At 44.0% G+C, this 144,179-nt stretch overlaps 6 protein-coding genes, 2 long non-coding RNA genes and 1 pseudogene across 15 annotated transcripts; 4 read left to right on the top strand and 5 right to left on the bottom strand.

The window, feature by feature from the left end:
* Window positions 1–18,103: 18,103 nt before the first annotated feature.
* LOC127293808 (putative B3 domain-containing protein Os03g0621600) lies at window positions 18,104–22,938 on the bottom strand. Its single transcript, XM_051323473.1, has 7 exons — window positions 22,811–22,938; window positions 21,906–22,032; window positions 21,231–21,547; window positions 21,029–21,155; window positions 19,132–19,612; window positions 18,782–19,038; window positions 18,104–18,519 (listed from the first exon to the last, which is right to left on the bottom strand). Exons 2-7 carry the CDS (start codon window positions 22,017–22,019, stop codon window positions 18,265–18,267), a joined length of 1,551 nt encoding a protein of 516 aa, XP_051179433.1. The 5' UTR covers window positions 22,020–22,032; window positions 22,811–22,938; the 3' UTR covers window positions 18,104–18,264.
* Window positions 22,939–43,380: 20,442 nt separating this feature from the next.
* LOC139839093 (protein MAIN-LIKE 1-like) lies at window positions 43,381–44,722 on the top strand. Its single transcript, XM_071829144.1, has 4 exons — window positions 43,381–44,141; window positions 44,220–44,489; window positions 44,572–44,654; window positions 44,710–44,722. Exons 1-4 carry the CDS (start codon window positions 43,476–43,478, stop codon window positions 44,720–44,722), a joined length of 1,032 nt encoding a protein of 343 aa, XP_071685245.1. The 5' UTR covers window positions 43,381–43,475.
* A 13,397-nt stretch (window positions 44,723–58,119) lies between these two features.
* On the bottom strand, window positions 58,120–59,663 carry LOC139830905 (protein MAIN-LIKE 1-like). 2 transcript variants are annotated; one of them, XM_071819665.1, is made up of 4 exons: window positions 59,174–59,663; window positions 58,837–59,094; window positions 58,537–58,580; window positions 58,120–58,323 (listed from the first exon to the last, which is right to left on the bottom strand). In XM_071819665.1, the coding sequence occupies exons 1-4, from the start codon at window positions 59,642–59,644 to the stop codon at window positions 58,128–58,130; spliced, it is 969 nt and encodes a 322-aa protein (XP_071675766.1). In that variant the 5' UTR covers window positions 59,645–59,663; the 3' UTR covers window positions 58,120–58,127. The 2 variants fall into 2 exon arrangements, 1 of the variants encoding a protein (XP_071675766.1); XR_011744422.1 differs by lacking the exons at window positions 58,837–59,094; window positions 59,174–59,663 and having other exon boundaries at window positions 58,202–58,464; window positions 58,537–58,617.
* Window positions 59,664–66,095: 6,432 nt separating this feature from the next.
* Window positions 66,096–93,054, bottom strand: LOC127293805 (putative B3 domain-containing protein Os03g0621600). Of its 7 annotated transcripts, none has more exons than XM_071818771.1 (7): window positions 92,906–93,054; window positions 90,731–90,858; window positions 68,250–68,566; window positions 68,053–68,173; window positions 67,105–67,645; window positions 66,760–67,013; window positions 66,096–66,541 (listed from the first exon to the last, which is right to left on the bottom strand). In XM_071818771.1, exons 1-7 carry the CDS (start codon window positions 92,910–92,912, stop codon window positions 66,296–66,298), a joined length of 1,614 nt encoding a protein of 537 aa, XP_071674872.1. In that variant the 5' UTR covers window positions 92,913–93,054; the 3' UTR covers window positions 66,096–66,295. The 7 variants fall into 7 exon arrangements, with proteins under 7 accessions (XP_071674872.1, XP_071674873.1, XP_071674870.1 ...); XM_071818772.1 differs by lacking the exon at window positions 90,731–90,858 and adding an exon at window positions 68,986–69,113; XM_071818769.1 differs by lacking the exon at window positions 92,906–93,054 and adding an exon at window positions 91,161–91,757.
* Window positions 87,701–90,717, bottom strand: LOC127293806 (B3 domain-containing protein Os03g0619800-like). Its single transcript, XM_071818774.1, has 5 exons — window positions 90,041–90,717; window positions 89,838–89,964; window positions 88,848–89,392; window positions 88,503–88,756; window positions 87,701–88,272 (listed from the first exon to the last, which is right to left on the bottom strand). The coding sequence occupies exons 3-5, from the start codon at window positions 89,038–89,040 to the stop codon at window positions 88,024–88,026; spliced, it is 696 nt and encodes a 231-aa protein (XP_071674875.1). The 5' UTR covers window positions 89,041–89,392; window positions 89,838–89,964; window positions 90,041–90,717; the 3' UTR covers window positions 87,701–88,023.
* A 19,663-nt stretch (window positions 93,055–112,717) lies between the features above and the next one.
* Window positions 112,718–116,273, top strand: LOC139830518 (uncharacterized). The gene is made up of 3 exons (XR_011742775.1): window positions 112,718–113,502; window positions 114,619–114,704; window positions 116,037–116,273. It is a non-coding gene; the product is annotated as an uncharacterized lncRNA (long non-coding RNA).
* Window positions 116,274–116,914: 641 nt separating this feature from the next.
* Window positions 116,915–135,264, bottom strand: LOC127347153 (putative B3 domain-containing protein Os08g0325100; annotated as a pseudogene).
* On the top strand, window positions 124,256–127,631 carry LOC127293807 (uncharacterized). The gene is made up of 3 exons (XM_051323472.2): window positions 124,256–124,627; window positions 126,514–127,386; window positions 127,494–127,631. The coding sequence occupies exons 1-3, from the start codon at window positions 124,606–124,608 to the stop codon at window positions 127,538–127,540; spliced, it is 942 nt and encodes a 313-aa protein (XP_051179432.2). The 5' UTR covers window positions 124,256–124,605; the 3' UTR covers window positions 127,541–127,631.
* Window positions 135,265–138,192: 2,928 nt separating the features above from the next.
* On the top strand, window positions 138,193–139,981 carry LOC127348604 (uncharacterized). Its single transcript, XR_007879848.1, has 3 exons — window positions 138,193–138,323; window positions 138,673–138,726; window positions 139,626–139,981. It is a non-coding gene; the product is annotated as an uncharacterized lncRNA (long non-coding RNA).
* Window positions 139,982–144,179: the final 4,198 nt, after the last annotated feature.

The following is a 144,179-nucleotide window of genomic DNA, read 5'->3' as shown; positions in this document are numbered from 1 at the left end:
TCACCGATTTTGTCGTAGCCATTACTTTTCACGCAAAAAATGATACACCATCACCCATTTCTTGTAGCCATTACTTTTCACGCAAAAAACGATAAACCATCACCGATTTTGTTGTAGCCATTACTTTTCACGCAAAAAATGATACACCATCACCCATTTCTTGTAGCCATTACTTTTCACGCAAAAAATGATAAACCATCAATGATTTGTTGTAGCCATTACGGTAAATGATAAACTATCACGAATTACCATTTCTTTTAGGCATTACTTTTCACGGTAAAATGATAAACTATATCACGAAGTTCCATTTCCATCAAGATAGTCCGCATTACTTTTTTGTTGAGATATATACCCCCACAACGGTCATCTCCTCCTTAAATTATTGTGTAAACCCCCACAACGGTCACCTCCTCCTTAATTTATTGTGTAAACCCCTACAACGGTCATCTCTCCCTTATAAACACCCACAACGGCCATCCCTTGTGTCAATAGGTTCTGCCTCTCTCTTCTTCGTTCACATACACTTGATCATCCATTGCCATGGCTTCCACGTCTCGGACACGGAACGGAAGGGGAAGGGGAAGGGGCGGCCGGGGTGGTGGATCATCCTCATTGCCACCACCACCGTCGTCAACACTGCCATTGATCATAGAGGAGTTCTTCATCGTCATCTATGAAGACCCTTTGGTCAAGAAGGTACGTATGCGTTCCCACATATATGATGCATGTGATTAATTATGGGCATGTTCTAAAAAACCTTTAATTTCAAACGATCGGCGCTCGATCTCTTTGCAGGCACTCCCAAAAAAGTTTGCGGACTATCTTGACGGCCAGGAGCCAGCTAAGGTGTATCTGCGAGCTGATCATGCGGTCTCTCGTCTCTGGACCGTGGAGGTCCTATTTGACGGACAAGGCCGGATGTATCTCGACAAGGGCTGGGAGAATTTCGCCATCGCGCACGGTGTGGATTTCGGCTGCTACGTACACTTCAAATATGAAGGCGATGATGTGCTCACAGTGAAGGTGTTCGACGGAACAATGTGCAGGAAGTACTACTACTCAGACTACGAAGATACTGACGATGAAAGTGACGACGACGTGAAGCCATGCATCCATCCCCTTTAGAGATCTAGCTATTTTCTATATATTTAGAGATCTAGCTATTTTCTATATATTATGCACAATGTTTAGCATAAGAGTCACTTTAAATTAAGCTACGAAAATAGTCACCTGCCATGGGCTGAGGCGGCCCCACAGAGCGGCTCTATATTATATTCTCTAAATAAATAGACAACCCCAGCGGTCATTGGCTGCGGAGGCCCCACAGAGCGGCAATATATGATTTTCTATAAATAAATAGACGACTCCACTGGTCATTGGCCGCAGCAGCCCCACAGAGCGGCAAATATATGTCTTTTTCTGAAAAATAGAAGACCCCACTGGTCATTGGCTGCGGCAGCCCCTCAGAGCGGCAATATATGACTTTTCCTGAAAAATAGATGATCCCACTGGTCATTGGCTGCGGCAGCCCAATAGAGCGGCCCCATTTGTCAGCACGAGACGGGTCAGAGAGGAACTGCCCTCTGTGCAGCCCCACCCGTCAGATTAACGGTAACGGTAAGGCCTCTGACCTGACGGCAACCCTCCCGTCCGAGCGTCTGCGAGGGGTTTCAAACTAGAAGGAGGGGAAAACTGAGGAAAAACTAACGAGCTGGGGAAAACTGAGCACAACTAAGGACCTGAGGGCACGAAAATAGAAATCCCTTTAATGAATTATAGTTTATTGTACAATTTGCTTCAAGCAGATTTGTCTCCAAATATATATACAATTTAAAAAAATTCTATGCAATTGACTCAACATCGGACCGAATGGGTCAAGCACGAGGCACACTAAACACATCATTTATGTGGCTGTTTGGGTCGCGTGCGAAAGATGTCCTTACCGTTTGCATGACATTTACTCTGATTTACTCTGATGTACCACCGTCGTACAAAACCAGGATGAGGATGTGTCGCTGACATGTGGCCCTCATATGGATGACATATCTATCTTACAGGATCCGTGTAGAATATACACATATTGTACGTATACAAGTGGGTTTTGAAATTTAAGGTGGTTTTGTTGCGGAAAGTGCCATTGACACTCATTTTCAGATTTTTTTAAAATTTTAAAATCTCACGTTTCTAAGTTTCACAAAATTATGACGGTTAAATACATAGATAGATATATACGGGTAGGATGTACGCAAAAAATGTCCCGCTAAAAATACTTTGTATTTTAAACAAGATAAAAAAGATAAATTTCTGACAGTAAATTATAATAAAATAATATTACAATAGTGTATCCCTTTGTCAGAATTTTTTTTTTGTATTTCCTAATATTTAAAGTTTTTTATCGGGACATGTTTTGCATACACTTCTGATAAACATATATATCTACATGTTTAACAACATAATTTTTTAAAACATAAAAATGTGAGGTTTTAAACTTTTCAAAAAGCTAAAAGTGAAGGAGTCCATATGTACCAAATGGCAATATGTCCGTGCCCCCCGGTGGCAATGCCCCCCGCGAGGATACCGTCGGATCGTGTAGAGAGATTCGTGCGAGGCATAATGTAGATACAAGACGAATTGATCTAATCACGGGACTCACTGCAAAGCACCTGACGCTGATGTAGCATGCTGCGGCGTTAAGTCGCTCGATTAAAGGAAAAGCGGCAGACAGCAGCAGTCTGGACAGGACATGCCCCGTTCAGCCGTGCATGTTCTGATCAGCACGGTCAAAGTATAGCAGAACAGGTTCTAGTGCAGCTCAGCGGAAACAGTGAAATACGTACTGCATATATACGGGGCACAGGCAGCACAACATGTTGCAAGCGATCTTACGCATTTATTAAGCAGATGCATTGTTTTTTATGACTAGCGTACCCGCTGCATGCTGTGAATTTAAACATGCAAAGTATCAAGCGCAGCCTTCATACCGAGATTCGTCGCCGCCGGGATGGCTCTCCAACCCGTCGTCGCCCCGGAGTCCATTGTCTTTCGTCCCGGAGTCCCCACGGTGCCATTCCTGCCCCGGCGCCGCCCCAAGCAACCGGCCTACGCCTCCGCCATGCTTCAGGCACCCCTACAACTCCCCTGGCGAGCTCGAACACCGCCAACCCTCTTGCTCCGCGCGCTGCCCGCTGTCCTCCGACACGATATCGAACTCCGCCGCCCTGCTACGCACGCGGTAGCGACCGGAAGCTTGACGCGGAGAGATGGGACGACGAAGCCCTCTGCCTTCGCCTTGCTCGCCCTCTGTCGGTGACGCTGTGTGTGTGCCACCTGTGCGCGATAAGTATCAAGCGCTTGGAGCAGAGGAGCCGCGCTCATGGACGGAGGGCAGGTCGCCAGCTCACCCGTCGGGCCAGCTCACTGCAGAAAGTGGAGCTCGCGCGGCGGCCTAGGCCAAGCGGTGGAGCACAGGGAACGACTGTTGGTTAATGGGATGAACGTTGGTCTCGTGCTTGCACACCTCCAACGGGGACAACAGTGGCGGCGAGCCGTACTCCACGTCGCGCGCTCGTCCGTGAGCTTGCATCTGCCTTGGCGTAGTGAAGGATGCGCTTTTTCTAGATGAGGTGTAGGGTGCGAGCGAAACGAGAAGCTGGGAGGAATTTCCGGAGGTGCAAGATTGCAAAAAATTTAACCACGAAACTTGTCTTAATAATCGAGTCAAGAAATTTACGCGTGCTAGGAAACACAACATTTGGGATAGCGCCGCACAATCCAAGCGGAAAATGCACCATGCCCAAATCAACATGCTATATAGATGTAAGCATGCATGAAGGTGGCAGTGACAAATCATAAAAGGTGCATGCATGCAGGCCATCATCACGGGCACACTATGCATGCATCTCTATTCTGCCAACTTTTCAGTGTGAGAGAGCAGGATGTACGCTGAGCAAGCCTGTTCTCGCGCTGCACGAGTCTGCAATTCACTGACTACTCATGCTAAAAATTAGCCTTTAACTCAGTTTACAATGGGACCAAGCTACTGCTAATTGCATTTATCCGATCATGTGTCAGGGCAGCACGAATCTCCACCAATTGATCCGACGACAATCTAGGGGGAGGCATTGCCACCCGGTGGTAACAAATCCACTCTCATGTACCAAATCCCTGTCCGTTTTGCTGCGGCTACTAGCAGAATTCTACTATATATACTGCATAGGCTACAATGCGGAAAGCAGAAGTTAAGAGCATCTCCACCGGCGTCCCCCATATCGGCCCCAATAGCGCTTTGGGGGCCGGCGTGGTTTTTGGGCACGCACCGGTGCGTCTCAAACGGCGCCGGCTAGTTTTCGAGCCCAATAGAATCGCCGGCAACCCCGTGTCGACCCCTTGGCGAAGGGCGCGAATCCTCGCGGCACAACGGTTTTCACGGGCGGGGGCGCCTTGTCAGCGAGAGGATGCGGTGGTTCGCATCAAAAACGATGCAGGGAGGTTGGTCGTTGGCGTTAATGGCCTCCCGCGTGGAAACCCAAGCGGCGACGAGGGCGGCGACTGGCCACGCGGCGTCCACCTACCTTACCCACGCGCCTTCAATGCGCGTCCACCACCTCCCTTAAAACCACACCGGCGTGCGCTTCTCGCTGTTCCCCGCCATCCAACCCTAGCCGCCGCCGTCCAACCGCCGTGCAAACCTCCCACGCACTCAAGCGGCGACGATGGCACACAACGACGAGGCCGGCGGCGGCGGGCTGCACTCGCTGCAGCTCAGCCTCGAGGAGGCCGATCTACTGTAGTAGCACCGCATCCCCGTGCCAGTGCAGTACAAACTACCACACGGCTGGCACGTCTCCAACTCCGGCTACGCCGTGCCACCGCCGCCGGCGGCAGGACTGCAGACGCAAGCCCTCACGAAGGAACTACGGAACAGGATGACGCTGGCGGAAAGAAGCTTGTCGGGCAACGCCGTCGATAGCCCGACCTGGCAGCGGCGTTTTGAAGATGAGCGCGTCGTCGAGGTCGCGCGGGCGGACGACTACTCGCGCGGGTGCTTCAACAATGTCGGCCGCCATGCCTGGTGGTACGGCCGCTACATCGACACGACGCTGCGCCAGTACGGCTACCGCCAGCTGATACGTCCAAAATGTATCTACTTTCCCGAACACTTTTGCTATTGTTTTGCCTCTAATTTGTGTATTTTGGATACAACTAACACGGACTAACGCTGTTTTCAGCAGAATTGCCCTGGTGTCTTATTTTTGTGCAGAAACTCAACTTTCAGGAAAATCCCCGGATATAATTGCGAAGGGCCTATTTTCCCAGAAGACTCACGGAGCCAGAAGGGAAGGCCTGGGGGAGGCCCACGGCCCCCACACCATAGGCTGGCGCGGCCAGGAGGGGGGGCGCGCCGCCTTATGGTGAGGTCGCCTCGACCAGCCCCCGACGCTCCCCTCTGGACTACTTAAGGCTTTCGACCTAAAAACGCACGCGGGTTCGACCATATTTCCAGAAGACATCCAGAACTCCACCGCCATCGCGAAACTCCGTCTCGGGACCAGAAACTCCGTTCTGGCACCCTGCCGGGATGGGGAATTGGAGGAGATCATCGCCATCATCACCACCGACGCCTCTCCATCGACCATCCATGCTTCCCCCATCCATGTGTGAGTAATTCCCCCCGCTGTAGGCTGAAGGGGATGGTAGGGATTGGATGAGATTGATCATGTAATAGTCATAACATTGTTAGGGCATAGTGCCTAGTGTCCGTTGTTGGTACTTTTATGATATTGTTGCAACTTGTTATGCTTAATGCTTGTCACTAGGGCCCGAGTGCCATGATTTCAGATCTGAACATGTTATTGATTCATGATGATATTCATTGTTTTATGATCTTACCTGCAAGTTGTATACACATATTGATGTCCGGAACCCGAGGCCCCAAAGTGACAGAAATTGGGACAACCGGAGGGGAAGGCTATGATATGAGGATCACATGTGTTCACGGAGTGTTAATGCTTTGCTCCGGTACTCTATTAAAAGGAGTACCTTAATTACCAGTAGTTTCCCTAGAGGCTCGGCTGCCACCGGCTGGTAGGACAAAAGATGTTGTGCAAGTTTCTCATTGCGAGCACGTACGACTATATACGGAACACATGCCTATGGTTGTTTAGTACTTGGATACTGTTTTATTATTATCTGCAAATGCCCTGCCTTGATTGTTACATGAGTTCTCTTATCCATGCAGCGTCCGTTCATCCATCGTTGTGCCTACAGTATTTTAATCCTGTTGTTTACTATAATCACTACTGCTGTCTTTATTACTCTGCTGCTTATATTTCACTACTGCTACTGCTATAAAACTGTTGCTACTGATAAACTCTTGCGAGCAAGTCTGTTTCCAGGTGCAGCTGAATTGACAACTCCGCTGTTAAGGCTTACAAATATTCTTTGGCTCCCCTTGTGTCGAATCAATAAATTGGGTTTTACTTCCCTCGAAGACTGTTGCGATCCCCTATACTTGTGGGTCATCAAGACTATTTTCTGACGCCGTTGCCGGGGAGCATAGCTTTATTTGCAAGTTCACCTGGATTGATATTGTTCGCTGCAAATTCTCCATCATGGGTAAACCTCGCGATACTAAAGTCGCCATATTACCATCCACTACAAGAAAAGGTACAACTCTGAGTACCTCTGTTGCTCTTGATTCACCATATGTGATAAGTCAACTTGTTTCACCACCACAAGCTTCACGTGTTGGTACTTCTGCTGAAACTGAAAATTCCTCTGATAATTTTGATGATGCTTCTACTGTGCTTGATGATAATGGTTCATTAGGTCCTTTTCTAGATGCTACAATTTCTAGGTCTAGACAAATTAAAAATACTGAAATTCCTAATGAAAATACTGTTAGACCTGTTAATTCACCTGAGTCTGTTGAACACTCTAGTGATGATCTTGATGAAGATTATGTGGAACTTTATGATGATTTTATTGATCAATGTAATGCTACTATTGATGCAAGTAACATTAAAAAACTTCTTGCACAACGTGCTGTTAGATATAAAATGTCTCCTGATCCTAAATTTGCCACATCTCCTATAAACATTAAGGATAAGGATTATGATTTTTCTCTTGATTTATCTCATATATCTATTGTTGAGAAAACACCTTTTTGTGGTACTGAAAAAGAGAGTGCTGTAGAGCACATGAATGAGCTTTCTACTTTGAGTAGCTTGTTTTCTGATGATATTAAGAAGCGTACTTATTTTGTTGCTAAAATTTTTCCTTTCTCATTAAAGGATGATGCTAAAATTTGGTATAATAGTTTGCCTCCTGATTCTATTAATAGTCCAAAAGGTTTGCTTGATGTTTTCTTTCGGAAATACTTTCCTGCTAGTGCTCAACATATTGCCTTGCAGAAAATTTATAGTTTTGACCAGGAAGATGGAGAGAAATTGCCTGAAGCTTGGGCAAGATTTTGCTCTCTTATCAGAGCTCGGCCTGGACATGATTTGGAAAAGCATGACCTACTTGATATATTTTATAGTGGACTAACCATTGAGTCTAGGAAATACCTGGATAGTTGTGCTGGTTGTGTTTTCAGGAAAAGAACTCCAGACGAAGCGGAAGAATTATTGGCTAGAATAGGCCGAAATCATGATGATTGGACTACACCTGAACCAACACCAACACCAATATTGAAGAAGATGGGTATGATTAAATTAAATGATGAAGATATGAGGGAAGCCAAGAAATCTCTTAAAGAGAAAGGTATTAAATCTGAAGATGTGAAGAATTTACCCCCCATAGAAGATTTATGTAAGATAACTCCCCCTTCATCCACGATTGAGGTACATTCTCTTCAACACTTTGATAAAGGAGATATTCCTTATTCAAAACTTCCTGATCAATGTTTAGATGAATTTGATAATTATGTTGTTAAGCAAGATAATTTTAATATGGGAGTAGAGAATCATTTAATGGAAAATTCTCAAGCTATTAGTAAATTGCATGATATTGTGGAGAGAACCTCCAATGATGTTAAGATGCTTGTTAAACATTTTCATATGGTTCAAACTTAAATTGATCAACTTACTAAAGTGCAAAATGACTTGTTAAAAAATACTCATAAAGAAAAACATGCTTATGAAGTAACAACTAGAGGTGGTGTTTCTACTCAGGATCCTCTATATCCTGAGGGGCATCCCAAAAGAGTTGAACAAGATTCTCAACGAACTAAAGAAACTAGTGCTCCTTCTAAGAAAAAGAAAAAGAAACATAAAACTGTTGTAGAATCCTCTGAGCCTATTAATGATCCTAATAGTATTTCTATTTTTGATGTTGAAACTGAAAGCGGTAATGAACATGATAAAGATAATGATAAGTATGATGCTTCTGATAAAGAAGAAGTTGAAGATGAACCTGAAAAGCATGCTAAAAATAAAAAAGTATACTAAAGAAGATTTTATTGCTAAGAAACATGGTAATGAAAGAGAACCTTGGGTTCAAAAGCAAATGCCTTTTCCTGCTAAGAAACTAAAATCAAAGGAAGAAGAACACTATAATAAATTTTGTGATTGGATGAAACCTTTGTTTTTGCAAACCCCTTTGACTGATGCTATTAAATTGCCTCCTTATTCAAAGTATATGAAAGATATTGTCTCTAACAAAAGGAAAATTCCTAATGAGGAGATTTCCACTATGCTTGCTAATTACTCTTTCAATGGCAAGGTTCCAAAGAAGCTGGGAGACCCAGGTATACCGACTATCTCTTGTTCCATCAAGAATAATTATGTTAGAACTACTCTATGTGATTTGGGAGCAGGAGTTAGTGTTATGCCTTTTTCCCTTTACAAGAGGCTTGATCTAGATAATTTGATACCAATCGATATATCTTTGCAAATGGCTGATAAATCTACTATTGTTCCTGTTGGTATATGTGAGGATGTTCCTGTTCAAGTTACTCAAAATTGCTTAATATTAACTGATTTTGTTGTATTGGAAATGCTTGAAGATGATAATATGTCTATTATTCTTGGAAGACCTTTTCTTAACACTGCAGGGGCTGTTATTGATTGCAATAAAGGAAAAGTCACTTTCAATGTTGATGACAAGGAACATACTGTTTATTTTCCCAAGAGGATTGATAAAGTATATGGAGTTAATATAATTTCTAATTTGAGATTTATCAAAGTGGGAGATATTGATTGTCCAATATATGAGCCTAAAGAAGGATATCAAACTATTGTGATTGGATCCATATCAATACAATATAAGGTAACATGATTGATTTGAGGTTTATTTCTTCTTATGACATGTAAAATTTATTTGGTGGCAAGACTTGATCAACCTTGTCAACAAGTATATTTTAAATGCGTGGAAGAGCTAAACAACATTTCTTTCTTTCTCCACTTGTTTTACTTGCTGTAGTACTACTTTTTTTGCAAGATTCTTGGGTTGTTTAGAAGTTTGAAAATCCTTTTCTGCCCTGAAATAGTAATTTTAACACCCAGAAATGTGCGTTTTTCGAAATTCTCAAAAATTTACAAAAATTATACCGTTGGTCCAATTTTTCGAAATGCAACCTGGGAGTGCCTGTGGCTGACCAGTGGGGCACCCCAGGGCTGGCCCCCATGTGCCGTCGCGGCCAAGGAGGGGGGCGCGCCACCCTGTGGTGAGGGCCCCACCTGGCCCCACTCAATCATCCCTTCCACTCATTCCACTCTCTCTCCCGAAAAAACTCGTACCATTTCATTCTCACTCGCGTTTTCGCCCAAGAGCTCAGGATTTTTCGATCTCCTTGCTCAGCCCAGATTTCAGTCTGAAATTTGGCACATTTGCTCTCCGGTATGTGACTCCTCCGATTATCCAAATAGAATTTTGTTTGGTTGAGTATATCTTGAATATTTTGCTGTTGTAGGTGACATGTTAAGTGAGTTTGCATGCTTGATTCAAGTTGTAGAAATTAGTTTTGATGCATGTTTAGTACTCTATCAAGTTCCTATAGTAGTTTCCCTCATTTATATGTCTCAAAATCAACTTTTATAATGATTGTTAAAATTTCAGAAAAGGAAAATGAATAACCACACCTTTGGAGAAGTGTTTGAGAGGGACATGCCACACCTTTGGAGAAGTGTTTGAGAGTGACAAGGCCTTCGAGGGAAGCCACTCGTGTTAGGCGATCCTATGATAAGGATGTCATTGCGCCTAGCTTTGAAGATGAGGAGGACAACGGGATTCCTAATGCTTCATCCTTTCCATGCTTTGACTTTTTGTGTAATGCATGGCTACTTGATGACTTCTTGTTTCTCATTAATAATGTGGGCTTGTCTACCTATATGGAAGATGGGAGCGATCAATTTTATAGGCTAACTAAAATCTTTGTTGAAAGCTTCAAATTTAGCAACACACTTTTCACACCATCAGTTAAATTTAAGATTTATGATAGGCCTGTCACTATGAAATTGTGTGATTTTTGTGCTGCACTGGACATTACTCCTATAGGTACATCGAAGAAGATCGAGAACCGCCCCAAAGCTTTGACGGAACTCTATCGAGAAGTTACCAACGATGACAACCGCACCATTCAGCGTGGCAAGATAAGGAACATTCAGCTCCCCGCCATTAGATATTTCGCTTACTATCTTGCTACTAGCATTCTTGGTAGGGAGAATACTAGCAAAATTTCTAATTATCATCTTGCTTTTCTAGTTGCTGCACTTACTGGAGGTACTCCTTATCATCTTGGTGCTCTCATTGCTCGTCGCTTATCTAATAAGGGACCTATTTATGGAGGGATTATTGCTTCGCGTATTGTTGCATATCTAGGTCTTTCTGTTGAACCTAGTGATGAGAAATTAGCTCCTATTAAGTTTGATATTGCTGCTATGAAGAGTCGCCAATTTATCACAACTGACTCCAACTTAGAAAATATTGTTTATAGAATGTTGTTTATTGACGGGGATGAGAGGGAAATCCCCTTGCCGCAGACCGATTTGTTCAGTGTTCGCAGGAGACCGTGGTCGCGCTCCAAGGAGGAGGTGGATGAGCAGCTGAGGATACGTGGATTTCACCAGCAGCACGACTCCGAGGAAGCCGGGCCCTCTGATGGGTACAATGTCACATATCCTAGTGCGTCCTCCAGTTCGTACCAAGGACAGGATCCTCCTTCATCATATTACGGAGGCGCCACTTCATGGGCACCGTGGGGTTAACCTCCACTTAGGCCAAAAGCCTAAACTTGGGGGGAGGTATGCCGGCATCACTAATTCATTGCATATTACAATTGCTGGATATGTGTACATGCTTGTTTCGCTTCTTATGGTCGCCTCTAATATGAGGAAGATGATATTTGGGGAAGTGCTGTCTAAAAACAGATTCTGGACTGATACTAAAGAAATTCCTGTGCGTAGCCAGAACGTTATTTTGATCTTCAAATTTTTGTGCATGTTCCCCAGGTTATTATCTAACTTTCATTAGTTGAGCACTTTTCGAGTTGAACAGCAGAAGATTTTCAAAAAAATTGATTACTGTACTGCTATCAAGTCTTGGCAGATTTCTGCCACTTTGCTTTTCTGTGATTCTTTTAATTTTCATTCTCTCGTTTTTGCTTTGTTTCTTTCCTAAAACACAAAAAGACCAAAAATATTTCTGTTGTTTCTCTTCATTATTTATTTGTTTGGTTTCTTGTTCCTATTTTGCTTTATCTACTATCGTTGGTTTGCTATGAGAAAACCCAAAAAGATTTTTCTTTGTTTGCTTGTTTCCTTTCGTTCTTGTTTCCAATTCGAAAACACCAAAAATATTTATTGTTCTTCTTCGGTTTTGTAAAGTTCATTAGGGAGTTCAGCGGTCTCCGGTGGTTGGAGCTTGGTTTTCATTCCATATTATTCGAGCTACACAAGTGAAAGGCAATAATGACGATCTACGACAATTTGACTGTGGTGAGAGGCTGGTATGAACTCTATTTGTTTTTATTTTTGTACATATACTCATCCATGTGAGCATGCTTAGTTGGTTCATGTGAGGTATATGTCATTTAATGAAAGTCTAGTAGTTCATGATCTCTCATGTTTAGCTCCAATTTATTAATATGAGTAGCATGTCATAAATATTTGCTTGCATTGTTTTATTCATAGATAGGTATGACATTGTGGTATCCTCCTCTGAATAACTCGTTTGAATTGACTTGGCACATGCTCACGCATACATATGATTAAACAAAAAGTCAATTAAGCCTCGATGATTTACTTTGCTTCAGAGTTCTTGTATCACTCTTATGCCTCCGTTAATTTTATTTTGTCGCAAGCATGATTATGACAGTTATTGCTCTATTGATTGTCGCTTCCCAGTCTATTGCTAGCCTGCACTTGTACTGAGCGGGAATGCTGCTCGTGCTTCCAACCCCCTGAAAACCAAGTTATTCCAAAGTGTCCACCATAAATACCTATGTATGACATTTCAAACCATTCCAAGTAAATTCTCATGTGCTACCTTTAAAACCTTCAAAGTACTTCTCAATTTTTGTCAATGTTTTATAGCTCATGAGGAAGTATGTGGTGTTTTATCTTTCAATCTTGTCATTTACTCCTGACGGACTTTCACCAATGGACTAGTGGCACATTCGCTTATCCAATAATTTTGCAAAAGAGCTGGCAACGGGGTGCCCAGCCCCAATTAATCAACCTTCGTAAATAATTCTCTTCACATGTTTTGCCCTGATTTATCAGCAAGCAACTTAATTTGCAAATAGACACTCCTCCATGGTATGAGAATGTTGGAAGGCACCCGAGGATTCGGTTAGCCATGGCTTGTGTAAGCAAAGGTTGGGGGGAGTGTCATCCATAATGAAACTAAAATACATGTGTAAACAAAATAGAAGAGGGATGATCTACCTTGCTGGTAGAGATAACGTCCTTCATGGGAGCCGCTCTTGAAAGTCTGGTTGATGAGGTAGTTAGAGTACCCACTATCATTCGTTGACAACAACAAACACCTCTCAAAACAATTTTACTTCTGTCTTTAGAAAAATGAAAAGCTCTAGCACGTGTTAATCCTTGCTCCCCTCTGCGAAGGGTCAATCTTTTACTTTTATGTTGACTCACCATCCTTTCTTCGAGCACCTTCTTGAGAGCATAATTGTCATTCTTAGTGTAATATGCTTGTCCCAAAATATGATTAGTTGTGGTATAACTTTGACGCTTTTATCTTTGATACTCTTTATACTTCTAGTCTTTCCATGAAATTCAGAGGTGCCTGGGCATTTATGTTTTGCTGTACAAATACAGGCAAGCGAGATACCACTTTATCATATCTCTTTATGAACATTGCAATCATGCTAATAGATATGATTCATGATGCTTACTATTAGTTTGTTGGTATCTTTCTCATGATTGACATAACTATTAGATGACTTTATTTGCATGTATCTTATTATGAATTGCCTAAGTACTCGTCCATATCATGAGAATATTTACATCATATGAGCAAAGGTGTTCGTGAAAGTTCTTTTATTGCACTCAGTTGTTAACTGAATTGCTTGAGGACAAGCAATAAGCTAACCTTGGGGGGAGTTGATACGTCCAAAACGTATCTACTTTCCCGAACACTTTTGCTATTGTTTTGCCTCTAATTTGTGTATTTTGGATACAACTAACACGGAATAACGCTGTTTTCAGCAGAATTGCCCTGGTGTCTTATTTTTGTGCAGAAACTCAACTTTCAGGAAAATCCCCGGATATAATTGCGAAGGGCCTATTTTCCCAGAAGACTCACGGAGCCGGAAGGGAAGGCCTGGGGGAGGCCCACGGCCCCCACACCATAGGCCGGCGCGGCCAGGAGGGGGGGCGCGCCGCCTTATGGTGAGGTCGCCTCGACCAGCCCCCGACGCTCCCCTCTGCACTACTTAAGGCTTTCGACCTAAAAACGCACGCGGGTTCGACCATATTTCCAGAAGACATCCAGAACTCCGCCGCCATCGCGAAACTCCGTCTCGGGACCAGAAACTCCGTTCTGGCACCCTGCCGGGACGGGGAATTGGAGGAGATCATCGCCATCATCACCACCGACGCCTCTCCATCGACCATCCATGCTTCCCCCATCCATGTGTGAGTAATTCCCCCGCTGTAGGCTGAAGGGGACGGTAGGTATTGGATGAGATTGATCATATAATAGTCATAAGATTTATAGGGCATAGTGCCTAGTATCCGTTGTTGGTACTTTTATGATACTGTTGCAACTTGTTATGCTTAATGCTCGTCACTAGGGCCCGAGTGCCATGATTTCAGATCTGAACATGTTATTGATTCATGATGATATTCATTGTTTTATGATCTTACCTGCAAGTTGTATACACATATTGCTGTCCGGAACCCGAGGCCCCAAAGTGACAGAAATTGGGACAACCGGAGGGGAAGGCTGTGATATGAGGATCACATGTGTTCACGGAGTGTTAATGCTTTGCTCCGGTACTCTATTAAAAGGAGTACCTTAATTACCAGTAGTTTCCCTAGAGGCCCGGCTGCCACCGGCTGGTAGGATAAAAGATGTTGTGCAAGTTTCTCGTTGCGAGCACGTACGACTATATACGGAACACATGCCTATGGTTGTTTAGTACTTGGATACTGTTTTATTATTATCTGCAAATGCCCTGCCTTGATTGTTACATGAGTTCTCTTATCCATGCAGCGCCCGTTCATCCATCCCTGTGCCTACAGTATTTTAATCCTGATGTTTACTATAATCACTACTGCTATCTTTATTACTCTGCTGCTTATATTTCACTACTGCTACTGCTATAAAACTGTTGCTACTGATAAACTCTTGCGAGCAAGTCTGTTTCCAGGTGCAGCTGAATTGACAACTCCGTTGTTAAGGCTTACAAATATTCTTTGGCTCCCCTTGTGTCGAATCAATAAATTGGGTTTTACTTCCCTCGAAGACTGTTGCGATCCCCTATACTTGTGGGTCAGCACCAGCGCGTCCGCGACGACCCACTGCGCGACCCACTGCACTTCCCGCAGGCGGCGTGCAAGGCGCCGGCTCTGCAGAGGCCACCGGAGAGGACCGCGGCGTTCGGAGGCTCGCGCACCGGATCTTCATCGGCCGTCGCCAGCACGCGCTCGTCCGCGCCCGCGCCTCCTTCCGGAGGCATCGTCATCCGCGATGGGGGCGAGGCGCGAGTCCTCTGCTCCGGCCCGTCGGACGATGGGGTCGGGCCACCGCCGCCGCCTCAAGGGAGGAGGACGCCGCGGCCTCGCCACCGTTTCCGCCGGCGAAGAAGAAATGGTGGGAGAACGAGGCTGAGGCGCAGGCGGCCCCGTGGAGACGACAACGAGGGGGAGTTCCCCGGCACGAACTTCATTGACGGCCGCTCCGTCGATGAAGACTACCGGCATATCGCGATCGACCCGCGGCAGGCGGCGGTATGGTCTGCCTGGGACCACTGCGCCAACTTCGTTGACCTGGCCTTCCGAGCTGCCGACGCCAAAGGAGGAGAAGGCCAACGAGGACAGCAGTTGGTCCCTCGGGGCATCCAGCGACGAAGGCGACGACCTGGACTTCAGCGCCTTCGACTCCTAGCGCCGCTATTTTTAGTTTTTAAGCTTAAATTCGCGTTAAATTTGTTGAAACTTCGTATGAATATTGTTTTCAAAATTTGATTTTAACTTTCTGAATCTATAAGGACCGCCGGTTTGGGGGCGCCGGTGTGAGAGCAGCTTCCCCAAACAGAGAAGCATTGTTGGCGTCACCATACGATACCGATGACCCTAACTGGCGCCTATTTGAGGGGCACCTGGATGCTCTAAGAAGAATGGTCTGGCTCTCGCAAATAGTATAGGCTGCAATGTAATAGAGTTGCTGGATCAAACCCACGGAGATCATTGATACATGCAGTAGTGCTGAAGTTTGGCTCACCGAACTAGCGGCTATTTATGTTGATTGTGTCGATTTATCATTGACCATTGGTTTAGCTTTTTTTCAATATATTCGAGGGAAGCAAATAAAGTGTCTCGGTAGCTAGGTCGTGTGCTTTAAACAAATATTCTTATAACAGGGACGATGAGCACCTAGTTTTCTTTTAAGGTTATTAACGGAGGATGACGTATATCAACAAATTCTGCGAAAAAAGTATGTAGGCTCAAAGACGATCTCTTAGGTTATTTGGAAACCGGGAATTCTCATTTCTGGGCTGGCATTATGGTAACAAAGAAGCACCTTTTCCCATTTAGTTCCTTCTCCATTAGAAATGGGCTGGAGATACGAGTTTTGGGAGTTTCGATGGTCAGGATATCCAGCCTTGTACAACATTGTTCGTCACAAGGGGGACACCTTACAAAAGGTGATGGATTCTTAGAGTATCTCCGGCCGCGTACCCCAAAGCGTCCCTCCAAAGGGATTTGGGGGATGCCAAAAAAATCGTCCCAGTCGCGCGCTCCAAAGGCCGCTTCTGTCTGGACGTGCCCCAAATATTGTCTGGCGTCCCTAGCCCATCCCTCTATCAGGGACGACAGACACAATTTTTACACTTGCTTTTTGTTTGGAGGTCACGTTTGGGGGACGCGGCTAGAAACGGGAGCCCGCCAAACGTGGATTCGGTCCGGACATCCCCTAAACGACCAATCTGGCGCTTTTGTCGGACGTCGTTTGGGTGATGCGATTGGAGATGCTCTTATCCCCCTCGGTAACGTTCATATGCGGCCTTATTGGCCCCCAACTAAACTCTTGGAACGAGCTGCTTCAGCGGCTAGATTCAATACAGTTGGCTTCGGGGCCCGATGAATTCCGGTGGAGTCTTAACAAGAATGGAATATATTCTCGATAGGCTCTATGTACACAACCATTTGCATTCCTACTCAACCGATTGTAAATAACAAATCCATCTGGAAGATGAAGATACATCTGAAAACAAAGGTCTTTGCATGCTATCTCCGTGGAGGTGTGATTCCTACTAAAGATAACCTTGCGAAACGCAACTGGTAGGATTTTAAGAAATGTGTGTTCTGTCACGAAAAAGAGACAACAGAATACTTTTCTTCAATTGTCGGGTTGCTAGATCTATATGGTCAATCATTGAGATATGATCTACCATGTATCCACCTCGTAGTATTGCTAACGTTTTTGGAAATTGGCTAAATGGGGTGGATTCCAGGTATAAAACGATTATCCGAATGGGAGCGATTGCAGTTGTATGGTCGCTTTGGTTGTGTAGAAATGACAAGGTTTTTAATGACAAAAATTGTTCTATTATGCAGGTTATTTACAGGTGTACCGCTATGCTCCGTTCATGGTCGCCGCTTCAACGCTTAGAGGACCGAGAGCTATTTATGGAGATGTCTACACGGTTGGAGAATACGGTTAAGGAGTTTATTTACCAACATAGGTAGCTGCATAGCCGTAGGATAGAGACACATGAAGATATGGACCAGTTGGCTTTTTTTTTCCTTTTTGATCTTTGTGTACTCTTTTTAGTTAAATTCTGGATTCTTAAACGGCTGTGTGCATCTTAGCTATGCTGAGATTGAGTGTAATGCTTAATACTTCGAGTAATAAAATGCCTTTTATCGAAAAAATAAAGCTCGCAGCACAATCCTATGGTTTCCCTCAAAAAAGCAGGTTTTTGTTTACTTCCAAAAATGAGCTCGTTTGTATTTTTAATAATTGAAGCTTCACTTTTACCTCTCGAAAAATTTCATAAAATATAGAGTACATATACATGCCTGGCTATACATGACAAAATTTACATCAAACTATTTTTCACATCTCATCCGCACAAAAATAAAAAAGACATGTCAAAAGCCAAATCGAGTACTCCCTAATTTCAATGGATTTAACTCTATCTAGATACACATGCATCTAGTCTAAAATTTTAAATAGATACATACCAATCTAGATAAAGTGGAGTCCATTAATATGGACGGGAGGAACTAATTTTTTTTTGTCTTTTCTAACCATTGATTTTGTGATTTGTGTGTTTGCCTAAAGTAGTGGATGGGCTCTTGGCCCAGTGGTAAGAGCGCATTGGATTTTATCCCAGGGGGGGCATGATGAAGAGCTCAATCAGCGAAAGTAAACCAGAAAAAGTTACCAATATCCGAAGAGAAGAGTACACTGATATTAAAAGCATGTTTCAGTATATTATATGATTAGTACGGAGTATTAGCCAATACAAAAGCACTACCAGCGTCAACAGGAATTACACTAGCCAACGAAATGCATTACCAATCCACCGCTCTCCGGAAATTCTGCAACAACATCACTATGCCATATCGATCAATTGCCATCGTTTACGCGGATGATATAGACTTCCATGGTGCACCTGCTCGAATTGTTCAACAGTTCGAAAAGGCAGATGTCACCCATCTTCAGGTTGTTGTCCTTCACAAACTGTTGCCATCCGCTTCCGAGTTTTTTCTCGTTACGTGCACTATTATCAATAACGGATACTTCCCATTCCTTGTCAAGCAGCTGAAGATACAACTGTGTCTCCTCTGGAAGATATTTCTCAGCATAGGTGCTGGGGAAAGTCTGTTTACAGATTTTAACGCAAGAGTAAGTAGATATAATGGCATGAAAAGATTAGAGGTAAACTAACATGCCACTGCTTCCTAAATTAGTAACACACCACGAAAGCAAACCATATGTAAATTCAGAGATGACTGGCTATGAATCTACAACATCGAGAATAGTGCTTTCATTAATATTCCAAGAACACAACAGTTTAGGAAGACGCCCACATGATCAAAGCAAAAAAAAAAAAAAAAAAACGTCAAGAAAAGATGGAACTTACCAGGAAGCATTTTGAATCAAGGTTGGACTTGCCCATCACAGCAACAAAGATGGGGATCTCTGAGTGTATAGAGTGGATCTTCCGCTTCACCTCTTCCATCTGATCTGAAGTTAGTTTGGTCTTACGGGTGATAATGTAACCATCCTTCAGATGCTCCTTTTGAATTGAAGATAGCCTCATCTTCTTCTTCCTGACAGTGTAATTGGAACCAGGAAGATCCTCTAGTCCATGGCCATCTTCAGAGGAGAAAGAATCTTCTGTGAAAAGAAAATAGAAGTATTAAATACAGCTATATAATAATGAGAACGATTTGCAAGGAAAGGTATATTTGTATAATGGCAAACTGAGACCTGATGCCTGAGAAGAGTATGAATACATTGTGGTCCAGTTGTTTTGACATGACTTGTGCTTTCGGAGCCTCAGTCTTTCTGTTCGTGGTGACTCCATTGGCAGCCTATTCACTGTGGTAAGTGGCTGCATTTCCGTGAGCTGGGGATGAAAATCCGAACTCTTTACAGTTTCAGTAGCACTTGTATGCTTTTCTTGCACAGGGGGCAGAAAAGGATCCACAACAGCTGATAATGCCTTCTCATAGCCAAGTTCATCAAAGATTATGACACTGAACTCAGAGTTCCCATTGTATCTGAATATTATAGTGTCACCTATCTTTAGACCGAAGGTTTCAGCAAATTTTCCCCATCCCGCTGTAAGGACAAGTTTTTCTTGGTTCCTCACAACTTCAATTATATAGCTGCAACGATTTTGTGTTTCAAGTTTGATTTCTCCTGGGATCTTGCCTTTGAAACGCTGAACAAATTCTTCTGGCATGATCTGGAGAAATAGCTAATTAATTTCTTGTTTGAATGGACAATTTACAAACCAGATATAAAAGATAATCACTAGTATAATCCAAGTATTTACCCATAACTCTATTACACTGTTCAGAGAAAACATGGTTTACTGGCCCATGTTATGGCCGGGTAGCCGCTGAATATTAGCTAGTTCAGAGATTAATGCACATACATTTATCACATGAGGAGGATAAGTTCTGGTGGACGGTACATGCAGTACATCAGGGTCCTTTTGGGTCAAACCAATGTACACCGACATGGTGAACTATAGCCATCCTTTTTGCAGGAAATTTATTCAAAAGGGCGTAACCAGTGTTGAAAGCTCCCACACATTGTGGGGTTTGGGGAAGGGTATTTCTAGGCAGCCTTTCCCTTGCATTTTATTATGCAAGGAGGCTGATTCGAACCCAGGACCTCCAGGACACAAGTGGATTGCAGGAAATTTATTTGGGAACTGAAAATCCCACTTAAGTCAAATTCTTTATTTGGTATTTGTGGAGAGAAGTAGTTTAAACCAAGGATTACCTAGAGAAACGCAGATGAAATGACAGCAAGTGTTGCTACTGTGATCAGGAAAACGCAATTTAGCATTTGTTTCTTTCATGTCCCTCGGCACTTTTTTGGGTTGTGCGCATCCGTAATGCCGCTAGGGAAATGCGTTGTTGCAGAGGCTAGCTGTAATTGGTATCTTCGCGATATTATTAATATATACTCTTTGTCGAAAAAATGTCCCTCAGCACGTCGGTTGTGGAGGATGGTCTTTGTGGCCATTGATATCCTACCACAAACTAGTAACTCAAATATGTTTGGAATTAGCTAGTGTGTGCTTTATGTTTGGATATTTGGAATTGGCGTAGACTCGTACTAATGTGGTTTCTAACAACAAAAAAGAAGATTCCAGATTCTTATAGATCATACATAGGGCTGCACATGCCGTGGTCTTCACTTCAGGGTGTGTAGGCACGGGATTCGATATGGAGTATATGGTAGATTGGTAGCATGGGTTTCATTCAACAGTTGAGGTGGCAGTCTAGTAATAGGATTTCTGCTGCACGGGTGTATCATGGATTGTAATCTATATTGCGTCTTTCAGCCTGTGACGAGCACACTGTTATTATTTTTGTGAAACCTACACAGCCCATCAGATTCATGATGGGAATAGCATGGCTCACTGGTTGGTTCAGAACCGTGGTATGAACATGGAAGGGTAGAGTACCGGGATTAGCCAGCGAAGGGGGTCTATTTTGTACCAAATACATATTTAGTATTCTTTTCAGTCAGGTCAGAAATAGACATCACAAAACAATTTATACTAGAAATAAGAAAATCAATGATTTTTAGAAAACAACATAGTAAATGACATAAGGGGATGGTGCTGCATTTCAATGTGAATTACCATCTCATGTTGAAAATCACCAATCATAAGCATCAAAAAATTCTTTTTTTCATCATCCAAGCTCATGTAGTGATATTCAAGCCAGCTTTTGCATCTTTCACAAGGCGCATCCATGTTCTTATAAGACCTGCAGTCAAAACGGCAAGTGAACTGAAATTTGGTCCAGCAAATAAAGCAATGAACTAAAAAACTGATACTTTACCCAGTTTCATGTGTGTCGCTGCGCCTATCTTGGACCTGAGGCATAAAAGGATCCACAACAGCCGATAATGCCTTCTCTCGACCAAGTTTATCAAATAGTATGACATTAAACTGAGAGTCTCCATTGTAATTAAATATTAAGGAATCACCCATCTGTAGATCATAGCTTTCGACAAATTGACTCCAACCCACTGTAAGGACAAGCTTTTCTTGGTTCTTGGCAACAGCAATAATGTGATTCTGATCATTTTGGGTATGTAGCTTGATCTTTGTTGGAATTTTGCCTTTCAAACGCCGCACAAGTTCTTCTGGTATTATCTGCGGAAGATATTAAATAAATAGACATAAAATTTATGAACAAGCTCTAAAAGACAGTAGTAGTTATAATCAAGGTTTTACTTTGTCACTCTCATACCCGATTAAGATGTTAGGACAAAAACAAGGAAAATGTCTGTCGATCTTCCCAGTAATTGCAATAAAGAAAAGCAAAATTTTGTGTGAACTAACTACCTCAACGCTAGTAGCCTCAAATACATAGACACCAAATTAACAAGATAAATAATCAGAAGCTTGAAAGTACTCTACTCTTGAAGTAAAGAACTAGCAAGCAGAACTGAAATTACTAGATCGTTGGCATTTAGAAATAGTAGGAAGTGGTCTTTAAAAATAGGTTTACCATCCCATCTTGGAAATCACCCATCATAAGAACCAAGAAATACTTCTTTTCATCATCCAAATTCTTGTACAGGTGCTCATCCCACAGTTTACACCTTTGGCAAGGCGTGCACATCCTTTTATCAAGCCTGCATTGCAAAATTATTAGCAATGAAATATGGTAAGAGGATATGAAGTCATTAACAGTAAGAAGCTTGTGCTTGACCCGAATTCATGTGGAGTATTAGTTTTTTTTGGAGATCATGTAACTTCGATTCAAACCATCACTATTCGATCTTACCCTAAGAAAAACTATTCGAACAGGAGAGGATTCCTGTTGGATTGGACAAGAAAGAAAGAAAAAAAAAGTTTTCTCCATGAACCCGACTTTCTCTCATCTGGCCGCGCCGCGCTGTACCCAGTTCGCCAACATCGCGCCGCCCCCATGGGCTGCACCGACACCGGCTCACCGATCTCGGCCTCCCCTTTGCCAAGATTCCTCACTCAAGTCTCGGCCTCCCCTTTGTTTTTTTAGAGGTAAGGCCTCATGGCCTCCCCTTTGTCGATTTCCCCGCCGGCAATCGATTCTCCGTCGTGACGCTCCGTCGGCCTCAATGCCTCATCGTCATCAAGAGCGCTTGCAGAACACCCTGGCGTTGGCCGTCGCCGTCGTCAAGCGCTGGCCTCCGGAATCACAACAAGATGCATGTCTTCCTTCCCCATCTGTACATGCATAAATGTACTTGTATGTTGTATCGACCTTACAAATGAGGGATATATGATGCTGGATCCAGACTTACGCGAATACAAAATGAAAGGACTGCGAATATCATCCGGGTTCTTTTAGTAGACTGTGCTGCGAAAGGAAGACTACTGGGAATATGATGCTTAGATTTTTCTCACCTAGGACTACCACATGATTCTTACCTTGCTTAATCCCTCACTTTTGTTCTCCTCCGCGTTGCCTTCGGCTATCCGCCGTCAGCTCTGCTAGATGGGACGAGGCCGAGACGCCGAGTGGAGAGTGCTTGTCCAGCATAGCACTAGGGCATCTCCAGCGGCGTGTCGGCCGCCGTGATCGAAAATGCGTCTGGGCAGCCAACCAGCTGCCGTGGCAGATGCAGGTGAAAGTCGGCGTCGCGCAAGTAGCCCTCCATCCGAGCTTAGAGGAGGGGTACATGCTCGTCAAGCGAGAGGGGATCACCGGCGTCGCTCCTCCGGTCTCGTCGGTGAGCTCGGTAAGTTCCCAGCTGCGTCCTGGAACTCCCGCTCCCTTGCAGGGCCACCCGACGTCGTAGTTCGCCTCCGGCGTGGCGCCGGTGCAGTTCAACGGCGCGCCGCTGCAGTTGAACGGGCGCCGGTTGCCGACCTCAATCGGACGCCTAGAAGCGGTGACTCATGCCCGGGCGCGACACACAAGATGCGCCAGCTGCCGGAGGAGAGGAGGCCGGAGCCCCGCAACATGTTCGACGAAATGACAACGCCTGCCCCGACGATGAACGACCCGGTACGTGAGCTCTCTCAATGTGTGTGATTGTCGTGTATCATGCGTCTGACGTGTGATCATTCGTAGGCCTATTGGAAGGACCACCGTGAGACAGACATCCAGAGCATAATCTACGGCGGAGGCTTCATTGGCGACGATCGGGCCGGGACAGGCCCGCACCATGAGTGGGCACCGACGCAGGATGCGGAGGACATCGCAAACGCACGGCTGTTCTCCACCCAGACCACTGAAACGCAGCCAACACCCGTGTGCGTCGACGACTTTGACGACGCGCCAACAGAGCATGTCATCACCACGGACAACGCTACCAAGAAGAAGGGGGAGAGCCACAGGACAAGAGGATTCATCGACGACGAGGATCGACAAGTGTTTGTGCGAGGCGTGGCTAGCAACAAGCCATGACTGTATAAATGGCGCCCAACAAAAGGGCAAGGTGTATTGGGCCAAGGTCGTGCATCAGTACAACGAGACCAAGATGAACCTGCCCTACCACATCCCAAGCCCTCGCACGGAAGAGTCCCTCAGAAAAAGATGGAACTACATCAAACAAGAGACAAGCAAGTTCTGCTCGGCCGTCGAAGATACTATGAATCACCCCGTAAGCGGCGCTGACGTCATTTCAGTAGTAAACAAGATACAACCATCATCATTCTATTCTAAATTCATCATTCTATGTGCATCATTGCCGGCTTTGGCGTAATTGCAGGTATCCCGAGCCTTGGAGAGGTTTAGGGCAGTGCATAAGAAGGGGTACCATATGGTCCATTGCTGGGAATTGCTCAAGGACGCGGAGAAGTGGAGGACAAGCTTTGCGGCCTACGATGAAGCTGTGAAGAATGGGACAGCGGTCAACCTCGACGGCGAAGACGACGATCATGGCCTTCAAGCCCTTCCACCTCGTCCCCGCGGTCATAAGGCTACCAAGGCCGATCTAGTCCGGGAGGCACATGCCATTGCGTTCACGCAGAGCCTCGAGAAGATTATGGCCGACAATCAGACCGTCTTGGTTGCTAGGGACGAGAAGAGGCATCTGGAAAAAGAGGCTGCAACTGCCATCTTCCTCAACCTCACGAAAGAGGTCATTGAGGTCCAAAAGGCAGACGCCGAGGCCAAATTGCGTGACGCCGAGGCTAGGAGGATGGACGCCGAGGCCAAGATCCGTGCAGAGGACACAAGGATCATGCTAGCCGACTTGAGCAGTGTCGACAACGACACCAGGGCCTGGTTCATGAAGAGGCGCGCCGAAATCCGCGCGCGAGACGCCTGATCGCCGGCGCCCTGCGCCCAACACCCTAGCCTCCTTTTGGACTTTTTACATTGCTGTTCAGGCCTTGTTGTGCCCATTTTGGACTCCACTTTGCGCCTCTATATGTGCAAAGTGTGATGTACTCATTTCAGACCTCAATTTGAGGCTGTAATTTCGTGCAAACTTGAGGCTAGAACCTCTTTTTTGAATTCTGGCCCGTGTCGAAAATGCGTCGCCCCGCTGGAGTGTCCCCCAGACGCAAACGGACGCACGACCATTTCCGCGTCTGCCACGCGACTCAAACGGACGCCCACGGATAATTTGGGTGTCCAAATTGCGGCCGCTGGAAATGCCCTTAGTCCAACTCTTTGTAGATTACTTCTTAAACGCGTATAAGATGTTTTTATAAATCAAACCATGTAAGTTTTGACTAAGTTTATAAAAGAAATCATCAACACATAGAATATCAAATCAATATATCAGATTCAACGTGAATTATATTTCAATATGATATTTTTCGGCAAACAAAATATATTAATATTTTCAACATATCAATTACACCCAAACTCTACACCAACAAGATGTAGAATAACAACACGAATGCACATAGCCAACAAAAAAATGAAAACAAAAGGAGAAATAGAAATAGAAAACAATGGCCCATCGTGGTGGTGAAACACTCTCAACCAGCAACGCTATAACCATCACCGAAGACAACACCTACACGGCCAAAGTGATTATCCAAAAGCGAAATATCTAAGAAGGAAAACAATCCACAAGCGTTCTTGTCATCTGATCAAAGATCTTAAGTTTTCACCCTAAAGAAAGCATGTATTCACAAAACAATGCCATTAGCAATGTCATTGCTAGCTACAACCAATGAAGGCACGACATTGGGCTTTCACCCTAGAACTGCGACATAGTACTCGAGGAGCAACTTCGAAATATGTGTCGTTGCCTATTTGACGGTACCCCGGAGGAGGGATCCTCACGAGGGGGAGAAGAAGTAGGGGCCATAGGGAGGAGAGTCCTCGGGACGGTAGTACGCGATTTACTCAGCTTCGGAACACCTGCTCGAAGATAGGGCTTACTGTTGCTTGTCTGGAATTATACGGGCGCTTTCGCGTTGTTACAATGAGTTGTCGTTGTGCCTCTAAGGCTCCCAGGATCCGGCTTATAAAGGCGCACAAATCTAGGGTTTACATGGAGAGTCCTAGCCGGAATACAAGTTGGCTAACTACGGTACAATGTCTTGCCGTGTACATCAAGGATCCGCCTTCCATCTATGTCGTACCAGATCCGGATACCTTACGGGCCTCCACGGATCCGGCCTTCTTTCGTAGGTCGGTTGGGATCCGGCTCCCTGCTCCTGGGCTGGACTTCATCCTTCACGATCTACAGCAACTGGGCCGCCCGATGGGCCACATGCCACATCACCATATGTGGGCCACCCGGGCTTGCCGGATCTAGGCACTGTCGATGGTACACCCATGAAGTATACCCACAACAGTAGCCCCCAGAGTTCTTCGAGATTCACCTCTTGTTTCAGCCTTGCTAAAGCTTTGTGGCTTCCAACAATCCTCTCGGTAACATGGGGAAACTTGAAGAACTCCAACTTCACTTTTTCTTCTTTCCTAACTTTTAAGTCGGAAAATACCTTTATCCCGCGGGACTTCATCCATCGACATCATTTATACAATGCGTCTCCGGGTTACTCCCCTGCTGATATAACGGTTGACAGTTTTCAAACTGCTACCCGGAACCTCGAAAAGTTCAAACGGTTCCGCCAATCTTGTCGCCATTTTCGGGCGATTTGAGCAGTAACTTATCCTTAGCCATTTTCACCGCTTAGGGTTTTCGACACGTGTCAGCCATCCAACGGCGCGACGCTTGCGTTCCGACCACAGGATGCAGAGCACGAATCTCTTCCCTCAGCCTATAAATATCTCACCGTTCACCCCATTCTCCCATTCACCCCCTTTTTCACCTCTCGTCACAGCGCCGCCTCCGAGCTCCTCCTCCGTTGTGCCAGAACCCGCCGGAAGATCACCGGAGTTCAAGCGCCAACGTGAGCTGTTCATCCAGTTCATACTGTTCTTGAGTCCGGCGAGCCACCGCAGCGAAAACTTCACCGCCGGCGACTCCGACCACCGCGGAAACCATTCCGGTAAGTCCTTCGAGCTTCATCTTCTCGCCGTACTTGGTAGGGATGACTAGGGCATTAATAACGGATCTAGCTAAGTTTAGTCAACTCGCATTTTCTCGTAGATGTCTTCTTCAACTCCGCCTCCATCAGCGTCTGAGCCAATCATGGCGACGCCAATCTCCTCCGCCCCTCCTCCCTTTGTCCCAGTCCAGCTGGAGCCTTCAAAGGACTCCGGCAAAGACATCGAGGGGGCATCGGCGAATCCGGAAGAAACTGCCGGAGCCGATCAAACGGAAAAGAAGGCGAAAGAAGCTGCCGCCAAGAAATCTAAAGCTCGCGCACGAGAGAGCGAAGCCAAGGGAAAGTGGTGGCCCTGCACCACCACGGAAACTGAACTCCGCAACCTCAAGGCGGAGGGATTCTTAAGGCCCGGATCCTGGCGTACGATTCCGGGTTCCCTGACTCCTTCTCCTGAAGCCGGAGAATGGGTGGTGACCAATGCGCTCGTCGAGCGAGGCTTCTCCTTTCCGCCCAGCGACTTCTTCATGGAAATCCTAAAGGCGTACGGCTACAACCTCATAACATTTCGCCGAACAGCATCCTGGCCATTAGCAACCATGTAACGCTGTGTGAAGGCCACCTCCGTGTAACCCCAGAACTCTCTCTCTTCCAATACTACTTCTCCGTCAAGAAGGAGAAAGTTCCACAAACTTCTTCTTTGGCCACCTGCGGAACTATCACGTTCAAGCTCCGTCATGGCCACGTCTATCCGCCCACTGACCACCATGAATATGCGTGGTACTGGTCAGGAGGCTTCTTCTATCTGAAGGACGTTTCCGACCCGGCTAGCACAATTCCCTCATCTGTCTGAGTCTACTCAACTGACTCGAGCAGTAAGGCGAATCTGCAAGCTGACGGAAGATGGCTTATCAGGGAAGGACCTTACAATGTCCTGGTTCACGAAGCGGATCCAACCTCTGCAGCACCGGGACCGCCTAATGTTCCAGTACACGGGGCGCGACGACCTTATGCGCGCCTCCAAAGATAACCTCTCCTCCGACGCCTTGGACAAGCGGATCCGGGTGCTGATCAAGATTTCGTGTGATCTTCCGATCCACGTGTGCAACATTGACATCCACACCAACGGCTTCGGGATCGCGGTATGTTTCTTGTCTTAATCACCAGTTCCTTTTTGCTCTTGCAATACTTGTCTAAGTATTTATGTGCTCAGCTGGAGGACCTCGAGGAGAAGGATCTCGGAACCTTAGTTCGAGTTCCTCACACCGGAACCACCGACCCCGAGGCTGCTTCCGACGTGGAAATCCCTGAGATCTCAGGTCCCGCCAAGCGCAAGAGAGTTGCACCCTCCGGCCCAGCCTCAAAGCGTGCCCGCGAAACGCCAAGCGTTGTGGCTACCCGGAGGGTGGAGAAAGAAAAGCAACGCCTCAATCAAATTGACACCAACAAGCAATCCCAACCCAATATTGATCAGTTTTTCCTGACGTCTTCGTAAGTGCTTGATTTCCGTCTAAAATTCTTTCGCTACCATTAGCCGGCATATGCTAAATGCTATGCCCTTCCTTGTACGCAGCAAAAGTTCCGGTAGAAAGCTCCCCAAGAACCCCAAGAAGAAGGCCAAGCCGTCTCTGACTTCAATGCCCATTACACCGGAAGTGGAGGTTCCACCAAAGGCCTCTTCGTCCGCTCCGCCGAATCCAAAGGACGTCATCGACCTTGATGACCTTCCTGAGGAGCCAAACGCTGAATCCGGTAAGGGTGAATCCGGCAAGGGCGCGTCCTCATCTCATCCTCCGCCTGAACAACCAGATGTCACCTCGGCTGAAGCTCCGGCTCATGATGTTGAAAAGAAATTGCTTCTGAGTCGTGCAACTGGTACGCCGCAGACGCACCCACAGTTTTTTCCGATTCTGCAAAAGGTCCCCCTAGCACAACGTCACGCGGAAATTTCCAATCTGATGAATGAAGTGTGGGGGCCCTCGGAAACAGAGCAACAAGAGCTGAACGATCTCGAGAGCGACCTCAAAGTCTTTTTTGCAAAGCACAAGAATGTGCGCCAGGTAACACCAGCCCTCAAGCATTGGTTTATACATTTTCCGAGTAATATGTGTGAGCCGATGCTTTTAACTGTGTACCTTAGCGGAAACTTAAAATTTTCCCAGACTAAGGATTTTAACTTCGCGTCCAGCCCCCAGAATTTGCAATTTCCGGCTAGCTCGTACCTGCTTCTCAGAACACTCGGAAGTTGCACGAAGATCTGCGTGTCCTTGTGCTGGAGCAAAAGACAGAGATTGAAGGGCTGCACAAAAGCTATTTTAATGCGGAGAGCCAGAAGGCTATTTCAATCCTGGAGACCCGCGTTAAGAAACATGAAGGTAAGGATTCCGGATTGGCCCCAAGCTTCTCAACGCATTCCTGATTGTGGACGAGTATAATGTATAACTGCGTTTGTTTTTGTACTTTCCGCCTTTTAGAAGAAATTGCTAACCTCCCCTCCATCAAAGAAATTTCCGCCGAGCTCGAAGTCCTGAAGGCCGAGCGTGAATCCCTCCAAAAGTTCCTCAAGGAATCCTCCGAGAAGGAAACCAAAATGAAAAGAGAACTCGAGGAGAAACACGCAGAACGTATCAGATCTGGCTGAGAAGCTCAAGAAGAGTCACTAGAGGATCAAGACTTTGGCGGCAAAGAATAAGACTTACGAGACGGAGGTGGAAAACATCGACAAAATGATCTTCCATAAATACTTCTCGCTGTACCCCGGCTTTTTCATATTTATTCTGCCTCTATCGCGGAAGAAACTGATCGTATTAGTTCACAGCGTCTGTCGGATTCGAGTGGACCAAAGAGTCTCCCCTCAGCAGGACGGAGGCATATGAAGATGCGCAGAATTCCATCGACGATATTTTTGGAGCCTGTCGTGAAATCGCCAAGTCCTTGAACCTGAAGAGAGCCGGAACCACACTCATCGATAGAATGACCAAGATCATGCGGATGGTGCCGGAACTCATCAAGGATTGGCAAGCATCTTCCTCTCGCGGGGTCGCCTACCTCACCTTGGCAATGTGCAAAGTGCATTTCCCTGCCATGGACTTCGCGAGCGTCGCGCGCGGAGTTCCGAAGGGTACCAACATCAAGATCGCCCTCGCGGAAACCCAAGGGTACGACAGGTTGTTAGCCGAACGAGTTAATCACTCGTTCTGGTATAACAAGTATGATCTTCCCGAGGGGTTTTCTGACGCGGAGGAAGACAAAGAAGATGAGGATGTTGAGGAAGGCTCCGGATCCAGCGCCAACCACTCGAGCGAAGACTTCGGAGATGATTCTGGTGACGGCTCCGCGTACGTAGTTTCGGAGGACGATGACCATGTCTCCGAGTGAAACCTGTCATAAAACAATGAAATTGCATCATTTTGACCCCGGAGTGGGTTTGTAATAAGACTTAAGTATTTTTAAGTAGCTAGGGATGAAACGACTGCATGTGGGCGGAAAACTTATCCTGCGATCCTTTATGTGTTATGAATGCATGTTTCGTTCGTTGAAAAAGCAAGTGCTAGTTTCTAAGTTTTCCGGCTTGCTCACTTGACCTTCCACAAGCCGGAAGACCTTTAGCCGGAAACGCTCGCCTGCGGTGACGAATCCCAATGACAATCCGTCAATAACCGTGGAAACAAGCCCCCAGCCAAGGTGCCGGAAGTCGCTACCAGGAATCCACGAGTTCGCAACGGAAAATTTATCCACCAGAAAACTTAAGCTTACGTCCTAAAGGACGATTTTGAAAAATCACAACTTTCATACACGCCTAGGCGGAAATATCCAGCTCTGCGGTTTTAGTCGGAAAACATACATGATCTAAAAATGAACAAGTAAAGGAGGTAAAAGACTCAAAGAGTGAACCATATGCTTTATTTCATTGGTCATGTATAACTATTACACAGTATGTAATTCAGAAAAATTTCTAAGTGTGGAAAGGACGTAGCTGTGCTATATTCCAGGGACGATCTGTCTCATCGTAAATGTCATCCGGATCCTCTCGTTTTCGTTTCCGGTACCAATTTGCAGGTCTATCTTTTTTCTCACGGAAATCAACGAGGTAGTATGATCTATTGTGTAGCACTTTGCTGATGACAAAGGATCCTTCCCATAGAGATTGCAACTTATGCTCTTTCACCTGTCGAAGGCGGAGGACCAGGTCGCCCACCCTAAACGAGTGATTCCGAACTCGACGGTTATGGCAGCGTCTGAGTTTTTGCTGGTAAATGGTGGAACGCTGGTCAGCCAAATTCTGAGCTTCTTCGATCAGGTCCACAGATAGCTGTCTGGCCTCGTCAGCTGTTTCTTTGTTGTAGGCGGAAACTCGCGATGAGTCGTGGATGATGTTAGAGGGAAGCACTGCTTCAGATCCGTATACTAGGAAGAAAGGGGTGAACCATGTTGATATGTTAGGGGTAGTTCGTAAATGATACGTCTCCGACGTATCGATAATTTCTTATGTTCCATGCCACATTATTGATGATATCTACATGTTTTATGCACACTTTATGTCATATTCGTGCATTTTCTGGAACTAACCTATTAACGAGATGCCGAAGAGCCAGTTGCTGTTTTCTGCTGTTTTTGGTTTCAGAAATCCTAGTAAAGAAATATTCTCGGAATTGCACGAAATCAACGCACAGGGTCCTATTTTGCCACGAAGCTTCCAGAAGACCGAAGGAGAGTCGAAGTGGGGCCACGAGGTGGCCAGACACCAGGGCGGCGCGGCCCAGGCCCTGGCCGCACCGACCTATGGTGTGGGCGCCTCGTGCCGCCTCTTTACCTGCCCTTCCGCCTACAAATAGCCTTCGTCGCGAAACCCCCAGTACCAAGAGCCACGATACGGAAAACCTTACTGAGACGCCGCCGCCGCCAATCCCATCTCGGGGGATTCTGGAGATCTCCTCCGGCACCCTGCCGGAGAGGGGATTCATCTCCCGGAGGACTCTTCACCGCCATGGTCGCCTCCGGAGTGATGAGTGAGTAGTTCACCCCTGGACTATGGGTCCATAGCAGTAGCTAGATGGCTGTCTTCTCCTCATTGTGCTTCATTGTTGGATCTTGTGAGCTGCCTAACATGATCAAGATCATCTATCTGTAATTCTATATGTTATGTTTGTCGGGATCCGATGGATAGAGAATACTATGTTATGTTAATTATCAAGTTATTACCTATGTGTTGTTTATGATCTTGCATGCTCTCCGTTATTAGTAGAGGCTCTGGCCAAGTTTTTGCTCTTAACTCCAAGAGGGAGTATTTATGCTCGATAGTGGGTTCATGCCTCCATTAAATCTGGGACAGTGACAGAAAGTTCTAAGGTTATGGATGTGCTGTTGCCACTAGGGATAAAACATTGATGCTATGTCTAAGGATGTAGTTATTGATTACATTACGCACCATACTTAATGCAATTGTCTGTTGTTTTGCAACTTAATACTGGAAGGGGTTCGGATGATAACCTGAAGGTGGACTTTTTAGGCATAGATGCATGCTGGATAGCGGTCTATGTACTTTGTCGTAATGCCCAATTAAATCTCACTATATTTATCATGTCATGTATGTGCATTGTTATGCCCTCTCTATTTGTCAATTGCCCGACTGTAATTTGTTCACCCAACATGCTTTTATCTTATGGGAGAGACACCTCTAGTGAACTGTGGACCCCGGTCCTATTCTTTACATCGCATACAATCTACTGCAATACTTGTTCTTTACTGTTTTCTGCAAACAATCATCTTCCACACAATACGGTTAATCCTTTGTTACAGCAAGCCGGTGAGATTGATAACCTCACTGTTTCGTTGGGGCAAAGTACTTTGGTTGTGTTGTGCAGGTTCCACGTTGGCGCCGGAATCCCTGGTGTTGCGCCGCATTACATTCCGCCACCATCAACCTTCAACGTGCTTCTTGACTCCTACTGGTTCGATTAAACCTTGGTTTCTTACTGAGGGAAAACTTATTGCTGTGCGCATCGCACCTTTCTCTTGGGGTTCCCAACGAACGTGTCAATTATACGCGCATCAAGACTGTTTTCTGGCGCCGTTGCCGGGGAGATCAAGACACGCTGCAAGGGGAGTCTCCACTTCCCAATCTCTTTACTTTGTTTTTGTCTTGCTTTATTTTATTTACTACTTTGTTTGCTGCATTATATCAAAACACAAAAAAATTTAGTTGCTAGCTTTACTTTATTTACTGTCTTGCACTCTATATAAAAAACACAAAAAAATTAGTTACTTGCATTTAGTTTACTTTTGTTATCATGTCTAGCTCTGTACCTGTTACTTCTTCACCTGAGGAATTAGTTTTTACTTTTAAACAAGGGGATGAGGAAAGTTTTAAAGATGCCTGGTCCAGGATTTTTACTTCTTATCGTAAAGCTGAACCTCAAATGACTCTAAGTTTACTCCTTAGTAATTTTTATTTTGGTCTTATGATTCGCTATAGATATGCCTTGGATGCTCTAGTGGGAGGAGATTTCCTTCATTGCAATGGGGATCAAGTTTTTAATGTCATAAAGAAGTTGGTTGCATCACATGATTCAGCTAATAACTTTGATTCAGCCCTTATTAGCATTTATAATAGATTAAACACTCTTGAGACAAGTGCATCTCGCTTAAATGAAAATTATGGATATATTCGTAACCGTCTTGATCAAGTTTTAGTGAACTCTGAACCTTCATTATGGGATCCTACTATTAAAATTGTCATAGGTGACCAAACTCTTCATGCTAATTGTGATATTATGACTGAATTTTGCCTAATGCCTAAGAGTATTCATAAATCTTTGAAACTTTGGGAATTCGCTGAAGGGGGAGAAGGAATAACTCTTATTGATAACTCTGTTATAATTCCTAAAGGGATAGCTGCGGGTGTGCATACAACCATTCTTGGGAGAACAATATCCATTGATTATCTTGTCATTGAATGCGCAGGAACAAGACAAATCACACTCGGAAGATCCCTGCTGAAACTGTTGGGAGCAGTCATAGACATGAGAGAAGGCATCCTAAAATTCACCTCTACACCCGGGGGTAGCCATATATTCCCTAAGCCAAAGAGTAAGAACAAGAAAGGTAAGGGTAAAGCCCAAGATAATGTTGATGCTTCATCTCTTGATAATACTTGATATACACTTTCTGCGCCTAGCTGAAAGGCGTTAAAGAAAAGCGCTTATGGGAGACAACCCATGTTTTTACTATAGTATTTTTGTTTTATATTTGAGTCTTGGAAGTTGTTTACTACTGTAGCAACCTCTCCTTATCTTAGTTTTGTGTTTTGTTGTGCCAAGTAAAGTCTTTGATAGTAAAGTTCATACTAGATTTGGATTACTGCACAGTTTCAGATTTCTTTGCTGTCACGAATTTCGACCTGCCTCCCCGTAGGTAGCTCAGAAAATTAAGCCAATTTACGTGCGTGATCCTCAGATATGTACGAAACTTTCATTCAATTTGGGCATTTTCATTTGAGCAAGTCTGGTGCCTCAATAAAATCCATCTTTACGGACTGTTCTGTTTTGACAGATTCTGCCTTTTATTTCGCATTGCCTCTTTTACTATGTTGGATGAATTTCTTTGATCCATTGATGTCCAGTAGCTTTATGCAATGTCCAGAAGTGTTAAGAATGATTGTGTCACCTCTGAACATGTTAATTTTTATTGTCCACTAACCCTCTAATGAGTTGTTTCGAGTTTGGTGTGGAAGAAGTTTTCAAGGATCAAGAGAGGAGTATGATGCAATATGATCAAGGAGAGTGAAAGCTCTAAGCTTGGGGATGCCCCGGTGGTTCACCCCTGCATATTCTAAGAAGACTCAAGCGTCTAAGCTTGGGGATGCCCAAGGCATCCCCTTCTTCATCGACAATATTATCAGGTTCCTCCCCTGAAACTATATTTTTATTCCGTCACATCTTATGTGCTTTGCTTGGAGCGTCGGTTTGTTTTTGTTTTTGTTTTTGTTTGAATAAATGGATCCTAGCATTCATTGTGTGGGAGAGAGACACGCTCCACTGTTGCATATGGACAAATATGTCCTTAGGCTTTACTCATAGTATTCATGGCGAAGGTTGAATCTTCTTCGTTAAATTGTTATATGGTTGGAATTGGGAATGCTACATGTAGTAATTCTAAAATGTCTTGAATAATTTGATACTTGGCAATTGTTGTGCTCATGTTTAAGCTCTTGCATCATATACTTTGCACCCATTAATGAAGAAACACTTAGAGCTTGCTAATTTGGTTTGCATATTTGGTCTCTCTAAAGTCTAGATAATATCTAGTATTGAGTTTTGAACAACAAGGAAGACGGTGTAGAGTCTTATAATGTTTACAATATGTCTTTTATGTGAGTTTTGCTGCACCGGTTCATCCTTGTGTTTGTTTCAAATAACCTTGCTAGCCTAAACCTTGTATCGAGAGGGAATACTTCTCATGCATCCAAAATCCTTGAGCCAACCACTATGCCATTTGTGTCCACCATACCTACCTACTACATGGTATTTCTCCGCCATTCCAAAGTAAATTGCTTTAGTGCTACCTTTAAAATTTCCATCATTCACCTTTGCAATATATAGCTCATGGGACAAATAGCTTAAAAACTATTGTGGTATTGAATATGTACTTATGCACTTTATCTCTTATTAAGTTGCTTGTTGTGCGATAACCATGTTTCTGGGGACGCCATCAACTACTCTTTGTTGAATATCATGTGAGTTGCTATGCATGTCCGTCTTGTCTGAAGTAAGAGAGATCTACCACCTTAATGGTTGGAGCATACATATTGTTAGAGAAGAACATTGGGCCGCTAACTAAAGCCATGATTCATGGTGGAAGTTTCAGTTTTGGACATATATCCTCAATCTCATATGAAAATAATAATTGTTGCCACATGCTTATGCATTAAAGAGGAGTCCATTATCTGTTGTCCATGTTGTCCCGGTATGGATGTCTAAGTTGAGAATAATCAAAAGCGAGAAATCCAAAATGCGAGCTTTCTCCTTAGACCTTTGTACAGGCGGCATGGAGGTACCCCATTGTGACACTTGGTTAAAACATGTGTATTGCGATGATCCGGTAGTCCAAGCTAATTAGGACAAGGTGCGGGCACTATTAGTATACTATGCATGAGGCTTGCAACTTGTAAGATATAATTTACATAACTCATATGCTTTATTACTACCGTTGACAAAATTGTTTCATGTTTTCAAAATAAAAGCTCTAGCACAAATATAGCAATCGATGCTTTCCTCGTTGAAGGACCTTTCTTTTACTTTTTATGTTGAGTCAGTTCACCTATCTCTCTCCACCTCAAGAAGCAAACACTTGTGTGAACTGTGCATTGATTCCTACATACTTGCATATTGCACTTGTTATATTACTCTATGTTGACAATTATCCATGAGATATACATGTTATAAGTTGAAAGCAACCGCTGAAACTTAATCTTCCTTTGTGTTGCTTCAATACCTTTACTTTGATTTATTGCTTTATGAGTTAACTCTTATGCAAGACTTATTGATGCTTGTCTTGAAGTACTATTCATGAAAAGTCTTTGCTTTATGATTCAGTTGTTTACTCATGTCATTACCATTGTTTTGATCGCTGCATTCATTACATATGTTTACAATAGTATGATCAAGGTTATGATGGCATGTCACTCCAGAAATTATCTTTGTTATCGTTTACCTGCTCGGGACGAGCAGAACTAAGCTTAGGGATGCTGATACGTCTCCGACGTATCGATAATTTCTTATGTTCCATGCTACATTATTGATGATATCTACATGTTTTATACACATTATATGTCGTATTTATGCATTTTCCGGCACTAACCTATTAACAAGATGCCGAAGAGCCAGTTACTGTTTTCTGCTGTTTTTGGTTTCAGAAATCCTAGTAAAGAAATATTCTCGGAATTGGACGAAATCAACGCCCAGGGTTCTATTTTGCCACGAAGCTTCCAGAAGACCGAAGGAGAGTCGAAGTGGGGCCACGAGGTGGCCAGACACCAGGGTGGCGCGGCCCAGGCCCTGGCCGCGCCGACCTATGGTGTGGGCCCCTCGTGCCGCCTCTTTACCCGCCCTTCCGCCTACAAATAGCCTTCGTCGCGAAACCCCCAGTACCGAGAGCCACGATACGGAAAACCTTACTGAGACGCCGCCGCCGCCAATCCCATCTCGGGGGATTCTGGAGATCTCCTCCGGCACCCTGCTGGAGAGGGGATTCATCTCCCGGAGGACTCTTCACCGCCATGGTCTCCTCCGGAGTGATGAGTGAGTAGTTCACCCCTGGACTATGGGTCCATAGCAGTAGCTAGATGGTTGTCTTCTCCTCATTGTGCTTCATTGTTGGATCTTGTGAGCTTCCTAACATGATCAAGATCATCTATCTGTAATTCTATATGTTGTGTTTGTCGGGATCCGATGGATAGAGAATACTATGTTATGTTAATTATCAAGTTATTACCTATGTGTTGTTTATGATCTTGCATGCTCTCCGTTATTAGTAGAGGCTCTGGCCAAGTTTTTGCTCTTAACTCCAAGAGGGAGTATTTATGCTCGATAGTGGGTTCATGCCTCCATTAAATCGTGGGACAGTTGATGAAAGTTCTAAGGTTGTGGATGTGCTATTGCCACTAGGGATAAAACATTGATGCTATGTCTAAGGATGTAGTTATTGATTACATTACGCACCATACTTAATGCAATTGTCTGTTGTTTTGCAACTTAATACTGGAAGGGGTTCGGATGATAACCTGAAGGTGGACTTTTTAGGCATAGATGCATGCTGGATAGCGGTCTATGTACTTTGTCGTAATGCCCAATTAAATCTCACTATATTTATCATGTCATGTATGTGCATTGTTATGCCCTCTCTATTTGTCAATTGCCCGACTGTAATTTGTTCACCCAACATGCTTTCATCTTATGGGAGAGACACCTCTAGTGAACTGTGGACCCCGGTCCTATTCTTTTACATCGCATACAATCTACTGCAATAATTGTTCTTTACTGTTTTCTGCAAACAATCATCTTCCACACAATACGGTTAATCCTTTGTTACAGCAAGCCGGTGAGATTGACAACCTCACTGTTTCGTTGGGGCAAAGTACTTTGGTTGTGTTGTGCAGGTTCCACGTTGGCGCCGGAATCCCTGGTGTTGCGCCTCATTACATTCCGCCACCATCAACCTTCAACGTGCTTCTTGACTCCTACTGGTTCGATTAAACCTTGGTTTCTTACTGAGGGAAAACTTACTGCTGTGCGCATCGCACCTTCCTCTTGGGGTTCCCAACGAACGTGTCAATTATACGCGCATCAGGGGGCGCGCCCCCTCCTGGGCCGCGCCGCCCACACGTGTGGGCCCCCTGTGGCTCTCCTCTGGTCCCTCTCGGGTGTTCTGGAAGCTTCGTGGAATTATAAGATGCTGGGCGTTGATTTCGTCCAATTCCGAGAATATTTCCTTACTAGGATTTCTGAAACCAAAAACAGCAGAAAACAGGAACTGGCACTTCGGCATCTCGTCAATAGGTTAGTTCCGGAAAACGCATCAAAACGATATAAAGTGTGAACAAAACATGTAGGTATTGTCATAAAACTAGCATGGAACATAAGAAATTATAGATACGTTTGAGACGTATCACCTTGCAGCTCCTCTCCAGATATCACAGACTCGGCGAAGGTGGCTTCGCCTAGCTTGCACTCGTGAGCCTTCTTGTAGTCTCCGGATATGGTAATCATGCCATTGGGACCCGGAATCTTGAGCTTGTTGTAGATGTAGCACGCTCTTGCGTGAAACTTGTGGTAGGTGGGCCTGCCGAAGATGACGTGGTAGGAGCTCTTGAAGGGCACGACCTCAAATGTGATCATCTCTTCGCGGAAATTGTTAACATCGCCGAAGGCCACGAGGAGTCTGATGCTGCCAAGGGAGTTCGCCTTTTTACCCGGAACCACACCATGAAATTCAGTGGTGGTGTGCTTGAGTTGTTCCTTGGTAAGGTTTATCCTCTCCAGAGTCTCCAGGTACATGATATTCAAGCTGGCTCCGCCATCCATAAGGCACTTGGAGAAATCATACCCATCGATGCGGGGACTTACAACCAAGGCATAGCACTCCTTCGGAATGATGGTAGGGTGATCCTGCCTATCAAACGTACACGGAGTTTCCGACCACCTGACATACGGCGGCACAGCTGGAACTGTGGCGTTAAGGATTCAGAGAGCTGACTTGCTAGCGCGGACTGTCGGAGTTCCGAGGAAGGTGTGGTATGCACCGGCACTCTTTTTGACGAAGGGGTTGGACTTGTTAGCTGCGGAACCTTCTTTGGGATCCGGCGAAGCGTCGTCCTCGTCCATAGCCTCAGGACTGTCTTCCTCCTTGTCCTTGTTTTTTCCCTTGCCTCCTTTGCCGTGTGGGCGGTGCTTGCGGGCTCGCTTGTATCCTGCTTCCGGATCAGTTTTGAGATCATTGACCCACTTGCAGTTGCGATTGGTGTGAGAGGACTTGCCGGTAGCCGGATCTATATGGGCTAAGCAGGGCATGTCTCTGTATTCTTCGTAAGTTTGGGGAGCGCAGGTTCCGACAGCGGTGACCTTGTCACCACGTTGCTGGCCCCTGCCGGCTCCGCCTCTCGGTCGCGGCCTCTTCCGCCTTCTTGACGTCCTCGCTGGAAAGCCATGGCGATCAAGTCGGATCCACCGCTTCTTTGATCAAGCCGGAATACAAGTTGTCTAACTACAGTACAATGTCTTACCGTGTACGTCAAGGATCCGTCTTCCATCTATATCGTACCGGATCCGGATACCTTATGGCCCTCCACGGATCCGGCCTTCTTTCGTAGGTCGGTTGGGATCCGGCTCCCTGCTCCTGGGCTGGACTTCATCCTTCACGATCTACAGCAACTGGGCCGCCCGATGGGCCACATGCCACATCACCATCTGTGGGCCACCCGGGCTTGCCGGATCTAGGCATTGTCGATGGTACACCCATGAAGTATACCCACAACAATATGTAGTCGCGTTGCTGCAAATCTTCAACACCCGACACATATGAGTAATTTGTAACGCAAGTCTTTTATGGCGCCAATCACACCTCTTGTCCATTGCAAATCTCTGATCACAGTCACCATCACTTTCTTCACCTCAGTCAACACCATGGAAATCCATATTTAGACATGTTAAATGGTACCGACAAGAAAGGGAAGCTTCGAGCCACGCCCTCATGATGCATCACTAGCTGAAGATAAGGGAGCGCATGACATATTGATTCCAATCTAGATATCCAATGGCGACATGCGCCAATCAGTAGAGATCTCCAAGAGATCGAGGAGGCAGGGATGAAGTAGATTGTCGACTTGGCTCTCAAAGAACTGTGGGGCCATCCACCTTTATTCAGGTCGAGCCAGTAGTCCCCCACGCAACCAGTCGGTTGCAGAGGAGAAGACGATGACCTAGATGGTCCTTTCGACGCCGACCCGGGCGGTCAGACTACCAGGTCATCATCAAGCTTCTCTAGACAAATGGTTGAACCACTACCTGTTTGATCTAGATCGGCCTCAAAAGGGCTTGAGTCGTCACGTCCCGAGCGTGGACACGTCGCATCCCGACGCATCGACAAAAACCCATGGCTGATTTGCATAGCGTGTGTGGCACGCACGGACACAGATCGGTCCTAGGATGGGCCCTCTAGCGCCACCTCATGCCATGCATCAAGACATCGAATGGCACCGCCGAGGGTCATCTCTCGTCCAATCTGCTACATCATCTTCGCCTCCATGAACCACCACGCACACGCAGTCGCCGCCGTGCATCTCTACATCAACATCTGTGAGCCTCCTCCGTCTTCCGCCTTCGGTGTAACGGGCACCGCCACCACTGTTGATGATGGCAGCAGCAAGGGGCCGGGTTGAGGATGAAGTTGACTAGTGTTCGGGGGGACTCCGGAGTCGCTTGTGGCTTGTGCGGGAGCGACCCAAGAGCCAGGCTCCGCTCATTTTTATAAACTGATAATTTTCTTGATAAGCTTGATCAAATTTACTAGAGATCTAATTTCGCGGAAACCAAATTTCACTATATTACTGCAAGAAGGGTAATAAATTAGTAAAGCTTGATTAGTTTGCATGTTCAGAAGGTTTGTTTAGCACCAACTTAACGATTACAAATGACATTATTCACATATCAAATTATCCTTTTGTTTCTCTCTATATATATTTGGAATTTAGTTCTGAAAACTTTAGAGGTTATAGACACATCTTGTGAAAACTTCTAGAATGTTTTTGAATTTTTTAGCCACTCATAAATTTAAATTTCAAGTAGTGGTACCATGGTAGCATTTGAAGTGTAGGATCACTAGATATTTCCCCACATTTCCCCATCATGATACCACTCTTCAAATTTGGGCTGGAAAAGGGTCGGTTCACGCGCCTCAGACCGTTTGCATCGGGTCATTGGGTTAGGGTTTTCATGTGCTCCTATCCACGCGATTGAATAGACAGTATTGGAATTTAGTTCTGAAAACTTTAGAGGTTATAGACACATCTTGTGAAAACTTCTAGAATGTTTTTGAATTTTTTAGGCACTCATAAATTTAAATTTCAAATAGTGGTACCATGGTAGCATTTGAAGTGTGGGATCACTAGATATTTCCCCACATTTCCCCATCATGATACCACTCTTCAAATTTGGGCTGGAAATGGGTCGGTTCACGCGCCTCAGACCGTTTAGGTCGGTTCGTTGGATATGCCCATACATGGTGCCGATATGGTTATTATTGGTTGTTAGTTCCTGCTGCTAAAACTTGTAGATAACCTTTACGGCCCTTTTCGGGTTTTCTTAATTCTTGTCCTTTTGGTGTATATCCGTGATGTCTTGAGGAGTTGTTGCCACATTGTTGTAGATGTTGAGTGTGATTGATATCATCTTGATATCGATATATTTCTTTTGTCAACTATTTTATAGGGATATCATTTGAATCAAAATTTCGTTCCTATGTTGTTAAGTACTAAAATTTCTTTTATCAAAAATCTATGTAAATTTCGGAGGATTTGAATCGTTAGAATTTTTTCACTTCGCCCACATGTGAAAAGGTGTGGCAGCATTCCTTCTCTTCCGTCCTCTCGGCCAAGTGTCTCCGGCGCCGGCGATATATTACTACTCCATCAAAATCATATACAGGCTTCAGTAGCGCAGCAAGTAGAGGAGTCTAGCTAGGTGTGAAACCGTGAACAGCCCAGAAGATACTTCAAATCTCCAGCAAAAGGGCACGGACATACGCAATGCATTACTTATAGTAGTACTTCGGTGTAATAAATAAAAGACCTACAGCTACAAGGGAGCGGTGGCCTAGTTGGACTCAACCCCACGCGCTCTGAAAACCCCCAGAGACTGCATCAGTCATCAGACCGCACGCTGCTGACCGGAACACTGTTACGCCGCACCATTCGAGGCTGTAGGTACGTCAGGCACAGCGGGGAGATCGCGATCCTCCTACGGGAATATTTCTTTTACTCAGTACTGGTTTCTGTCAGGCGATTTACACAAAAATAACACAAAAGTGAAAGAAAAGCACAGAATGACCCTCCGGCGAAACTATTTCACCAATCTAACCCTTTTGTGTGGCGCCCCTCCCACGGGCGCCACACATGCCCATGTGGCTCCCCTCCTGCTGGCGCCACTGACCCAGCCGACGTGGCCCCCTCGCCGCTGAGCTGGTGCGCCCATCCGACGTGGCAGCATGTGTGGCGCCCCTCCCAACGGCGCCACACATGCACTTGTAATCCCCCAGGACATACTGTGAGACAATTCCTCTGGGACTTAGCCATTTTGCGAGGCTCGATGTGTGGCGCCGATGCCACGGGCGCCACACTAGCATGTGTGGCGCCGATGCCACGGGCGCCACACATCCACTTAAGTGTGGCGCCCGCGCCCGCGCCCAGCCCGACCCTTCTTTCTTCTTTCTCTTCCTCTCTCCTTCTCCTCCCCAACCGCCGCCGCACGCCTCCCCTTCGCCCCCCCCCCCCACCAAATCAACCAAGGAATCATCAGATCTATCCGGCCAACTCCTTCCTCCTCCATTCCTCAAGGTATTCCCCTTCGATTCCCTCCGATTCATCCAATAGTGTTGGTGGATTTGGTAGATTTGGGTATGAACCCTAGATTTGGTAGATTTCTTGGATTTGGATATGTAGAAATTTATGTTGGTGGAATCTACATTGTAGTATATGTGTTTGAACCAAAGATTTGTTGGAACCCTAGATATGAAATTTTACATGTATGTGTTGAAATCCTATGTATGAGGTGTGTTGAAATGTTGGTTGTGTTTGAACCAAAGATGTTTGAAATGGCTATGTATGTGTTGAAATGGGTATGTATGTGTTGAATGTGTATGTGTAGGAACCCTAGATATGTTAGTGGATTTGGATATGAACCCTATATTTGTTCAAATTCTATGTATGTATGTGTTGAAATGTCTAATATTTGCCTAGCAAATGCATTCAAATGTGTTACATATGCCTAGTATTCTTGATGGAATAACTCATATTTGTTAGGAATGTATGTGTGATGGCTTATTTGGATATATTCTCATGTATGTGTTGCTCATATTTGGTATGAATGGCTCATAATATGTTGTATGTGTTGCTCATACATGTAGGATGGTGTGGCTTCTGGATGAAGAGTACGACAGGGTGCACCGGGCTGTTCATATGACGGAGAAGGGAACGGATCTTCAACCTTTGAAGATTCGTTACCATGGCACATCGGATATACCGTATGACGAGAGGTACACGGAGTTCATCCGGCCTACCGGTCTTCTCCCGTTCATATCCCTTGTAAGCCGTGGGGGGCCACTCATGAACCCCTCGGCACTCACCGCCCTTGTCGACCGGTGGAGGCCGGAGACTCACACCTTCCACTTGAGGGCCGGCGAGATGGCCCCTACTCTCCAGGATGTTTCCATGATCCTTGGACTACCTATTCAGGGCGAGCCACTGTGTATGAACACAGCTTCTGATGGGTGGCGCCAGCAGATGGAGGTGCTTATTGGCAGGGCTCCTCCGCCGCCAGCAGATCCAAAGAAGAGAGCTCCCGCCGGCGCGTCTTTCGAATGGATCAGGACTAACTTTGGAGAATGCCCGGAAGAGGCCGACGAGGACACTCGGAGGACGTACGCCCGCGTGTACTTATGGTACATGATTTCGAGGACTCTCTTTCCTGACAGTGGGGGGAAGCTGGCCCATTGGTGTTGGCTGAAGGCGCTAACGGTGTTGGATAACCGTTGGAGTTGGGGAACAGCGGCACTTGCCTACCTCTACCGGCAGGTGATGATTTGGTCTATGTACTATTTTCCTATAGTAGTGTGCTAGACAAAGTACTAACCAAATGTCTTACGTGCGCAGTTGGACGAAGCTTGTCGCAGAACTGGGAGCAGGACTGGGAGCGGCGGTATTGGTGGATGCATGCTCCTACTTTCCGTATGGAGCTGGGACCGCCTATCAGTTGGGCGGCCTAGGGTACTCAACGAGAGGCCATGGCCTCATTACCCTCACTTTCCTGATCGGGAGCCCACTTGGGCATACCTTTGGGACAATGTCTCGGAGATGTCGGGCGATCCAAAGATCATGTACATGCAGTACACTGCGGAGTTGGACACTCTTACCGCTGAGCAGGTAACCGATCACTCTTTTGCAATCCTAGTTTTCATTGATTCTACTCGCATGTTCTAAATTCTGAGATATTTGTATGCTGCAGGTGGAATGGGAGCCATATGGTAGCTACTACCGTATTGGCGCGTCGATGACTGACCTCAACTACAAGTGCACGGAGGAGGCGCGGTTCTGGCGTATGCGCTGCCCACTCATATGCATGTGGCTTGTTGAACACCACCAGCCGCAAAGAGTGATGAGACAGTTTGGGCTGTATCAGGAGTGCCCACCAGTGTGGCAAGACACGGACAAGGCGCTTCATAGGTAAACTTCTGGAATCATGCGATGGAAGATTCTTGATAGAAGAGTTACAAACTAACTTGTTGATTCTTGCAGGCTTGATAGGCAGCGGCAGAGGAAGATTACAAATTGGCCAGTCCATCATAGCGGCCACATCGCAGCGTTCCAACAGTGTTTGGAAGCGGCACGGAATGCTGGCCCTGAGCAGATTGTGCCTCACAACTTGGCCGCTTTCAACAACTACCTCGAGTGGTTCCATGAGAACACGCGTATCGAGTTAGTTAAGCACGCGTATCCTGAGGAGATCTTGGACGACCCCATCCAGTTCGATGAGGTTGGGCAAAGCCAAAGACGACACCTTTGCTCGCAGAGGGAGATCGACTTCTATTGCTTCCGAGCTGAACTTCGTGGTATTCTATTCTCTCACTAACTAGTACATCATCTACATTGCCATGTGGTCGCTTCAATTGTGTATGCTATGTTTGTCACAGCGGAAGGAGATCGAAAAAACAGCTGAGGAGTGCGAGGTTATGTGGGAGCAGAGCGGGACAGATGACAAGCCTGTCGGACCGTTGCGGTATTTCATTAAGGTATGATCACCAACTTTGAATGTACGATACTATGATGTGGTGGATTTTTAACCATGAACGGAATGACGCAGAACACTGCACAAAAGATGCGGCGGTTAGCCAGCTTGCTAGGTTGCCGGGAAGCCGAAATCGCTACATCTTCCTCTTCAGAAGAGCGGGAGGTATGGACTATTTTGTTGCTGTCAAACATGTTCTTCCTAATTTCAACTTTGTAATCTCATGTGTTCGTGTTTGTGAAGATTCCTGAGGACGAGCTAATTCTGAGTCAAGCCATACTTCCAAAGCGTACCTCGAAGCAAGCCCCACGGCCAGCTTACCAGTTGAAGCCAAGGGGCAAGGGTCCAAACCGGTACACTCCGGAAGATTATGTCAACCGAGGAAAAAAGGTTGTCACTGAGGAGGATGAGGGGCCGCGGCGGAGATCAGCTTTGTCGAGGATGAGGAACGACGAGCCGTTCTCTTCAGAGGAGGAGGAGGAGGAGGAGGAGGAGGAGCAGGAGCAGCAGCAGGAGCAGCAGCAGGAGCAGCCACGACAGCGGACGAAGAGGATGGCCGTCCGGAAGCAGCCCGCGAGGACGGCACGTCGAGGACGCTACTAGGATGTGCTACGTGTTGTTGTGAACTCTATATTCATAAGTATCGATTTGTGAACCCTATGTCATTTCGAACCATGGTCTGTAATGCTACTTGTTGTTTGAATCTACGTCCTACAATGTGACCTATGAAGTGTTATATGTGTATGTCATGAATTTGCTACTTGTTGTGTCCAATGTTGTACTCGTAACTGTTGGATTTTGGTAGGATTTTTCATGTTTTTAACACAAGTCAATGTGTGGCGCCCTTCCAACTGGCGCCACAAGTGCTTGTGTGGCGCCCGTGGCATCGGCGCCACACATGCCAACTTATATCAAGTATTGGGTCGAAAACATCCAGGGGCTCCGGACGATAAGTCCTTAGCCGTTTTCGCGAGCCTCTATGTGTGGCGCCCGTGGCATCGGCGCCACACATGCTAGTGTGGCGCCCGTGGCATCGGCGCCACACATCGAGCCTCGCAAAATGGCTAAGTCCCAGAGGAATTGTCTCACAGTTGTAGGATAACGTTGCATAGAAAACAAAAATTTTCCTACCGCGAACACGCAATCCAAGCCAAGATGCAATCTAGAAGACGGTAGCAACGAGGGGATATCGAGTCTCACCCTTGAAGAGATTCCAAAGCCTACAAGATGAGGCTCTTGTTGCTGCGGTAGACGATCACTTGCCGCTTGCAAAAGCGCGTAGAAGATCTTGATCACGATCGGTTCCGGCGCCACGAACGGGCAGCACCTCCGTACTCGGTCACACGTTCGGTTGTTGATGAAGACGACGTCCACCTCCCCGTTCCAGCGGGCAGCGGAAGTAGTAGCTCCTCTTGAATCCGACAGCACGACGGCGTGGTGTCGGTGGCGGTGTAGAAGTCCCATGAGCTTCGCTAAGCAAACCGGACAATATGAAGTGGAGGAGCAAAGCTAGGGTTTGGGAGGGGGTGGCCGGCCACTCAAGGGGGGCGGCCAAGCTATGGTCTTGGGGTGGCCGGCCAAGCTATGGTCTTGGGGTGGCCGGCCCCCTCCCTTGGCCCCTCATTATATAGGTGGATCCCAAGTGTTGGTGTCCAAGTCTTCGAATAAGACCCGAAACCAAAACCTTCCATAGGAGGGGGAAACCTAGCCCAACTAGGACTCCCACCCAAAGGTGGGATTCCCACCTCCCATGTGGGGGGGTGGCCGGCCCCCTATGGTGGAGTCCACTTGGGACTCCACCCCATCTAGGGCTGGCCGGCCATGGAGGTGGAGTCCCTTGTGGACTCCACCTTCCTTGGTGGTTTCTTCCGGACTTTTCTAGAACCTTCTAGAACCTTCCATAGAACCTTCCGCGACATTTTATTTCACATAAAATGACATCCTATATATGAATCTTATTCTCCGGACCATTCCGGAACTCCTCGTGATGTCCGGGATCTCATCCGGGACTCCGAACAAATATTCGAACTTCATTCCATAATTCAAGAACTACCATTTCAACATCCAACTTTAAGTGTGTCACCCTACGGTTCGAGAACTATGCGGACATGGTTGAGTACTCACTCCGACCAATAACCAATAGCGGGATCTGGAGATCCATAATGGCTCCCACATATTCAACGATGACTTTAGTGATCGAATGAACCATACACATATATTACCAATTCCCTTTGTCTCGCGATATTTTACTTGTCCGAGGTTTGATCTTCGGTATCACTCTATACCTTGTTCAACCTCGTCTCCCCGACAAGTACTCTTTACTCGTACCGTCGTATGTGGTCACAAATGAACTGATTCATATGCTTGCAAGACATTAGACGACATTCCACCGAGAGGGCCCAGAGTATATCTATCCGTCATCGGGATGGACAAATCCCACTGTTGATCCATATGCCTCAACTCATACTTTCCGGATACTTAATCCCACCTTTATAGCCACCCATTTACGCAGTGGTGTTTGGTGTAATCAAAGTACCTTTCCGGTATAAGTGATTTACATGATCTCATGGTCATAAGGACTAGGTAACTATGTATCGAAAGCTTATAGCAAATAACTTAATGACGAGATCTTATGCTACGCTTAATTGGGTGTGTCCATTACATCATTCACACAATGACATAACCTTGTTATTAATAACATCCAATGTTCATGATTATGAAACTAATCATCCATTAATCAACAAGCTAGTTTAAGAGGCATACTAGGGACTTCTTGTTTGTCTACATATCACACATGTACTAATGTTTCGGTTAATACAATTCTAGCATGATATATAAACATTTATCATAAACATAAAGATATAAATAATAACCACTTTATTATTGCCTCTAGGGCATATCTCCTTCAGTCTCCCACTTGCACTAGAGTCAATAATCTAGATTACATTGTAATATACCTAACACCCATGGCATTCTCGTGTTGGTCATGCTTTGCCCTAGGGAGAGCTTTAGTCAACGGATCTGCATACATTCAGATCGGTGTGTACTTTGCAAATCTTTACTTCTCCATCTTCGATGTACTCGCGAATCGAGTGGTAACGCAGCTTGATATGCTTCAGCCTCTTGTGTGACCTTGGCTCTTGTGCATTGGCGATGGCACCCATGTTATCACAAGAATGATTAATGGGTCCAATGCACTCGGAACCACACCGAGCTCTACAATGAACCTCTTCATCCATACCGCTTCCGATGAAGCCTCCGAAGCCGCTATGTACTCGATTCTCGTTGAAGACTTCGCCACCGTGCACCGCTTCGAGCTTGCCCAGCCTTATCGCAGCACCATTCAATATAAACACGTACCCAGATTGTGACTTAGAGTCATCGGGATCGGTGTTCCAACTTGCATCGGTGTAACCGTTTACAACGAGCTCTTGGTCACCTCCATAACAAAGAAACATATCCTTAGTTCTTTTCAAGTATTTCAGGATATTCTTGACCGCTGTCCGATGTTCCATTCCTGGATCACTTTGATATCTCTGCTAGTCAAACTAACGGCATGTGCTATATCCGGTCTAGTACATAGCATGGCATACATGATAGATCCTACTGCCGAGGCATAGGGGATGTTACACATCCTTTCTCTTTCTTCTGCTCGTAACCGGTCCTTGAGTTTTACTCAATACCTTGCCTGGTAACATAGGTAAGAACCCTTTCTTACTTTCGTCCATTCTAAACTTCTTTAGAATCTTGTCCGTGATATGTACTGTGATAGCCCTATTAGACGTCTTGATCTATCTCTATAAATCTTGATGCCTAATATATACGATGCTTCACCAAGGTCTTTCATTGAAAAACTATTATTCAAATAACCCTTAACACTGCTTAATAGTTCTATATCATTCCCGATCAATAATATGTCATCTACATATAATATCAGGAATGCTACAGAGCTCCCACTCACTTTCTTGTAAATACAGGCCTCTCCATGACACTGTATAAACCCAAAGTCTTTGATCACCTTATCAAAGCGTCGGTTCCAACTTCTCGATGCTTGCTTCAGTCCATAGATTGAACGCTGAAGTTTGCATACTTTGTCAGCATTTTTAGGATCGACAAAACCTTTGGGTTGTACCATATACAACTCTTCCTCAATGTCTCCATTAAGGAACGCCGTTTTGACATCCATCTGCCAAATCTCATAATCGAAAAATGCAGCTATTGCTAACAAAATCCTCACAGATTTCAGCTTCGCTACAGTGAGAAAGTCTCATCGTAGTCAACTCCTTGAATTTGTCGGAAACCCTTTGCGACAAGTCGAGCTTTATAGACAGTAATATTACCATCGGCATCTGTTTTTCTCTTGAAGATCCATTTATTTTCTACAGCCTATCGGCTATCATTTAAGTCTACCAAAGTCCATACTTTGTTATCATACATGGATCCCATTTCGGATTTCATGGCTTCTTGCCATTTGTTGGAATCTGGGCTCATCATCGCTTCTTCATACGTCGCAGGGTCCTCATCATTGTTATCCACAATCATGACATTTAGACAAGGATCATACCAATCAGGAGTGGCACGTTCCCTTGTCGATCTGCGAGGTTCGCAGTTTCCTCGTTCGAAGTTTCATGATCATTATCATTAGCTTCCTCTCGTTGCCGGTGTAGGCGGTGCAGTACAACTTCCGATCGCGCTTACTCGATCAACGAGTATAGATTCATCAATCTCATCGAGTTCTACTTTTCTTCCAGTCACTTCTTTAGTGAGAAATTCTTTCTCAAGAAAGGTTCCGTTCTTAGCAACAAAGATTTTGCCTTCGGATCTGTGATAGAAAGTGTATCCTATAGTTTCCTTAGGATAACCTATGAAGACGCATTTCTCCGCTTTGGGTTCTAGCTTGTCCGGTTGTAACTTCTTTACATAGGCTTCGCAACCCCAAACTTTCAGGAACGACAGCTTAGGTTTCTTATTAAACCATAATTCATACGGTGTCGTTTCTACGGATTTTGATGGTGCTCTATTTAAAGTGAATGCGGCTGTCTCTAATGCATAACTCCAAAATGATAACGGCAAATCAGTAAGAGACATCATACTACGAACCATATCTAAGAGAGTTCGATTACGACGTTCGGACACACCGTTTCGTTGAGGTGTTCCCGGCGGTGTCAATTGTGAAAGTATTCCGCATTTCTTTAAATGCATGCCAAACTCATAACTCAGATATTCACCTCCACGATCAGATCGTAGAAATTTGATCTTCTTGTTGCGTTGATTTTCTACTTCACTTTGAAATTCCTTAAACTTCTCGAAAGTTTCGGATTTATGTTTCATGAAATAGATATACCCATATCTACTCAGATCATCTGTGAAGGTTAGAACATAACGATAACCACCGCGCGATGCTACGCTCATTGGTCCACATACATCGGTATGTATGATTTCCAATAAGTCAGTAGCTCACTCCATCATACCAGAGAATGGAGTCTTTGTCATTTTTCCCATTAGACATGCTTCGCATCTATCAAGTGACTCAAAGTCAAGTGATTCAAGTAATCCATCAGTATGGAGTTTCTTCATGCGTTTCACTCCAATATGACCAAGACGACAATTGCCACATATAAGTAGAATTATCATTTAGTTTAATTCGCTTAGCATCAATGTTATGTATATGTGTATCACTACTATCGAGATCTAACAGAAATAAGCCATTCTTTTGTGGTGCTCGACCATAAAAGATATTATTCATAAAAATAGAACAACCATTATTCTCAGACTTGAATGAATAACCGTCTTGCATTAAACAAGATCCAGATATAATGTTCATGCTCAACGCAGTACATAATAACAATTATTTAGGCTTAAAACTAATCCCGAAGGTAGATGTAGAGGAAGTGTCCCGATCATGCGATCACATTGACCTTGGATCCGTTTCCAACGCGCATCGTCACTTCATCTTTCAGCAGCTTGTCGTTTATTCTTTAGTTCCTGTTTCGAGTTACAAATATGAGCAACCGAACCAAAGTATCAAATACCCAGGTACTAGAACGAGAACTAGTGAGATAAACATCTATAACATGTATATCAGATATACCTTCTTTCTTCTTCTTGACAAGGCCGCTCTTTAGATCAGCCGGATACTTGGAGCAATTACGCTTCCAGTTGTCCCTTCTCCTTGCGATAATAGCACTCAGCATCGTGCTTAGGGCCGTTCTTAGGTTTCATAGGAGGCGTGGCAGCTTTCTTGCCACCCTTCTTGAATTTTCCCTTAGACTTGCCCTGTTTCTTGAAACTGGTGGTCTTGTTGACCATCAACACTTGGTGCTCTTTCTTGATCTCAATCTCAGCAGCTTTTAGCATGCCAAAGAGTTCAGGTAACTCCTTGTTCATGTTCTGCATATTGTAGTTCATCACAAAGTTCTTGTAACTTGGTGGCGGTGATTGAAGGACACGATTAATCCCCTCAGCCTCGTTAGGAATCACTATTCCCAAGTCACCGAGTTTCTTCGCATGCCCGGTCATGGCGAGCATGTGCTCACGAACGGAGCTGCCATCTTACATCATACAGCTGAAGAAAAGTTTCGATGCTTCATAGCATTCCATCGCCGCATGAGTCTCGAATATAGCTTTCAGCTCATTCATCAACTCATGAGGATCATGGTGCTCAAAACGTTTTTGAAGATCGGATTCCGCATCGCACAGATGGCACACCGAACTTGAGAGTACCGAGTTTTCCGAGTTGCGTAAACAGCTTTTACTTCATCGGATTCATCTTCTGCAGGAGGGTCACCTAGCGGTGCATCAAGCACAAATTGCAGATTTCCGCCGTAGAGGAAGATCCTCACATGACGGAACCAATCGGTGAAGTTGCTACCGTTGCTCTTAAGTTTCTCTTTCTCTAGGAACTGATTAAAATTGATTGAGGACGCCATCTCTACAACATATATTTGCAATAGTTTAGACTAAGTTTATGACAAATTGAGTTCAAATTTTAATTCAATATAATTAAAACCCTAGGTGAACTCCCACTCAAAACAATATCCCTCGCATTGTCTTAGTGATCACACGAACCAAATCCACCGCACCTAAACCCGATCATCACGAGAAAAGGTGTGATTTCAATGGCGAACACTCATAGTGTTCATCATATCAACCATATGATTCATGCTCTACCTTTCGGTATCACGTGTTCCGAGACCATGTCTGTACATGCTAGGCTCGTCAAGGCCACCTTAGTATCCGCATGTGCAAAACTGTCTTGCACCCGTTGTATGTACTTATCGAATCTATCACACCCGATCATCACGAGATGCTTCAAACGATAAGACTTAATAACGGTGCTACTAAGGATGAACACTTTATTATCTTGAGATTTTAGTGAGGGATCATCTTATAATGCTACCGTCGTGATCTAAGCAAAATAAGATGCATAAAAAGGATTAACATCACATGCAGTTCATATGTGATATGATATGGCCCTTTTGTTCTTGTGCCTTTGATCTTCATCTCCAAAGCACGGATATGATCTCCATCATCTTCGGGCATGATCTCCATCATCGTCGGCGTAGCACCAAGGTCAATGGCACCGTCTTCATGTTTGTCCTCCATGTAGCAACTATTACAACTACTTTGAAATACTACTCAACATGAAATTTAAAGACAACCATAAGGCTCCGCCGGTTGCCACAATACAATAATGATCATCTCATACATATTCATCATCATATCATGGCCATATCACATCACCAAACCCTGCAAAAACAAGTTAGACGTCTCTAATTTGGTTTGCATATTTTACGTGGTTTAGGGTTTTCGAGAGAGATCTAATCTACCTACGAACATGAACCACAACGTTGATACTAATGTTTTCAATAGAAGAGTAAATTGAATCTTTACTATAGTAGGAGAGACAGACACCCGCAAAGCCTCTTATGCAATACAAGTTGCATGTCGAACGAGGAACAAGTCTCATGAACGCGGTCATGTAAAGTTAGTCCGAGCCGCTTCATCCCACTATGCCATAAAGATGCAAAGTACTCAAACTAAAGATAACAAGAGCATCAACGCCCACAAACCATTGTGTTCTACTCGTGCAACCATCTATGCATAGACACGGCTCTGATACCACTGTAGGATAACGTTGCATAGAAAACAAAAATTTTCCTACCGCGAACACGCAATCCAAGCCAAGATGCAATCTAGAAGACGGTAGCAACGAGGGGATATCGAGTCTCACCCTTGAAGAGATTCCAAAGCCTACAAGATGAGGCTCTTGTTGCTGCGGTAGACGATCACTTGCCGCTTGCAAAAGCGCGTAGAAGATCTTGATCACGATCGGTTCCAGCGCCACGAACGGGCAGCACCTCCGTACTCGGTCACACGTTCGGTTGTTGATGAAGACGACGTCCACCTCCCCGTTCCAGCGGGCAGCGGAAGTAGTAGCTCCTCTTGAATCCGACAGCACGACGGCGTGGTGTCGGTGGCGGTGTAGAAGTCCGGCGGAGCTTCGCTAAGCAAACCGGACAATATGAAGTGGAGGAGCAAAGCTAGGGTTTGGGAGGGGGTGGCCGGCCACTCAAGGGGGGCGGCCAAGCTATGGTCTTGGGGTGGCCGGCCAAGCTATGGTCTTGGGGTGGCCGGCCCCCTCCCTTGGCCCCTCATTATATAGGTGGATCCCAAGTGTTGGTGTCCAAGTCTTCGAATAAGACCCGAAACCAAAACCTTCCATAGGAGGGGGAAACCTAGCCCAACTAGGACTCCCACCCAAAGGTGGGATTCCCACCTCCCATGTGGGGGGGTGGCCGGCCCCCTATGGTGGAGTCCACTTGGGACTCCACCCCATCTAGGGCTGGCCGGCCATGGAGGTGGAGTCCCTTGTGGACTCCACCTTCCTTGGTGGTTTCTTCCGGACTTTTCTAGAACCTTCTAGAACCTTCCATAGAACCTTCCGCGACATTTTATTTCACATAAAATGACATCCTATATATGAATCTTATTCTCCGGACCATTCCGGAACTCCTCGTGATGTCCGGGATCTCATCCGGGACTCCGAACAAATATTCGAACTTCATTCCATAATTCAAGAACTACCATTTCAACATCCAACTTTAAGTGTGTCACCCTACGGTTCGAGAACTATGCGGACATGGTTGAGTACTCACTCCGACCAATAACCAATAGCGGGATCTGGAGATCCATAATGGCTCCCACATATTCAACGATGACTTTAGTGATCGAATGAACCATACACATATATTACCAATTCCCTTTGTCTCGCGATATTTTACTTGTCCGAGGTTTGATCTTCGGTATCACTCTATACCTTGTTCAACCTCGTCTCCTGACAAGTACTCTTTACTCGTACCGTGGTATGTGGTCTCTTATGAACTCATTCATATGCTTGCAAGACATTAGACGACATTCCACCGAGAGGGCCCAGAGTATATCTATCCGTCATCGGGATGGACAAATCCCACTGTTGATCCATATGCCTCAACTCATACTTTCCGGATACTTAATCCCACCTTTATAGCCACCCATTTACGCAGTGGTGTTTGGTGTAATCAAAGTACCTTTCCGGTATAAGTGATTTACATGATCTCATGGTCATAAGGACTAGGTAACTATGTATCGAAAGCTTATAGCAAATAACTTAATGACGAGATCTTATGCTACGCTTAATTGGGTGTGTCCATTACATCATTCACACAATGACATAACCTTGTTATTAATAACATCCAATGTTCATGATTATGAAACTAATCATCCATTAATCAACAAGCTAGTTTAAGAGGCATACTAGGGACTTCTTGTTTGTCTACATATCACACATGTACTAATGTTTCGGTTAATACAATTCTAGCATGATATATAAACATTTATCATAAACATAAAGATATAAATAATAACCACTTTATTATTGCCTCTAGGGCATATCTCCTTCAACAGTATGTCCTGGGGGATTACAAGTGCATGTGTGGCGCCGTTGGGAGGGGCGCCACACATGCTGCCACGTCGGATGGGCGCACCAGCTCAGCGGCGAGGGGGCCACGTCGGCTGGGTCAGTGGCGCCGGCAGGAGGGGAGCCACATGGGCATGTGTGGCGCCCGTGGGAGGGGCGCCACACAAAAGGGTTAGATTGGTGAAATAGTTTCGCCGGAGGGTTAGTCTGTGCTTTTCTTTCACTTTTGGGTTATTTTTGTGTAAATCGCCTTTCTGTCACTGCATATATTTAAGTGGAGATTTTTGGCTCCCTGAGTTTCCATGATCTTGTTAATTTTTAAAAATGTATAGTAATATTTACGAGTTTCATAAAAATGAAAAAAAGTAGCCAGTGATCCCACAAACCTGGAAAATATCAATTTCAATACTTTGTATTTTGAGGTACATAAAAATGATAAAAAGTGTGGATTTAAGTACGCATATTTTAAATCTTTCATATTTTATTAGATTTTATTATTTTTTGTAGCCGATGGTAAAAAGAATTTTAAATTGCGGTTTTGCATGATTGTATGTACAACATCATTAACTATGTAAAAAATATCAGATTTTTTTTTGAAACATATGAATAAGAATTTTTTTAATTGAAGGGATCATTGAGCTCTGGAGCTAAAACTCTTTTCGCACATATATTTGTCCAGGATGCTACAAACTTGGCGAATATTTTGCTACAAACACAACACAAGAACAATATATTGCTAGACTCTAGGTGTCTATAACTAATGTTGCCTTTGTACTGCAAGCATATTCCACAGTGTTGCCAACGTTGGCCTCCATGTTGCATATAAGTACAACGTTGGCCTCACAGTGTAGCTGATTTCCTAGCTTACTACGACTAAAAGGGCTGCTACGTGTTCTGCTTGACATATAGAGAAGAATAATGCTACAATGATGTTGCATGAGTGCAAAAAAAAAAACATGTTTTAGGAGTATGCTGTAATAATGGTCAGGCAAAACGGGGTGGTGGCCAGTCTTGATGTCGTTGCCCTTCTTTTTCTTTTGTCGTGAGCCCGTGTGTGTACCATTTTCACATTTTCGCAGCTCCATCCTTTTGAAGGCACTTCACCCTCATTGTTGGCTATGCAACGGCACAAGCTCTGTTTTTAGAGGAAAATAGAATTAACCAGTTCATGCGGAAACTAGCTAAATACATATACATCTTCAACGCATATACCAGCCAAGAGGCTGCGTACCGCACAAGCCCACCCCTCCGTCTCTCAAGCAACCAAAAACCTAACATAACACCCTAACACACCATGAAATGATTTTACTCTAGCGAGAAGTGACTCATGGGCGATTTGCACAAAAATAACCCAAAATTTAAAGAAAAACACAGACTGACCCTCCGGCGAAACTATTTCACCCATCTAACCCTTTTATGTGGCGCCCCTCCCATCGGCGCCACACATGCCAGTGTGACGCTCCTCCTGCCGGCGCCACTCTCGCAGCCGACGTGGCGCCCTCGACGCTGAGCTGGTGCGCCGATCCGACGTGGCAGCATGTGTAGCGCCCCTCCCAACGGCGCCACACATGCCCTTACAATTGCCCAACATACTGTGAGACAATTCGTCTGGGACTTAGTCGTTTTGGCGAGGCTCTATGTGTGGCGCCGACACCACGGGCGCCGTACTAGCATGTGTGGCGCCGATGCCGCGGGCGCTACACAAAGAGCATCGCCAAAACGGCTAAGGACTTATCGTCCGGAGCCCCTGGATGTTTTCGACCCAATAGTTGATATAGGTTGGCATGTGTGGCGCCGATACCGCGGGCGCCACACAGTGCAGTGTGGCGCCACTGTGGAGGGCGCCACACATTGACTTGTGTTAAAAACCTGAAAAATCCTACCAAACTCCAACAGTTTTAAATACAACATTAGACACAACAAGTAGCAATTTCAGAACATACACATATAACACTTCATAGCTCACATCGTAGCAAGTAGATTCAAACAACAAGTAGCATTACAGACATGGTTCGAAATGACATAGGGTTCACAACTCGATACTTATGAAGATATAGTTCACAACAACACGGAGCACATCCTAGTGTCGTCCTCGACGTGTCGTCCTCACGGGCTGCTTCCGGACGGCCATCCTCTTCGTCCGCTACCGTGGCTTTTGTTGCTGCTGCTCCTCCTGCTCCTCCTGCTCCTCCTCCTCTGAAGATAAGGGCTCGTCGGTCCTCATCCTCCTCAAAGATGATCTCCGCGGCGGCGCCTCATCCTCCTCAATGATAACCTTCTTTCCTCGGTTGACATAATCTTCTGGAGTGTACCGGTTTGGAGCATTGCCCCTTGGCTTGAACTGGTAAGCACACCGTGGGGCTTGCTTGGAGGTATGCTTTGGAGGTATGCTTTGACTCAGAATTTCCTCGTCGTCAGGAATCTTCACAAACATGAACACATGAGATTACAAAAGTTGAAATTAGTAAGAACATGTTTGACAGCAACAAAATAGTCCATACCTCCCGCTCTTCAGAAGAGGAGGATGTGGGAATTTCGCCTTCGCGGCAACCTAGCAAGTTGGCTAACCGCCGCATCTTTCGTGCAGTGTTCTGCGTCATGGAACTCATGGTTACAAAGGCACCAGAACATAATAGCGTACATTCAAAGCTGGTGATCATACCATAATGAAATTCTGCAACGGTCCGACATGCTTTTCATCTCTCTCGCTCTGGTCCCACATAATCTCGCACTCGTCAGCTGTTTTTTGGATCTCAGACCGCTGTGACAAACATAGCATACACAATTTAAGCGAGCACATGGCAATCTAGATGATGTACTAGTTAGTGAGAGAATCCATTACCACGAAGTTCAGCTCGGAAGCAATAGAAGTCGATCTCCCTCTGCGAGCAAAGGTGTCGTGCTGGCTTTGCGCAACCTCATCGAACTCGATGGGGTCGTCCAAGATGTCCTCAGCATACGCGTGCTTCACTAACTCGATACGCGTGTTTTCATGGAACCACTGGAGGTAGTTGTTGAAAGCGGCCAATTCATGAGGCACAATCTCCACAGGGCCAGCAGTCCGTGTCGCTTCCAAACAGTGTTGGAACGCTGCGACGTGGCCGCTATGATGGACTGGCCAATTTGTGATCTTCCTCTGCCGCTGCCTATCAAGCCTGCAAGAATCAAGAAGTTAGATTCTACCTCTTCTATCAAGAATCTTCCATCGCATGATTCCAGAAGTTTACCTATGAAGCGCCTTGTCCGTGTCTTGCCACTGAGGTGGGCACTCCTGATACAGCCCAAACTGTCTCATCACTCTGTGCGGCTGGTGGTACTCAACAGCCCACATGCATATGAGTGGGCAGCGCATACGCCAGAACCGTGCCTCCTCCTTGCACTTGTGGTTGAGGTCAGGCATCCCCGCGCCAATACGGTAGTAGGTACCATATGGCTCCCAATCCACCTGCAGCATACAAATATTTCAGAATTTACAACATGCCAGTAGAATCAATGAAAACTAGGATTGCAAAAGAGTGATCGGTTACCTGCTCAGCGGTAAGAGTGTCCAACTCCGCAGTGTACTGCCTGTACATGATCTTTGGATCGCTCGTCATCTCCGAGACACTGTCCCAAAGGTATGCCCAAGTCGGCTCCCGATCAAGGTTCTCATGGTGATGAGGCCATGGCCTCTCGTTGAGTACCCTGGGACGCCCAACTGATAGGCGGTCCCAGCTCCATACGGAAAGTAGGAGCAAGCATCCACCAATACCGCCGCTCCCAGTCCTGCGACAAGCGTCGTCCAACTGCGTACATAAGACATTTGGTTAGAGGTAGAGGTAGGCACAGTACTATAGAAGAACAGTACATACAACAAATCATTACCTGTCGGTAGAGGTAGGCAAGCGCCGCTGTTCCCCAACTCCACCGGCGCTCCAACACCGTAAGCGCCTTGAGCCAACACCAATGGGCCAACTTCCCACCACTGTCAGCAAAGAGAGTCCTCGAGATCATGTACCACAAGTACACTCGGGTGTATGTCCTGATACTGTCCTCGTTGGTGTCTTCCAGTAGGAGTTGTCCAAAGTTAGTCCTTATCCAAGCGAAAGGTGCGCCGGCGGGAGCTCTCTCCTTTGGATTTTCTGGCGCCGGAGGAGCCATGCCAATAAGGTCCTGCATCTGTCCGCGCCACCCATCAGAAGATGTGTTCATACACAGTGGCTCGCCCTGAATAGGAAGTCCAAGTATCATTGAGACATCCTGAAGAGTAGGGGTCATCTCGCCGGCCCTCAAGTGGAAGGTGTGCGTCTCCGGCCTCCACCGGTCGACAAGGGCGGTGAGTGCCGCGGCGTTCATGTTCGCCCCCTCCCCCCCCCCCGGCTTACAAGCGAGATGAACGGGAGAAGACCGGTGGGCTGGATGAACTCCGTGTACCTCTCGTCATACGGCATATCTACCGTGCCATGGTACCGAATCTTCAAAGGGTGAAGATCCGTTGTCCTCTCCGTCATATGAAAAGCCCGGTGATCCCTGTCATACTCTTGATCCAGGAGACACACCATCCTACATGTTTACACAAATACAACATATTATGAGCAACACATACATGAGAATATATCCAAATAAGCCATCACAAATACATACATATACATTCATATCTAGGGATAGAACACCATATGAGTTATTCCTTCACATACACATTCATGAAATTTGATGCCTAGGGTTCCTCCACAAATCTAGGATACATACATATCTAGGGTTCCTACACATACACATTCAACACTTATGGTTCAAACACTTATGCCATTTCAAACATCTTTGGATACAATGCATACAATCTAGCAAAATTTAACATCTATGGTTCAAACACATGCATACAATCTATGGTTCCAACAAAACTATGGTTCAAATCTATGGTTCAAACACATGCATACAAATCTATGGTTCAAACACAACCAACATTTCCAATCTAGGCAAAACGGCTAAATCGAATTAAACCGGAGCAAATCTTGGATGAATCGAAGGGGAACGAAGGGGAATACCTTAAGGATTGTATGGGGATGGATTTGGCCGGCCAGATCTGTCCAATCCGTGGAGGATTTGGTGGGGGGCGGCGGAGAGGCGGCCGGCGGCGGCGGTTGGATGAGAGAAAGAGAGGAGAGAAAGAAGAGAAAGAGAGGGTCGGGCTGGGGGCGGGCGCGGGCGCCACACTTAAGTGGATGTGTGGCGCCCGTGGCATCGGCGCCACACAAGCTAGTGTGGCGCCCGCGGCATCGGCGCCACAAGTAGAGGCTCGCCAAAACGGCTAAGTCCCAGACGTCCGGAGCCCCTGGATGTTTTCGACCGAAAACTTGATATAAGTTGGCATGTGTGGCGCCGTTGGGAGGGGCGCCACACATGCTGCCACGTCGGATCGGCGCACCAGCTCAGCGTCGAGGGCACCACGTCGGCTGCGAGAGTGGCGCCGGCAGGAGGGGCGCCACACTGGCATGTGTGGCGCCGATGGGAGGGGCGCCACACAAAAGGGTTAGATGGGTGAAATAGTTTCGCCGGAGGGTCAGTCTGTGCTTTTCTTTAAGTTTTGGGTTATTTTTGTGCAAATCGCCGTGACTCATGATGTATGCTCCATCGAGTGGAAGGGCAAAACCCTAGCTAGGTGCCACCGAGCCCTCCCACCCTCCTCCCTCTACCCCGTTGTCGTTTGCAAGCGTCGCCAGGCAGAGCCCTAGGGCGCTGGCGGCTGCGAGGCCTCTCCTTCCCCCTCGAGCGACGGTGGCAATGCGGGTCGATGCAGTCGCTGAGGGCACCATGTGATGGTGCTCAATACAAGCAGTTGGGAAACCCCAAGAGAAAAGTATGATGAGCACAGCAACAAGTTTTCTCTCGGTAAAAAGTTAAGGTTTAATCGATCAATAGGAGAAAGGCATGACTTCTGAAGGTGTTGCTAGCTGACTTATTGGCAGGGCGCACTACCGGTGTCAGCAACAACGTGGAACATGCACACAACACAATCACAATACTTCATCCCGACTCACAGTGAGGTTGTCAGTCTCACTGGTTTTGCTGATAACAAAGAGTTAACCGTATGGTGTGGAAAGAGATGTCTGCAGTGGAATGAAAAGAGAACAATGCTTGCAGTAAGTAAACAAAACATGATGATTGTATCAATGTAAAAGAAAGGACTGAGGTCCACAGTTCACTAGAGGTGTCTCTTCATAAAGATAAATATCATGTTGGGTGAACAAAATATAGCTGGACAATTGACAGAATAAAGTTCATACATGACAAGATGATTACTATGAGATTCGTTTGAGCATTACAACATAATACATAGATCGTAATACAACTGCGTCTATGACTAATAATCTACCTTCCGGTTAGCATCCACACCCCTTTCAGTATTAAGTTGTAAGCAACAGATTATCGCATTAAGCAATGTGTGTAAAGTAAATAATAGAACTATCCTTGGATAAAACATTGTTGTTTTCTCCCTATTAGCAACAACACATCTACAATCTTAGAAGTTATTGTCACTCTTTTAGAAAACTAGAAGCATGAACCCACTATCGAGCATAAATACTCCCTCTTGGAGTCACAAGCATTTACTTGGCCAAAGCATCTACTAGCAACAGAAAGCATGCAAGATCACAAATAACATATGGCATGAATATAATCGATCTCAGTCATAGTATTCAATATTCATCGAATCCCAGCAAACACAACATGTAGCATTACATAAGGATGATCTTGATCATGATAGGCAGCTCATAAAATCTAAACATGAGGCACAAATTGGATAAGACAACCATCTAGCTACTGCTATGGACCCATAGTCCAGGGATGAACTACTCACGCATCACATCGAAGGCAGGCATGGCGATGTAGAGGCCCCCGGTGATGATCTCTCCCTCCAGTAGGGTGTCGGGAAGAGCTTCAGAACCCTCCCGAGATGGGTTCTGCAATGGCGGCCGCGACGGAACTTTTCGTGTATGGAGTCTCGGGTATTCAGGGTTTTCCCGAGATCGTGAATAAATAGGCGGAAGGGCGAGGTCGGTGGAGGCCAGGGTGGCCCACACCTGACCTAGGCGCGACCAGGGCTGGGCCGTCTAGGGGTGGCTTGGCCGCCCTGTGGCTCCTCTTCGACTCCCCTTCGGACTTCGTCTTCGTTACGGTAAAATATTTACTTCGGCTTTTGTTTCGTCCAATTCCGAGAATATTCCATGTACAAATTTTCTGAAACCAAAAACAGCAGAAAATAGGGAACTGACACTGTGGCATCTTGTCAATAGGTTAGCTCCGGAAAACGTATAAAAGTGCAACGAAGTGTAAGCAAAACGTAGTGGAATTGGTGTAAAACAAGCATGAAACATAAAAAATTATAGATACGTTTGAAACGCATCACCATGCTGGTCGGGGGTCGCAGTTGCGCGGCTGCTCGATAGCGGTGTGGAGATTCTGTGTGGAGGGCGTTCGACGGTGGCGGCGCTTCCGCGCGGTCAGCGGCAGATGATGTGCGCAGGTGCCCAAATCGAATTGATGTGGGTCGGTCCCGATCTGGAGCAGGGGCGTGCGCTACCATGAGGCGGTGCGGCACCGTCTTAGAGCATCTCCACTCGTCTCCCCGACGAGGCCCCCGAACGACGTTTTTTCCATCCGGACGGCGTAATTTGGCCCAGTCGCGCCCCCGGTTCCTCGTTTTCGTCCGGATTTGGGCCTAAATTCATCCGGCGATCCCACGCCATCCCCGGCCCCCCGGGGAGCGCTCGGGGAGTCCGGACGAAACGAAAGCGCGGGAAACACCGAGGAAACTTCCCGCGCGTCTGGTGGCCCCAACTTGTCGGCGAGAGAAACCAATCGTCGTCCTCATCGCATCGTCTTCCGCGCGCTGTAAAAGCCTGCCGCCGGTCTGCATTCGCCGGCCACGCGGCGAGTTAATGTCGTCGTCTTCCGCGCACGCATCGTCTTCCGCGCGCACTAAAGGCTGCCGCCGGTCAGCTCGCCGCGGACGCGTCGCATTCCACGCGGCATTAATCACCAGCGCCAGCCGCGCCTATATACGCCGGTCCGCTCGCCGCGAGGCGTACCCCGTGCTCCACTCTCCCTCCACTCTCCCTCTATTCTCCCGATGGCGTTCTACGACGACGACGGTGCAGCCAACAACGGCTTCCCCCGTCGGTCGCTCCACGCGTGGGAGGGGCACCTCCTCCACCAGGCGGGGTACCCCTGCCCGCCGGACACGAGGCCTCCCGGCGGCGGGTGGCGGCTTAGTGCTGGCGGCGTACCAATCCCGCCGCCGCCTCATGGCCACGCCCTCGACGTCGCCATCGAGGAGGCGCGGATGACCTTGACGGATGAGGAGCGCGCCGAGCCACGCCACCACCCCGACAACTACACGGCGTGGAACTCGTACTTCCTGCGGCGGTGGGAGCGGGAGCTCGCCTCCTACGACGGCCCGCCGCCTCCGCCTCCGCGCAACAACGCCGCGGGCCGCCGACGTTGGTGGAGCGCGCCGGGCCGGACACTCGAGGCCGTCCTCGATCACATCGAGGGCGGAAACTTCCCGGTGCTCACGATGCCCCCTCCATCGAGGGCATCGGCGAGCCGCCGCCGGGGAAACGTCTGGCAGCCACGGCGCATGGCTGCCAGCTCGTCGTCTTCCGGATCGGCGCCGAGGTCATCCTTGGCGCCGGTGAAGAGGGAGGAGGCGACGTCGCCTTCGACGCCGGTGCGCGTCAAGAAGGAGCCGGGCGCAGCAGCGCCGCCCTCGTCATCCGCGACCAACCCTCCCAGCCTGGGCGGAAGAGGAAGGCGGCGAAAAAGGAGGACGCCGCGGCCGCCGCCGCAAACAGGCTCGCCGAGGAGGAGGCGAAGCGCGCGGAGGACGCCGCCGTGGCGGAGGCGATCGCCAGGTCGCTCAACGACCTGGTGCCCGCCGACAACGCCCTCCCCGAGGACGCCGCCCTGGCGTGGTCCAGGCGCGAGTGGGAGCGCGAGGAGGCGGAGCAGCAGCGGCGGCTGATGGACCTGGCCGCCGCACGCCGACTCGCCGCGCGCGCGCCGCTCCAACCGCCGCCGACGACGCCGCGCGCTACCGCCGTCCTGCGACGCCTCCATCCGGCGTCGTTGCCCCCGTCGTCGACCTCGAGTCCTCGGACGAAGAATGGTACAAGCCATCCCCGGGGTGGGGAGACGCCGGCCAGGGCAGCAGCCGCCAGGCCGCGCCGCCGAAGGTGCCGAAGGTCGAGGACGACGGCTCCGACGACGGCGGCGATGACTACACGGTGTTCTACCGCCGTTTGGGCATGTAGAGCGCCGTGTTTTAAAATTAGCATTTGAATTCCCCTAGCCGAATTCGAAATATAGTCGAATTCGGCCTCTATGTATTAACTCCGCCCGTTTTAGTCTAAATATCATTAAATTTAGTCTATATTTGCCCGAATTTAGCCGAAGTTTATCAAGTTTCCGTTTTTCAAACTCGGATCGTCGTCTTCGCCTGGGCACGCGGCTGGGAAACTACTCCTCCCCACGCCAAATCTTCCTCCAATCCGGACGAAAATTTCGCCGGATTTGGGCGTGGGGAGCGCCAACGAGTGGGGATGCTCTTAGAGTTGGGATCCTGGAGGGGTCGGGTAGTGTGGTTGCCTGGCCGCCTTGGGTGTAACATCCCAGGTTTTAGGACAAACACGGGGTAGAATTAGAAAGGGTTCTGCATTTCATCGCAAAACAGGAAAAATTTCGCGCCTAAATGCATAGAACCTAAGAGGATTAATGTTTCACTCTCTCTCTTTCTCTCTCTCTCTCTCTCGCTTGGAACTAGGCTTTAGTCGTGGCGAGAGTGCGATAGATTTCAACGTGACCTCTTTGAAAATAAGGTTTGAGGAGAAGGAATTTGAATTGGAAAGTTTCAAATCTACCATTTGAATTTAAATTGGAAGTGCTTTTAGAAAAGCACTTGAATTCAAAATAACATTTTGAATTTAAGTGAAAACAAAAAATTGGAATTAAAATATTAAAGAAGAATACAAATTAAACTATTTCAAACATTCACAGGTAAGGAAAAAACTTGAGCTTTATTGATATACAACACATATACATTCAAACAAAAGAATCAATAAATAAATTGAAAATTACAAGTTGACCACCGAAAGAATGTAAACCTAGTCTAAACCTAACTAAAATCTTGATCTTCCACTTCTTGATCATTTTGATCTTGAACACCTCCAAGAATCAACAAACCGGGAAACAAGAAGCCAAATGGCATTCCAAATTAACTCACCCTAGTGATAAACATCAGTTTGTCGACCTCATCCACATGACTAAGCCCCTCAAAACCAATCAGCTCACTCACCAGATGACCAACACACACAACTTTGTCAATAGAGCATGTGTCGACCAGGGCAAGGTCCCTGCCTTGCCAAATAAGCAAGACTGGCACACAACAGTCAATCCATCGACAACACCAGTTCACCACCACGAACAGTCAATCCATCGACAACACTAGTACTGGAGCCCGCTGATAGAGATGCTCTAATCCAACCAATTTGTTGTCTTCTCATCACGGCTACGGTCCTCTTCCTAGGCTATTTGTAGTGATATGTGAAATTTTACTGACTAGCGAGCAGCGAGAGACAATAGACAACACAAGATAATAAACAAACTAATTAAAAGCCAAAGGGAAGCAATACAAAAGTAAGGAAATGGCCTAAGAGCAAGAGGCAAGCGTGGTCGCAGCAGCACTATAAACAGACTGAAGTTAGGACCAGCTACGCCTAACTTGAAGAAATTCAGCGCAACACAACGGTACTGGTAGTTCAACCTTGCACCAAAAGTGTAATAACGGATATATTAAAAAAAAAGTGCAATAACCAGCAAGTCACAAACAAGCACCATGGTTCTCTTCAAATTCACCAGTGATTCACTAACCAACAACAAAAGCACTGCCTCCAACACAAACAATTCCCAGTCTACCGCCGTCAGCAAGCTCGGCAACAACAACAGTATGACTTATCAATTGTCATCATTTAAACGGATGATATAGACCTCCATGGTTCTCTTCTGATTACTCAACAGCTCAAAGAGGCAGATATCACCCATCTTCAAATCGTTGTCTTGTGCAAACTTTTTCCATCCAATGGAGAGCTTTTTATCGCCACGGGTGTCACCAAACCGGCAGTCCCATGTCACGTCGTGATACTGAAGATACACGTGAAGCCCCCCTGCAAGATATTCCTTAGCATAGTGGCTAGGGAATGTCTGTTTCCATATTTAAACAGAAGATTTAGTAGTATATAACAGAGTCAAGGAATCTACAGGCGGCTTAGATGGCATAATCTAACGGTTTACATGGCATAGTTGAATTAGAAACAATGGCCAAGATTAACATCATAAATTCCTAATAGCGTTTGCATTAATATTAGCAGTTCACACATGCGCCTACATGAAAAATAAGACATTAAGAAAATGGAACTCACCAGAAAGAAACTTGATTCAATGCTGGACTTTCTCATCACAGCAACAACGATAGGGATCTCAGAGTGTATAGATTCCACCTTCTGCTTCACCGCCTCCTTCTGAACCAAAGTAAGTTTGGTCTTATGTGTGGTAATGTAACCACCCTTTAACTGCTCCTTTTGAAAAGAAGATAGCTTGCTCTTCTTTTTGACAATGTAATTGGAACCATGCACATCATGTACTCCATATTCATCTTCAGACGAAAAAAATTCTTCTGTTCACAGAAAAGAGAACTACTAAATATAGGTACAAAAAGAAGGGAATGGTTTGCAAGTGAAGATGTATCTATTATCAAAAACTGAGACCAGATGATTCAGAGGAAATATTTATTGGGGCCATGTTGCCTTGACATGACTTGTCCATTTGGCGGGGCTGCATTATTTCCAGTTGTGGTGACTCCATTGGCAGCCCATTCACCGTGCTAGTAGATGGCTGCATTTCCATGGGCTGAAGAAGAACATGAGAAGTGTTCATGGATTCAACAGGTGATTGCATTTGGGCTGATTGGGGTTGAATATTAGAAGGGTTCAGTGTTTCAGTAGCATTTGTGTGACTTTCTTGAAGAGGAGACAGAAAAGGATCCACAACAACTGTCAATGCATTCTCACAACCAAATTTATCAAAGATTATGACACTAAACTTGGAGTTTCCTTTATATCTGAATACTATGGTGTCATACATCAGTAGACCAAAGGTTTGACTGAATTTGTTCCATCCAGCTGTAAGGACAAGCTTTTCTTGGTGCTTGGCAACTCCAATTATGTAACTGCAATTATTTTTTGTTTCAAGTGTGATCTCTCCTGGAATCTCGCCCTTGAAACGCTTAACAAATTCTTCTGGGATGATCTGGAGAAGCAACAAGTTCTTTGGCATGTTAGAATGGATTGTTTGTAAACAAGATTAAAAAGGTATTCACTATAATCAAAATGCATTTGCCTCTTTAATATATGACCATAACATACCAAGGAAATGCAAGAGGCATTCATAGGGAGAAGGAGAATGCCAAAAGCATGGTACCAACTTTGTGCAGACAAACGTAACTGAATATGCTACCATGCTGGACTCAATCCAAATGTCAAATTAACGGGAGAAATGACAAAAAGTTGAAAGGACTATATATACTTTCTGCTTTTCTGTAAAACATTATACATCTACAAATATTTTAACTCGAAAGGTAGAAAGTCACTGGTCTTACGGAAAACAACAAAGTGTATGACTTAAAGGAGTGATACTGTATTTGAATATAAAATTACCATCTTGTGTTGAAAATCGCCCATCATAAGCATAGACAAATATTTTTTTTCATCATCCAAGTTCATATAGTGATATTCAAGATAGCCTTTGCATCTTTCAGAAGGCACAGCCATGCAAAACCTACAGTGCAAACACCATTTGAAGTGAAATTTGGTCCTCCAAGTGAAGTCATGAATAAAAAAAACTGGTATTTTACCCAATTTCATGTGCATCACTGCGCCTGTCTTGGACCTGAGTGATAAAAGGATCCAGAAGAACCGACAATGCTTTCTCTTGACCAAGCTTATCAAATATTATCACATTAAACTGAGAGTTTCCGTTGTATTTTAATATTACGGAATCACCCATTTGTAGATCATAGCTTTCAACGAATTGTCTCCAACCAACTGTAAAGACATGCTTTTGTTGGTTCCTGGCAACCACAATAGAGTGACTGTCACCCTTTCGGGTTTCTAGCTTGATCTCTGCTGGGATCTCGCCTTTGAAACGCCGCAGAAGTTCTTCTGGGATTATCTGCAGATTATAAAACAAAGTTTGAATGGATAAATTATGATCAAGATCCAAAGGACACAAGTTACAATCAAAGTGTATCTTTGTCACGCTGATACCTGACTAGTATCTTAGAAAAAACAAGGAAATGCCTTTGGATCTTCCTTTTATCTGAGGAAAGAAAACTACGTGGAAATTTCGTGTAAACTAACTAATCTGATGTGCAAATGTGGCGTCTATTTGGACACGAAATTAACAAGACAAATTACCAGAAGGTTGCAAACACTCTACATAGAAAATATATCTGCCCATCAAGTAATTGACTACTATGCAGAATTTAAAGTAGTATATAGTAGAAACATCATTAGTCTATAAAGAAAATAGCACTCAGATAGTATAACACATGAGAGTGGAGCTGTATTTGAAAATTTGAATAGTGTTACCATCGCATCTCGGAAATCGCCCATCATAAACACCAAGAAATGCTTCTTCTTATCATCCAACTTCCTGTATGTATCCCCATCCCGCAGTTTGCAAGCTTTACAAGACGTGCGCATCCTTTTTAGCACACCTGCAATGCAAATTTTCACTTGCAGTGAACAATTGGTACGATGACAACAACAAAAGAGCTTGCTCTTGACCAGAGCTTATGTACTCAAAATCTGAGTTTCAAACTATGATTCGTGCTTACAAAATAAAATTTGATTCAGACCACCACTGCTCTATCAGAAGGGGATTCCCGATGTATAGGATAAGAAAAAAAAATCTCCATGAACCTGCTCTCTCTAGCATTGTCGCGCCGACCTCAACGGCTCAACCCACCTCTGCCGGGTACCGACCACCCCGCCGGCGGCCGATTCTCCAGCATGTCGTAGAGCTACACGTGACGCTCCATCGACCTGATCCAGAGCGCATGCGGACATGGTGTGCCGGCCGTCGCCGCCGTCAAGCGCACCCTCAACCGACCACCCCGCCGCACCGCCCATTCTCCGGCGTGTCGACCTCATCGAGAGCGCACGCCGTGCGCAGCATGCCCGTCGCCGCCTTCAAGCGCGCTCGCCACAGACCTCCCTCCTCATCGAGAACGCACGCTGTGCGCAGCATGGAAGACGCACCCTCCCCCTCACCCCCAAACAAGACGCAGGCACAACTTGTAATGAACAAGAAAACGGCGTACATGTTGCTGGATCTAAAATCAAGCCATGATAAAAGTAAAGGATGCTGAAAATCATCTGCGCTATTTAGCAGTATCTACTGTTCTGCGAAAGGAAAGCCAGTAACTAGTAGTAATAATTAGCTAGTAGTAGAAGGGAAGAAAAGTGTTTGGCAATCCGTCGCCCAAGAAATAAAATCGATCCAAGTCGTAAGGGAGAGTCCAATCTAGGTCAAGGAGCTATGATTTTATCTCGTTAATTCTTACCTTGCATATCGCGTCACCTTTGTTCTCCGGCTCCCCTAGTATGTGCCCAGGCTCAACCGCTCCAATAGTCCAGCTCTTGAGGATGAACATATGCTGTTCCACCACTGCCTGACCATAGTTCCATTTTTACCTTGGGGAATTCATTTTTTACATTCAGAGTACGATCTATTTTTTATCACACCAGTTACCTCGAAAATTACTTTAAAGTCTGAGAAAATTACAAAAAAAACATAATTCAAGGAAAATACAAGGATGAACCTGGGTGCATCGTGCACTCGTCTTCTCTAATATTGAAGAAATGCTATTTGAAAATCTTAAAATAAATTAAAATATTTTTTCATGTACATATTATGTTGATACGTATTTGTGTAAGTTTTCACGGAAAAATACATTTGTATGTGGCCTACACGAAAATGACAAAATGTTCAAATGACACTATAATATTAGTTGTGTATTGTTTACGGAAACAGGAAATTACATTTTCACGTTTACGTGTAGGTCACATATGATCATTTTTTATGTCAAAATCTGCACAAATAAATATCAACATAGGATATACATGCGTGTATTTTTTCAATTTTTTCTAAAACTTTCAAGCAGCATTTTTTTTGGAATTTTTCATATGGATTTCACGTGCATCCAAGTACACATCGTTAGCGTCTCATAATCCAAGCCTTTGAATATAAACACCAGCCATTTTTTTTAAAAAAAAATAGCAATTTGGGGCGGTACTGGTTAATAGCGTGACAAAAGACACTAATATACCATAAACTTAGCATAGATTCTGGCTGATGGAACCAGCTAAAAGGTGGATAAAGTGGCATAAAATCCTGCCATATTTATTAAAAGCATCTCCACTCGTCCCTAAAAGGGTCTTTATTGACCTTTGGAGAATGCTAGCGCTCAGCCGTGATCTCCAAAATAGTTTTTCAGCCGATGTGGCTCAACTATTCAGTGCCCCCAGGGAGACTAGTAGGGGCGCTAATGCGTCGGGTGTTGGTGGGAACGGCGCGTGAAGGAGGTGTGGGCAACGCTTCCTAACTGTGGAACCGCCCCGTTAGTGTCGGTGGAGTCGTCTTCCTCCTCACCTTCCGCGCCCGTCATAGGCTTCTCGCCTTCAACGCCTGCTCACCTTCCGTGTCGGCTGAAAGGACACGGATGTCGCTTAGAGGGGGGTGAATAGGCGATTTAAAACTTTTACGAGATGGGCTTAACAAATGCGGAATAAAACTAGCGTTTACTTTGTCAAGCCCAAAACCTATATACTATGGTTCACCTATGTGCATCAACAACTTATGCTAAGCAATACAAGTAACTTGTGTGATAGCAAGATATATAACTTCAAGCACGATGGCTATCACAAAGTAAAGTGTATAAGTAAAGAGCTCGGGTATAGGAATAACTGAAATGACTGTATCCCGAAGTTCACACTTTTGCGAGTGCTACTCTCCGTTGGAGCGGTGTGGAGGACAAGTCACTCAAAATGCACGAGGGCCACCGTACTCTCCTCGAGAATTCCCACCAAAAGAGATGTCCTCGAACCACTATGTAACCTTAGGGAGGTTACCGAACCCGCACAAAGCTTGGGGCTATCTCCACAACTTAATTGGAGGCTCCCAACAAATTGCCACAAAGGCCTTGCCCTTGAAGAATCTCCACAACTTAATTTGAGTCCCCAAGAACACCACTAAGATGCCACAAAGGCCTTGCCCTTGAAGATTCTCCACAACTTAATTGGAGTCCCCAAGAACACCACAAAGATGCCACAAAGGCCTTGCCCTTGAAGATTCTCCACAACTTAATTGGAGTCCCCAAGAACACCACAAAGATGCCACAAAGGCCACTAAGCCGTCTAGGGTCCAAAGACCCAAGAGAAACAACCTTCTTGCTTTTACTTCCACGAATCACCGTGGAGAACTCAAACCGATGCACCAAATAATGCAATGGTAAGAACACCACAAAGATGCTCAAGTCCTTCTCTCTCAAATTCCAACAAAGCTACAAAAGCTATTGGGGGAATAAGAGAGGAAGAACAAAGAGGAGAACACAAAATCCTCCAAGATCAAGATCTAGTGGGTTCCCCTCACAAACAGAGGGATTTGATTGGTGAAGATGTAGATCTAGATCTCCTCTCTCTTTTCCCTCGAGAATATGCAAGAATCATGGGAGGAATCAAGAACTAGGGCAAGCTTTGGAGGACAACAATGGAGGGGAGAGAGAGAGAGAGAGAGTGAACCAACCAGCCCAAGGAGGAAGAAGGGGGTGGTCTTATATACCCCCTCCCAACGAAATATGACCGTTTGGGACCTCCCAGGCCGGAAAATCCGCCCCCGGGCCGGATTATCCGCCCCGAAAATCGCCCCTGGACTCGGGCCGGATATTTGGCCGGATATTTGTCTGGAATTTCCATTTGGGCCGGTTTATCCGCCCCCCCCCCCCCCCCCCCAGAAAACTGCAGAAACAGCAAAACTAAAACGGGCATAACTTTAGCATCCGGACTCCGATTTTGATGATCTTGGGCTTGTTTTGAAGCTAGGAACAAGCTCTACAAGATCATCCAAGAAACCATCATAGTCCAACAAGGGAGGATAGAAACAAATGATGAAAGGTTTGACCTATCTAAAAAAGACATACCGGTAAAACCTCCAATCTCGAAAATGCAACAAGTTGCCCATGCAAAAACCATTCTCGATAAACTAGAGCTTGTCATGAGAATAAGCACAAGATCTAAAACATCACATGGATAAGATCCAAATAAAACCAAGAAAGATGATGAACCAAACTCGAAAACGCAACAAGTGATCTATGCGAAATCCGTTTTCGATGAACTAGAGCTTGTCATGAGAATAAGCACAAGCTATAAAACATCACATGGATAAGGTCCAAATAACACCAAGAAAGATGATGAACCAAACTCGAAAACGCAACAAGTGACCTATGCGAAATCCGTTTTCGATGAACTAGAGCTTGTCATGAGAATAAGCACAAGCTCTAAAACATCACATGGATAAGGTCCAAATAACAACCAAGAAAGATGATGCAAGGATGCAAAGGTTTGAGTTCTCTCGGAACGATACGATCGAGTTACTCACTCGAGAGCCCTCTTGATAGTACGACAACTAAACTATAAACCGGTCACCAACTACACTATGAGACCGGTGAGAAAGGAACCCTATCAAGAGCAAACCTTATACTTGCGCATTCCACTTGAGCTCGATGATGACGATCTTGACCTCAACAAGATGGAACGCCTTTCTTGATTGTGCCTGCTTGACGAAGTCTTGAGGATTGCTCCCCCATAATCCACCATGGGAGAGCTTCTTCTTCGGCGCATCTTCGCATATCCATGACCACCATGTGGATTGCTCCCCCATAATCCACCATGGGAGAGCTTCTTCTTCGGCGCATCTTCACATATCCAAGATCACCATATGGATGGCAAGACTCAAGCAAAGGATCTCTTCGAGATGGCTCATCTTGAACTTGCACTTCATTTCTTCATTCTTCATCATGTTGATGTCTTGAAGTAACTTGAGGGCTCACTTCATCTTCATCTTCAAGACATACTTGAGACTTGATCTTCTTCATTTGGATGGCAATACTCAAGCAAAGGATCTCTTCGAGATGGCTCATCTTGAACTTGCACTTCATTTCTTCATTCTTCATCATGTTGATGTCTTGAAGTAACTTGAGGGCTCACTTCATCTTCATCTTCAAGACATACTTGACAATTTATATCCTTCATCAATTTATTCTTCTTGCAACCTTGAAGCCAACATATGGTTCAAGCATTGCCTATGGACAACACCTACAAATATAACTCAATGCAAACATTAGTCCATAGGGATTATCATTAATTACCAAAACCACACATGGGGGCTCCATGCACTTTTAATCTCCCCCATTTTGGTAATTGATGACAATCTCTTTGAGAGGGTTTATATAAAGAATTTAAGTAACAAATAAGTTAAATATATAGAGCAAATTCCCCCATAATATATGCATGTGTGAATGATCTTGACTTTCATTGCATATATTGGCATTCAAAGCCTAGTGGAGTTTCCTCTAAATATTCAACTAAGCAGAGCAACAAGATGCAATGCAATAAATGCACATGCTTAAGCACAAAGCAAAGACATAACCAAATTCCCTTAAACCCTCCAAACTTCTCCCCCATTGGCACCAATTGCCGAAATGGGTGAAAAATTTAGAAGGCCAATATAGTGAGAGTTCCTCCATAGCGTGTGCATTTCTCATAATTTGTGGGTTGAATCAAATGCACGTATCCAATGACGAATATTCGGAAGGAATCACACTATAGATAGGATCAAAAATCGCAAAAAGATAACGAAGTCAAGAAGCTTCAACAAATGAAGCAAGCAACCAAATGAACCACAAAGAAGATACCAAAAGAAAGATAGATATTATGATAAGATCAAGAAGATTGCTCTAAATAATATGAGGAAGCTCCCCAAGGTTTGTGCACAAAACTAGACAATTTGCATTGGAGTATAAAGTGCACAAACATGGAATCATCACTCCCATAATATCATTCAAAAACAAAATATACCAAGAGAATCAAACTCTAATGATCACCACAAAACAGTGCCTTAAATAAAATGAGAAAGCTCCCCAAGGTACATGCATAAATTAAAATGTTGCATTTGAATACAATATGCATAACATGGAATCCTCACTCCCTCATTACAATTTAAAACACAAATATTTGCAATAGATCATAGATAGAAAATTAAGCTTAACACTTGCAATAAACAAATGGTTGAGCAACAAGTAAGAGGCACCATAATAAAAGGCTCAACCAAGAGGATATGTGAAATACATGACAAAGAATATTATAGAACTATTACAAGCATGAGAAACAAAGCATCATCATAGTCTTCAATGAATTATATTGCTTAGCATGACCAATCAACACGCAACAAATAAATAAGATATCAAATGGAGATGTATCATCTCTTATGTGTATAAGTTTATCTAAGTGGACAAAATCACTAAGATATTTATCCACAAAGAAACATGCACACACAAAATAGACACACAAGACATATAGCATGATATCCAAGACAAAGTCATGCAATATATCAATAAGAATTTTTGCTTAATAGCATGGCCAAAGGCTCCATTTTATCTTATTGTACATTCATGAACTTCAACGACAAACATCTAAAATACATCACAAATATCAACAAGGGATAGAAGATAGTTGGGATGCATTTGAGAAAGGCAATAAGTATCACAAACGAGGATACCGAAAGAAATAACTAAATATGCACTTTCATCTATATTGCACACGTGAGAGCCTTGAGGAATTGATATGCAATAATATTGATAGATATGCATAGTTGGGATGGATGAATCATGAGCATGATTTAATATACTTCCCAACAAATGCACTCATCTCAAATTACTCACATTCACAATAAAGAGGTTTCATTAAGACTTTTTCAAGAAGCACAATATTTGCAAATCAAGAGATTCATGCCAAGATGCAACCATAAGGTTGGATACAAGAAAAATATGCATGAGAAGATACTTGTTACCAAGATAGCATTGGTGTGGATGTAGTAGATAAGTGTTCGTTGACCATCCTAGCTTTCCTCAAGTTACCATTGAGTCACCACTTCTTTCCAAGAGTGAGACAAGCATCCAATGCATATCCATTGTACCTAACACAAAGGTAAGTACAAAATGGTCCCCAAACTAATTGGGACCGAAGTAGTTAGACACACTACAACATATAGGACAAACTCCACAATTCTATGTGCATATAGATATGAAATTGAATTTCATGCACACCTTAGCCAAATTAGGATTTGATGGAGTTTACCCTATATATTGGACCAAAGAAAGTGACACATGCCATAAAATATACATATATTAAATATGCATGCACAATACTTTCAAGAACCAAAGGAAGATACAATTTGGACAAAACACCAAATAAATCAAGAGACAATGGTTGCCCAAATTATATCAAAGAATCAAATCAACACAAGATTGACTCCAAAGACTTATCTCATTATAAGAAGCTAATTAAGCCTAAGCACAAAGGAATGAGATAACCAACTCCCAAGAGAGCAAGGTTCCAACAAATAAACCAAACCCTCGACACTTCTTATGATGGCACAAAGTACCAAAAAGAAAATTTTATATCTCCCAAAACCAAATTTTTGATAATGATCAAGAGATGTTAAGCATTCTAACAAATATATAAGAGCTCCCCCAAGATTAGCGCATTATCTAGGATTTTTCATATGAATACAAAATGCACAAAACTAGGATCATCACGCTACCTATATCTATTAAAATGCTAAGAAAGTTTGAATAGTCAAATTAGATCCATAAGATGCAAAGAAGACACATGGGAGTCAAAGCAAAACAAATTCATGGCAATAAATAAAGCAATTTGAACACAAGAGCCAATGTAGATATGATCAATAAATATCTACCTCATAATTTATTACCACTTGTCCTAGGACAAAAGGTATTAGGAAATATTTCCTGGTGGTAGTTTGTAAGTATACATAAGATTATATTTACAACGAATAAAGCATATGGTAAAAGATAAGAGTTAACCATCATGCAAAGATAGTTTCTTAAAAGCTTCATTTAGTCATACCAACATGCAAGGCACTTAATAGTATTCATACCAACATGCAAAGCAATTAATAGTATTCATACCAACATGCAAAGCAATTAATAGTATGACTTGAAGCACATGGTTTCCCAAAAATGTATTGAGGGACACGTTGTGAAAAACCATGCCAAGAAAAACTTTCACAAATAAGATCCACAAAGATATTAGCAATGAAACTATTTAAGCAAATTGGAGCTTGTTTGAGCAAACATGCCACATAGGAGAGAGATAATTTACGATATCAATTCTATGTGACACAACCTCAAATGTTCACATTTTCTAGGTTTGTAATATGCACAAAGCTTATTACTCCCCCATAACGTGATAAGGAATTTATTTTCACAAGAGGCAAATAAGATCCAACTAGAGATATTAATGGACATTAAATTTGAATTTCTCATGAAGATGACATACCACATAGAGACTAGATAATCTTGCAATATCAATTCTAAGTGATATTTCTCATGTACACATATTGTTAGGATCATGAAATTCCCAAAGGAATATCACTCCCCCAAAATGGGATAGTCCATTAATCGCTCATAAGAGCCATATAAGATACAACAAGATGCAAAGTGGCTCCAACACAAACATAAATACATGGTGTGCAACCCAACATGCATAGACTTGATTTCTCAAGAAAAGCAAGTAGGAAGCACAACATATACAAACACATGTTAGGAACAAAAACTAACACATGCAAAGGGGCGAGTAACTTTCAATATAAATGAGTTGAGCACATGTTACCGCAAGGAGGAACATTGAATATATGATAGAAGCACGATAACCAAGACTTGGCTTGAGATAATATAAATGATGAAGATCCCTTAATTCTTCATGATGTAGCCAAGTCTCCAATGCCCTCCAACAAGCACCTATTGATCAAGTTTTGGATTGTTGGTCCCCAACTAAGTTGGGTCCTAAGAGGTTAGTCACAATAGGCTTGGCAACCCAAATGGTTCTTTTGTTGACACCACTTTGAGCACCAACAAATTTGGAAAACACATTGCCACCCTCATCCTTACGAAGAGAATAAACATCATCAATGGTGATAGAGTTGGATGAGGTACCAATAGTGCAAAAGGAGGAGATGTGGCCCTTCTCACGGCATATGTAGCAAGTTCTTTTCTTCTCCTTCTTCTCACTAGATTTCTCCGCAATGGGAGCATTGGCTTGATTCTTCTTGGGAAGTGGCATTTCTTCAACTTGAGGTTGAATATGAGTTTGAGCTTGAGGCCGCTTCCCTTTTTGCTTCTTCTTCAAAGGGCAAGATCTAACTTGATGCCCTTCAATTTTGCACTTGAAGCAAACAATCTTGGCCGGGTCTTTGACTTGTAATTGGCCCTTCTTAATCTTGTTGTTCTTGGACTTGTTCTTGTTGTTGGAGTTGAATCCAAGTCCACTCTTGTCATTGGGGGATTGTTGCACACTCAACATCTTGTCAAGTTTGCATTTCCCTTCATGACCCTTTACCAAGTCGTTCTTCAAAGAAGAGACTTGGGCCTTGAGCTCTTTGATTTCCTCTACATGGTTAGTAACAACACAAGTACTAGAGGAAGTAGAACCTTCATTGTTAGAGCAACAAGGCAAAGAAGATAATTCATCACAAGATTTAGCAATATTATGAGTGGATGAATTACTAGGACTAGCACATGGCAATATAACATTTTGAGTAGTAGTGCTAGTACCCACATGAGTCTCACAAGGTGTTGCCTTAGATATGATAGCCTCATGAGCTAACTTTAGCCTATCATGAGAGGCTAGAAGATCCTCATGGGAGCTAGCAAGCTTTCCATGATTTTCTTCCAATTTCCCATAATTGCTAGTTACCAAATCAAGTTGAGCCCTTAGCTCAACATTCTCCTTCAAGATAGATGCTTCACAAGAAGTAGAGTTAGTAGCACAAGCATCATTATTAATAGCAATAGGAGAAGGCAAGTTTGCTTGCTCTTTTAGATACGAATCTTTAAGTTTCTTATGCGATTCGGTGAGTTTAGTGAGTGCACTCTCAATGACCCTTGAGCCCTTTTTGAGTTGCTCAAAATCCTCAAGGAGTTTAGCATTAACAAACACAAGCTTATCATTTTTTAGCTTTAGTTCATTTGCCATCTCAAGAGCTCTATCATGGTTTTCCTTTTCTCTAGACAATTCTAGAGCAAAGGTCTCCTCAAGAGCTTCCTTGGTGGTTTGTTCTTCTTCAAGTTCATCCTTTAGGGATGCCACATCATTGGCATACTCACGTTCAAGAGCACCCTTTTTATCAATGGTGTTCTCATGCATCTAAATAAGTTTTTGGCTCTCAATAGCGGTAGTCAAGATTTCAAAGAAGTGAGTGCTAACAATTTTATCTTTGCAAAGAACCTTAAATACATTCTTACCCTTATCGCGTAGAGAGACAACCCAATCCTCTTCTTCATATTCATCCCCATCCTTATCACCACGAGAAATATTAGGTTCCACGGTAGGAGATACCATGGAACTCTTGGCCATAAGGCATATATGAGAACCGTGAGATAAAGACGAGGAGTTACTTGAGGCACCTTTCAAGATCTTGTCTTGACCAATAGAATCTTTGGTTTCCTCTACATTGTTAGTCACACAACAACTAGAGGAAATATAAGCATTTTTATCATGGCCACAAGACAAAGCAAGCATATCATCATGAGATTTATTCAAGCAACTTACACATGATATGCAAGGACTATCAACACAAGCATGTAGTTCTAGATGTGTTTATGTCCATAGATGAAGCATTGCAATGAGATAGAGATGATGAATCATCAATAGTAAGCTCAATATCAACATTGCAATTTTCATCACCACTCACCATATCATTACCTTGTGTCTTGCCACACTTTGGTGAAGTGGATGAAGATGAGAACTCATCACGGCCGGAAGTGGAAGCAATGCAATCATCCTTAATAATATTGGACACATCATAATTATCTTTAATCTTTGTCCATAACTCATGAGCGCTCTAAAAAGGCAAGAATTGAAAAAGACCTACATCTCTCAAAGCATTCATAAGAACATTAGAAGCTTGAGAATTGAGATATAAATTTTTCTCATCCTCTAAAGATAGATTTTGTGAATCCATAGGAGGAGAAAAACATATATCTACAATTTTCTCCATATGTGGGTCAATGTCCCGAAAATGACTGAGCATGCAAATTTTCCAAGCATCAAAATTTGTGCCATCTAATATAAGAGTGTTATCATGCACTAATCCTCTAGCCGACATCTTTACTCTCAAGGCGGTGAAGCCTAAAATGAGAGACCTTGTTCTGATACCAATTGAAAGGACACGGATGTCGCCTAGAGGGGGGGTGAATAGGCGATTTAAAACTTTTACGAGATGGGCTTAACAAATGCGGAATAAAACTAACGTTTACTTTGTCAAGCCCAAAGCCTATATACTATGGTTCACCTATGTGCATCAACAACTTATGCTAAGCAATACAAGTAACTTGTGTGATAGCAAGATATATAACTTCAAGCACGATGGCTATCACAAAGTAAAGTGCATAAGTAAAGAGCTCGGGTATAGGAATAACCGAAGTGACGCGGAGACAACGATGTATCCCGAAGTTCACACTTTTGCGAGTGCTACTCTCCGTTGGAGCGGTGTGGAGGACAAGTCACTCCAAATGCACGAGGGCCACCGTATTCTCCTCGAGAATTCCCACCAAAAGGGATGTCCTCGAACCACTATGTAACCTTAGGGAGGTTACCGAACCCGCACAAAGCTTGGGGCTATCTCCACAACTTAATTGGAGGCTCCCAACAAATTGCCACAAAGGCCTTGCCCTTGAAGAATCTCCACAACTTAATTTGAGTCCCCAAGAACACCACTAAGATGCCACAAAGGCCTTGCCCTTGAAGATTCTCCACAACTTAATTGGAGTCCCCAAGAACACCACAAAGATGCCACAAAGGCCTTGCCCTTGAAGATTCTCCACAACTTAATTGGAGTCCCCAAGAACACCACAAAGATGCCACAAAGGCCACTAAGCCGTCTAGGGTCCAAAGACCCAAGAGAAACAACCTTCTTGCTTTTACTTCCACGAATCACCGTGGAGAACTCAAACCGATGCACCAAATAATGCAATGGTAAGAACACCACAAAGATGCTCAAGTCCTTCTCTCTCAAATTCCAACAAAGCTACAAAAGCTATTGGGGGAATAAGAGAGGAAGAACAAAGAGGAGAACACAAAATCCTCGAAGATCAAGATCTAGTGGGCCCCCCTCACAAAGAGAGGGATTTGATTGGTGAAGATGTAGATCTAGATCTCCTCTCTCTTTTCCCTCAAGAATATGCAAGAATCATGAGAGGAATCAAGAACTAGGGCAAGCTTTGAAGGACAACAATGGAGGGGAGAGAGAGAGAGTGAACCAACCAGCCCAAGGAGGAAGAAGGGGGTCTTATATACCCCCTCCCAACGAAATATGACCGTTTGGGACCTCACAGGCCGGAAAATCCGCCCCCGGGCCGGATTATCTGCCCCCGAAAATCGCCCCTGGACTCGGGCCGGATATTTGTCCGGAATTTCCATTTGGGCCGGATTATCCGCCCCCCCCCCCCCAGAAAACTGCAGAAACACCAAAACTAAAACGGGCATAACTTTAGCATCCGGACTCCGATTTTGATGATCTTGGGCTTGTTTTGAAGCTAGGAACAAGCTCTACAAGATCATGCAAGAAACCATCATAGTACAACAAGGGAGGATAGAAACAAATGATGAAAGATTTGACCTATCTAAAAAAGACATACCGGTAAAACCTCCAATCTCGAAAATGCAACAAGTTGCCCATGCAAAAACCATTCTCGATAAACTAGAGCTTGTCATGAGAATAAACACAAGCTCTAAAACATCACATGGATAAGATCCAAATAAAACCAAGAAAGATGATGAACCAAACTCGAAAACGCAACAAGTGATCTATGCGAAATCCGTTTTCGATGAACTAGAGCTTGTCATGAGAATAAGCACAAGCTCTAAAACATCACATGGATAAGGTCCAAATAACACCAAGAAAGATGATGAACCAAACTCGAAAACGCAACAAGTGATCTATGCGAAATCCGTTTTCGATGAACTAGAGCTTGTCATGAGAATAAGCACAAGCTCTAAAACATCACATGGATAAGGTCCAAATAACAACCAAGAAAGATGATGCAAGGATGCAAAGGTTTGAGTTCTCTCCGAACGATACGATCGAGTTACTCACTCGAGAGCCCTCTTGATAGTACGACAACTAAACTATAAACCGGTCACCAACTACACTATGAGACCGGTGAGAAAGGAACCCTATCAAGAGCAAATCTTATACTTGCGCATTCCACTTGAGCTCGATGATGACGATCTTGACCTCAACAAGATGGAGCGCCTTTCTTGATTGTGCCTGCTTGACGAAGTCTTGAGGATTGCTCCCCCATAATCCACCATGGGAGAGCTTCTTCTTCGGCGCATCTTCGCATATCCATGACCACCATGTGGATTGCTCCCCCATAATCCACCATGGGAGAGCTTCTTCTTCGGCGCATCTTCACATATCCAAGATCACCATATGGATGGCAAGACTCAAGCAAAGGATCTCTTCGAGATGGCTCATCTTGAACTTGCACTTCATTTCTTCATTCTTCATCATGTTGATGTCTTGAAGTAACTTGAGGGCTCACTTCATCTTCATCTTCAAGACATACTTGAGACTTGATCTTCTTCATTTGGATGGCAATACTCAAGCAAAGGATCTCTTCGAGATGGCTCATCTTGAACTTGCACTTCATTTCTTCATTCTTCATCATGTTGATGTCTTGAAGTAACTTGAGGGCTCACTTCATCTTCATCTTCAAGACATACTTGACAATTGATATCCTTCATCAATTTATTCTTCTTGCAACCTTGAAACCAACATATGGTTCAAGCATTGCCTATGGACAACACCTACAAATATAACTCAATGCAAACATTAGTCCATAGGGATTGTCATTAATTACCAAAACCACACATGGGGGCTCCATGCACTTTCATCGGCGCTAACGTTGATGCTCGCCAATGCGCCATCGGCGCCATATAAACCACCGTGTGCGCTCCCTCGCAGCACATTCTAGCCATCACCCTCGCTATCTCCTCCAAACTTTCTCCAACGCCCTCGCCATGGACCGCCGAAAGCAAGAAGGCACGCCACCAACGGCTTGGTCCATCGGTCGCTTCGAGCTAGTCGCCAAGGCGCGCGCCCTCTGGAATGCGTGTTACCTCATCCCATTGGACATGCGATGTCCGGGGGCTGGGCACTCAGCCGTAGCGACCTACCGGTCCCGCCCGTGCCGATGGGGTCAGACGCGCTTTGGTGATCTACGACCACTTCTGGGGCCAGCTCATGCCCGAGGAGCGCAACGACCCGCGATGGTCGTCGAGCAACGACCACACCTGGACACCCTTCTTCGAGTGCGAGGACCGCCTCTGCCTATAACGGCAGCGGCGATTTACCGGCGAACTACAATGCTAGTGGACGACGGAGGTGGTGGAGCGCGCCCAGGAGGACCCTCGCGTGGGTCCTCAGCTACATCGCCGATGGGAACGACCCGCCGCTGCAAATGCCGCCACGGTAGTTGCAGCTGGCGCCCCGCACAGTAGCGACCAGTGGGTGGCACGATGTCAGGCCTCATCTACACCGCGCTCCTCCTCCTCCTCGCGTGGGTCTTGAGAGAGGTACTCGCCCTACAACACGTTGTCACCTGATACGTCTCAAACGTATCTATAAATTTTTATGCTTCATGCTTGTTTTACACTAATTTCTATATGTTTTTTCTTACACTTTGTTGCACTTTTATACATTTTTCAGAACTAACCTATTGACCAAGATGCCACAGTGCCAATTCCATGTTTTCTGTTGTTTTGTATTTCAGAAAAGTTGTACAGCAAATTTTTTGGAATTGAATGAAACAAAAGTCGATGTTCCTATTTTACTGTAACGAAGCTCCGCCGCGCCAGCGGGAGTGGACGCCACTGACGGAGTACAAGGCGGCGGCGTCCATCGTCAAGGTGGACAATGACCCCGAGGAGTTCCCTAGACTACGCCAGGCCCAACTCGAGTCCTTTGCCGCGACGGATGAGTTCGCCGAGGCGTGGAGCATGACGGAAACGCTACCGTCGCCTCGGCCTCGTCATCAACCTAGACGACGGTAACGCTAGCCCGTCCAGTAGGACGCATAAAAGGAGTGGGGATGCCGGCCAGGGCTGCAGCTACCTCCCGTAGCCAAAAGAGAAGCCCAGCAACGAGGAGGAGGACTACGTGGCGGCGATGTACCGCCGCATAGGGCTAGGGCGTGGCGGCAACAACGACGGTTACTAGTTCTTCTTAGGGTTTTTTATGTTTATGTTTTGAAATTTGTACAAATATTGGCTATCTCCGAATCTATTATTTCTATAAATTGTGTCATATATACTCTGATCATTCGTTAAAATATTTTAAGTCAATCTGAATCGAGGCGTGGCTGCTCGCTGCTACAACTACAAGGGTTAGTCTGCTTACTTGTACCACTAGGCGGTTCGTTATAGAGTAGTTCATTCTTACACTGCAGTGTCCAGTGGGTATCGTCCTGTCAAATCCCGGAAACAGCTGCGTGAAATGGGCACTGGCACACGCAAAGCAGCAGTGCTACTCTGAACAGCCCGGGTACACGTCAAATCTGCAGCAAAATGCATTATTTTACTCTGGTGTACCGTCGTCGCCTCGTTGTCGTTCGACTCTAGCTGTTGAAAAGCCAGGGCATACATCAGTCATCATCAGATCGCACGTTGCTGGCAGGAACAGTGTTACGCCGCACCGTTCGGAAACACTGGAAATTTTGTGATGAGATTTGCATCAGATTTTATCTCCAGCAATGATGCTCAGTTGTAGAGTTTCTTTGGTTCAAAAGATTTTGGCGTCAACTTTGGAGATTTTGTGGCCGCACGAGTGCCCATTTCACGCGATTCTTCAGGGATTTTGTCGGTCTGGAAGATGGCAAGAGTGGGGAGAAGCCGAGAAGGGCATGTCATCGCTCGCAGGCTCTCGACGTGCGGCCACAAAACCTCGGAAGTTGACGCGAAAATCTTTTGATGCGGGACTTCAAATCTCCAGCAAAAGGTTCTTGGCATACCCGATGTAGTACTTACTCCGGTGACTGGCGTAATAAATGAAAGACCTACTCTACAAGGTAGCTGTAGCTCACCGTCCTTGCCTCATTGGATTCTACTCCAGCTGTGACCGTCTGAACGACCTAGGGATATATATTTGTTAAAAATTGAATGTATGTACATACGAGCTAGGAAAAAGATCTAAGAAATGAATGTTTGTCAAAAAATGACCTCAAAAAAATACTCACTTCGTATAAATATATTTGTTAAAATTTAAATGTACATAGATACGATCTCAAAAAATGAATGTTTGTCAAAAAAAAAGTATATATATATTCCCTCCGCCCCGCAAAAATTGTCTGAAATTTGTTAAAATTTGGATGTCTGTAGATACTAAATAGCGTCTAGATACACCCAAAATTTGACAAATCTTCGTGGGATAGAGAGAGTATAATTTAGCGGAAAACCAAATCTGATCCAGGGTGCATATGCACCCAGTATGTATAAAACATATTTCCAAAACATAAAAAATTTAGGAAAAAAATTTAGCATGTAGAGGGACATGCTCTATGTGTGCACGTAAAGTTCACATAAAATCAACAATTTTTATACTCTGTGTAAAAAAGACAAATAATACCTTAGACTATTTTAGCACCAAAGATTTGTCTTTTTTGCACAAGGCATGAAACATATCGGTTTTTGCTGAAACAACTTTGTAAGCATGTAATATGTCAAGATATACACGGGGAATTTGTATTTGTGCTTTTCTAACATTTTAAAATATGTTTAATATGCATTTGAGATAAAAGGTGCATGTGCACCCGGGTGTAGAAACACCATGTCCATATTTTAGTGCATAGATACATTTAATTTTTTTTAAAAGTAAGACATTACTTATATGGTATGAAGGGAGTACATAGTTACAAACCGTAGGTTGCTAATCGAAACGGTGTTACTCATGTAGGCCGCACCTTTCAAGGGAGTGTGCGGGGCATCAGGGCCGGGCCGGCAAAATCTGGGGCCCTGTGCGAAACCTTAAAATGGGCCCCTGTATCACTGGGCAAATATATCTAAACCGTGGGAGATCATCTTACAAATTGTTTAAGAGGAAACATTTGCCCCAATCGCACCGATGGTCCTACCAAAAAAAGATCTAAATCTAATGATTTTGCATTTAAACTATACTGGGAAACTAATTTCCCATAATCTTATTAGCTGATAGCATGTATAGCTATCCCAACAAGTATATTATATAGATAAACCCATTATAAGAACTATCCCGTGAGAGGAATACAATATCGATGTATCAAATTTACCTCAATCTCTATAAATCAATATCAATGTAATTAATTGTTTGATTTGAATATGTGAAGTCAAGATATTGTAGTACAAACTTTCAAATATGTTTAAGACTTGAAATAGAAATTTGTTTCAAAAGTAGTTATAGGGTGATTCATGCATGCAACTTCTCCAAGTTTTATTCAATGCTAATAAAAATAAATAATGAAGCTTGATGTATCATAGACATAGCATGGAATAGATAAAATAAGTCAGAGAAAAGAAAAGAAACAAAAAAAAAAAGCGTGACGCCTGAAGGAATCGAACCTGTAAGGCCTTCCACAGTGTTGCCGGTTCCCATTTGCTCAAAAAGGTTACACATCAACATTGATGCCCAGTAATATTTTTGTGGCATCGACTCCACAGCGGAGGGCACCGGTTAGCACAGTAGAAAGCGACCCCACATTGATAAACAATCCATTAAGCTATGCTGAATAGAGGAAAGGGCTGTTGTCGTACGGAGTGAGTGTTGCACTGGATAGAGAAAGAAACATATTTTATACGCTGCTGAGTTTGGGAATCGGAGCACGAAGAAGCATCGGTTCCTAGAATTTTTTTTCAGGCACCACCTAAGCAACGTAGGGAACCGACGCCCGATGCCTCAAAGTCAGTCTGGGCACCGATAAAAACATACGTTGTGGAGGGCCTAACCTACGTATTTATATATACGGTACATGAAGGGCTAACTTAGAAATTTTGGGCTCCCAAAATTTCTAGGCCCTGTGCGGCCGCACAGGCCGCACTCCAATGGGCCCAGGCCTGCGGGGCATATTGAGAGGCGCCGAGACAAGATCCATCATTAAACTTGAATACTAGTACTTCCTCCCATACGTAAAGAGTGCTAAATTTTAATTAAATTTAGTCTAATTTAAACTAAACCCCCGATAGTTATTATGGTTTGGAGGAAGTAGTATATTTGTTTTGCGAGGTGTGCTCCGGTGTCCCCCTCCCCTCCCACCATCACCACCAGAGTTGAAAGGGTAAGTTAGACCACGAAGGTGTATCGGGAGATCCTGACTGTCCACAAGGTGCCCAAAGTTTGCAAAGGATAGGACACTGAAACAAACCCTTGTTTTTTTTGCGTAATCCTGCTGTTTGGGATGTTGCGATACTATGAATCGGAGGGTGTAGTATATTTGTTTTGCATAATGTTGCATATGTGGGATGTTGCAATACATGAACCGATATGAGGGCCAAAGTTTGAAGAGGAGGAACACTGAAGAAAAAGTTCATTTTGTGAGACGAGGGTGTTGGATCCACACTGCACACGTTCAGTGATCATTCCCGGTGATTTACCGTGACCAAAATGCTGCTAGGTGTTTTTGACGCATGGCAAAGAACGTAAGCGTAAACGTGGTGCTTTTGAAATAAATGTATGCTGCAGTGGTCGGGCAAGCCTGGTGGCCACTTCCTCTGCGGCGAGACGATCAGAGCTCCCATTGAGTTTCAGACTTTCAGTCTGGTGCCCTTTTCAGTATCTGTAGGTCCTTCGTTGTGAAGGCACTTCACTCGCTTGTCACAACCAACGTCCAATGTAATCCAGTAATTTCCTTCATCTTTTCATCAACAAACAATAAACATCAATGATACGTGAAAGTTCAGTGACTAGCGGGAGATAATAAACAGCAAGAGGCAATATCCAAACGAACAAACAAGCCGAAGGGGGTAAGATGAAAAGTAAAGGAACAGGCATAACAGCAAGAGGGCTGCAAGTGCATCAGCACTACCACCAATAAACGAACTCAAGTTAGGACCTGCAACGCCTAATTTAAAAGAAATTCCAAGCGGCAAAAACTGTGTCATTAACCAGCAAGTTACAAACAAACCCAAAAGCCCTATCAGGCTAACACCATCAGCAGCGCGGCAGTGATTAACGGAACAACAGCGCACTCCATCACTAGTCATTCTGAATTCAGCAATGGCAGCAGTATGGGATATCGATCAATTGCTGCCATTTACATGGATGATATGGACCTCCATGGTTCTTATCCTCTGGTTGCTCAACAGCTCAAAGAGGCAGATATCACCCATCTTCAGATTGTTGTCTTTCACAAACTCTTTCCACCCACTTCTAAGCCTTTTATCCTGAGGGGCCTCATCGAACCGCACTGTGTATTTTTGACCATGCACCTGAAGGTTCATGGTTGGATCCCTGCCAAGATATTTCTTAGCATAGTGGCTGGGGAAATTCTGTTTACAGATGTGAACAAAAGAGTTATTAGTAGATAATGGTGAGATGGAAATTCTAACAAAAATAACATGTAAACCGTATTAGGAAACAAGCTGTATGTACATTCAGAGATAGCTGATTATGAATTTAAAGCATCGAGAATAGCGTTTACATTAATATTCATCTACAGAAGTTTAGACATGTGTCTTTAGGATCGAAGCAAAACATAAATTACCACTATGGAACTCACCAGAAAGCATCCTGAATCAACATTGCACTTGCTCATCACAGCAACAACGATGAGGGTTTCCGATTTTATGGATTGGACCTTCTGCGCCACCGCCTCCTTCTGAACTGAAGTTAGTGTGGTCTTACTCGTGGTAATGTAACCATCCTTCAAGTGCTCCTTCTGAGAAGAAGTTAGCCTGCTCTTCTTTCGAGCAACGTAATTGGAACCAGCCACATCATGTACTCCATCGCCATCTTCAGAGGAGAAAGATTCTTCTGTGCACAAAAAAGAGAAATACTAAATATAGGTACAAGAAGATGAGAATGATTTGCAAAGGAAGATATATCTGTTATCAAAAATTCAGACCAGATGATTCACAGGAGAAATTATTTATTGGGGCCATGTTGCCATGACATGACTTGTCCATTTGGAGGCACCGCTGTCTTTTCCTTGGCGGTGACTCCATGGGCGGCCCATTCTCTCTGCTAGTAGGTGGTTGTATTTCCATGGGCTGAGAAGGAACATAAGAAGTGTTCATGGATTCAACAGGTGATTGCATTTGGGCTGACTGAGGATCAATATTATAACAGTTCACTGTTTCAGTAACCTTCGTGCGCCTTTCTAGCTTAGGAGCCACAAAAGGATCCACCACAACTGATAATGCATTCTCACAACCAAGTTTATCAAAGATTATGATACTAAACTTGGGAGTTTCCCTTGTATCTGAATACTACTGTGTCACCCATCTGTAGAGCAAAGGTTTCAATGAATTTCCCCCATCCCGCAATAAGGACAAGCTTTTCTTGTTGCTTGGCAACTCCCATTATGTAACTGCAACGATTTTTTGTTTCAAGTGTGATCTTTCCTGGGATCTCGCCCTTGAAACGCTTAACAAATTCTTCTGGGATGATCTGGAGAAGCAACAAGATTTTTTTGTATCTCAGAATGGACTGTTTGTAAACAAGATTATAAAGATATTCGCTATAATCAAAGTGTATTTGCCTCTTTAATGTCTGACTCTATAACATAACAAGGAAATTACTGTAAAAAAAACATAACAAGGAAATGCAAGATGAATATATCATAGGGAAAAGGAGAATGCCAAAAGCATGGTATCAACTTTGTGCGGACAAACATACCTGAATATGGTACTACCATGTTGGATTCAATCCAAATGTCGAATTAACAGGAGAAATTACTAAAAGTTGCAAGAGCTACATATAATTTCTACTTTTCCCTAAACCATTATACATCTACACGTAATTTGAACTAGAAGGGTAGAAAATAATCGGTCTTCAGATAAACAGCAAAATGAATGACATAAGGGGGTGGCACTGTAATTGAATATTGAATTACCATCTCATTTCGAAAATCGCCCATCATAAGCATCGACAAATTTTTTTTTTCATCATCCAAGTTCATGTAGTAATATTCGAGATAGCTTTTGCATCTTCCACAAGGTGCATCCATGTTTCTAGCAGACCTGCAGTGCAAACGCCATTTGAAGTGAAATTTGGTCTTGCAAATGAAGCCGTGAATTAAGAAAACTGTTATTTTACCCAATTTCATGTGTGCCGCTGCGACTGTCTTGGACAAAAGGATCCAGAACAACGGACAATGCTTTCTCTCGACCAAGGTTATCAAATATTATGACATCAAACTGAGAGTTTCCATTGTATTTTAATATTACGGAATCACCCATGTGTAGATCATAGATTTCTACGAACTGACTCCAACCCACTGTAAGGACATGCTTTTCTTGGTTCTTGGCAACCACAATAGTGTGAATGTCACCCTTTTGGGTTTCTAGCTTGATCTCTCCTGGGAATTCGCCTTTGAAACGCCGCATAAGTTCTTCTGGGATTATCTGCAGAAAGTAAAACAAAGCTTGAACGGATAATTTATGATCAAGATCAAAGTGTATCTTTGTCACGCTGATACCTGACTAGTATCTTAGGGAAAACAAGGAAATAAAACTACATGGAAATTTCGTGTAAACTGACTTACCTGACTGTGCAATCATAGTTATGCTGCTGGTGTCTATTCGGGCACCAAATTAACTAGATAAATAACCAGAAGGTTGCAAACACTCTACATAGAAAATATTTCTGCCCATGAACTACTACGCAGAATTTATAGTAGATAGTAGAAACATCAGTAGTCTTTAAAAATAGTACACGGATAATATAGCACATGATTATTCTAAAAATGTAGCACATGAGAGTGAAGCTGTATTTGGATAGGGTTACCATCGCATCTCGGAAATCACCCATCATAAGCACCAAGAAATGCTTCTCTTCATCATCCAAATTCCTGTACATATTCTCATCCCGCAGTTTGCAAGTTTTACAAGACGTGCACATCCTTTTTAGCACACCTGCAGCGCAAAATTTATTTGCAGTGAAAAAACTGTTAACAGGACATGAACAGCAAAATGACTTGTAGTTGACCCGCATCTAGTGTACTCCTCAATCTGAGTTTGAGAACTATGATTCGTGCTTAAAAAAGAAACTTTGATTCAAACCATCACTGCTCGATCAGAAGGGAAATCACGATGAATAGGATAACAAAAAAAATCTCCATGAACCTAACTTTATGAATAGAAATATAGGATAACAAAAAAAATCTCCATGAACCTAACTTTCTCTAGTACGGCCGGGCGGTCCGCGCCAACCTCACCCCAGCTCGTTACGCGCCGGTACCGGCCATCCCGCCGGCGGCCGATTCTCAGGCATGTCGACCTCATCGAACGCGCACGGCGTGCCCAGCGCCCAGCATGGATGTCGCCCCCGTCAAGCGCACCCTCTACCGACCAACCCACCGGCGGGCGATTCTCCGGCACGGCATGTCTACCTCATCGAGAGCCCACGCCGTGAGCAGAATGGCCGTCGGCGCCGTCAAGCGCGCCCTTCCACCGGCCACCCCCCTCAGCGGCCGAGTATCCGGCGTTTCGAAGTCATCGAGAGCGAACGGCGTGCCCGGCATAGCCGTCGCCGCCGTCAAGCGAACCCTCCACTGACAACCACGCCGGTGGTCGATTCTCCGGCGTGCCGACCTCATGAGAGCAAGTAATGACCAAGAAAACGGGTACGTGATGCTGGATCTAAAATCCTATCAAGAATCAAGATAAACGGAAAGGATGGTGGAAACCATCTGGGCTATTTAGCAGTATCTACTGTGCTAAAAGCCACTAACTAGTAATATTAGCTCCCCGTAAAAAAAAACTCGTAATATTAGCTAGTAGAAGAAGGGAAGAAAAGTGTTTGACAATCCGTCGCCCAAGAAATAAAATCGATCGAAGTCGTTAGAGCATGTCTAACAGGCCCCGTATAACCCGCCCACCCCGTAAAATTCCGGCGACATACGGGGCAGGCGCGGTTTGGGCCGTCTAGCAGGTCCCGTATTCGGGCCGCCCCGTTTCGGCGGAATACGGGGCCCAGAAAATCGGCCCCGTCGCCCCGTACATATAGTGGGCGCAGGTGCGAGTGAGGGGTTAACCCCTCACTCGCAACCCTAGCTCCGCCGTGCGCCGCCGCCTCCTCCTCCTGCTCCGGCGAGCAATTAGCCGCTCCTCCGCGCCGCATTCCACCCCCAAGCCTGCATGGACTCCCGCCGCCGCAGTAGCGCCTCGCCGGCGAGCGGATCGAAGCGATCCCGCTCGCCGGACACCGTAGAGGAAGCGTGGCGGCTCAAGTGCAAGCTTTCCGCCGCCGGAGCCGTCGCGCGGCTCGCAAGTACGCCGGCGCGCCAGACGTGCCGGAGCCGCTCGGGAGTACGCCGCGGGTGTGCGGTGGTACCGCAGACCCGCCGCTCAAGCCGATGAGCGGCGAAGCCTTCGAGAAGTGGCGCGCGCGCAGCGGCGCGACCGCGCGGCGATGGCGGCATGGAGGGCCACCATCGGCGGCACGGCGTGAGGAAGCGGAGGCGGCGAGGAGGAAGAGGAGGCGGCAGAGGAGGAGGCGGCCTTCCGCCGTGCGGTGGCCGAATCCGAGGCGGATGCCGCCGAGAAAGCTCGGGCGGAGGCAGAGGAGCAGGCGGCGGCCATCGCCGCCGTCCAGGAGTTCGAGGCGCGGCAGGCGCGGGAGGCGCAGGAGGAGGCGGCGAGGATCGCCTTCATCCCCTACGTCATCCTTGACGAGTAGACGTAGGTTGATCCGTAGTTAGATGTAGTATGATCCGTAGTATGATCGGAATGTATGTATGATCCGTAGTATGATCAATGAAGATGAACTTCCCGGGGTTTTTATTTTTGAAAATACGGGGCGAAATACGGGGTCTGCTAGACGGAATGGCTCGAAATGGAGCAGTTTTTCAATACGGGCGAAATAAGAGACTTATACGGGGCAGCGAAATACGGGGCCCATGCTCTTAGGGAGAGTCCAATCTAGGTCAAGGAGCAATGATTTTATCGCGTGATTTCTTACCTTGCATACCGCGTCACCTTTGTTCTCCGCAACTGCCAACTGGCTCCCCGTATGTGCCCAGGCTTCACCGCTCCAGTAGTCCAGTTCTTGAGGATGAACATAAGCTGTTACTCCCCCTCCACTGCCTTGCTCGATAACCGAGTGGTGAATTCATTTTTTTTTATTTAGAGGACGTTCCACTTTTTACCACACACCTCGAAGATTACTCTAGAGTCTAGTAAGGGGAAATCCTCTTTGGCTCATTGGTGTACATACATCCCCGTTGTCTAAAAAAATATATGTTTTGAAATGTCTAAATATTTTTAAAAAATCTTTTTTTAAACAAGGGGAAATATATGTTTTAAAATATCTAAATATTCTAAAAAAAATCTTTTTTTAAACAAGGGGAAGGGTCCACAAGGACCCAAATCATCTATTGATAAGCATGAGTGTTGGAGGTCCTTTGCAGAACAGGGCAAGGCCACCACGCTCGAAGAAGGAATCCCCACGAATCGAGCAACGTCAGCAACCTCTCCAAATCCCCTGCTATCACCGTCATAGCCAGATGGAGAGTAGAAGAGCACTAGAGCAGCACGAACAGGGGACACCATGCGCTTATTGGGAGTGTTGACGCCAGATCCACCGCCTCCCGCCCACCTCCTCCATGGAGCCAAACTGAAGGACGACGCTGACAAGCATCGAACGATGCGCACGAGCTCCGGTGAGCAGCACAACGGCATAACGCCAGACAACACAAACGCAACAAAATTCAACCTAAAACTACCATGTACAACGCTACGCATCCACCTCCATGTCGGTCGGCAACGCCGCCGGAAAGGAAGGAGGAGCAAGCCGGGGCTTCAGGCACAACTCTCAACGGGGGCGCTCAGGGGAGAGGAGGAAAAGCGGAAGAAGAAGACTCATATTTCAAAAAAAAATCTGGGTGTACATCATGACTTCTATGTTCACACTAAGTTTCGCAAAGAAATGACATTTTTTAAGGGTTGTGTAAAAAAAGATAATTTTTGATTATTCAAGATAGATAATAGCAACTTATCAATGAGATAATAAGAATAGAACTTCAATATGTGTAACATATGCAGTCTGGGCACCACGTCCTAACATATAGATGATGCAACACGGTTCTCTTATACTCCACAAGAGAAGAAAAACTCCATGCAATCTTGTACTAAAAATTAACATAGCATAGCCATAAATATTTTGACATGATGTTGAATATCAATATGCTACATTGGCCAAACAAGATTATCACTTTCGTCATGTGACGAACATAGCACATGCATTCACTTTATCCCTAGTGAGGTAGCAAAAGAAAATGCAAAGCCATAGTAGATCATGAATTTTTTGTCACTATCAAATCACTAAAACTTTGCTACTCCATCTAACACGCACATCTTCCCCCCACATGTTCTTGAATACTAGTTGGATCAGAACCAATACTTAAAAACGGGGTACATAATATGCATCTATCAATACATCTTACACAAAGTAGAGTCAAATCTCATATCACAATATCATAGAATAAAGGTCCACCACATAAGAATTACATATATGACCATAATTATGTTTGGTAGCTCATATGATACTAAGACCTATGAAGAACATGAGAGAAATAGATCAAGCTACTGTCACAAAACCGTAGTACAGAGGTGGACTACCCCCTTGATCATGGTGTTGATGAGAAAGACGTTGGAGAAGGTAGAGATCCCTCTGGCAGCGGCTCCGGTGGAGTTTCCCCCTCCAGTCTTCGTTGCGACAACCACCGTTTTCGTGTTTCTGTGTTTCTGCGGCGCTCCCTTCCAGAGAATATATAGGGATTTTTAGGTCAAAAGAAGTCGGTTGGTGTTGTGGGCATTACCCTTCAGGTATGACATTGCTATACGTGGTGCAGATTATGGTGGTGGACTAGCATAAGGACTCAACAAGTTAGACCCACACGTAATATCGACCTGGACTACAAAAAAGAGGACTCCAATACATATTCTACTAGAACTCTTGTAAACCCTAGCATGGCTGCATATATAAAGCCAGGCAGGGGCACCCCTTGAGGGCACCTAAGATCATACACGCGATACGCCTAGATATCGCAACCCGTAGATTAGAACTTGACTAGATACAATCCGCCTACAGTGGCACCTTGTACACATATATTCATATACTGGATTGCGGACGTAGCGATCCTCCACCGCGGAAATGTGAACCTGGATACGTTGTGCCTACTCTCGCTCCCAGAATCTCCATCGTCGCCTTCCATTAACCCTAAGCCTCTCATGGTGGACATTGCTAAGGAGCCACCTCGACAATTGGCGCCGTCTGTGAGAAGCACGGCGACTAAATTTTGTTATTTGGGAGGGATCCTCCATCTACTACAGCCAGCTAAACTGCATCTGGTCGAATAGTCTACTTCATCAACGATCAACTTCATCGTCCATGATTCCGCGAAATCGTATCGGAAGCTACGTGCGCTGATCGAAAGCTAGGTGCGCTCATCACCAATGTAGAGAGATTGATCCTCCCGTGACGTACATGAGATCAGATGAAGCCAAATCCGAAGAAGAAAAGGTAACGAAGGTATCAAATCAACTACCAAAGAGGTCAGTGGCAGGCGATTGAAAAATAAATCGAGTACTATCATCACGCGAAAAGCTAGTTCTCACCATGCATGAGTTGCAGAGTACATATGAAACATATGTCATGATTAATAGGGTGAATACACTAGTAAAAAAAGGCCTTCCATCCCAACCCATTAGTCCCCAAATACTTTGACCCGGGACTAATGGGGTCTTTAGTCCCGGTTCTGCTGGTGAACCGAGACTAATGCTCACCAACCGGGATTAAAGGGTTATGGTGGGCTGCCGGCCGGCGTCCCGGTTGGGGATTAAAGGTTTTTTCTGGTTTTTGGCTCCCCACGCACCTCCACCCCTCCCTCGTGGATCGCTTTTTTTAGCACTGTAAAATAGAAAATAAAATGATAGAAAATTCAAAAAATAAAATGTTTTCAGATTCTTGTATGTTATGCAACCTAGTATTAGGAAAAATTAACAAATTTAAATTTTCACTTTTTTTGTAAAAAAGTTTGAAAAATGGTAAAACCGCATTAACTTTTGCATACGATGTAAAAAAAACGTATATTATATCAAAATGATCGTGGGAAAAAGTTACATTCGAATTCACCCGGGTTTACCCGGTTAGCCAAATTTTAGATTCTCAAAATTCCAAATGAAAATACGAAAGGAGGAAGATTTTAGTTTTTGCTATAAATTCTGGATTATATATATATTTTATTTTTTAAAAAATTAAAATTAATAAATGCATCCTGCATAAAGATTAGTATTACTTTTACCTAATTTTTAGATTTTTAAATTTTTAGGTTTTAGGTTTGGCAAAAAAAATTATAAAAAATAAAAAATAATATAAATTAAAAAGTTAATGTTCATTTATTTATTCAAGATTATTATTACATCATTACTTTTGTTTATTAAAAGAATTATTTGAAATTCAAACAATAAAGAAATGTGACATGAACCAACATGTTAATATGATTGATATGATATTAGTATCACATACATGCACGCGAAACACTTGGATGCGGGACGGGATGGAACTCGGAAGTTAAGCGTGCTAGTGTTAGAGTAGTGGGAGGATGAGTGACCGAGCGGGAAGTTTGGTCACGAGTAAAGTAATTTGACTAGAGATAAATGTAGTTAGAGATAGAGACTAAACTATGCAAATAACTCAAATAATAGAAATTCTAAAAAATAGAAAAAAATGGAGTGGAAAAAAATTTGAATTTTTTTTTTGAAAAATTGAGATATTTTTGCCCCGACGCATAGAACCCGCGCGGACGGACCTTTATTTGATTACGAGTAAAATAATTTGACTAGAGATAAATGTAGTTAGAGATAGAGACTAAACTATGCAAATAACTGAAATAATAGAAATTCTAAAAAAATAGGAAAAAATTTGATTTTTTTTTTGAAAAATTGAGATATTTTCGCCCCGACGCACAGAACCCGCGCGGACGGACCTTTAGTCCCGGTTCGTAAGCAACCGGGACTAAAGGGGGGGCCTTTAGTCGCGACCCTTTAGTCCCGGTTGCACAACCGGGACTAAAGCCCGTTGTGAACCAGGACTAAAGGCCCTTTTTCTACTAGTGATAAGACATCTGGGCATTATTTTTTATGTACATGAGAATTAATGGCATATTTATTTACGTGTGAGGGATTCATCCATGAGCGGGCACTAGCCAGCGCGAACTCTCTATCCGACAGAAAAACCATCAGCTTCGCCCTTCGCCGCGGCCGTCAACAACTTCAACTACCGCGGAACAAGCTTCGACTAGTTCGCCGCGCATAGTCGCCACACTCGGGTGCTTGCCTGTCGCGGACTCAACACCACACACTTGCCACACACGGGTGCTCACCCAATCGCGGATCCGCCGCATCGACTACGTACACTTCATCGACTACCTCTGGCCAGTCGCCGTGCGACTACATCGGGTGCGTACCCTTCGCGGATCCGTCACTTCGTCTGTGTCCGCTGCACGACATGTTTTCGCATCGGCTCAAGAGTCAATTATTATTTATTTTCACCATCCCTTAAGGGCACCTAAGATCATACACGTGATACGCTTAGACATCGCAACATGCAGATTAGAACTAGACTATATACAATCTGCCTAGGACGACACCTTGTACACATATATTCATATACTGGATTGCTAGCAGGACGTAGCGATCCTCTATCGCGGGGACGTGAACATAGATACGTCATCCTATTCTCGCTCCCGGAATCTCCATCGTCGTCTTCCGTCAACCCTAAGCCCCTCATGGTGGGCATTGCCGATGAGCCACCTCGACAATTGGCGAAAGAATCAAGCGAATCAGACGATCGACGACGAAAAGAGGGCAGGGGGCACCCCTGCTGGGCGCATCACCTGGTTTCTTTTGGGCCTCAAGGCCCTCCAGGTTGCTTATCTTGATGAAACAATGACGTCCCCGAAATTCTATCTCAATTTGATTTTGTATAGGTCTCTAAAAGTGTAAAAAAGAATACACAAAACATGATTTCTTGTTCTATAGAGTTATAACCCAAATACAAAGGATCATTGGTAAATCCTCATAAATCAATATAAAACATGGAAATAACATTATATACGTTACAAATATGTGAAAATATGTGTTAATAAATTACAAAGTTTATGTATGTTTTTTACATGCATCATATATATCTATAGATAAAATTGTTAGTACCAATGTTTAGATTCTTAGATTAATTTATTAGTAGAAATGGTAGATTCTACAGATGAAATTGTTAGTACAAACGGTAGATTTTATAGATTAATTTTTTAGCACAAAAAAACTACCAAACAATTTATTTGGTAGATAAAAAATTTCAAAAAAAAATTAACATTGTGATTTAATATGTGATGAATATTTGTGAAATATGTAGTTAGAATGTGTAGTGTATTAGGAACATTCTTCATTTTACATAATGTTTTAGATTGTAGTAGCATTATTATTATAAGCTTGCAATTTTTATACACGGGATATGACACTACCAAGTTTTCCTGAATGATCAGGACACAGTTATTCGATGGGCTCACGTGTTTGGATCACATTGGTACAGGGTCATTTCAAGAATTCAGTGGTATAATTTACCATTCTTTGTCATGCATTGTTACTCTTTTTTATTGCATTTACAATTATTTTAGGTGTCCTTTTTGTGGGCAGAGTATCCCACACAACTTAAAGTTGCAGTTTAATGTCATAACAAGATAGTGTTACATTCCAGGCACTTAGAGCAAGTACAATAAGTTCTAGTTAGCTGAGTATAAGGATTAAAATAATATATTTGTTTCTAGTTGGAAGAGAGAGAAGAGAAGAGAGAGTGTAAGTAGTCTCTTATGCAAGAGCTGGCTCTAGCACGTGCTCCTAGGCAAGTTGTGTCAATGAAAGGTGGGCCATCCATTAAAAAAGTAGTACATTCTTATAGCCCACTATTGTACTTGCTGGCTAAAAGTTGACTATAGATGATATGACATCTTGCTTATAGCCAACAACCAACTACACTATTTAAGTTGCTCTTAGGTGGTCATACAACTTTGATGTGCAGAAACACCGATCAGAGACTCGCTTCAGAGGCGACGCATGGAAGTGTTTCATTAAGCGGAACTGTTGTGGGTATACTTCATGGATGTACCATCGACAGTGCCTAGATCCGGCAAGCCCGGGTGGCCCATAGACGGTGATGGTGGCGTATGGCCCATCGAGCGGCCCAGTTGTTGTAGATCAAGATGGATGAAGTCCAGCCCAGGAACAAGGAGCCGGATCCACCAACCGACTCTGGAAGTCGGATTCGGCCTAGCCCATAAGGGGTAGCCGGATCCAATACGACACATAAGGAAAGTTTGATCCTTAACATGCACGGCAATATAATATTCCGTAGTTAGGCATCTTGTATTCCGGCTAGGACTCTCCGTGTAAACCCTAGATCCGAGCGCCTTTATAAGCCGGATCCCGGAAACCCTAGAGGCACAACCACAACTCATTGTAACAACGCGAAAGCGCCCAGATAATTGCAGACAAGCAGCGGTAGGCTCTGTCATCGTGCAGGTGTTCCGAAGCTGGGTAAATGGCGTACCACCGTCCCGAGGACTCTCCGCCCGATGGCCCTTACTTCTTCTCCCCCTCGTGAGGATCCCTCCTCCGAGGTACCGTCGAATAGGCAACGACAGTTGGTGCCCACCGTGGGGCCAACGGCGTCTGGAGGCCGGAACCGGGAGGGTTCCACCATGGGAAGCTACGACGACTCCATGTCGGTGGGGCGTGTTCTTTACGCCGGGAACTTTCCGATCGTCCCTTAGGATGAGTGCTGGATTCCGGCTAAGACCGACCCCATCAAGCTCTCCATCGTCCCAATCGGCGGCATTCACATCTTCATCGGCGAGACCGTCGACTCCGACGGAAACACCCTGATAAGTCACGTTGACGCGACCGCCGCTGAGCAGGACGCAGTCGCGAAGATCCGATCTGAGACGCAGGAACTTCCTAAGGAAGATTCCGCCTTAGATCTGGAAATTTCAAATCCCACCCAATCCGCCCCTGAGCAGGAAATTACGGTGGAAGACCAATGCAGATCCGCCTGGGTCTCCTAGGTGTTAGAGAAGCAAAGGTGCCACTTCGTGCACTTCCTCGCACATACCGCAGGAACCGCCCCTCCTCAGGATGGAGCCGAACCAATGCAGGTTGAGGCTACCGGAGACAGCGATACTCCGGATCAGCAAGAGGTTTGATACGTCTCAAACGTATCTATAATTTCTTATGTTCCATGCTACTTTTATGATGATACTCACATGTTTTATACACACTTTATGTCATTATTATGCATTTTCCGGCACTAACCTATTGACGAGATGCCGAAGAGCCAGTTGCTGTTTTCTGCTGTTTTTGGTTTCAAAAATCCTACAAAGGAAATATTCTCGGAATTGGACGAAATCAACGCCCAGGGTCTTATTTTTCCACGAAGCTTCCAGAAGACCGAAGGGATTACGAAGTGGGGCGACGAGGCGCCGCCACACCAGGGCCGTGCGGCCAGGGCTGGGCCCGTGCCGCCCTGTTGTGTGGGGCCCTCGTGTCGCCCCTAAACCTACCCTTCCGCCTACTTAAAGCCTTCGTCGCGAAACCCCCTGTACCGAGAGCCACGATACGGAAAACCTTCCAGAGACGCAGCCACCGCCAATCCCATCTCGGGGGATTCAGGAGATCGCCTCTGGCACCCTGCCGGAGAGGGGAATCATCTCCCGGAGGACTCTTCATCGCCATGATCGCCTCCGGATCGATGTGTGAGTAGTTCACCCCTGGACTATGGGTCCATAGCAGTAGCTAGATGGTTGTCTTCTCCTCATTGTGCTATCATGTTAGATCTTGTGAGCTGCCTATCATGATCAAGATCATCTATTTGTAATGCTACATGTTGTGTTTGTTGGGATCCGATGAATATTGAATACTATGTCAAGTTGATTATCAATCTATCATATATGTTGTTTATGTTCTTGCATGCTCTCCGTTGCCAGTAGAGGCTCTGGCCAAGTTGATACTTGTAACTCCAAGAGGGAGTATTTATGCTCGATAGTGGGTTCATGCCTCCACTGAATCTGGGACAGTGACAGAAAGTTCTAAGGTTGTGGATGTGCTGTTGCCACTAGGGATAAAACATCGATGCTTTGTCTAAGGATATTTGTGTTGATTACATTACGCACCATACTTAATGCAATTGTCTATTGTTTGCAACTTAATACTGGAAGGGGTTCGGATGATAACCTGAAAGTGGACTTTTTAGGCATAGATGCATGCTGGATAGCGGTCTATGTACTTTGTCGTAATGCCCTGATTAAATCTCATAGTACTCATCATGATATATGTATGTGCATTGTTATGCCTTCTTTATTTGTCAATTGCCCAACTGTAATTCGTTCACCCAACATGCTATTTATCTTATGGGAGAGACACCACTAGTGAACTGTGGACCCCGGTCCATTCTTTACATCTGAAATACAATCTACTGCAATACTTGTTCTTTACTGTTCTTCGCAAACAAACATTATCTTCCACACTATACAATTAATCCTTTGTTTACAGCAAGCCGGTGAGATTGACAACCTCACTGTTACGTTGGGGTAAAGTACTTTGATTGTGTTGTGCAGGTTCCACGTTGGCGCCGGAATCCCTGGTGTTGCGCCGCACTACACTCCGTCACCAACGACCTTCACGTGATCCTTGACTCCTACTGGTTCGATAAACCTTGGTTTCTTACAGAGGGAAAACTTGCTACTGTACGCATCACACCTTCCTCTTGGGGTTCCCAACGGACGTGTGTCAATTGCACGCATCAAGCACTTTTTCTCGCGTCGTTGCCGGGGAGATCAAGACACGCTGCAAGGGGAGTCTCCCACTTCCAATCTCTTTACTTTGTTTTTGTCTTGCTTTACTTTACTTTACTTACTGCCTTGTTTGCTCTTATATCAAAAACACAAAAAATTAGTTGCTAGTTTTACTTTATTTACTGTCTTGTTCTCAATATTAAAAACACAAAAAAAAATTAGTTACTTGCATTTACTTTGTTTAGTTTGGTTTATTTACTACTGTTAAAATGAATACTCCTGAAAAAATTAAGTTGTGTGGCTTCACTAGCACAAATAATAATGATTTCCTATGCACACCTATTGCTCCACCTGCTACTACAGCAGAATTTTTTGAAATTAAACCTGCTTTACTAAATCTTGTCATGAGAGAGCAATTTTCTGGTGTTAGTTCTGATGATGCTGCTGCCCATCTTAATAATTTTGTTGAAATTTGTGAAATGCAAAAGTATAAGGATGTAGATGGTGATATTATAAAAATGAAATTGTTTCCTTTCTCCTTAAGAGGAAGAGCTAAAGATTGGTTGCTATCTTTGCCTAAGAATAGTATTGATTCATGGACTAAATGTAAGGATGCTTTTATTGGTAGATATTATCCTCCTGCTAAAATTATATCTTTGAGAAGTAGCATAATGAATTTTAAGCAATTAGATAATGAACATGTTGCTCAAGCATGGGAAAGAATGAAATCTTTGGTAAAGAATTGCCCTACCCATGGACTAACTACTTGGATGATCATCCAAACCTTCTATGCAGGATTAAATTTTTCTTCGCAGAACCTATTGGATTCAGCTGCTGGAGGTACCTTTATGTCCATTACTTTGGGGGCGGCAACAAATCTTATTGATGATATGATGATCAACTACTCTGAATGGCACACTGAAAGAGCTCCATAAGGTAAGAAGGTAAATTCTGTTGAAGAAACCTCCTTCTTGAGTGATAAGATTGATGTGATTATGTCTATGCTTGTGAATGGTAGATCTAATGTTGATCCAAATAATGTTCCTTTAGCTTCATTGGTTGCTCAAGAAGATAATGTTGATGTGAATTTCATTAAAAGTAATAATTTCAACAACAATGCTTATAGGAATAATTCTGGTAACAACTATAGGCCATATCCTTCTGCTAATAGTAATGGTTATGGTAATTCTTATGGTAATTCTAACAACAATAATAGGAGTGTACCCTCTGGTCTTGAATCCATGCTTAAAGAATTTATCAGTACACAAACTGCTTTCAATAAATATGTTGAAGAAAAGCTTGGTAAAATTGATATTCTTGCTTCTAAGGTTGATAGTCTTGTTGCTGATGTTGATCTTCTAAAATTGAAAGTTATGCCTAATAAGGATAATGATAATAAAATTGTCACTACAGCAAACGCCATACAAGTTCGAATTAATGAAAATATTAGATTGATGGTTGAATTGCATGCTAGGTGGGAAAGAGAAGAAAACGAAAAACTTGCTAAAGAGAATAATGTAGCTAAAGTTTGGACTATTACCACCACTAGTAATGATAATGCTTCACATGTTGCTACACCTTCTACTATCAATGGTAAAATAATTGGTGTTGGCAATGTTTCTACTCCTAGTGCAAAGCGTACAAAATTGCTTGAAACTGCTAAAACTGCTGAAACTATTTGTGATAAAACTGCTGAAATTTTTTAAAATATTGGGGACAATGATCCCATTGTTGTAGATCATAATGGTTTAGATTTTGATGATTGTCACATCTCTGAAGTTATAAAGTTCTTACAAAAACTTGCTAGAAGTCCCAATGCTAGTGCTATAAATTTGGCCTTTACAAAACATATTACAAATGCTCTCATAAAAGCTAGAGAAGAGAAACTAAAACTTGAAACTTCTATTCCTAGGAAGTTAGAAGATGGTTGGGAGCCCATCATTAAGATGAGGGTCAATGATTTTGATTGTAATGCTTTATGTGATCTTGGTGCAAGTATTTCTGTTATGCCTAAGAAAATCTATGATATGCTTGACTTGCCACCATTGAAAAATTGTTATTTGGATGTTAATCTTGCTGATAATGCTATAAAGAAACCTTTGGGGAGGATTGATAATGTTCGTATTATGGTTAACAATAACCTTGTCCCCGTTGATTTTGTTGTCTTGGATATTGAATGCAATGCATCTTGTCCCATTATATTGGGAAGACCTTTTCTTCGAACTGTTGGTGCTACCATTGATATGAAGGAAGGTAATATTAAATATCAATTTTCTCTCAAGAAAGGTATGGAACACTTCCCTAGAAAGAGAATGAAGTTACCTTATGATTCTATTATTAGAACAAATTATGATGTTGATGCTTCATCTCTTGATGTTACTTGATTTACACTTTCTGCGCCTAGCTGAAAGGCGTTAAAAAAAAGCACTTCTTGGGAGATAACCCATGTATGTTTTTACTACAGCACTTTTGTTTTATATTTGAGTCTTGGAAGTTGTTACTACTGTAGCAACCTCTCCTTATCTTTATTTTATTGAATTGTTGTGCCAAGTAAAGTCTTTGATAGTAATGTTGATACTAGATTTGGATTACTGCGCAGAAACATATTTCTTACTGTCACGAAATTGAGCAGCCCCGTCTGTATATAACTCATAAAATTCTGCCAATTTACGTGCGTGATCCTCAGATATGTACGCAACTTTCATTCAATTTGAGCATTTTCATCTGAGCAAGTTAAGTGCCCCAGAAAAATTCGTCTTTACGGACTGTTCTGTTTTGACAGATTCTGCCTTTTATTTCGCATTGCCTGTTTTGCTATGTTTGATGGATTTCTTTGTTCCATTAACTTTCAGTAGCTTTGTGCAATGTCCAGAAGTGTTAAGAATGATTATGTCACCTCTGAATATATGAATTTTTAATTATGCACTAACCCTCTAATGAGTTTGTTTCGAGTTTGGTGTGGAGGAAGTTTTCAAGGGTCAAGAGAGGAGGATGATACAATATGATCAAGAAGAGTGAAAAGTCTAAGCTTGGGAATGCCCCCGTGGTTCATCCCTGCATATTTCAAGAAGACTCAAGCATCTAAGCTTGGGGATACCCAAGGCATCACCTTCTTCATCGACAACTTATCAGGTCACCTCTAGTGAAACTATATTTTTATTCAGTCACATCTTATGTGCTTTACTTGGAGCGTCTGTTTGCTTTTATTTTTGTTTTTGTTTGAATAAAATCGGATCCTAGCATTCTTTGTATGGGAGAGAGACACGCTCCGCTGTTGCATATGAACACATGTGTTCTTAGTGCTACTTTTAATGTTCATAGCGAATGTTGAACTACTTCGTTCATTGTTATATGGTTGGAAACGGAAAATACTTCATGTGGTAATTGGTATAATGTCTTGAATAATTTGATACTTGGCAATTGTTATGCTCATATGGATCATGTTTAAGCTCTTGCATCATGTACTTTGCACCTATTAATGAAGAACTACATAGAGCTTGTTAAAATTTGGTTTGCATGATTGGTCTCTCTAGAGTCTAGATATTTTTCTAGTTAAGGTGTTTGAACAACAAGGAGACGATGTAAAGTCTTATAATGCTTACAATATGTTCATATGTGAGTCTTGCTACACCGTTTTATACTTGAGTTTGCTTCAAACAACCTTGCTAGCCTAAGCCTTGTATTGAGAGGAATTCTTCTCGTGCATCCAAATCCTTGAGCCAAAATCCATGCCATTTGTGTCCACCATACCTACCTACCACATGGTATTTCTCTGCCATTCCAAAGTACATTACTTGAGTGCTACCTTTAAAATTCTATTCTTTGCCTTTACAATACATAGCTCATGGGAAAATAGCCTTAAAAACTATTGTGGTGAAGAATATGTACTTATGTATCTTATTTCTTAATAAGTTGCTTGTTGAGCGGTAACCATGTTTCTGGGGACGCCATCAACTTTTACCTTTGTTGAATATCATGTGAGTTGCTATGCATGTTCGTATTGTCTGAAGTAAGGGCGATTTTCATGATCAAATGGTTTGAGTATGCATATTGTTAGAGAAGAACATTGGGCCGCTAACTAAAGCCATGAATCATGGTGGAAGTTTCAGTTTGGACACAAATCCTCAATCTCTTATGAGAATATTATCTGTTGTTAAATGCTTATGCATTAAAGAGGAGTCCATTATCTATTGTCTATGTTGTCCCGGTATGGATGTCTAAGTTGAGAATAATCAAAAGCGAGAAATCCAATGCGAACTTTCTCCTTAGACCTCTGTACAAAGTGCATAGAGGTACCCCTTTGTGACACTTGGTTGAAACATATGTTATGCAATGATAATCCGTGTTAATCCAAGCTAATTAGGACAAGGTGCGAGCACTATTAGTATTCTATGCATGAGGCTTGCAACTTATAGGATGTCTTATACATAACACATATGATTTATTACTACCGTTGACAAAATTGTTTCTATGTTTTCAAAATGAAAAGCTCTAGCACAAAAATAGTAATCCATGCTTCCCTCTGCGAAGGGCCATTCTTCTACTTTATGTTGAGTCAGTTTACCTATTCTTTCTATCTTAGAAGCAAACAATTGTGTAAACTGTGTGCATTGATTATTACATGTTTACCTATTGCACTTGTTATATTAATTTGTGTTGACAATTATCCATGCGATATACATGTTGAAGTTGAAAGCAACCGCTGAAACTTATATCTTCCTTTATGTTGCTTCAAAGCTTTCTACTAAGAATTTATTGCTTTATGAGTAACTCTTATGCAAGTCTTATTGATGCTTGTCTTGAAAGTATTATTCATGAAAAGTCTTTGCTATATGATTCAGTTGTTTACTCATTGTCTTCACCATTGCTTCGAATCGCTGCATTCATCTCATATGATTTACAATAGTATTGATCAAGATTATGATAGCATGTCACTTCAGAAATTATCCTTGTTATCGTTTACCTACTCGAGGGCGAGTAGGAACTAAGCTTGGGGATGCTTGATACGTCTCAAACGTATCTATAATTTCTTATGTTCCATGCTACTTTTATGATGATACTCACATGTTTTATACACACTTTATGTCATTATTATGCATTTTCCGGCACTAACCTATTGACGAGATGCCGAAGAGCCAGTTGCTGTTTTCTGCTGTTTTTGGTTTCAGAAATCCTACAAAGGAAATATTCTCGGAATTGGACGAAATCAACGCACAGGGTCTTATTTTTCCACGAAGCTTCCAGAAGACCGAAGGGATTACGAAGCGGGGCGACGAGGCGCCGCCACACCAGGGCCGCGTGGCCAGGGCTGGGCCCGCGCCGCCCTGTTGTGTGGGGCCCTCGTGTCGCCCCTAAACCTACCCTTCCGCCTACTTAAAGCCTTCGTCGCGAAACCCCTGTACCGAGAGCCACGATACGGAAAACCTTCCAGAGACGCAGCCGCCGCCAATCCCATCTCGGGGATTCAGAGATCGCTCCCGCACCGCCGAGAGGGGAATCATCTCCCGGAGGACTCTTCATCGCCATGATCGCCTCCGGATCGATGTGTGAGTAGTTCACCCCTGGACTATGGGTCCATAGCAGTAGCTAGATGGTTGTCTTCTCCTCATTATGCTATCATGTTAGATCTTGTGAGCTGCCTATCATGATCAAGATCATCTATTTGTAATGCTACATGTTGTGTTTGTTGGGATCCGATGAATATTGAATACTATGTCAAGTTGATTATCAATCTATCATATATGTTGTTTATGTTCTTGCATGCTCTCCGTTGCTAGTAGAGGCTCTGGCCAAGTTTATACTTGTAACTCCAAGAGGGAGTATTTATGCTCGATAGTGGGTTCATGCCTCCATTGAATCTGGGACAGTGACAGAAAGTTCTAAGGTTGTGGATGTGATGTTGCCACTAGGGATAAAACATCGATGCTTTGTCTAAGGATATTTGTGTTTATTACATTACGCACCATACTTAATGCAATTGTCTGTTGTTTGCAACTTAATACTGGAAGGGGTTCGGATGATAACCTGAAAGTGGACTTTTTAGGCATAGATGCATGCTGGATAGCGGTCTATGTACTTTGTCGTAGTGCCCTGATTAAATCTCATAGTACTCATCATGATATATGTATGTGCATTGTTATGCCTTCTTTATTTGTCAATTGCCCAACTGTAATTCGTTCACCCAACATGCTATTTATCTTATGGGAGAGACACCACTAGTGAACTGTGGACCCCGGTCCATTCTTTACATCTGAAATACAATTTACTGCAATACTTGTTCTTTACTGTTCTTCGCAAACAAACATCATCTTCCACACTATACAATTAATCCTTTGTTTACAGCAAGCCGGTGAGATTGACAACCTCACTGTTACGTTGGGGCAAAGTACTTTGATTGTGTTGTGCAGGTTCCACGTTGGCGCCGGAATCCCTGGTGTTGCGCCGCACTACACTCCGTCACCAACGACCTTCACGTGATCCTTGACTCCTACTGGTTCGATAAACCTTGGTTTCTTACAGAGGGAAAACTTGCTACTGTACGCATCACACCTTCCTCTTGGGGCTCCCAACGGACGTGTGTTAATTGCACGCATCAAGGTTGCCAGAGACAACAACGCTCCGGATCAACAAGAGGAAACCAGAGATAAAGAAGAATCAATTCTTGGCAACTTAAGCCCAATCTCTGACCATGCTTCCACTATGGACACAAAAGAGTACAACCGCGCCATGAAGGAGTTGGAGGACGAGGAGAAAGCTGAAGCAGAATCCGCCCCGCCAAAGGAGGTACTGGTGACCTTAACTGGGCTGGAGCAAGGAACTGATGAAAAAGCAACTCCCTCCGATCCCAAAAAAGCAGGCCCGTCCAATTCAGAGACTCCGCAACGGGTGCGCTATCGCATCGTGCCAGATCCTGGAGAAGGACGTGTCCTCAAACACGGAGAAGATCTATCCATAGAAGAGCTCGCCAGGCAGGCAGGCCGGGGTGCTATTGCAAACTCGGAGATCCTGACCAACCCAATAACTCCAGAGGATGCCGCAGACCCGGAAGCTCTAGAAGCCACAAGGAAGGAACTGCTGGCAACCGCTGAGAGATTTGCCAACACCGCAGTAACAATGCTGGAGGAAAGGCAAGATGCAGAGGAGGTGATGAATAAATTCCTAGAAAGAGAGTGCCAAGCTGTAGAATACCTGGAGGAGGCCAAAAAACTCCGAGCACGATGAGAAACCATCATAGAGGATGCTGGCAAGGAAGCAGATAGGATCCGTCGGGAAGCCATTGGCCCCCGCAAGATCAACTTTGCGACCCTCACCAATCAACATCCGCTCACAACTCCAAATGACAATATGAAGAAGGATGCGGAGATCCTGGCCAAAAACGATGAGGAAATCGACATCGCCCATCTCCGCACACTCGTAGCTTCAACAATGAAGCAACAGAGTAAGGCAGACATTTCGCGCAGGTTGGAATCCAACCCGGAACTATGTATATCCACCGAGTAGAAGAACGCCTCCGGAAGACAACATCGTGATGATGAATCACGCACCGGATCCACGGAGCGCAGAACAAGGACCAGAGAACATCCAAATCCGATCCCCATACCCTCGAAAACACCTCCGACGGACCCAAACAAGAGAAAGGATCTGATGTTCACTGGAAGGGACAAGTACGGAACTCGTCACCGCTGCCCCGAACCCCGTATCCTCCTCCGCCGCCTCGCCGACGCAGTCCAGTCGGAAACAGCAAACCCCATGGGCCTGGTGGAATTAACATCCGCGACAACATGGCGCCTCCGAGGAATCGAAATAAGGAACGCACGCTGGAGCCGCGTCGGAATCGGAACAAAGAATGCGAGCCTGAGCCACGCAGAAGCCGGAATGAGGGAGGCGACCGCCACCACGACGAAGGTAGCCACCGAAGCCGGAGTCAGCAGCCGGAAGGGCGCAGAGAATCTGAAGGCGGAAGCAAAAGTTCTCATCGACCACCTCGCAGATCTCCCTCTCCACCACCTAGTGGAGTAGGTGAAGGCGGAGATCGCGCTCCCGCTCAAAATCCCCCGCCCGCAACGGCCCGCGCGACGCACGGGAACGTCTCAACGTGTATAGATCTGAATACATTGGCCCAAAGTGCTTCGGCAGGATGATCGAGAGGAACCAAAACCAAAAGGCTTGAGTCTCAAACTACCTGAAAATCTGAAGCATTACGATGATAGTCAAAGGCCCGATACCTTGATCAAGGACTTTTTTAACGCAGTCAGCTTTGCCGAAGGGACCCCCAATGTAGCATGCCGCATGCTTCAGTTGTACCTTGTTGGCCCAACCCGTACCTGGCTCAGTGACTTTTCGGAGAACACCATATTTTTCTGGTTTGACCTAAAGATCGCTTTCAAAAAACACTTCATGGGCATCTACAAGAGACCTGCCACAACAAGCGACCTGCAGGTATGTATCCAGAAGAAGAATGAAACCTCTCGAGCTTTTCTCACTCGGTGGTTAGCAACAAGAAACGAGTGTGAGAACGTAGATAACCGTACAATTATGCACGCCTTCATAAATGGTTTGCAGCGAGGAGGGCTGCTCCGGCACAAGCTAACTTGCCTGATCAACAAGAACAATTTGACCTTAGATGACATGATCGGCATCGCCAGCACTCGCACCGCCGCTGACGACGACGCATGTGGAGAGCTCACAGCCACATCCGTACATCCGCATCAGCAAAAGAAGAACCGTGATAACGGCGACAACAGCAACAACAAGCGGAAGAACCCCTGTGACGACCAAAAAAGCGGCGTTCCAACACGAAGGTCAAGGAGGCGGAAGAGGCCGCGGCCGTGGAGGCGGAGCCGACAGGGGCCAGCAACGCGCTGACAAGGTCACCGTCGCTGGATTCTGCGCTCCCCAAACTTACGAAGAGTACATGGACATACCATGTCTAGCCCATATTGATCCGGCTACTGGCAAGTCCTCACACACCAATCGCAACTGCAAGTGGGTCAATGATTTGAAGACTGATCCGGAAGAAGGATACAAGCGCGCTTGAAAGCACCGACCGCGCGGCAAAGGAGGCAAAATCAAGAACAAGGAAAAAGACGAGAACAGTTCCGAGGCAAAGGTAAAAACAATTTCAATGGAGGCGAAATGTTATGTTATTTTTTTTCTTCTCACTCAGAAGATCGGTCGCTTGGTATGAACGAATTTGTCACGCGTGCCCGACCTGGCCGCTGCTAAGGAGCGTGTAAACGACAGGACGAAGTCACAGGGACCTTGCTGTGGCTCGGCCAACATCGAAATGGAGCTGCCGCAATGGCGGTTCATGAGGGAGAGAGAGGGGGCTAGGCACGTGAGAGGAGAGCCTGACCCTTTCAGATCGAGTTCCAATTGTACTTTGGATCCCTTTCAGATTCCCGTAGCTTCGTTGTTGTGAACGCACTTCACTCCTGTTGCAGCTTATCACAAGCACGTCAATGTAATCCAACAATTTCCTTTTTCTGTTCACCACCTTTATGTTCCTCTTCCTCGGTTCATTGCAATGATACTTAAAAATTATTGACTAGCGGGAGACAATAAACAACCAACTTCAAGTACCTAGGCCTCCCTGTCAGCGACAAGCCCCTCTCAGTTGCGGACTGGAATTTCCTCACTGAGAAGGTTGGCCACAGGGTCGAGCCCTGGGAAGGGTTTTTTCTCGCCCCCGCGGGGAGGCTCGAGCTCACCAACTCTTGCCTCTCCAGCTTGCCGTTGTTTGCAATGGGGCTTTACCTCCTGCACGACGCGACGCATGGGACCATGAACCGACACCATTCCCGCTTCTTTTGGGAAGGAGTGGGCCCCAAGCGCAAGTACCACATGGTAGACTGGGCTACGGTGTGCAAGCCAAAGGCGTTTGGAGGATTGGGAATCCTCAACACTAAATTCATGAATATAGCTCTTATGCTCAAATGAATCTGGAAGATCTACCAAAACAGCGAGGGGCTGTGGGCAGACCTGCTGAGGGCCAAATACCTGGGTAACCATGACTTGTTCTCCCCAACGGTTCCCACTAAGGGATCGTAGTTCTGGAATGCCATTCAGAAGATCAAATGGTATTTCAAGATGAGAGCCAAGCACCAGGTGCGCAATGGGAAGCGTACCTATTTTTGGCTCGACTGGTGGACGGGCACGGGGCCCTTGCGTCTGACTTTTCCTCGCCTTTTCGCGTGTTGCGACAACCACTTCGCCACGGTGGAAGGAGTTCGCGACAACAATGGCTGGCATATCAGATTCAGACGCTCCTTCGGCCTCGCTGAGACGGTGGAATGGGAGAACCTGTGCAGGATCTTCGACCTCACTCCCATCTCTACGGGTGAGTACGATGTCCGCTGGTCGCTGGAGGCTTCCGGGGAATACTCCACTAACTCCATGTACTGTAGGCTGTCCCAGGGCGGGGCAATCGCCCACTTCAAGGAGGTCTAGCGCACCAGGGTACCGCCAAAGATCCGCGTCTTCCTCTGGCAGCTCATTAGAGGTAGGCTACCAGCGGGGGATCAGCTGGTCAAGAGGCGGGGGCCCTCCGACGGCAGTTGTGCCCTCTGTGGGGAATGGGAAACATGCGATCACATCTTCTTCAACTGCCATCTTGCAAAATTCATGTGGGCTAGAATTAGGGAACTCCTGCACTGCTCCTGGAACCCGGCAGGGGCCGCGGATTTAGGAGGCTTCAGCGGCGGCTACGTGTAGCGACCCGAAAAAAAAATCCCCATATTAGATTTGTTTGCTCTTTTTTATTTTTGCATAATCATGGCATCAATCACCTTGCATGTTTTAATAAAAGCCTCAAGGAATTTTTTTTTATTTGAATCCCCTTTTTCCTTATCTTATTTCAATAATAATAAAACCAAAATATTATTATTTTGGATATGTTCAAGAACTAATTTCAAATCTACTACAAATATTTTTCAAAACATTCCAAACTTGTTTAAAACCTTTTTCCTCTCTTCTCTATGTTTTATTCTAAAAATTCAGCAAGAAGAAGGAAAGTTTGGAAGTACAGCATGAAGAAACAGGGGAGAAAGAAAGAAGCAGTAGCCCAGCTCGTTCTAGTGCTCTGTTTGGCGTCTTCATCCTCCAGCTCACGCGAGATGCATGTGTGTCATCCTCCACCACTCCACATGCGTCCCTCCTCCTTTAATTCCAGCTGAGGCTTCCCCTGCAAACCCTAGCTCACACTTCCGCATCTCCGCCGCCACTTTCTTTCCCCCTTGGTTCTGCCTCCCTTCCATGGAAATTCAGACAACACCGAGAGCACCACCGCGGCAGTGCACCGTCGCGCCGTCGTACCAGAGCATCTGTCGCCAAGACGAGACCACCATGAGCTGCGCCTCGTCGCCCTCGTCATCGTCCCCAAAGGAATCGAGTTGTTTCCGCTCCAATTGACGTGAAGGTCGCCGTCTTTATCTCCGGTCGCCGCGCTCCGGCGAAGTTTCCGGCCGCCTCCGACCTCGTCCGCCCCAGCCGAGGTGTTCATCAGCTTCCTGGTGAGCTAGTGCACCTATTCCCCCACTTCCTCGTCTCTTTCCATCACTGCACGCCTTCGCCTATTTCTGACGGAAAATTCTTGTCGCCGTTTTTCTGCTACTTCGTGGCTGCTGCGCCGTCGCCGTTCCTCGCCGCCACCTGCCGCGCTAACCACGGGTGCGGAAACCCCATGGCCTCAGGTTCCTCTTCACCATCGATCCGCTGGGTGAGCATCTCCTCCGAAACCTCTGTCCCCGCGCTGGAGTTAATTCAGTTTTCCACATTTCTGATATCTATCACCAGACGATGCTGGCCCAGATAAACTCCTTTTTGATCCAATTCCTACGGTTCCAAGATCAATCTCAGTGGAGACGTGCGTCTATTTCTTTTCGTTGTACATGTTCAGTTACAGTTGACACCAGCTATTTTTCTTCAGTTCAGATAACGGGGGCTCTACCTTGTTCTCTGCTTATTTTGGAAAACCATCGATCAACTCCACTACCTAGCCACACGATCCAAGCAGTAGCTATTTTGGCTGGATCTCTTCTTTTCGTTTCTGGTCAGTCGAGATCAGCACCCAGCACCAGCAGCAGTCCGGCTGCCCTTTTTGTTTTGGTGTTACCTGTTTTGATTCAGCAGTCCTGCAGGTCGACAACAACAGGCCGACCATGCGTGCCTTTGTTTTTTCCCTGGTCAGGTCATCAATCCTCAGCTAGCTGAATTCCTAATCACCCGTATACACAAGCCACTAGCCTCACTTCCCTTCACGTGTTTGTTTAAAATCCATCTAGCATGTCCATCTTGCCTCTATCCACGATCCATCTGCTATTCGCTTCAGTTTTGACAGACAAACAAATCATCACCTCCCAGTTTCCCTCCTGTCTTTTCTGTTTCTTCTATTTCAACTACAAAATATGGTTATTTTATATCTTCTAATCTATAGCTCCAAATTAAATGTGTTATATATGAAAATTGATCAGAAAAATGTGAGGAACATGATTATGCCATCCATATGCTTGTTTGCATCTCGCATCATGTCGCGCGTTGATAGTCGTGCATGTTCACCTAACATATATGCGGAGTATTTCGGAACACCGACTAGGTTTCCCCGCTCCGTTTAATATTGAAGTAGCTCACCCTTGCCATGTCGTGCCATGCTAACCAACACTTAAATTTGCCGGTATAAATGCAACTCCAACCCTAATTTGTTTGTCCGGGATTCCGATCCCGCTTAATTGGATAAGTTGCATCGCATCATATTTGCCATGTCATGCATGCCTGCATCTTGCTCATGCTGGTTCTTATTCCGTAGTAGTAAGACTTGCATATGTTGTGTGTCCAGCATTTGCTTCTTCCCGGATAGGATCGCGAAGTGGTGATGTGAGATACGCCAAGTTCTCCGGTTGTTCCTTCGACAAGCTTTAACAGGCAAGCATTTTCCCTTATACTTCTGCCCCTGCAGAAGTCGCTTACCTATTTTATTTTGCCTTCTCCCTCATGCTATCCTTAAGTTGCGTTCTTGTCACGTGTCCTTTCCACTGGTTACCTCAAGCAGCCCATATTGCCTCCACCAACCACCTACAGCTATTGTTTGGTTATCGGGTCTGCCTTGCGAGTCATAGTGCATGCTAGTGCTGTTTTATCTTGTTACCGTTATCGCCATCTTATCGGGTTATCTGTTGGGGAATCATGACACATGGTCTATGGATATATTGTTGGAGATAATCATGCTTTACTTATTGTTAACAATTAAAATGATAAGCTGAGGCATCTGTGAACCCCTTTGCGAAAGCATCGGAACTTTGACTCACTAATGTCCCCTAGGACCCGAGTTCCTATTACCTGTTCCGAGACTGAGCGCTCTAACCACACGTGGGTATGCTTATGGGTCTCCCATTGACCACTGCCGGAATCTATAGCTTTGTCCAGTGGCCACAACTAGTTTACAATGTTTTACCATTTGATTTTGCGTGCATGCCAGCTTGTTACTTATTTACTTTGGGAAGCCCCTGGGTGCCTTGTATCCCTTGTTTCTGGTATGCACGTATAGGTGCGGCACGTGCGTTTATCGCATGCTGAAGCGGGTCATTCGCCCCAGTGTGTGTTTTGACCCTCTGAAGCCGTCCTCGCAATAGCTAAGTCCGCTTCGGAGATACGGCCGGACTTCGATACGGGTTCAACTTGGTTAGGTGGCTTCCTGGACATTGTTGTCGTGAAGGAGAGTGCGAGCCGTGATATCCACCTGTCGTAAGTGGGTCGAGCGGTGCGTGTGGGTACATTTGGGCAACCCCTGCAGGGTGTACATCTTATCGATAAGCCGTGTCCGCGGTTATGGACGACTTGGAGCTGTATGACTCGACCATAGACAACTTACACCTGTTGCTTCAATCATAATAACTTGAGTAGTAAGTTAGCATAACTTAAATAATAAATGGTTAAAACTGTGCCTTTGCCAGTACTTCTTGGCGAAGGGGGAACGCATCGGCTGTGTTATGTTTGCAGAGTATAGAACTGTTAGTTTGTGCGCTCTCTCCCCTTCTCTCATAGACGAATGCTGTAGAGTGTCTCTATAGGTTTTTAGTGCTTGCGCGCTGCCGCTTAACCCCACCATATTGCCTATGACGTTCCTCTTGCGTCCTCTAAGTCCCCTGCGTGCCTCAAGTACAAATGACGACTGGTTGACGAATGCTTATACGTCTTGAAGTCTTGTTAAGTACGAACCCGTACTTATTGCTGCTTCTACGGGACATAACCGGGCAGGTATGAAGATCGGTACGATGAAGAACGACGCTAGCAAGGTTACCCTTCCGGCTTGGCCTGGGCAGGGTTATGGACGCCATCGCTTATCTTCAGGACTCTTAGTCCAATTTGTATCTTGTCCGTACTCGGACGTATTTGATCTTCTGTATGATTTGGATCTTTGTATGTATCTATTTGTATCTTGACTCGTTGGAGTTGTTGTTGTAATATATCTGTATCTTGTGGGCTCTATTGTAATCATGTTGTAATGTTACTGCTCGTGATTGATTCCACCCGCATCGCGTGCATGCTTCGGCGTATACGAGGCGCTTGGTGGTGCGTCTCCTAAAATCGATATCGTTCGGATTTCGGCGGATTCGCTGGGATCCTCATGGTACCGGTTTTGGGGCCTCACACTACGCGACGACGATGGAGGATGATCAGCGCCTGGTACACCCGTACCAAGCATCCTTCACATGCCAACGCTTTGACTCCGTGTAGTCTTCTTTCCATTCTCAGACTAGTTGGTACTTGTGGTTTAAGGCATCAGACATTTCGTATGGGGTGTGAGTTTGTATCGCTACTATGTTGCTTCGAGAGCTTTATGTATAAAGCTGGGCCAAGGCCTTTAAAATAAACAGCCAACGGGTAGATAAGTACGGAAAATACATAACAGCCAAAGGCAAGTTTACTAGCAGCACAACCAATAAACGGACAGAAAATAAGGACCTGCTAGTCTGCTATGCCTAATTGGAAGAAATCCAACGCAAACTAATTCAACCTTGCATCGGAAGTATCTTCAGAAATAATGTTCATTACTATGCAGGTGAAGTAGAAATCAACTAATTAGCCAGCAGGTCACTAACAAACACAAAAGCCCTACCAGTCTATCACCATCTTCAGCGATTCACTAACCAACACGAAGCAGTACCGCCAGACAAACCATTACCGGCATCAGGGAATTCGGCAACATCAGCAGTACGGGATATCGATAAATTGCCGCCATTTACGGGGGTGATATAGACCTCCATTGTTCTTATCCTCTGGTTGCTCAACAGCTCAAACAGGCAGATATCACCAATCTTCAGATTGTTTCTTGCACAAACTTTTTCCAGCCACTTCTAAGCCTTTTATCCTGAGGACCCTCATCAAACCGCACTGCGTATTTCTGACCATGCACCTGAAGATACATGTTTGGCACCCGGCCAAGGTAATTCTTAGCATAGTAACTGGGGAAAGCCTGTTTAAAGATTTGAACAAAAGAGTTAGTAGATAATGGCGAGAATAAAGTTACGTAAAATAACATGTCAACTGCTTTCTAAATTTGTACAGTATTAGGCAATAAACTGTACATAAATTCAGCATTGAGAATAGCATGTACATTAATATTTATATATACAGCGCTTTAGACAGACTGAATAAACGCAGCAAAACACACATTAGAAAGATGGAACTCACCACAGAGAATCCTGATTCAACGCTGGACTTGCACATCACAGCAACAAAGATGGGGATCTCTGAGCGTATGGATTGGACCTTCTGCTTCACTGCTACTTTCTGAACCGAAGTTAGTTTGGACTTACGTGTGGTAATGTAACCATCCTTCAACTGCTCCTTCTGAGAGTGAGAAGTAGATGGCATGTTCTTCTTTCCAGCAATAAAATTGGAACCAGGCACATCATGAACTCCATAGTCATCTTCAGAGGATAAAGAATCTTCTGTGCACAGAAAAGGGAACTACTAAATATGAGATGATTTGCAAGGGAAGATAAATCTGAAGTTGCAAACTGATACCATATGACTCAAAGGAGGAAATTATCATGTTAATGTTGCTTTGACAAGATTTGTCCACTTGGAAGCGCCGCTGTCTTTCCGTTGGTGGTGACTCCATTGGCACCCCGTTCACTCTGCTAATAGATGCCTGCATTTCCAAGGGCTGGTGAAGAACTCGAGAATTGTTCATGGATTCAGCAGCTGATTGCATTTGCATTGCCCGGTCCACTGCTTCAATATTCGATTGCACTTGCACAGGCTGAGGATTAATATTAGTAGAATGGTTCAAGGTTTCAGTTGCATTTGTGTGCTTTTCTTGCAAAGGAGCCAGAAAAGGATCCACAATAACTGATGATGCATTCTCACAACCAAGTTTATCAAAGATCATGACACGAAAGTTAGAGTTTCCATTGTATCTAAATACTATGGTGTCACCCATCTCTAGACCAAAGGTTTCAACGAATTTCCCCCATCCCTCTGTAAGGACAAGCTTTTCTTGGTGCTTGGCAACTTCAATTATGTAACTGCAACGATTATGTGTTTCAAGTTTGATCTCTCCTGGGATCATGCCCTTGAAACGCTGAACAAATTCTTCTGGGATGATCTGTGGAAGAAACAAGTTTTTTTTTTTTTGTATGTTAGAACGGACTGTTTGTAAACATGACAACAAAGATATTCGTTATAATAGAAGTGGCTTTGCTCTTTAATATCTGACTATAAAACATACTACGTCCCTTTCAATGAACAAGGCATATATATTTTGTTAAAAGTAAAATCTAACTAAATTTATCGAATATTTTTTTCGATAAATGACGCTTTATTAATCAAAAATTTGAAGCATTACACCCGGCCTCTGCATAGCTAAGATGCACACAGCCATCCAAGATCCACACAAACCAAAGGAAAAGTTTGACAAGAGGTATACGAAAACGGTAGGCAAGATATGACGAAGGAGGCAAAATCTAGCGTTATGCAGCCACCCATGTTGGGTAATGAACTCATTGGCCTTTCCTCCAACCGTGTAAGTTTATCGAATAAACAGAAGAAAGTAGTATCAATATCTACAATATAAGATAAATAAGTTATGAAAATATATTTTATGGTGAATCTATTGACATTCGTTTGGTTTTTTTTTCGAAATGGGGATTCCCCAGCTTCTGCATCAATTGATGCATACAACTTCCTTTATTAAAAAAATAGTCATAACAACCAGAATTCAATATGAAAACTTATTACATCTCATGGATCACTCAAAGTTTCTACAAAAATGAGCCATCTAAACACCACTAGCATGAAGCGCCTTTGCATCGTCATGTTAGTCTTCGATTAGCACGCCAACCGTACTGGCTGTAGAAATCCCGTGCAACCGTTGCCAGTCGGTTGCACCCAATATCCATAGCAAGGCGCTCCTCCTCTGGGCGCAGATAGGACCACATATGGATCCAATGGGTAGCCATTGGAATAACCTGCAAAAATGATGGAAATTTTGTTTTGTTAAAGATGCAATCATTGCGCACATTCCATATCGCCTATAGCAAAGCACAAACTCCAACTCTAATGTGGGTTTTGCTTTTTTTGTCTACCCCATTTAGCCAGTTTCCGAAAAGATTAGTTATATTCATAGGCGCAGTTATATTGAAAGTCATATAAACTATTCTCCAAATCATCTGCGTAAAAGGGCAAGAGATAAATAAGTGATTAATTGTCTCATGTTGATCACAAAAACAACAATTAGTAGGACCATTCCAATTACGTTTAGCCAAGTTATCTTTTGTAAGAATAACCTTCTTGTGAAGGAACCACATAAAAATCTTTATTTTTAATGGCACCTTCAACTTCCAGATATGTTTTTTGAGGGAGACCGTGTGTCCAGATAAAAGATCATTATACATTGACTTTACTGAGAAGACTCCAGACTCTGTTAAATTCCATGTAAACCTATCTTCATTATCATTTAGCTGAACCAAGATAAGTCTATGTAGGAGATGTGTCCATCTCTCCCATTTGTTACCGTTTAAGGTCCGACGGAAACTAATATTAAGTGGACTTGCTGCAAGCACATTTTCAACCGTGACATTCTTGTGATTTACAATATTGTATAGAGATGGGTACTCTTCCGCGAGAGATTTGTCCCCTAACCAAATATCCTCCCAGAACCTGGTGTTCATCCCATTGCCAACCACAAAAGAACCTCTAGTTAAAAATTCCTCTTTCACTTTCATTAGACCTTTCCAAAAAGGAGAATCAGTTGGTTTTTCCGAAACCTGTGACAAAGTTTTCGAGTGTAGGTATTTCTTAGTGAGCAACTCTTGCCAAATTCCTTCCTCATTCAGAAGTTTGTAAAGCCACTTACTTAGCAAACATTTATTCTTTATATCTAGAACTTCTATTCCCAAACCCCCCTGGTCTTTCGGTCTACAAATAATATTCCATTTAGTCAACCTATATTTTTTCTTATGACCATCGCTTTGCCAAAAAAACCGTGACCTGAAAAAATCTAGCCTCTTCCGAACACCTTTTGGGATCTCAAGGAACGAGAGCATAAACATCGGGAGACTAGTTAAAACCGAATTGATTAATACTAATCTGTCTCCATAGGACAACATTTTACCAATCCAACTACTTAACTTTTTCTCAAACCTATCCTCCACCGGTTTCCATTCACCGTTTCTCAATTTTCTGAAATGGATTGGAATCCCCAGATATCTTAAAGGAAGTGACCCTATGTCACAACCAAAAAGAGTTTTGTAGTCATTCTCCATCTGTTTTGCCCGCCCAAAACAGAAAAGTTCACTTTTATGAAAGTTTATTTTTAACCCTGATAACTGTTCAAAGATACAAAGCACTAGCTTCATATTTAAGGCCTTATCCATGTCATGCTCCATAAATAAAATGGTGTCATCGGCATATTGAAGAATAGACAGGCCCCCTTCAACTAAATGAGGAATGAGACCTGCTACTTGACCATCTTCCTTTGCTCTTGCAATCAAAATTGCCAGCATATCCGCAACGATATTAAATAAAATGGGCGACAATGGGTCACCCTGTCGTAGACCTTTTTGAGTTTGAAAATAGTGTCCTATGTCATTATTTACCCGGATGCCAACGCTACCTTTTCGAGTAAAGTCTTCAATCCAATTACACCACGTAGGATCAAATCCTTTCATACGCAATGCTTGTTGCAAGAAGGACCAATTTATCTTATCATACGCCTTTTCAAAATCTATTTTAAATAACACGCCATCCAAATTCTTCCTATGAAGTTCATGAATGGTTTCATGCAAAATAACCACGCCTTCAAGAATATGTCTTCCTGGCATGAACGCGGTTTGGGTCGGTTGAACTACATTTTCAGCAATTTTGGAAACCCGATTAGTCCCGACTTTGGTGAACACTTTGAAGCTCACATTTAATAAACAAATGGGACGGTATTGTTCTATTTGAATAGCATTTTCTTTCTTGGGTAGCAGGATTATGGTCCCATAGTTCAAATGAAATAGTGGTAACTCACCTCTGTGGAAACATTCAAACATAGCCATTAGATCATCTTTCAAAACATCCCAACATATTTGATAAAATTCAGCCGGGAAACCGTCAGGCCCGGGTGACTTGTTTTTCTCCATTTGGAAAACAGCCTCTTTAACTTCTTCCTCCGTAAACACAGCAATTAGGATTTCATTTTCCTGACCCGAAATTTGATTAATGTCATTATTTATATCCTCAATCATTGTACAAGAGCCCTGTGGTGGCGGACCAAATAGGCTCTTATAGTAATCTGATATATAGTTCTTTAGATTTTCTTGTCCAGTGATAGTTCCTTCTTGTTGCTCTAATTGAAATTTTTTCTTTCTACGATGTTTACCATTTGCAATTAAGTGAAAATATTTTGTATTATCCCCACCTTCTTGGATATGTTTAACTTTAGCTCTCTGGAGCCATTTTGACTCTTCTTCTCGACGTAACTTTGCTAGATCATCTCTTGCCTTTCGCAAGATATCCCTCTCATTCTCTTCTAGCGGACTGGTTTCAGCTTTACAATCAAGGGTTTCTATGATATGTGATAGTCTATCTCTCTCAGTTTTGTATTCACCACTTAAATTTCGAGCCCATCCTCAAAGAAACTGTCTAAGATGTCTAATCCTATTTTGCCATATTTCCATAGGATTATTGCCCTTTGATATAGATGTCCATTCACGCCTCACTAAATCTACAAAGCCCTCCTTTTTAAACCAGGCCAGTTCAAATGAGAAAATTGACTTATTTCCACTAAAGGCTTGTTCTCCAGTGTCTAGAATTAAGGGAGTGTGATCCGACCCAGACCTTGGTAACGCTCTAACCGTCACTAACGGAAATTTCTGCTCCCATTCTACACTAGAAAGAATTCTATCAAGTTTTTCATAAGTAGGCGACTCCCTGCGATTTGCCCAAGTAAATTGGCGTCCCGAGAGAGCTATCTCTCTGAGATCCAAACTTTCAATTATTGCATTAAATATGAAAGGCCATCGTTCATTAAAACTATCCTTATTTTTTTCCTCCCTTCGCCGAATGATGTTAAAATCGCCCCCAACAATCATGGGAAGGGGTTCATCTTCGCAGATCCTAACTAACTCAGCTAGAAACTCAGGTTTCTGCTCATCTTGAGCAGCCCCATAAACAGCGACTAGCACCCATTTATAGTTATCATGTTTAGATGTGATATAGAATTTAACACATCTATCACCTGTCACAATATTTTGAACTGACAAGGTTTCTGCATTAAAACCAACTAGCATCCCCCTAGATCTTCCAATTGGAGGAACACAATACCACTGGAAATATAAACCTCCAGAAATATGATTCAAAAATGGTGAAGAGAAATTGTCCCGGCCAGTTTCTGAAATGGCCAAAAAGTCTAGCTTGAAGTCACGAATTGTCTCATTAACAAAAATGTGTTTTGCTGAATCTCTAAACCCTCCACTATTCCAAAAACCACCTTTCATTTTGTGTGATTGTACAATTATTTCTTACTCAACCTAGCACTTCGTCGCACAGCTATTGGAACTACCTTTTGTTTTCTTTTATATACCTTAGTTATTTTAGGTTTAACAAAGAAAGCAGAATGCTCCTCTGAGCCGAGCTGCTCCTCCCCTACTAGGTCAACTGATAAATTAGTTGCTTGATTAAGGATAGAATGCTGATCTTCCTCGGCACTTTTTTGTTTTAAATTTTTCGCTAACATAACAACCGTTCTCATATTATCTTTTTCCTTGATGATATTAACAGAGTTACTAATTTGTTCAGGTGACACTCCTAGCGAGACACCTAATTTTGCTGCCCTATTTATCACAGTATCATTCGAAAGTGAATTAAGCGAGAATTTCGAGAAGCTTTGTGTACCTGTAAGAGAACCCTCTTTTCTTGCTTGAGTTAAAAGTTGAGCCCGCTCCATCTGTGGAGCATCAGCATTTGGTTGACAGCGGATTCTTTCACTCGATCGAACATCCATCTCTCTAGCTGAAATCCCACCAAAAGCCAGAATATCCTCACTGGTATACCGCCCTCCCAGATAAACACCTGTACCATTATTCTTAGCATTCTTCATAGTAGTATTTCCTATATTGCTCTCTGAAACTGCAGAAGAACTTGGAATTAAAAACGTGTGTTCACAATTTTCAGTAATCATAATATTACACATATTTAAAGGATTCTCTTGTTCCTTACTAGTATCAGTAACTACACCTCCTTTTATAGAAACAGTGGACTGGTATGGAGACATCTCCGATTCTCTAGGTACATGTGATGAAGCTATTATACCCAAATTCCCTTCCTTATGAGCAACCTTCTGTGCCATGTTAGGAAATTTTTCTGGAAATGAAAACTTGTCATTGGTACAAGAAAAAGGATAGGGTAATTCCTCTACTGATTTTAACCCCAGAGACTCTTGCTCTAGTAAAATATTACCAACCATACCTTTAGCATCATGTAAACCAGGAGCCGGCTACCGAGCAGCCTCAGGGATTACTAGTGCTTGAAAACTTGCCTCAGTAGGATGTGCCGTGGCAGAGAAACTTGTGGTTTCATGTGACACGGCAGCAGCAACACCTGCCTTGGCAGAGAGAACCTTTGTTTGCCCTGCCAATGGATCGACCTCCGAATCATTGCCAGCAGTCTCTAGACGGGGTAAAGGTGACGGTAGACTATCATCATAGACTCGCAATCACCCCATAGACGACGAGGAGGAATAGCTTTACTTTCAGACCAACACTTCACATCAGAGCAACATATTATTGACCCCACCTTTATAGTTGGCAGAGAATTAGCCAGAGTCTGGTTTTTAGAACCAGTAGCTTCCTTGGCAGGGTTGGACACAGCTGGTGTCTTGACCTGCCCGGTAGAAGGAGGCGGATGAGGAGGATCATCTTTTTTTGTTAATTTCTTCTCCTTCTCACCAAGCTCTTCGGGGTCTTCTGTTGGATATTTTGGTGATCTAGGCTGCTTTCCTAGGTCAGATATTTTGGACTGCTACAGTAGGGCGGCACTACTGTAGCTACAGTAAGGCGGCTCTACAGTAAATGGCCACCTATCCTTATGTGTTGTCTTGATCGGAGACATCGATTTTGATCCAACGGTGCTGGTTCCCCTAGTGCATAGTGCTAAACATATAAAAGGGGTCAAATGACCTAGAAGAGGAGAGGTGGAAGATGGCTGCTGCTCTCTGCCTTCTCTCTTACAGACTCTCTCTCAAGAACAAGCCACCGATCAGGCTAGCACTAAAGCACTAGGAAGAACCTAGCACAAATTGCTCCATCCTGGTGTGAGCAATTAAACAAGAGGAGGCATGGCATCATCTTCAGACCAAGGTATTTCTGATCTTATTCTTTTGTGGCTCAAACTAGAGCTAGTTGATCCTGCTGGATCCAACAATGGTATCAGAGCATCTAGCTCTTAAGTTTGAGCCCTCTTATGTTAAGATTCATGCTTGATTTATCAAGCCAAGATCAAGATCAAGGGCATATGCACATACCCATGTGTTTATGTTGTCACCAAGTCAAGGCATATGCCCAAGTTGCTTCTGTGAAAGTATTTTATGCTTATGTTTAAAGGCTGTTCTTCCTGGTTATTAATCATGCCTTAAGTTTAAGCCCTGTTTTTTCAAACTCCAAGCCCTAACAGACTATGTGATACTCTAGGGTTTCAATTTGAGCTATTAACTAAAGGAATTAAAGCTCTTATGTTAAATTCCTATTTTTTCCAGAAACCCTAGAAATGTTGTCCTCTTTTCCCCTCCTCAATTATGAGCTTCTGGTTTAAGATTGATTAAGATTTAAAGGGGAAATAAGTTAATTATGCACAAATCTTGATGATTTTCCTCAATCCGGAACCCTAACATGATGAAAATTTCCCCTGTTTTGATGCACATGGTTTCGATCAAACATGAATTGAAGTGGGGATTGGTTGATTTGATGCCGTAATCAACCCTAAAGCAAAATCCCCAAAATTACCGAAACCCTAAATTACGAAATTCCCCATTTTTGGAGGAACCCTAACCCTAATTCAAGATTAAGAAGCGGACGATTACCTTATGGGCCTCGTCGTCGTCGCTGGCCACGGTGGCGTCGGAGCCATTCTCTAATGTTGGCAGGTGTGCTCGGGTTCAAACCCGAGCGGCCTCGCCGTCCGCTGCACCGGCCGGCAGCTCGTCTCTACGTGCGCTTGTCGCCGCTGGAGCTCGCAGCCGTGCTGGAGAATGGTGAGGGGAGGTCGCCGTCGCGGGGACGCCCGCACGCGCGCGCCTGCCTCGCACGGAGGCGCCGCCCAGAGCCGCTCGACGGAGCTGCGCGCTGGCCAAAGCTGCACGCAACTCCGGCGAGAGGGCCTGGGTGACGCCGAGTCTTCTTCCCCGTCGCGTGGTGCTCGCCGTCACCGCCTCTTGGTCGCTCGGCGTCGCCATCGCTGTCGGGAGAGGAGAGGAGGAAGAAAGAAAGGGGGCTAGGGTTTTTTCGCTGGGAGCCGGGCGACGGTGAGCTGGTTTTGTTCCAGCTGCGGTCGTTCCTGGCCGTCGGATCGCATCCGACGGTTCAGGTCGTCCAGGCGTGTTGCTAATGGGCTGTGGCCCAAGAGGGGATCAGGGGGAGCTAAGTGCTGGGCTGGGCCAATTTTGGCCCAGTTCAGCAGGATTATTATGCTAATAAAAAAAAAATTTAGGGCTGAAATAAATATCTTTTCAGGGCTATTTTTCTGGATAAATTGATTATGCTTATTATGTTTATTTTAGGCCACAATTTTAATTGTCATGCTTAGTTAATTTACATGTTGATATTACTTTTATTATTTAGTTTATTTATGATTAATGAATTATGGTGATATTTATCACTATAATTATTATGTGATAATGCTTTCGCTGCAAAATAAAGTTTATGGATCCTCAAATAAAGTGTGGTTTTATGCCTTGTCATTCTGACCAAAGTTGTTTGACGGGCATTTTAACTGCAAAATTCTTTTATTGGTCTGTTTCACTTCTGGCCAAAGCTGGTGTGAACCGGGTGGTAAAAGAAAATAATGAATGAGGATCATTAATGTGTGGCTTCTATTTATCAATTTGGCCAAAGCTAATTGATGAATATTTGTCCACAAAATTTTGTTGTTCATTTTCATCTCTGGCCAAAGCTGATTTGAATTTGATCAATAAAATTTAATGATGATTATGATGATGCTTACTAAAGCATTTTGAATTTTTCTTTTGCAGCAACTAATGTCTCTAATATTGCTGGAATGCTAAATGGCATCGAACAGCTAAATGGCAGCAATTATGTCACGTGGAAGGAGAAGCTTGAGATCACTATGGCCTTACTCAATATTGATTATGCTCTCCTTAATGATCCTCCTGAGGTGCCTAAAGAAAATAATGAAAATTATGAAGCCCTCAAGAACGAATATGACATTATTAAGGCTAAGTGGGATGACTCTAATCGCAAGTGCCTTATGATGATAAAGGGCTCCATTACACAGAGTATGAGGGGAGCCCTTCCTGATTGTGAGACAGCAAAAGGGTACTTTGCAAAAATTGAGCATCAATTTAAAGGGTCTTCTAAAGTTTATGCAACAAGTCTTATCAGAAGGCTAATTGATGAAAAATATGATCCCACTGGAAGTCTTCGAGAGCATATTATGAAAAAATGCAACATGGCCGCCAAACTAAAGTCAATGGAGATGGAAATCTCTAATGGTTTCCTCGTCCATTTTATTATGTCATCTTTGCCTCCCCAATTTGATCCATTTATGATCAACTATAATGCGATGGATGTTAAATGGGAGATTGATGAAATGATGGCGCGATGTGTGCAAGAAGAAGAAAGGCTTAAGGCTGACAGAATTGATCATGTTAATCAGTTTGGTCATTCACAAAAGAAGAAGTATAGAAAATTTGTGAATGAATTTGTGAAGCCCAAGCCTTATAAGTTCAAGGAAAAAGGCCAATCCTCAAAAGGTTCACAGCAAAAGAAGCCAGAAAAAGCGCCTAATGCTGAAGGAAATAATTCCAATGCTTGCCACTTTTGTGGAAAAGGTGGGCATAGGCGAAAGGATTGTTTTGGCTTCAAGAGATGGCTCAAAGAAAGAGGTACCGACACTATTACTGTTGTTGAAGAATCCCTTTATGTTAATTATGCCACCAATACTTGGTGGATTGATTCAGGTGCAACAATTCATGTTGTAAATTCGTTGCAGGGATTCAATATGAGGAAGACCCTAAAAAGAGGGGAAAGAACAATTAGAGTTGCTAATGGTGTTGAAGCTTATGCCGAGGCGATTGGAGACTTCACTCTTACACTTCATGGCGGTTTTAAGCTTCAGCTAAATAATGTTCTTTATGTACCCTCGATGAAACGGAATTTAGTTTCCGTCTCATGTTTAGATGATGATAGTTATGAGTGTCACTTTGGGAATAAGCAATGTATAATTATGTATGACAATAATAATGTTGGTCTTGCCTGTCGACAAGACAAACTTTATGTAATTTCCCTTTGTGATGATATAAATAATGTAGATTCTACCTCAAATATAAATGTCGGTACCAAACGCAAACGTAATGATAATGAGACTTCTTCGAAATTATGGCACTACCGTTTAGGCCATATTTCGAGGGGGAGGATTGAGCGTCTCATTAAAGATCAAGTTCTTCCTTCTCTTGATTTTTCCGATGCGGATGTTGATCATTGTATCGATTGCATCAAAGGAAAATATGCCAAGAAAATTAAGAAAGGTGCAAACCGAAGCACGGGAGTTTTGGAATTAATTCATACGGATATATGTGGTCCGTTTAATGTGAGATCGGTGGACGGTTATAATTCATTCATAACGTTCACTGATGACTTCTCCCGTTATGGATATTTTTATCAAATTAAAGAAAAATCAGAGGCATTAGACAAGTTCAAGATTTTCAAAGCTGAGGTTGAAAATCAGTGCAATAAAAGAATTAAAGTTGTAAGATCTGATCGTGGTGGTGAATACTACGGCAGACATGCAACTTATGGTCAAATTCCTGGACCATTTGCAAAATTCTTACAGGAAAATGGCATTGCCGCCCAATACTCAGCACCGGGTGAACCTCAACAAAACGGGGTAGCTGAAAGGAGAAACCGCACACTTATGGATATGGTGCGGAGTATGTTAAGCCACTCCACTTTACCGGTGAATTTATGGATGGAAGCCCTTAAAACAGCAGCACATATTCTTAACAGGGTTCCCGAAAATCGGTGCCCAAAACACCGTATGAATTATGGACTGGGAAAAAGCCAACCCTGAATTATTTTCATGTATGGGGCTGTCCTGCTGAAGCAAGGATTTTTAATCCGGTTATGGGAAAATTAGACCCCAAGACAGTCAGTTGCCATTTTATTGGTTATCCTGACAAATCTAAAGCATATCGATTTTATTGTCCAAATCAGACAACGAAATTTGTTGAAACAAGACACGCTGTGTTCTTGGAAAGTGATATGATGAGGGGGAGCATGACTCCCAGAGAAATAGTCTTGGAGGAAAAACAGGAATATGTCCCGATGCCTGTAATCCAAGAGCCAGTGTTTCCAGTACATACTGAAATTGCACCTCAAGTTTCAGCTCCTGTAGCTGATGGTGCTCACATAACTGGACAACAAAAGGACCAAGAACAGCAATTACGAGTGTATTCAAGAAGGCAACGTGCTGCTAATGCAACACCTGCTGATACACCGGCGACTGTTCCAGATGTCACATCTAATGATGCTCTTATTGAAAATAATCAGCAGTCTCAAACTGTTATTAATGTGCCGAATAATGAGCCTCTTAAAAGGTCACAGTGGCTAGAAAGCCTGCTATTCCTGATGATTATCTCACCTACATGAGTGAGGATACAAATGAGCCAGTGTTGGATAATGATCCCACCTCATTTAAGGAGGCTATGGAAAGTGAATATTCGTCTAAATGGCTCGATGCTATGAAAGATGAAATGAAGTCCATGAGCACTAATGATGTATGGGACTTAGTAGAAATCCCTGAAGGAGCCAAAACAGTTGGATGCAAATGGGTCTATAAGACCAAACGTGACTCCAAGGGTGATATCGAAAGGTTTAAAGCAAGGCTTGTGGCAAAAGGATTCACTCAAACAGAAGGGATTGATTATAATGAAACTTTTTCACCCGTCTCTTCGAAGGATTCATTCAAAATAATTATGGCACTCGTAGCTCATTATGATTTAGAGCTACATCAGATGGATGTCAAAACGGCATTTCTAAATGGTGACTTACGCGAAGATGTTTACATGGCACAACCGGAAGGTTTTGTTATGGAAGAAAATAAACATTTAGGATGTCATCTGAAGAAATCCATCTATGGTTTGAAACAAGCATCAAGAGAGTGGTATCTCAAATTTGATCAAGTCATAAAGAAATTTGGCTTTAAGGAAAATAGGAAGGACAATTGTGTTTATGTTAAGTTCAGGGGGAGTAATTTTATCTTCCTGATATTATATGTTGATGACATACTCTTGGCCAAAGCAGTGATAAAAATATGTTGATGGAGACCAAGAGATTCCTGTCTTCAAAGTTCGATATGAAAGATCTCGGTGAAGCAACTTATGTTTTAGGAATTGAAATTCACCGGGATAGATCCAGAGGGATCTTGGGGCTATCTCAGAGAGCATATATTGAAAAGGTACTAAAAAAGTACAATATGTATAAGTGCTCAGCCTCGCCTGCTCCTATTGTTAAGGGCGATAAATTTGGGACTTTCCAAAGGCCCAAGAAATAATTATGAATCTGCGCAGATGAAGTCAATTCCTTATGCCTCAATTGTTGGGAGTATTATGTATGCACAAGTGTGCACTCGCCCTGATTTAGCTTTTGTGACCGGGATGCTTGGCAGATATCAGTCCAATCCAGGTCTGGATCACTGGAAGGCTGCTAAAAAGGTCTTGCGTTATTTGCAAGGTACTAAAGGCCTCATGCTTACTTATGAGAAATCTAATAACCTCGAAATAGTGGGTTATTCAGATGCTGATTTTGCGGGGTGTGTTGATACTAAGAAATCCACATCAGGTTATATCTTCACCCTTGCAAAAGGAGCTATATCATGGAAAAGCTCAAAGCAAACTGTTACTGCATCGTCGACAATGCAGGCAGAATTTGTAGCATGTTATGAGGCAACCGGGCAGGCGGTATGGTTGAAGAATTTTATCCCGGAACTAAGAGTGATTGACAGCATTTCCAGGCCTCTCACTCTATACTGCGATAATCAACCCGCAGTGATCTATGCGAGTAACAACAAGTCAAGTGCAGCTGGCAAATTTATTGACATTAAGTATCTTGTTGTGAAAGATAGAATCCAGGATCAAACAATAGATATCAAGTACATTAATACTAAGTTTATGTTAGCGGATCCGCTCACGAAAGGCTTACCACCCAGCGTATTTAGAGAGCATGTTGCCGGCATGGGTTTGGTTGAAAGCTTTTAATCCTGGAGAAGTTGGAACTATTATGGCACCATCTCCCCAAAAGGGGCTCATTTTGAGATCGGATGGGAACCATAGTCACTTGGTTTAGCAGTACTTAATTGACTGTTGTAACCTATTGTCTTGGTGTACCATTTTTATCAAAAGATGAGTCTGTAATGTTTATGATGTTTATGTAAAGAATTATGTAAATTAAGTTAATATATGATGTGAATAAAGTTTATGGAGCTCATAAATTAAAGAGGTTCATTTTGATATGAAGTAATGTGCTATAGTCACTAGATTAAATGGTACCTAACAGACCATTATAATCTTTTCGTCCTAGTGCATTATTTTGTTGAAAAATGAGCTTATAATGATCAGCCTTACGATCAAGGGGGAGAATGTTGGATATTTTGGTGATCTAGGCTGCTTTCCTAGGTCAGATATTTTGGACTGCTACAGTAGGGCGGCACTACTGTAGCTACAGTAAGGCGGCTCTACAGTAAATGGCCACCTATCCTTATGTGTTGTCTTGATCGGAGACATCGATTTTGATCCAACGGTGCTGGTTCCCCTAGTGCATAGTGCTAAACATATAAAAGGGGTCAAATGACCTAGAAGAGGAGAGGTGGAAGATGGCTGCTGCTCTCTGCCTTCTCTCTTACACACTCTCTCTCAAGAACAAGCCACCGATCAGGCTAGCACTAAAGCACTAGGAAGAACCTAGCACAAATTGCTCCATCCTGGTGTGAGCAATTAAACAAGAGGAGGCATGGCATCATCTTCAGACCAAGGTATTTCTGATCTTATTCTTTTGTGGCTCAAACTAGAGCTAGTTGATCCTGCTGGATCCAACATCTTCATCATCATTTGCCTCTTGCATTACCACATCCACTTTATCTTTATTCTTCTGTTCTTCAACTTTAAATATTAGGCCATACCCTTGACCGTCATATGTATGATCAATAGTTGTGGTGGGAATGAACTGAACTCTAGAGACTTCGACTAGCATACGGGCCTCAGAATGAGCTCTAGTATATGCCATATCCACTTCTTTCGTTTTTCCAATCAAAGATCCAACACCAAAAAGAGATAGATAATCACATCTCTCCTTGTAGCAACAGCCATGAACTCTCACCCATACTGAAGTAAGGTAAAACTTATCAAGATCAGCCGCAGACCATTCTTCAAAAAGTAAAAACATCGTGGTGTCAGGTACTGGAACATTTATGATTTTTGTCATCCTTACCAGATCAGCCTTCGACGGGAAAGTGACTTTGAAAGCACCATCATCTGTAGGAACAAGGTCCCACTGATGATTACCAGGGATGATCCACTCCAGTTCTTTCACAATTTCTTGTGCAGATAGAACTCCACCAAAGGATCGAAATCCTTCCCACTTTGCCACTGTCATGTCTAAACGTCACATCCGATGAAACTGGGACCTCGTGAAACATCAGTTCGTTGCGACTCACCCCATATGTAACAGCAACAGGCTTTGGCATATCAAGCAATGGACAGTTTTTTGACTCATGTGACGTTTTTTCACAGTATAAGCATAAGACAGCAGAACAGGTTTCAGCTAAGTGACCATTCTCTCCACATCTCAGACATTGTCTTTTGTCAATTTTTTTCTGGGCACGAACAGACAAACTCTCAACTGAGGAAGTTTCCATATTCTGTAGGTTTGTAGAGGCATTGGCGACCTCGGTCACTACAAAGAACTTTGGGCATCATCGTGGCTCGAGCCCGAGTCCCGACAGTAGCTAAGCTATTTTCAGCATTGTTGAAAACTCTCTGGTATCTATTGTTATTGCCATTAAATCTACCATTGCCACCCCTATAATTATTATTACGAGCTCTATTCCCCGCGTAAAAAGGACGGTAAGGACGCTGCCTGTAGTTACCTCTGTTCATAGACCCATAACCATTTCCATAGCCATTATTTCCTTCAAAATAACCTGACTCGTATGCCCCAAAACCTTGGCCATTGAAACCCCTTCTTGCCAAGTACCGTAACCCCTTGGCTTGAGTTGGAGCCCTGCTCGAATCTGCTATTTTGCTGTTGTGGACGCCGCGAGTGCTGATCGCCTTGCCCTTGATTGCCAAAATTCTGAAAACCAGCAGAACCCCCACCAGTCAAGGCACCTTCATCTCCACGAGCTCCATTGTCACGGCCATCAGCACGCACAGGAGTACGTCCCGGCAGCATCGGTTGACGGAGCGGATTAGGTGGCGGCGCACCAGAGTTCGGAGGGAGCGGAGCTCTTGACATCCTCCCAGGAACCCTAGCCGCCAGAGGTGGTGCGATCGTAACAGAGGCAGTAGTTCCACGGGGTATTGGCGCTGGCAACCCTGATGCTATATTGACACCTCTTTTACGATAGATTGATTTCCCTGGCCGTAATTGTGGGCCATAATGGATATTACTTGCCAAAACAGGACGAGGACCAAAAGCATACGTAGGCCCATTAATTCGAAATTGACGAGATCTGGATCTACGTCCACTCAAGCTGAACTCCCGCTCCGGTGATCGCCGGCATTCTGAGCCAGGCAAATGTTCACCCCAACCATAAGAAACCTTACGTAATCTGTTTTTCCGAACCACTCTGGTCCATTCAGCAGCATTAAAATCCTCAAGAAAGAACACTGTCGGCTCTAGGACAGGAACTTTGAGATCAACCGCCGGCGGCGGTGCTTGTTTTGCCGCCGTGAAATTCGAAACAGTAGGATCTAGTTGCACAGACAAAGCCATTGCTGCACTTCTCTGCTGTAAACGATTTGTGATTCTTTTGACATACCTGGACGATGTCTTCAGGGCCCTCTCCGAGGGTGATCGCCGGTAGTCTCCCGGTGAAGAGGATCGTGGAGAGGGTCCATCGTCGTCGTCGACCCCTTGGTCGAGGCTCCAGAATCTGCCGTGGAGGGCTGGCAAAACTGCCGCCTCGTTGCTGTCCCCTGCGATCCCAGCGGATCACCACTGGTCGCTCTCCTCCTCCATCACGTGACTCCTACGTGTCCCCCTATTCTACCGGCATGACATTCGTTTGGTATTGTAAATGTTAGCTATTAGCTAACTTTATACACCTTATTCGTTCTAACGTAGGGTGCACCAAGGATATTAAAGAGACATAGTATCATAGGAAAAGGAGAATGCCAAATGCAGCATGGTAGTATATTCAGGTATGTTTGCACAAAGCTGATAACCATGCCACAAGTACGTTTGTTTGCACAAAACTGATACCATGTCACAGGATATGTTTGTTTGCACAAAGCTGATACCATGCCATGCTAGCTTTGTCCAAACAAACATACCTGAATATGCTACCATAGTACCATGCGGATTGAATCCAAGCATCACATTAACAGGAAATATGACTAAAAGTTGCAAGGACTACCATATGCTTTCAGCTTTCCCCAAAATCATTATAAATCTACACATCATTCAAACTAGAAAGAGAGAAAATATGGTCTTAAGAAAAACAACAAAGTGAATGATGTAAGGGAGTGGTACTGCATTTGAATATAAAGTGACCATCTCATGTTGAAAATCTCCCATCATAAGCATCAACACATATTTTTTTTCATCATCCAAGTTCATGTAGTGATATTCGAGCCAGCTTTTGCATCTTCCACAAGCCGCATCCATATTTTTAGCAGACCTGCAGTGCAAACGCCATTTGAAGTGAAATTTGCTCCTGAAAATTCATCCATGAATAAAAAAGTGCTATTTTACCCGATTTCATGTGGGTAACTGCGCCTGTTTTGGACTTGAGACATAAAAGGATCCAGAACAACTGATAATGCTTTCTCTCGACCAAGCTTATCAAATATTATGACATTAAACTTAGATTTTCCATTATATTTTAACATTACAGAATCACCCATGTGTAGATCATAGATTTCAGCGAATTCACTCCAACCCTCTGTAAGGACACGCTTTTCTTGGTTCTTGGCAACCACAACAGGGTGATTGTTACCCTTTCGAGTTTCTAGCTGGATTTCTCCAGGGATCTCTCCTTTGAGACGCCGCACAAGCTCTTCTGGGATTATCTGCAGAAAGTAAACCGAAGTTTGGACGGATAATTTATGATCAAGATCCAAAAGATAACTATCAAACTGTATCTTTGTCAGGCTGATACCTGACTATTATCGTAGGAAAAAAAGGAAAGAGAAGTATGTGTGGATCTTCTTTGTATTTGAAAAAGGAAAGTATGAGATGATGAATTTAAAGTAACACCTTCATGTTCATAGTCAAAGGCAGGCTTCACCTCTTCAGCTGGTATAGTATGGGTGAGGGGGCCAACAAGTTTTACCTTGAAAGTTCCCAACCCTTGTCGTCTGTCACAACCGAAATGAGCCCATTCGCTGCATAAACCACAGTTCACCCAGTCTCCAGGAGCGCTAATGTAATAATGAACAAAAGATGGTGTTAGGTTTCACATGATAAACTTGAAATCCAAATTAAACATAATGACTGAAAGGACTGAAACCCGTGACAAAGCAAACAGCATTCCCCATCCACGTCATCGTGTGATAGCTCATATTCAAGCAAATAAGTCTCGTAGTGCCTTTTCTGTGTGTTCCCTGTTGACGTGTATAAGTAGATTGCCTATCCCTTTCCATCAGTTCGGACTTTTGGTTCAAGTGGCTAGTGCATGAAGCTTAACATGGTATCAGAGCCCCAGGTCTCGAGTTCAAATCCTGACTTTCACAATTTATTCTAAAATCCCCAATTTATTCTAAATTCCCCGCAGCCTCTTGCCGTGTGGTCCCGGCGCTTCCTCTTTGCCTCTCTACACGTGTTGACTTGTCTTCTCGTCTTCCCGTCACACGAGAGGGGTGTTGACATGTATAAGTAGATTGCCTATCCCTTTCCATAAGTTCGGACTTTTGGTTCAAGTGGCTAGTGCATGAACCTTAACATGGTATCAGAGCCTCAGGTCTCGAGTTCAAATCCTGGCTTTCACAATTTATTCTAAAATCCTCGCAGCCGCAGCAGCCGCCCGCCCCGGCACCCTGCCATCCCGCGCCCGGCCGCTGCCTCTTTGCCTCTCTACACGTGTTGACTTGTCTTCTCGTCTTCCCGTCACACGTGAGAGGGGGTGTTGAAGTGTATAAGTAGATTACCTAGCCTTTTCCATCAGTTCGGACTTTTGGTTCAAGTGGCTAGTGCATGAACCTTAACATTCCCGACACCCTAAATATACATAGCCAACGTGTAACGATCAGCATTTCACTCGGCCAAAAACAGTAAAGCTAACTTCCAGAAGGGAACTAATGTAATTAGTCATAATTTTTCCTGGAAAATGAAGGTGGCAGATAATTGTTATCATGAATACCAGATCAAAACTAAACTAGCAGATGCTAAACTAAACTAGCACATGTTATAGTCCTTCAAATGGCCCAGATGTTCAGATTGATCCCTTGTGCTTCAGCATGAGAGCTAAAAGATATAACCAAAATAAATAATCTTCAGAGAAGTGAATAGTGGATATGTACAGTCATTCTATTTGTAACAGTATGGTTGACTGGTACCTTTTTTTTTTGGCTGGTACCTAAGGACATAACTCAAAATAACAGACAAATCTAGAGCCAGTCTTCAATATCAAAAAATAATAGGCAGATAAGGGAATGCAAAGCAGCTGAATATGAACTGAACCCATTATCTGGTTGTAGCAATGAGGAAGTGGACATATGACTTACCATGTAAATGATGTATCCAGCGCTTTCTTGGACAATGTTAGGCTAATCATTCATGTACACGATCCGAATCACCAGCAGCAAGAGGAAATCCTTGCGACATCCGATCCTGAACATGACCGAGTTTCCAATCTCCAAAATGCAAGAAGATATTTTTTTTGAAAATACAAGAAGCAAGCACTCTGAGACAAGAAGCAAGCACTAAGTAGCACAGATAAGCACAACACATACACTTGGGAGAATAGATAGGATATAACATTTGTCCTACACACCAACATTGCAATATCTATCAGCTACAACATTTTCCATAATCAACACACTAAACATATTCAAATTCATGGGTCAAAAATTTTACATTCCATCCACACAGTGAGCATATCTAGATCAAATAAATAAATCTCACAGCATACATCTCCATAGTACTGATTGACACAATCCGAATCTCAAGCTTTCTAGACCAATTTTCAGAAAGGGTGATTGGTGATTTCGAGTTTCTAAATTCAACCTACAAATTTATCAAATAAGGGGATTAGAAATTTGAAGACTCAACTAGATTGTTCACCCGTTTAGTGTAAGAGGTCATCTAGTTACTTGATTTCATTAGCTAGCTCTGTTTTTTAATACTAAATTTTCAAATATCATGTGTTCTTTCCTTTTAGGAGCTTCTGAACATCTATGCAGTCAAGTTTTTCTACATGAATTCATGGTAGTGTTTATTCTCTGTAAAATGAAGGTGTTGTGGTTCTTAGCTATACCAACTCCACTAATACTTTTCAGTTTATCTGGTAGAATGCCATCTAGAAAGTATTAATCACGGAGTAAGAAAATAGATGAATAGATGAGTTGATTGTATCCGACTAGGTGACTGCCTCCAGTAGTGTACTACATCGATTAAAAAAGTAGAACCATATACACTTCAGATCAACAAGGAATAGAGCAATACGCTACCCAGACTCGGCTTCTCTCGATGTTGCGGTGGCATTGACCTGGTGCCGGTGATCTGGTGGAAGTGCCGACCTGGTGCCGCCGCCAGTCGCTTGCGATGCAGGACGGGCCTGACCTGGTGGCTACGTTGCTGACCGGCGATGGAGGATCAGGCCATTCGGGTGGCGGCGGCGGTCGCCCTCGATGGAGACGGTGTTTCTGAACTCGCCTACTCGGCTGCCGGCGGCGGTCGCGTGCGTTTCTAGCTCTTTCTGATTCAAGTTGGGCCGGGCCAAATATTAGAGGTCGTTTGTTATCCATCATTTGGGCCTGGAATCCTGGAATTCATTTTCGAATTCCATAGGTGGGCTGTTTGGTTGCCACAGAATTGTGCTGTCATTTCATTTAGGAATTCCAGCAAAATGACTCTATGTGTAAACATGATTCCAAGCTGAAACCTGTCATTTGCAATTCTCTATGGAAGCCTCTACACATTCAATATTGAATTCTGCTGTCATTTGCAATTCCTGTGGCAACCAAACAAGTGTATATTTCTGAAATTACAATGTAAATGAAATGAATACATGTATTCATTTTAAAATGCTACAAACGAAATGAAAGTCTGGCTTCCAAACAACCTCTTAGTGTTTTTTTTTTCATTATCAATGCTTTGTCGGGCTGCCAGGCCTAATCTAAATCCGTAAATCCTGACCGTTGCTCAAATCATACCTCTCTCCCCTAAAAGAGTGGTAAAAGGTACCGTAAAAGAAGCCTTATATCCAAATTATGATCTGTTATCCTTCTTCTTGCCAACACATGATTTTTTTCAGGATATGAGCATTGCTTACTTTTGCTGCACAAGGGCTTTTCAACAGGGCATGGCATTGCTTACCTTTATGGTCTTCCTGGGCTTGTGGCCTATGCATGTTTTTGGAGTTCAGGATCTACTTCTATATGGTGAGGTAAACCTCCTTTGAATATATCCTCTATACAAGAACTGCTTTGAGGGGTCACCAATGTGATATATCTTGCACAGATAAACTTGCATGCAATTCTTGGTTTGACCTGCTAATTGAGTTTATGTGTTGTTTGGGAGATTCAAGGTTAATGGCAGATTCGATTGATCAAAGAAAGATCAACCTAGTTGGATTAGTTAACTTATCATTTGTGTTAATAATGATCCCAATTAGTCCAACCTGCAAGTTAATTCAGGAGCACGATACATGTGTGATAACTTACCGTTTTGAATGTTGACTAAAATGGTTGATTTTTTTTTCCTGAAATGGCCCTAATGCTAGATATTTAATGCAGAGGAGGAAGGTCTGAAATAGGTCTCTGAGGATGGACTTTCTGAAATTCGAGAAGGTATTTGTTACTAGAGATATTTGATCTTCGTGCTAGAAATAATATAATGAATTGCATGTAACCTGATGAATGTCTAGACTTTATTATAGAGAAGGTTTCAAAAGTATGTCTGTCTTTTGATTACAGCGGATTACTGATTACTGTAGGATAACTCATAAAAATATTCTTCTCTAATACCATCTGAGCCCATGAAGTGCCAATGTTTTGTATTGAGATATCTTATATTTTCTAAATGTTGCCGAATCTGATCCTTAAGCACATTGTATACACCTACAATTGAATCAAAATATTGGAACTATTAGACATAACTCTTCTCAGATTCATACATGAGGACGTCTTCGATGTTTGAAGTCTCCTCGGCTCTAAACAGTGAATCTCATTTACTATGGCTTCTTATCATTGCACAAATCTGTTATTTCCGGATCGGAGGGTGAGCAACCCTCTCACTCAGCGTTGTGCATACGATAACTATTTGCGTATGTATCAGCTGAGATAATTTAATTATAGATGTCCAATTTAAAAATATGGTACTTCCTCCGATTGATATTAGTTGCCACTAGTATAGATGTACCTAGAACTAAAATATGTCTAGATACATCTATATTAGTGGCAACTAATATGGATCGGAGGGAGTAGGTAAAATCATGGAGTTGGGGGCTATATACTATCACAAGGATTTCATATGCAATGCTGGCATTTTTTATTTTGAAGCTAAACCATTAGTTTCTCCATCCCGAGTACCTCCATAATACCCACTAGCTAAATTATTCCCATGTATAGAGCTCTCCTTGGAGTTCATTTCATCGTTTCTTGATTATTGGGAAGAGTTTTGTATTTGGAAATTTAGAAGTATCGACTATGCTGCACATTCTTATGATGAAGTATATTCTTAGTTTTAGGTTACTCATGAGCTGTTGGAGATGCTGGTGACTCTGGTGCCGTCGGATACTAAAGGCCAGGCCTGTCGTTACATTCTTTGGCAGGACTAGCGCCAACGTTTCATCATCGCTAACGATTTTCCACGAGATGGTGTCAGATTAATTGTAGAATTTTGTGGGATTCTGTACTTGTTTTAGGTAGGCGTGACAGTGTCACGGGTGCAACCACCAATGTTTTACTGAGAAGCAGTTTTCACGTCAATAGGTGGTGTTGTATCGACATTCTAATTAACTAACATGTAATTCAGTGATTGTAGGTTCCAATCAAGAGAAACCCTTCCCAGTATGCGATGAAATTGATGAATTTGCTTTCCATATTTGATGCAATTTCTATTGTTCCATTACAGAAGGATAAAATGAACATTTGTGTATAATTTTTTTTTGACAGAAAATTTGATAATGATTCATCAATTTTATTTAAGCTGAAATAAGTCCTTGTCGGTTGTTACATGTATGTTACTATGTTTATAAGAAACATACAATTATATGGAACGTGCATACTACTAGTAGTAAGTAAATACTACTACTCCTATCTATAATATCTAAATAGAAGCAACCCACTAAGTTGATTTCTCTCAACATGCAGCTATGGCACCTCATCAAGTTATTTTTTCTTCACATGCAAGCCTCCCACGTCATCAAGTCTACCACTTCATGCAATTCCCAGATTTATGGATTATTTTATAATTCTCTGATTTATGTTTTATCTCATAAGTAAACACCTCAGAATTCAGATTCAGCTCCCACAAACGTCTACGATCTGTGTCTCTTCCCCTCCTTTTTTCGATAAGGGGAGAGACCCCAGCCTCTGCATCAATTGATGCATACGGCCTCTTTATTAAACTTATTTAAAAGGTCTGAGTTACAATCTTAAACCAATTCATGGATCACATAAAGTTTCCACATGGATCAGCCATCTAAAAATAAAGAGTAGAACAAGCCGCCACAAGATCTTCATGTGAGCCGCCTTTCAGTACGCCAACCGCACCGGCTGTATATATCCCGTGCTACCGTCGCCAAGCGGTTGCACCCAATATCCATGTCCAGGCGCGCATCCTCCGGCTGGAGATAAGACCACATATGGATCCAATGGGTAACTAGTGGAATAACCTGCAAAAATGATGGGAAACTTTTTTTTGTTAAAGATAAAATCGTTGCGGACATTCCATATTGCCCAAAATAAAGCGCACACACCAACTCTAATGTGGCCTTTGTTTTTCTTAGTTACACCATTTAACCAATTTCCAAACAGACTAGTCACATTAGCAGGAGGTGGAATATTGAAGGTCGTGTAAACAATACGCCAAAGGATCTTTGCAAACGGACAAGTAAAAAATAAATGCTGAATTTTCTCATCTTGATCACAAAAATAGCATTTAGAACACCCCTGCCAATTACGCTTCTTGAGATTATCTTTTGTGAGAATGACCCTCTTGAGAAAGAACCACATAAAAATTCTGATTTTTAGTGGAACCTTGATTTTCCAAATATACTTCTTGAAATCACCAACAGGGCCATCAAGCAAATCAAGGTACATAGATTTTACCGAAAACTGACCTGACGCTGTAAGATTCCAATGAAAAACATCATCATTTTCTGAGATTTGAACTCCCATCAGACGAACAACAAGATGGACCCATCTATCCCACCTATTACCCCAGAGCGCTCGCCTAAAACCAATATTTATGGGGGTCGAATTACAAACATGAGCTACCATAACATTAGTCTGATTGACAATGCGATACAAAGACGGATATTGCTCGCAAAGAGGTCTATCCCCGAGCCAAACGTCTTCCCAAAATCTAGTTTTCTGACCATTCCCTACCTCCATGGACCCTCTCATAAAGAAATCATCTTTCACACCCATTAACCCTTTCCAGAACGGTGAGTCTGATGGTTTCGCAGCTACTTGAGATAAGGTTTTGTCTTTTAGATACTTATTTTGTAGCAATTCTTGCCAAACACCTTGCTCATTTATAAGTTTAAAAATCCATTTGCTAAGGAGGCTCTTGTTCTTTAACTCGAGCACCTCCACACCCAACCCCCCTGGTCCTTTGGCCTACATATAATCTCCCATTTTGTTAATCGATATTTTCTCTTATGTCCATCACTTTGCCAAAAAAACGGGATCGAAAGAAGTCTAATCTTTTCCTAACCCCAACCGGAATCTCAAGAAAAGACAACATGAACATCGGTAGACTCGTGAGGACAGAATTGATAAGTGTTAAACGATCTCCGTAAGAGAGCATCTGGCCCGCCCAACAACTGAGTTTTTTCTCAAAACGATCCTCTACAGGTTTCCACTCCCCATTTTTTAGCTTTCGAAAGTGGATTGGAATTCCCAAGTATCTAAATGGCAGAGACCCAATGTCGCACCCAAATAAAGTCTTATAGTCAGATTCCATATTCTTGGCTTTCCCAAAACAAAAAATCTCACTCTTGTGAAAATTTATTTTGAGACCGGATAGCTGCTCGAAGAGGCATAGAATGAGTTTCATATTAAGGGCTTTGTCTAAATCGTGCTCCATAAAGAGTATTGTGTCATCAGCGTACTGTAATATAGAGATTCCACCATCAACTAGATGGGGAATAAGCCCACAAACCTGACCATCACTCTTCGCTCTCTCAATCATAATAGCGAGCATATCAGCGACTATATTGAAGAGAATAGGAGATAAAGGGTCTCCCTGTCGCAGCCCCTTCTTGGTCTGAAAATAATGACCTATGTCATCATTCACTCTAATACCGACACTCCCCTTCTCAATATATCGCTGAACCCATTGACACCAAGTGGGATCAAAACCCTTCATACGCATAGTTTGTTGTAAAAAATCCCAGTTAACCTTATCATATGCCTTTTCGAAGTCAATTTTAAATAGCACCCCATCCATTTTCTTCCTATGAAGTTCATGAATAGTCTCATGAAGAATAACCACCCCTTCCAAAATATGTCTACCTGGCATAAAGGCGGTTTGTGTTGGTTGTACAACACTCTCCGCGATGCCCATCACACGGTTTGTCCCAACTTTCGTGAACACTTTAAAGCTAACATTGAGGAGGCATATTGGACGATATTGCTGGATTTGAGTAGCATTCTCTTTCTTAGGTAATAGAATAATCGTCCCAAAATTTAAGTGAAACAATGGCAACTCGTCATTTTGAAAAGCAACAAACATCGCCATGAGGTCAACTTTAATCACCTCCCAAAATTATTGATAGAATTCAGCTGGAAATCCATCAGGACCGGGGGCTTTATTCTTTTCCATTTGTGAAATAGCCTCAAAAACCTCCTTTTCAGAAAACACAGCAGTCAAAATATTATTTTCTTCCACAGAGATCTGAGGAATATCTTGTGTCATAGACTCATCCATAACACAAGTATTCGGAATAGGAGGCCCGAAAAGAGATTTATAATAATCTGAAATATAATTTTTAATATTCTCTTGGCCCATAATCGTTCCCTCATCTTGCTCAAGTTGGAAAATTTTCTTTCTACGATGCTTCCCATTAGCGATTAGATGAAAATATTTGGTATTCCCCCCCCCCCTTCCTGGACATGCTTAACTTTAGCACGTTGAGCCCATTTAGATTCCTCATCCCGACGGAGCTTGGCGATAGCGTCCTGTGCACTACGCAAGGCCCGTCTCTCATCCTCATCACGAGGAGCAGACTCAGCTTTACAATCAAGAAAATCGATGATGCTAAGAATGTTCTCTTTTTCTGTCTTATATGAACCACAAAGGTTTTTAGCCCATCCCCTCAAAAACTGCCTGAGATGCCTAATCTTGTTTTGCCACACCTCCATCGGATTAGACCCAGAAGTGATAGAGGCCCACTCACGAGCCACCATCTCAGCGAAACCATCATACTTGAACCAAGCTAATTCAAAAGAAAAGTAAAATTTATTTCCTTTAAAGGCGTGGTCTCCCGAATCCAATAATAACGGGGTGTGGTCTGACCCAGATCCTGAAAGCGCCCGTACCGAAACTAGAGGAAACTTTTGTTCCCAAGAGACACAAGCAAGAATTCTATCCAACTTCTCATACGTGGGGTTTTCACAGCGATTTGCCCAAGTGAACTGCCTTCCAGAGAGAGCTATTTCTCTCAAGTCTAGACTTTCAATAATCGCGTTAAAAATAAAGGGCCAGCGCGCGTTAAAGTTATCATTATTTTTTTCCTCTTGTCGCCTAATTATATTAAAATCCCCCCCCCCCCAACAAGGATCGGTAAAGATTCCTCCTCACATATTCGTACCAATTCTGCGAGAAACTCGGGTTTTGACTCATCTTGAGCCTCCCCATAAACCGCAACAAGAGCCCAGCAAAAATGATCAGCTTTGGACTTAACATAGAACTTAACACATCTATCTCCGGCTACAACTTTTTGTACGGAAAGCGTGGCTGCATTAATCCCAACTAGAATACCCCCCGACCTACCAATAGGGGGAAGACAATACCACTGAAAATCTTGCCCCCCTGAAATATTTTTCAAGAAAGGGGTCAAAAAATTATCTCT

This window comes from Lolium perenne, chromosome 4 (genome assembly GCF_019359855.2).
Source record: "Lolium perenne isolate Kyuss_39 chromosome 4, Kyuss_2.0, whole genome shotgun sequence".
Classification (NCBI taxonomy): Eukaryota; Viridiplantae; Streptophyta; class Magnoliopsida; order Poales; family Poaceae; genus Lolium; species Lolium perenne.
Note: the sequence above shows the minus strand (reverse complement) of the source record. Positions and strands in the feature narration are given on the sequence as shown.

Excerpts from the sequence above, each read along its gene's own strand:
- LOC127293808 (XM_051323473.1), bottom strand. The coding sequence starts at position 22,019 with ATGTGCACGCCTTGCCAAAGGTGTAAACTGTGGGATGAGCACCTGTAC. Across the intron at positions 19,613-21,028 it reads GTGATTTTCAACATGAGATG|ATCATGCCAGAAGAATTTGT; the intron begins GTAATTCACATT and ends CTATTTCTCCAG. Across the intron at positions 18,520-18,781 it reads TTGATTCAAAATGCTTCCTG|ACTTTCCCCAGCACCTATGC; the intron begins GTAAGTTCCATC and ends ATCTGTAAACAG.
- LOC139839093 (XM_071829144.1), top strand. The coding sequence starts at position 43,476 with ATGGTGTGGCTTCTGGATGAAGAGTACGACAGGGTGCACCGGGCTGTT. Across the intron at positions 44,142-44,219 it reads TTGCCTACCTCTACCGGCAG|TTGGACGAAGCTTGTCGCAG; the intron begins GTGATGATTTGG and ends TTACGTGCGCAG. Across the intron at positions 44,490-44,571 it reads ACACTCTTACCGCTGAGCAG|GTGGAATGGGAGCCATATGG; the intron begins GTAACCGATCAC and ends TGTATGCTGCAG.
- LOC139830905 (XM_071819665.1), bottom strand. The coding sequence starts at position 59,644 with ATGAACGCCGCGGCACTCACCGCCCTTGTCGACCGGTGGAGGCCGGAG. Across the intron at positions 58,581-58,836 it reads ACACTCTTACCGCTGAGCAG|GAGTGCCCACCTCAGTGGCA; the intron begins GTAACCGATCAC and ends GGGCTGTATCAG. Across the intron at positions 58,324-58,536 it reads ACGGACAAGGCGCTTCATAG|CAACTACCTCCAGTGGTTCC; the intron begins GTAAACTTCTGG and ends GGCCGCTTTCAA.
- LOC127293806 (XM_071818774.1), bottom strand. The coding sequence starts at position 89,040 with ATGCAATCACCTGTTGAATCCATGAACACTTCTTATGTTCCTTCTCAG. Across the intron at positions 88,757-88,847 it reads TTTCTCCTGTGAATCATCTG|AAGAATCTTTCTCCTCTGAA; the intron begins GTCTGAATTTTT and ends TTTTGTGCACAG. Across the intron at positions 88,273-88,502 it reads TTGATTCAGGATGCTTTCTG|AATTTCCCCAGCCACTATGC; the intron begins GTGAGTTCCATA and ends ATCTGTAAACAG.
- LOC127293805 (XM_071818769.1), bottom strand. The coding sequence starts at position 91,227 with ATGAGGTCGACATGCCTGAGAATCGGCCGCCGGCGGGATGGCCGGTAC. Across the intron at positions 68,567-90,730 it reads GTGATTTCCGAGATGCGATG|ATAATCCCAGAAGAACTTCT; the intron begins GTAACCCTATCC and ends TATAATCTGCAG. Across the intron at positions 66,542-66,759 it reads TTGAATCAAGTTTCTTTCTG|ACATTCCCTAGCCACTATGC; the intron begins GTGAGTTCCATT and ends ATATGGAAACAG.
- LOC127293807 (XM_051323472.2), top strand. The coding sequence starts at position 124,606 with ATGGCATCATCTTCAGACCAAG. Across the intron at positions 124,628-126,513 it reads GGCATCATCTTCAGACCAAG|CAACTAATGTCTCTAATATT; the intron begins GTATTTCTGATC and ends TTTCTTTTGCAG. Across the intron at positions 127,387-127,493 it reads GAGATGGCTCAAAGAAAGAG|GGATTCAATATGAGGAAGAC; the intron begins GTACCGACACTA and ends AATTCGTTGCAG.